The 144,179-nt window shown below is 42.0% G+C and overlaps 1 protein-coding gene and 2 pseudogenes across 4 annotated transcripts; 2 read left to right on the forward strand and 1 right to left on the reverse strand.

The window, feature by feature from the left end:
- Window positions 1–35,823: 35,823 nt before the first annotated feature.
- LOC147454238 (ABC transporter C family member 8-like) lies at window positions 35,824–55,066 on the reverse strand. 4 transcript variants are annotated; one of them, XM_086516245.1, is made up of 11 exons: window positions 53,008–55,065; window positions 52,549–52,869; window positions 52,374–52,460; window positions 51,439–52,062; window positions 51,186–51,350; window positions 50,810–51,098; window positions 50,510–50,724; window positions 50,105–50,410; window positions 37,517–37,580; window positions 36,837–37,167; window positions 35,824–36,655 (listed from the first exon to the last, which is right to left on the reverse strand). In XM_086516245.1, the coding sequence occupies exons 1-11, from the start codon at window positions 54,430–54,432 to the stop codon at window positions 36,637–36,639; spliced, it is 3,846 nt and encodes a 1,281-aa protein (XP_086372371.1). In that variant the 5' UTR covers window positions 54,433–55,065; the 3' UTR covers window positions 35,824–36,636. The 4 variants fall into 4 exon arrangements, 3 of the variants coding, with proteins under 3 accessions (XP_086372371.1, XP_086372372.1, XP_086372373.1); XM_086516246.1 differs by having other exon boundaries at window positions 36,928–37,167; window positions 53,008–55,064; XR_015188615.1 differs by lacking the exon at window positions 35,824–36,655 and adding an exon at window positions 46,750–46,959 and having other exon boundaries at window positions 37,095–37,167; window positions 53,008–55,066.
- Window positions 54,657–60,672, forward strand: LOC147454239 (uncharacterized; annotated as a pseudogene).
- Window positions 60,673–79,380: 18,708 nt separating this feature from the next.
- LOC147454240 (uncharacterized) lies at window positions 79,381–93,900 on the forward strand (annotated as a pseudogene).
- Window positions 93,901–144,179: the final 50,279 nt, after the last annotated feature.

Here is a 144,179-nt window from a genome sequence, read left to right on the forward strand (position 1 = left end):
AAGCAGCAGTTGTTTATTGTGTGTCGAAGATTCCACACATGGTTTGCTCTCAGATGTGAGAGTGATATTTGCTGCAAGTTTCCTCACAGGTGGGAGGATACGATGTATGCCTTATGTGGTTTGATGCTCAGGGAGACTAATGTGATTGCATTTTGAGCTCGGCAATGTATGCCTCGAGCATGTTTTTTGGCAGTCACAGGTAGAGCAGATATTTGTGTACTAGATTTGCAGGTGTTTGCAATGATGTATGCAAAGTGTGGAGATTGGTGCATGCATTTGGAGTGCGGTTTGATGTGCTTTGGTTGCTCATGGTTTTGAGCGTGCAGTCAGTTTGGTTACTGGTTTTGTGGCCGTTTTACTGACGAAAATCTGGTGAAATTTTCCCAAGAGTTTTATGCGTATCATTTATGCGATCTAGGTAGAGATTGCGGGTTGCACTCAGCATTTGCGTGCGGTGTTCTCTTCATGTGGGAGATTTGTGCGTGTGTATGCATTGATTACCGCACGGTGTGGGCTTGGTGATTAGCTCACGAGTTTGACAAGCATACAATTATCTTGGCACACTCATAGGAGTGAATATTGTGATGTATGCTTGTGTGGCTACGAGCTAGGTAGCCGGATTCGAGTCATATTGACTTGTGATTTTGTGCAAGGTTTTGCACGGTTATTGGTGCAATTTTGCATCAGGTTTTGAGCCATATTTGCAGACTTTTGTTGATGCGATACGAGCCAGTTTAGGGCTGATTTGGTTGACATTTGCTACTCATTGTTGGTTGCTCTTTTGCGAGCATTATGGCTGATTTTTCATTTGACTTCCAGCGTTATGGTCTGACACAGTTTGATGGTGCAGATTTTGTTGCTTGGAAGGAGCATATGCTTGTTGCATTGGCGGATTTGGGGCAGGATAAACCCTTGCGTGGTTTATCGGCGAAGCCCAATTCTATGCGTGATGATGATTGGCAGGATCTTGATGAGTTAGCCATGTCTACGATTTGTTTGCATCTGGTTGAGTCTATTTACTGGCAGGTCTCGAGGGAGACTACAACTCATGCTTTATGGCAGAGTTTACATGCTATGTACGCGATATCCATGTCTACAGGGGAGTCTAGTCCCACTTCTATATCCATGGGAGAGATTGGTTCCACACGCAAGTCTCCACGGCATAGAGACTTGACATGTTGGCATTGTGGACATAGAGGGCACATTAGGCGTCGATGTTTCAGGCGTTTGAGACAACGAAGGCGACAGATGCGTGTGCAGATTTGGGCATGACAGATGCTAGTGAGATCAGTACGGTGGTTACTGAGTATGCTTGTGACGGCGATGTCACATTTACATCTAGCTTGTCTTCAGACGATCTTATGTCTACGGATTGCATATCGGATTGCACATTGTCTTCACATTGGTTACTAGATTCAGATGCTACTTTCCATGTCACGTCGCATCGTGAGTGGTTTAGCACGTTTTCTAGTGGGAGACTTGGTTGTGTGCACATGGCTGATGGTTTTTTGTATGACATTGAGGGTGCAGGAGACGTATGTTTGTCCTTGCCCAGTGGTATGGGATTTACCCTGCATCATGTGCGTTATGTGCCAGATCTGAGACGGGATTTGATCTCAGTGAGACAGTTACAGGATAGTGGATGTCAGATTTCGCTACGAGAGCGAGATTTTGTGATGCATTTGGGTTCGCTAGTGATTGCGAGAGGTGCCAGGAGTGTTACAGGTTACCCATTGCATGTGGATCACGCGAGAGACGGTGTTGTCTCTGTGATCATGCAGCCAGGTAGACAGCGAGAGAGCAGGCGAGTCTCTTTTGCTTGTGGGTTGTAGGATGCTTTGCATGGAGTGCAGAGTAGTGAGCTCGTTGTGCACACAGTTGGGGCACGACTTGAGCAGTCACACAGAGAGGTGACAGAGTCAGATATGCATGCTTTGCTAGTGACTGAGCAAAGCAGAGAGTCAGTTGTGCGAGATACTTCTATGCAGGATAGACAGGTAGAGCGGTCTTGCTCTAGTGAGTCACGATAGGAGGATGTTGTGCAAGAGTCTATGCATACGGAGTTAGAGCATGAGAGCTCTAGTGAGTCACAGCATATTGAGTGGTCATGTTTGCAGTGGATGATTGCAGAGGAGACTGAGATGTCAGCGATTATGCAGTCATTCCTTTCTATGCTCGACAGTGAGCATGGGGATATAGTTGTGCAGGATATGTCTTCCAGCAGACACCTAGAGCAGCTGGTTTGCTCTGAGGTTGCACGACAGGTTGATGCGTCTTTTGAGGATAGTCAGGAGATGCATGTGGCTGACGCGCCTTGTCAGTCAGAGATGCCTATTGCCAGGGATATATATGTTGATGCATGCTCCGTAGAGCTAGCAGGGCCCGCTAGCATTGCATCGGCATTCGGTGGTCTCATGTATGAGATGCTGATCTTGAGACCAGATATCACAGCTGCAGTGGGAGCATTTGCATTTGGGATTGTCAGTCGTCTGTTGACTGATGATGGCATAGTGCACGAGGGAGATATGCAGGTATTGCGTACATACTTGCAGTACATGTGCGGTACGTCTAGTGGTGTATAGACTTACACGGGAGCAGGACAGCCGAATGCACACGATCACAGCCAGCCAGTGGGCATCGGTTGAGAGCGGTTTTCTCTCACCTTTTGTAGTCTTTAGACTAGGTTCCCTTGCTTAAAGGCACAGTCGCCTTTAAGTGGGAGGTTGTTGGGTTATAGGCGTCTGTGCCTTGCCCGGCCGCCCAGAGTCTGGGCACCCACTGACTTGTATACCTTATACATAGCATAAGTGTATAGGGGGCTGCTCACTCTTTGAGTCTCCCCACCCACATCGTATGTGTCTCTCCTTCTCTCTCTCTCACTCTCCATCTGTGGTGCTCCCCAATCCCCTTCATATGTGTGTGAACAACGTCTACGATTAGGAAGTGAATGGGATATAGGAGGGCCTCTTTATTTGGTAATTCAAAGAAATTCTTAAGGCTTAAGCCAAGTTTGACCGAGCCTAAAAGAGTGGCAAAAGACCTATGCCATAGGATTTTTAAATATTCCATTTCTATATTTTGTTTTTGAAAATGGACTATTTTTACCAAAAAGAGAGGTGGGTAGCTGAATTGTATAATATATATTTTTAAATTTTAAATGTCCCACCCATGTTCTCTCTCTCTTACATTGAAACCGTTCTCTCTCACTTTTATGACATTAAAGGAAGCACTTTTCAGCCCTCCCCCTGCCAAAAAAGTAGATTTTTCACATCTCCTCATTGCATTCTCCTCTACATTAGGAATGGAATGGGGTCTAAGGGGGCCTCTTTATTTTCCATGGGATTGAAAAGGAGATTATGGAAGGGAAAAATGGATGGATGCCATGTGGACTGAAATGGTGGGTATGGCAGGGCTTAAAAGTAAGTGGTCAAACTTGTACTCTTTTATAAAATATAAAGAAAAAATCTCTTTTAAATTCAAAAAAAAACTAAAATTTCCTCTAAATAGTTGAGTAAAAACCAATCCTTCCTCTCTCTACCAGTTTCTCCCCCCCGCCCCCCCCCCCCCCCCCCCTCCTCCTAAAAGGGGATCCCTCCAAAAACGTGCAGATCATTCCCTCCCTCTCTCTCTCTCTCTCTACTGTACGATCTCTCACTTCTCTTCACTTCACCTTGCAAGTTGCTTCTCTTTCCTTCCTTTCAATTTTCCCTCCCAAAAGCTCTGCAGCAGAAGTTTGAACCTCCTTTCCCTCCTCAAGCTTACTACATTCTTGAGGGATGCATTCTCCTCAAGTTGAAGTTCTCCACGTCTCCATGGGCCTCACTAAACACCTCTAGCTAAAGCTAAAGATCTGTATCATATCCTTTTGCTAGATCATCCATCGTTCTTTTCTCCATAAGTTTCCTGCTCCTTCTTTATTAATCTTTCTAGAGAGGATCTACTTCCCTCTCAAACTTTGCAACATTATCTTCCCCATTAAGCCAACAAGCACGTGAAGCAGTATAGCAGTAAGTGGCATCCTTCACCTTTGTGTATCATCAAGAATCTTGCTCTTTATACAACTGAGAACATGGATGTGCAATGTCTAATCATAAGTGTTTGTATGTAGGTTGTGCCACAGTACTCGACAACCTAGGAGTGTCATTGACTCCATTTCATATAGCGTGTACAAGACGACAATGGATATTGGGTGAAAATGGAGCTAAAATAAATGATGTGGGTGACAATGCATCCCATCTCAAGAGGTGCACACAAGGTCTCAAGGAGACACATGGCTTCTTGAGCACACCAGGAAGAATCATGGAGCTCAAGCAAACACAAGACGTCAAGAGGCTTGCGAAGCTGCAGCATGTGTATGCTGCTTCACAATTGAAGATAGCAGTATCTCCATCAAGGTTTCCTGTAAATTGTAATTTTACTCCTCTTTCAAGCGTTTCGATCGTCTATTTAGTATGTTTTCCTTGTGTGTTGCTTTTGATGAGTGTAAAATTTCCATTGCTTGTTCATGTTTGAGGATGTTTTTCCATCCAATTTTGTAGAGTAGGAGCCAATAGAGTCCTTCACAGGAACTTTTGAGGCCATCCACTCTGAGCTTGGAAAGTTTCTCTATGCTAGATGTCCATCCTCTGAGCTTGCCTATGTGACATTTTTTTTTCTATAATCATACTTATGTCACACCTAGGCGAAATGGATATGGTAATCTTTCTTCGGTTCACTTGCCAACCTTGGAGAGTTTGGAATGGCCTAAGCCAGACAGTGCCTTGATTGCAGCAACCAAAAGGAAAATCGAGGTGGATGTGCAAGCAGCAATGAAGTGCACCTATGGTTCCCACAAAGCCACGGTAACATGGTTTATGTCTCTTCATGTGTTTTGTTTATATTTCGACTTCAGAGTGTTCAAAGGACACCAACAATGTGGAATTGCAAAGGGGGAAGTGCGATCAACACATTTCTTGCAACAGTTGGATGGGAAACTAAGGTGGTCAACCACAAGGGAGATAGAATCAAGTGCTCTATAGTTGCTGACAAGGTGGTATTCAAATACCATATTGTGAAGCAAAGCTTGTCGATGGTCTTTCCCTATAGAAGATGGAAGCTGATGATGGGAGAATGGGAGGCACTAGACTCTGAGGTTTCTACTAGAGAATCAATTGACCTGCAAATATGCCTCCACGACAATGCAGTGCACCACATTATAGTGAACAATGACTGGCACCTCAGTCACCTTTGTTAGTATTTTAATCTCAAATATACCTTGTCCAAACAATATCTCTTTGTAATCAATGAAAAGGTTGTTCGCTCCAGAAAAGAGAAGATCTTTTTGTGTGAGAACGTTCGGTTTTCACGATGTATTTTTTGTAAAAGCTTGTAACTGACAGGGATTTTGCTCCCAGTAATACATACGATGTTTTGAACTCTCGTTTCGACGCATACTTGTTTATTCTCAACTTGTTCAAGTTTTCGCTTGAAATGTACAATTTCTTTGATGTGGAGCACAAATGTTTTCATTGTTGGTGTCTTTCAATGTTTTGTCGCGTAATTTTGTTTAAAATTAAGATCTTAAGTTATTTTTGACGTTAATTTTAAGTGATTTTTAAAAAGTGACTTTGGGTATAAAAGTGACTTTCTAGGTTTTAAACTTCATTTCTCACATTCACAAAACTCTAGCTCTAAGCTCTTTTCGCATCTTCTTCGTGAGCGAACCCATGGCAACATCTATTGATGCACTTCTCACACAATTAGAAAAGGTAGGACTTGCAGATCAAGCACATGAACTACTCAATGTGTTCGAGGGGACAATTGACATGCAGGCCACTGCCACCTATATGCAGAGGCATTTGAAATCTTTCTTGACTACATGGCGTAGCACATGGAAAAATATGCCATAATCTTTGAGGGATCTGACACAGAGTGGTTGCCAGTGGATTTCCTGAAGCATCTCTATGCGACAGACAAAAACTTTTGGTTTCGCTTGTTGAGGTTTATTAAAGGCCTCCTAGAGTGGGACTACAGGACAGAGGATGATGATGTCATAGATTTGGGCATGGGGTGCATAGGCACTCAATTTATTTCTTGGGACATGGTTCTGGTCTTACTTGTGCTTGAGGACATGGATAAGGGAAAATCAAAGAAAAAGGTCAATCAAAAAGACCACCTGTGACCATTGTGAAGGAATCAAATGAAGTTATCGAAGATATTCATGAGCAGACTGAAGCATCTATGGCACTCATCCTCTCCACTAAAGAAGAAGATCGAATGATAGAGGAAGATGAGGTGCTGGAAGAGGTCCAGACCTCCAAATTCTCACTTTGCATACGGTGGTGGTGGATGATCGTCACTTTTTGTTCCTTGATGACATTGCCAAAACATTAGGACTCACAAAAGATGAGTGACTCACATTGCTTGCTATCTATGCGGGCATGAAGGATCCCAGTGGAAAGGAAGAGAAAGTCAATTTTCAAATTGACTTTGAAGACCAATATCTCCCAGCAAGCCTCTCTTTCCTCCCCAATGAAAATGAACAGAAGTTGGTGCAAACAGTAGCAAGTACACTTGTGGATATCAAATCATGTGCCTCTTTTTACGAAAGCGTACCAGAAAGCGCATTTCATCCACACAAACCACTAATCGCAATTGGTAGAGATGATCGATCTAGCATCGATCTTACAAAGAAAAATCTTGAAGGGAAGGTTGAGGTAAACAAATCTTAACCTAGTCGATTGTCTATTATTCCTTACTATAAGTGTTAAAGTCAATTAAAATGCAAAGGGTATACCATGTTGATAAGTTCACGATGCGTACTGGAGGTTCGTGCAACGTGTCCATGGGTAGGGATAGCTCGCTTTGCCACTACCTGATCCACTTGGGGCCATTGATTCTTAGAGTTGCTCACACAGAGTTCTCCGAGAATGGTTCTGGGGAGCTGCTAAAGTGAAAATGATTAAGTGACATGCTCGCTGAAGATTCTCTCACCCTGAATGCTCACAAATGTATATTGGTGGACCAAGAGGCAGCATTGTATGCCTTTACAAGAAAGTACCCAAGCTTGGTCCTCTCCCACTACGCCTTGAGCCTAGGTCAAGGGTTGACAAACACAGAGGAAATTCTAAAATCCCTTGGCATCAAGTCAGTCATTCGCCCCATACCTCATAGATGTAATTTGCAAAAAAAATAATTGACCACATGATGTAATATCCAAATCAATACATAATAATTTTTTTTGTCAACGATTTTTGTGAACATTCAATTTTTTTTTTTTCTAATTCATATTGTCCAATAAATTTCATTTCCGCAATACATACACAGAACCTCGAACATGCAGCTGTCGGACGGCCGGGGGACACGTCTCGGTGATTCTTTTGCAAAATGGGACAATGAGGGAGACGTACGGGGTCAACCGGACCACAAATGACCACGGCAACGCCCGGCAGGGTCGGATGGGCCAAAAAAGGCCCATGTGCGCCACGATCACCCGGTGGCTGCATGTTCGAGGTTCTATGCATGTCGACACCACCGGACGAGTCGTGTGCCATGGTGGTCAGGTTAAATTTAACATACCAACAATTCAAATACTTATAAATAACACTGTACAAAATACAATTGGACAATTGCACCGAATGGTAGAAATTTGACATTTGACATTATAGGAAAAGATTACAAGTCTCATCAAGAAAGAGTACATGGGATAAAATATTTCTAATGAAGGCATCCTTCATTTTGTAAATTGATTGCTAAAGCTAAATCCATATTTTTCAATGTAACATGCTTAGCATGCACCATACAGGAGATGCCATCCTGAAAAAGCTGCACCAAAATGTCTTCGACGACATCATGTAGGGCCAATAAAGCTGCGTGTTGTATATGTGTAACAGAATTGCTATATTTGTCCATCATCTCTCTCACCACCTGAGAGAAGGCCACTTTGGGTATGATTGGCTTAGTGCTCTTTTGATATTTTTTGATCTCATGGAGAGCAAGTGTGTCTCACTTCCATGTCTGCTTTTTCTGTGTTGTTGGTGGTGGTGGAGGAGCCACCTACTTGGCCCATTGAGGAGGATCATCTTTATACTTTTTCCTCCTCTCCTCTTGGGCTTGTTGGTCTTCAGGTGTCACCTTGTCCTTTTTTCTCTTTGCACATTGCTTGGCTCTTTGAGGTATTTTTGAAGGCCTTGAGCTCCCAGCCTTTGCTTGTTGGGTGACTTGAGCTCTATCCTCTGCCGGATTTCTCTCTTCCTCTATTCGTGCTTGTAAGTTTGCTAAATGAGCTCTTTCGGCCTCGGCTCTCTATCATTCCTCTTACTCTCTCTCTCTTCTTGTACTCTCTGTGATTCCTTCTCAGTTGCCTCTCTTGCTTTAGAAATCGGGTCGCCTGGTATTACCTTGATTACTCTTTGTTTGACACGCGATGGAAACTTTCACGGTGTGGTTTTCGCAGTGGCATGAGCACCAGTTGTTGCAATAGCATACGAGGACGCCAGATTTTGAAGCGGACCTCGATATTCTTCTTCTGTTGCTCTTGTTTCTTGCATGGCTCTGTGTAGAGTTGAAATTGGTGGGGGATCTGGCAGAGGTGTGCAATTGGCATGGTTTAAATCTCCGAAATCTCCAAAAATATGTCGCATGGTAGTTGAATCATCTAGATTCGATAGTTAGGGATGCTCTTGTGTGTATGGAGTGGGTTGGGGTGCTGGGTTATCCACTTGTGGTTGGGGATGTGGATTTGAAACCGTAGATTTTGCATGGGATTCTGGCTATGTATTTTCTATGATGTGAGTGGCTATGATGGTATTGTTGTGCGTAGTGCCAGTCTGCTCGTGTGAATCATCCATGTGGTGCAAGATATGAGGGCATCCGCGTTTGTGCTTGAAGGATCTTCTAGAATGTACAAACAAGAAATGACTTCAAGTTGTGAGTTTTGACTTTTATAATACTTAATTATTATTTTTAAACTTAAAAACTCAATAATATTACTAAAAAAAATTTAAAAAATCCAAAATTTGATTCATGGAACCACTGATTGGGGCATCAAGAAATCATGTGGCATTACAATGTATGTTTACTATAGAAGTGGTTAGTGTCAGAAATTTATTGGTTTTCCACCGAACGCCTACCATTTCGTTGCATTGTCTCCAACCATCATCAGAATCAATCTTTTGCACTAGAAGCATGATATGATTGTGATCGCCTCACGCTAACCACTTTCTCTATTCTGCATTTCAAACTTCTTTGCACTCTAGTCTTCTTCCTTTCTCTCCCCGCTAAAACTCTATAGAACCAATTGAACATTTCATGTAGGGCATTGCTCTTTTTCCTCCCACCTCCATGCCTTATATTTTTAAAATACACCACTTTTGCTTGATAGTGTAAGTGCTCCATTCCTTGGCTACTCCAGATGTCCAATGAACCGAATGTGCCAAGAAAAAATGAGCTATGAGCAAAAAGAATGTGCTGCAAAAACAATAAAACTTTAGTTCAAACACTGATGTTTTTTAACTGCAAAGACAAAGTGTTCAACCCACCATGTAATGTGTTATGCGCATCTCTCCCCAGGCATCCACCATTTGCGCTCTGAATTTATTGATTACAAACTTTAAGATGGATATCTCAGCGGAGGTTATCTTTGCCTTTTCAAGCAAACAAAAAATATCATCTACAAACTGTCACACATAAGCACGCTTAATTCTAGGGTTGCTTCATTACCTCGGTAGGTGGTAATGTCACACACCTTTTTCCACAATTGAAATCATTGGGACTTCGGGAGTTAGAATAGTCTGAAAGCATATGCCTAGCTTTACTACCACCCATACATATTTTATTATGACGATCTTGTGTACTTCTAGATGCCTTCTTGTCCTTTGATAACTCTACTACACCCCATGTAGGCCAACACTTGATAGAATAGATTCGAGTTCTCTAATACACGCTTCCCTTCTTTCTGCAGACTCCATATTCCAAGCATAATTAATATGGAGCATAAGCAACTTGTCAAGAGTTTGTAGACGGGCATGCATAGTGCACACATGCACATTTATCAGAGAATTCGGTAGAATAGGATCCCAATTTGGATCGTCCATGTCTCGATTAGGGGGTACACTCTGGTTACAACTAAGGATACCTTGAAACCGTTGTTGTAGTGCTTTACCCACTGTTTGTGTAGTGGTCACACCTTTTGCAGAGTTGACTGCAACTTTGTCACCCTTACCCTTACCGCCCTTTGACTTGCTGGTCTTTGAACCCTTGCCCTAGTTCCTATTGAGACTTTATTGTGGCAGCAATAAATGCATGGAAAGTGGGTCATTGCACCTTGCCTGCACCCTAACATACACTTGAGAGTTTTCAAGTCTCTTGCCAAATTTCACTCCACTTGGAATGTACCTAGACGTGAACCTGCAATTGTTGTCCTTCTTGTTGTTGCCGAATGACATCAACGATTGGGGTGTGATTAAAATACCATTTGAGGGACGCGTGTGTCTCGTGTGGGAGATGAAAAGCTGCCAGCCACCAAATATTCTTCTCGGACTGAACACCTAAACAGGTGTTTCCATTCTCGTTGGCATTTAGCTCAACATCGACGTCCACCAAGGCTCTTTTCATAAGCGTAACACTTATTCTTTCGAGCCGTTGACCTTTGACAATCTGGCACTCATCAAGGTTTATCACAAATATAACTTTGCCATCACACACTTCCTATGTCAACCCATAAAATTTGATCAATGACTCCTAGAGCTTCAACAAGTCAACATAGACATTATTGGACTCGTTGTAATGGAAGGGTGTGTTCTCTTCTAATGGCAGGGCATCCTCCACATATTGAAATCCACCCAACAAGCTTGCAACATCATTATTGGTGCACCTTTCGCAACGTTGACACTATAAGGTGTTGGCAGCAACCTAAACAAACCTTTTGCTATGTGACCTAGAGTGACAAGTCTATACAAAGCTCCATAGGTCTTGAAACTTATTCCTGCACTGTCACACACCTCCATCATCTCCTGAGGTGACACGATGCTCTTTAGCTCACTGAAATACTTTTGGTGCAAAACATTAGCAATGCCAGCATTGGATGGATCACCCAATAACTCCACCAATTCCTTTGGTTTGATGATATGCTGCAGTAGAATATGTCCAATTGTTTGAGCATTAGAATCGATTCCCATCATCATCCAAGCCAAGTTCTTGCATATTGAAATAATATTACAGCAATTTGTAAAAATATAAGAAATTAAAATCTTGCATTTGTATTCCTACCAAGTTTGACGAATACGTTTCTTTTGAGCTCCACCGCTTGAAGATAGCATAGACATCGCATGTCTCTTGCGCTTGCGAATGCGGTAGCCCAATGGAATGTGTGTGAGATGATCGATTCACCGGCACATATTACACGCAGTGTGTTGTAGTTGAACATAATGTCTAGATGGGGCTCTTGCTCCATTTTTTGATGCTCTGCTTTTTTAATAAGCTTTGACATCTCATCGTTTAGCTGCTTCATCTTCTTGTTGGCTTCCTCTCTGACTTGATGAATGTCTTTCACGCACTTCTCTTGCAATGATGAATAGGCAGCACAAAGATATTTTCTTGCTTTCGTTTCATTGACAAAAGCTGCATGTAATCTCCAGCAATAGCCAAACAATCTCTCTCCCATCTCCAATAAAATGTAGTAGCTCAGTGAAATTACAAAAAGGCGGTGATGCATTGGTCATTGGACCACCATGGTAAATATGGCCATCAATCCATAAGTTGATTGCCTTGCACCCAAGGTTCCATAGTTGATCTCCAGCATTGGGATTAGATGTGCCAAGTCGCAGAGTAGCGTACTCCTGCTCTAAATCAACATCTAATCGATATCGTTTTGAATTCTTAGTAATGTCTTGCACTAGTAGGGGACTGAATGACATTTGTGTTAGCTAATCAAGCATATTAGAGAGAATGTGTAATGGTGACTGCTACAAGCGGGTAAAGGTGGCTATGGAGGAAAGAAGTGAAGAGTACTCAGAGATAGAAGAAAAGGATTATGTTATGGAGGAAAGAAAGAGGGGTAGTGCAGCTCAATCTCCTTTGAATTTGAATTGTTGATCATGAGGAGAGAGAGAAATGCTGCTGCACACAGAGGTAATGGAGTTTTCCATTGCTCTCAGCTAGAGCTGGAGAGGGAGAAACATGAGGGGGGGGGGGGGGGGGGGGGGGGGGGGGGGGGGAGAGAGAGAGAGAGAGGGAGAGAGGGAGTGGGAGATAGAAAGACAATAAAGGAAGAGAGATTAGGAGAGAGGGTAGACCTATAACCTTGGAGGATCTGCACTTTGTCAGAAAGAGGAAGCCAAGAATGTTCCTTAATGATTGGGAGGGAAAGTGACAAAAGAGAAAAGGGGGGGAAAGAAAGAGAGAGAGTTGGCTCACATTTTAGAGAATGAATGCAGTGAGAGAATGTGAAAAAACTGCTTTTTTGGCAGGGGGGGTCCTAAAAAGTGCCTCCTTTAATGAGTTCTAAGTGAGAGAGAGTGTGTTTTATATGTTAGAGAGAGAAGAGGGGTGGAAAAAGGACATTTTAAAATTCATTTACCCACCTCTCTTTTGGGTTACTCAATAGACTATTTTCAAATTCAAAATATGAAAATGGTTTTTTTTTTTAAATCTCAGCATAGGCCTTTTTGTCCTCGCTTTTAGGCTTGGTCAAACTTGGCTTAAGCTTTAAGCATTCTCTTAAACTGTCAAATAAAGAGGCCCTCCTACACCCCATTCACTTCCTAATGAAAATATGAGCCAACTCTCTCTCTATCTATCTATCTCTCTCCCCTCTCTCTCTCTCTCTCTCTCTCTCTCTCTCTCTCTCTCTCTCTCTCTCTCTCTCTCTCTCTCTCTCTCGCTCGCTTCTCCATCTTCAACTCCAGTTGAGAGCAATGGGATACTCCATTACCTCTATGTGCAGCAGCATTTCTCTCTCTAACACACTCATGAGAAATCATTTGAATTCAAAGGAGACTAACCACTATTCCCTTCCTTTCTTCCCTCCACAACATCATCCAAATCTCATATCGTTGAGTACTCTCTGTTTCTTCCCTCCATAGCCAATATCCTCTGCTTGTAGTTGTCACCATTACACCTTTTCTCTCTAATTTGCTTGATCAAGCTAACTGCAAAATGTCATATAATCCCCTTCTATTTCAAGATATTACTAATAGGCCAAAATGGTATCATCTAAATGCTAATTTCTGTTACCATATTACATGTGGTAGTGATGTGTGTGAACACACTAGGATCGCCGAGGCATTTTTTCCCTCTTTAGGAGGTTTTTTCCCCCGTGCATTGTATATACGCCCATCTCTCTAGGGCTATCTATCTTTCCATTGCACACTAAGTAACATACTCTTAGTTGTGTGCCTTGAGCTTCCTTCATCTTCTCCAAGCTCTGTGCGTTTCTTTGCAACCCTAATTCCAACATTGGTATCACAGCAGGCTGCATCCTCCCGGGCTCTATCGCCAGTAGCTCCAGCACATGCCTGCTCACTTTCTCCAATTTTTGTGAGCTTTGGCAAGCGTTTGCAGGTCAACAAAAATTTTGGGTGAGCTCGTGGAGCTCAGTCTGCTGATATTTTTGTTCGGGCTCATTTTGACCTCCATTTCCACTACAACCAGGTCTGCACATGCAATTTCGTCATTTTGTGCAGATTTTCTGTCAACGCCAATTATTGCATAACAGGTCCCATACAATCTGATGCGGGTTGTCGGGTTGTGCTATATAGCACCTGTTTTGTCTCACTCAGTTTCTCCTCATTTTGGGTAGTTTTCACATCAAGTGCAGGCATTTTCCATGGCTGACAACAACACAGAAATGTTCAAGGTGTTTGCTGTTGAGGACAGATTGGATGGGGACAATTACCCTATGTGGGCTTACATGATGCAACATGTTCTTGTGTCAAAGGGCGTTTGGAATATTAGGCAGGGCATTGATGTACGTCCTAGTTCTGAGGATGTAGGCAATGTTGAGGATGTTTCGGGTCTTGCTGCAAGTATTGCTACTATTAGAGTTATTTTGCCTACGACAGAACAAGCTCACTGGGATGTAAAGGATGCACAGGATCATGCGTTGATTTTGTTGTCTATGAAGCACACCATTACTCCTCACATTCGTTCAACAAAATGTGCAAAGCAGGCTTGGGATATTCTAGCAGGTCTTTATGCAAGCCGCAATGAGGCTAAAATTGCTTTGTTACGCGTAAAGACCTGGAATCAAATATTATGCATGAGAAAGATTATATAGACACTTTCCTTGCTGGTGTCAAGGATATCAATGAGCAACTTATTTTTGCAGGTGAAGTCCTTTCAAACAGTTCCCTTGCAAACTGTTCTTGATGTTTTACCAGATTCTAACCAGACTTTTGCTAGTACTTGGAGACTTATGACCCAAGGAAATCTTGAAGTTGTCAAGTTTGATGTATTATGCACATTGCTATTGCAAGAGTCACTTTCCCAAAAAAAAACAGGACTATGCAACGTGCAATTTAACAGGCTTTTATTGCTTCTCAAAGAAAGGGTGGTAATAGCAATGTAGCCACTTCTTATGGTTCTGTTGTGAGTGGCAAAACTTATGTTCCTAATGCTTCTATTGGCAGCAATTCATCTGGAAATTCTGGTGATAAGAGCAAAAAGAAAATGCATTGCCATTATTGTAAATCTAATGATCACTTGATCAAGCAGTGTCCTAAGTTGAAGGCCAAAGAGGCTAAGAAGAAAGAGGGTGGTTCCACTGCAAATGCTCGTTCCACTACAAATGCAGCCATTGTTGAGTCTTTTGTGAAAGAAGACTGTGATGATAATGTTGATGCCGAATGGGCTTTTAGTGCAGAGTGCACTTACAATCCTGTTGTCCATGATGCATGCATGTCAATTGCTGTAGATTCACATGTGTGGTATTTCGACAGTGGTTCTACAAAGCATATTACCTCACATCGTGAATTGTTCACTTCTCTCGAGTCTATCCCTCATGGGAATTCAGGCACTTGTGCCAACAATTCCTCTTATCAGGTTCAGGGAGTTGGAAAGATTGTGCTTACTGCTGCAAATGGTAGTTCTTTCACACTTGTTGATGCACTTTATGTACCTGGGATCAAGAAGAATCTTTTGTGTGTATCTGCACTTGCTAGACTTGGACTTGTAGTCAAATTTGTGGATGACAGATGTACAGTTCATGATCTCCATTTCGTGATGAAATTGTTGCATCTGGCCTTTTGATCCATGGGCTGTATAAGCTCACTTTTTATGACAATTGTGGACAAAATTTTGCAAATGCAGTTGTAGATTCAAGGGCTATTTCACATGCAAAACTATGGCATGCACGTTTTGGGCATCTGAATTTTGTCAATTTGCTGCATTTGCAAAAATCTGATAAGGTTGCTTCTTTGCTGCCTCTTGAAGCACCTGTCAAACATGTTTGTGAAGGCTGTATTTTGGGTAAGATGCAGCATTCAACGTTTCCAAAGGATGGTTCAGTTAGGGCCACATGCAAGTTGCAGCTTGTGCATAGTGATTTTTGTGGGCCCATGCAAGCTCCGTCCTTGGGCAATTACCTTTACTTTGTGACTTTCATTGATGATTACTCTAGGCATGCATAGGTATTTCCACTTAAAGCGAAGTCTGAAGTCTTTATGTGCTTCAAACAATTTTTGGCTATGGCTAAAAATGTATCGAAATGTAGTATGGGAACCCTCCGTTCCGATCAAGGGGGGGAGTATATGTATCATGAATTTAATGCATTTCTAGCTAGTTGTGGGATAAAACACCAATGTACAGTGCCTTATACACCTCAGCAAAATGGTGTTGCTTAGAGGAAAAACAGGTCACTTACGGAAATGGCATGATGTATGGTCAAAAGTCAAGCTTTGCCGCATTCTTTTTGGCTTGAGGCCATCATGTGTGCAACTTATGTACTTAACAGGTGTCCTACAAACGCTTTGCAGTCTATTACTCCATATGAAGCATGGCATGATAGAAAGCCTTCTATTGAGCACATGAATGTTTTTGGTTGTTTGGCATGCTTTGGTGCCACAAACACAGAGCAGAAAATTGGATGATAAGGCTGTCAAATGTTTTTTTTTTTGTTATAGTGTTGAAAGCAAAGGTTACAGGTTGTATCATCGGCAAACAAAGTGTTTTGGTTTCACGGGATGTAGTGTTTATGGAAGATTATGTTCAGCCCTTGTTGTCGTGTACTAGAGACGATAATGTAAGCTCATAGGACATTTATGACACTTTGTTGTCTCTTTTCAGTGGTGGAAATTTGAATGTAAATTCCAATGAGGCAAATGTATAGCCTATGGGGGTATCCAAAAATGTTACAGATCAACCTATTACTGATGCAGATGTACATGATGTACTTGATGAGGAAACGGTTGAAAATGAGCAGGCTAGAGGTATGCCAAAATGGTTGGTGCATACATTGCATGACAGTAAATTGGATGCACCTTTGTCTAGTTGTACTCGTTCAGGCTCTGGCCATGCATCTTATGCATCAGATTGTTATGCTTTGGCTGTGTCTAGCTTACATGACGTTGAGGAACCTCTGTCTTTTGATGAAGCATAGTATTTAGAAAATTGGATGGCTTCCATGCAATCAGAATATGATGCACTTATAGAAAATGACACATGGACTTTATGTGATTTGCCTCCTGGCAAAAAGGCCATTGGTACAAAGTGGGTTTACAAGGGGAAACGCAAGCCGGATGGGACAAAACACTCCCAACACTATCTACACTGACAATTAGAGCACATTGGCATTTGCGAGGAACCCAGTCTTTCATGCTCGCACAAAGCACATTGAGGTGCATAAGCACTATGTCAGGGAGAGGCTCTCAGCAGGAGATATCAGATTGACTTATGTGCCAACACAGGACAACCTTGCATGTCTTTTCACAAAGCCATTGTCTCGTGAGAAGCTCGAAGCTTTTCGCAAATCTTTGGTCTTACTCCCCTTTGTGGACTGATCATGTCCTCAGGGCATAGCACTTCCCTTTACTCATGTGCCAGATCTCGTTCACCGCGTCACTCCAGGAGGGATTTGTTACCATGTGCATGTGGTAGTGATGTGTGAACACACTAGGATCACCGGGGCATTTTTTCCCCTTTTAGAAGGTTTTTTCCCCCCGTGCATTGTATATACACCCATCACTCTAGGGCTATCTATCTTTCCATTGCACACTAAGTAACATACTCTCAGTTGTGTGCCTTGAGCTTCCTTCGTCTTCTCCAAGCTATGTGCATTTCTCTACAACCCTAATTCCAACAATTTGGAATAGGAGTATGCTATTGTGTGACTTAGCACATCCAATCCCAATGTTGTAGATCAGCTACTATGGGATTGGATGCCAAACAATCGATTTATGGAGGTCATATTTATCCAAGAGATCCTCTAACCGATGCATCCCCACCATTTTGGAATGTCACTAAGCTATTGCATTTTGTAGGTGATGAAAGAGATGGCCTATTTGGCTATTGCAAGAGATTGTAATTGGCTTTCTTCAATGAAATAGAAGGTTTGTTGCATATTCTTCATTGCAAGAGAAGTATTCTAAGGACATTCAGCAAGTCAGAGAGGAAGCCAATGAGAAGACCAAGCAGCTCAACGATGAAATGCGGAAACTCAAACAAAAATTGGAGCAAGGGATAATTCTGTTGAACTATAGCACATTGCACGTAATATGCGTCATCGAATCCATCTCATACACATTCCCCTTGGCTTCTACATTCGTAAAGGCAAGAGACAAGCAATTACCATGCTATCTTCAGATGGTGAAGCTCAAAAGGAACATATCGGTCAAACTAGATAAGGGCAAGAATGCATGCTTTTGATTTGCTACATTTTTCATAGGCTAATGTAACTTCAATTTGTTGGGGTATAAAGCCCAATGTGGTCGCCCAGGTAAGTGGGCGGGCCGCCAGGTATGTACACATATTCTTTTGTAAAAACCTAATAAGAACTCACTATGCTCTACACATTACAGTAGAGCGAGTTCACCATATCGTCGTGCTCTTCTTCTCGCACTCTCTCTCTCGCGTCGCACTTCCGCTCGTACTCCTTCAACTGGTATCAGAGCTCAGATCGAGGCTCGGGGCAACACTATAGGAGGCTAGAGTCACCAACTCAGATTGGAGTGAAATTCGACAGGCAAAGACACGGCCCCAAATCTCGTGGGCAAGCCCGAAGGGCTTGGTGTTGTCAGAAATTCATTCTGAGGTCATCTTGGCCACCGTTCGGCTTCGACAAAGGTCTACGTAGGCCATTTTCGATTACGTGGTCTCAACGGGTGCAGATCCGACTCTGCAAATTTGGGGTTTTCGGCCTAGGACTGCAGGTGCTGAGGATATCGACACTCCCAGAGTGTTGATTTGTGGTTGTCTACACATCGAAGGACGGCTCACAGTTCTTGGAGGCGTGTCACATACGACACGGACGCATCTACACACAGACTGTAGGCGACATCCACTAGTTCATCAGGTAGCTTGTGTTTGCTGCTTGATATTCCAGATTTCATCCTGACATTGCAGGTACTTCCACATGGGATGTATTGTCAGAGATGGATGTATGTCTGTTGAGGGTTTGATGGCTGTGAGTCACGCAGCAAACAACCGCCGCAGCGGTTACAGCATACAGTGGGAAATTTGTGGATGTATGACTTTGTGGGAAGTCTATGTACTGTCAGATTTACTGCAGCCTTTGTTGAGGGTCGAGTGAGGTTTTATTGAGCTGGGGGATTCTCGAATGTTGAGATCCTTTCGGTGATACAGGTCTTGGAGCGATCCCTCGAGCACCCTTAGATAGGCAGTTAGGATGTATTGACTGTGAGTTAGACAGTTGGGATTGCATCTTTGCTTTACTGCCGTTGAGGCATTGTCGCAATCTATGCTTACAGGACAGTGACACGACAGTCAGAGACAGGACAGGTGCAGGACAGGTTTACCCACAGCTTACCACTAGTGTTAGAGAGACAGTGGTTTTTTGGTCTGTTTTTTAGTACACCATAGCCATTTTACAAAGGAGACTCTGCCAAAATTTTTGCAGAATCTGAAGCTTTCTTGGTTCATTTGACAGGTTGATATTGGTTCAGAGGTCAGTTTACAGGGGAAACTCTGCCGAATTTTTCCCAGAAAAGTAAACTACTATGAAGCGTAGCTATGGCTGGATCACAGGACACTGCTCTTTACAATATCAAGAAGATGGATGGAACCAATTTCCCATTGTCAAAGAAGTAGATTTGGCACGTGTTGGTACAAAAGAAGCAGATAAAACCTATAAAGCTCAAGGGGATAAAACCAGAAGATATGGACGAAGATGAATGGAGCGAAATGGATGAATTGGCACTTTCTACCATTATGCTGACTTTGGTAGAAAGCGTTTACTTCAATGTAGCAGACGAGATGTCGGCTTATCAAGCATGGTTAAAGCTGAGTGATCTTTATGAGAAGCAGAGTGCAGCTTCACAGGTATACTGGCTTAAGAAGCTTGTTGACTTGAAGATGAAAGAAGGGACACCTATGTCCAATCATCTGAATGAATTCAACACAATCTATAGTCAGTTGTCAGCTCAAGGTGTCAAGTTTGATGAACCTGTTAGAGCTATGTTCCTATTGATCACATTGCCGGAAAGTTGGGACACTTTTCGCACAGCTTTGAGTAATTCTGCACCTCCAGATGGTTTGAACATAGCAGGTGTAGAAGGAAGTCTGCTTACTGAAGAAACCAATAGAAAGACAATGGACAATGGCAAAGGAACAGCCTTAGTTGTCAGGGGAAGGACCAAAGAAAAGTACAAAGGTGGAAAGAGGAATCAGTCTCGTAGCAAGTCCCGCAGTGCTAAAGGCAAGAGTGACATAGAATGCTACCATTGTGGCAAGAAGGGTCACATGAAAAGAGACTGCAGAGAATGGAAAGCAGAAAAAGGCAAAGAGAAAGCTGAAGACCATGGTGAGAAGAACAAGTCCTCAGTGAAGATTCAAGAAATAAATGTGACAAACATTGTTGCAGAGGATGACAGTCTAGTGTCAGGAGACATCTACTTCTTGAAGAATACAATGGACTCAGCTCTTCTTACAGCATCTGATGGAAATGCACTGAGTGACTGGATTATAGACTCAGGGGCATCACTTCATGTGTCTCCAAACAAGGAGTGGTTTACTTCTTATGTGACCACTAAAGATCATGTTCGGCTAGGCAATGGGCAGACATGTGAGATCTTAGGTGTTGGAGATGTTCAATTGAAGTTTCAGAATGGCTCTTCTTTCACGCTCAAGAATGTGAGACATGTTCCCGCAATTACAAAGAGCTTGATCAGCACAGGTTTACTTGATGATGCTGGCTACGTCACCACTTTTGGACAGAACATGTGGAAGATATCCAAGGGTTCTATGATAGTAGCACATGGAGTAAAGTCTGGAGGACTTTACATGATTTAGGTATCAAATGTCTCTAAAAATGTAATCAATGTAACCGAGCAGCCGAACGTTTCTTTGTGGCATAGCCGGTTAGGACATATGTCCAAGAAGGGAATGGAAATCTTGTCTCGTTCTGGTTATTTTCCTGGATTTTCATTTAATGATTTTGAATTCTGTGAACATTGTCTATATGGTAAGCAAACACAGCAGCCACATAAGCATAGAAGCAGTAGAAGAGATACACAGTTGGCACTTGTTCATAGTGATTTGTGTGGACCTATGCCTAACCTATCTCTAGGGGGAGCTTCTTACTTTATGACATTTATAGATGATTACTCGAGGAAGGTATGGGTTTACTTTCTCAAGCACAAGGATGAAGCGTTTAGTGTTTTCAAAACGTTTGTGACACTTGTGGAGAATCAGAGTGGCAAGAAGCTTACATGCTTACGCACTGACAATGGTGGAGAGTATGTTTCAAAGGCCTTTCAGGACTTTTGTGAGTCAAAAGGTATAAAACGTGAACTTACTGCTCCTTACAATCCTCCCCAAAATCGTGTTGCTGAGAGGATGAATAGGACCATACAAGAGAAGGTCAGAAGTATGTTGTCTAATGCACAGCTGCCAAATGGGTTTTGGGCTGAAGCTGTATCAACAGCTGTTCATCTTGTAAATAGATCTCCTAGCAAGGTTTTGCAGAAGGATTCAGTGCCAGAGATGGTATGGTCAGGCGAAATGCCCTCATACAAGCATCTCAGAGTCTTTGGCTGTGAGGCATATACTCACGTTCCAAAGAAATTTAGGAACAAACTTGAGCCAAAGAGTAGAAAGTGCATCTTTCTAGGCTATGGTAATTCTGGTGAGATGGGGTACAGACTTTGGGATCCCAAATCCAGAAAGGTTGTCCGCAGCAATGATGTTCACTTTAATGAATCCAAATATCATTCTAAACCAGAGAGGGTTGAGGAGATTAGAAGAGTTGTCTTCCAAGAAGATGGACCTGCACGTGCAAGACAAAATGTCAGAGCTCAAGAGGAGCAAGGACAGGATAGAGTGGAACCACAGGTTGTGGTTGAGCCTGAGCCACCTATTGTGCGTAGATCTGGACGTGTCACGTGACCTCCTGATAGGTTTGTTCCATCTATGAACTATGTCATGTTGACTGATTGCAATGAGCCTTCATGTTACAAGGAAGCAGTGCAAATGAAGGACTCCGGGAATTGGCAATTGGCCATGCAGTCAGAGATGACAGCTCTGCATAAAAACCAGACATGGAAGCTAGTTAAATTACAACGGGGCAAAAAGGCTCTACCTTGTAAATGGGTTTACATGTATAAGATCACCGCTCATGATAGTCAGCCAAAGTACAAAGCAAGGCTTGTTGCCAAGGGCTTTAAGCAAGAACCAGGCATTGACTTTGATGAAGTCTTCTCTCCGGTGGTCAAGATGACTACATTGAGATGCTTTCTTGCATTGGTTGCCATATTAGATTTGGTGTTGCACCAAATGGATGTCAAGACAGCATTCTTGCATGGTGATTTAGATGTGGAAATTTACATGCAGCAGCCAGAAGGGTTTGTTGAGAAAGGCAAGGAAGATTGGGTATGCCAGTTGTTAAAGAGTCTTTATGGCTTAAAACAATCACCGAGGGCATGGTACCATAAATTCCACAAGTTTATGCTTTCTCAAGGCTACAAACGTAGTGAGTTTGATCATTGTCTATATACAAAGAAGGCTAAGGATGGTAGTTGGCTGATCCTTATTTTGTATGTGGATGACATGTTGATTGCTGGCAAGCACTTGGAAGAAATTTCAGCTTTGAAGTCAAAGATGGCAAAATCGTTTGACATGAAAGACATGGGTGAGGCAAGTCATATACTTGGTATGCGCATTGAGAGAGATAGATCAAAGAAGTTGATTTGGTTATCTCAAACAGAGTATATTGACAAGGTTTTGCAACGTTTCAATATGGAGAAGGGAAAGGCATTGAGTGTTCCATTGCCACCATATGTGAAACTTAGCAAACAAGATTGTCCTGTGTCTGAGGAAGAACAGGCTGAAATGGATAAGATTCCATATGCGTCTGCAGTGGGTAGTTTGATGTATGCAATGATTGCTACTCGCCCAGACATTGCATTTGCAGTGGGAGTAGTAAGTCGATACATGTCAAACCCAGGCAAGAAACATTGGGAGGCAGTGAAAGGAATATTGAGATACCTGAAAGCTACAAAGAGTATGCGTATATGCTATGGGAGTCAGGAGCTAAGTGTAAAGGGTTTTACAGAATCAGATTATGTAGGTGACTTAGACGACCGAAGGTCTACGTCAGGGTATGTCTTTACATTGGCTGGTGGAGCAGTATCATGGCGTTCTAGATTACAAGATTGTGTTACTCAGTCTACTACAGAGGCTGAATATGTTGCAGCATCAGAGGCATGCAAAGAATCAATTTGGCTTAATCGACTAGTAACAGATTTGGGAATCAAAGAAGAGATGCCTGTGTTATATTGTGATAGTCAAAGTGCTATACAATTGGCTCGCAATTCAGTTTATCACTCAAAGACAAAGCATGTGGATGTGAAGTATCATTTCATCAGGGAAATGCTCGAGGATAAGCAACTTCAGCTTGTCAAAGTTCACACCACAGAAAATCCTGCTGATCTACTTACAAAAGGACTTCCCTCAGAGAGCTTTGCGCATTTTCGCAAGCAGTTAGGTGTAGGGTAGTACATCACTTCTCTACATCTCTTGTATATTAGCTTGTATAGTAGCTTCTCTCACACTTAAAGTACCACATTGGACTTTAAGTGGGAGGTTGTTGGGGTATAAAGCCCAATGTGGTCGCCCAGGTAAGTGGGCGGGCCGCCAGGTATGTACACATATTCTTTTGTAAAAACCTAATAAGAACTCACTATGCTCTACACATTACAGTAGAGCGAGTTCACCATATCGTCGTGCTCTTCTTCTCGCACTCTCTCTCGCGTCGCACTTTCGCTCATACTCCTTTACAATTCAATCTGTAGGAATTTGGCTCGAATGATGATGGAAATGGATTTTGATGCTCAAGCGACATAACGTACCCTACTGCAGTGTATCATCAAGCCAAAGGAGTTGGTGGAGCTATTGGATGATCCATGGGCAATGGTAGCATTACCAAAGTTTTGCACCAAAAGTTTTCAGTGAATTGAAGAACATTGTGTCACCTCAACAAGAGATGATGGAGGTATGTGACAGTGCATTTTGAAGGCTTAGAAAGCCTTGCATAGAATTGTCACCCTAGGACATAGAAAAAAGGGACTATTTAAATTGCTGCCAATACCTTACAGTGTCAGCCTTGTGAAGACATGAGTCAATAATGATGTAGCAAGCTTGTTAGGTGTATTTCAATATGTGGAGGATGTCATGCCCTTGGAAGACGGCAAATCCTTCTGCTACAACGAGTTCAACAATGTGCATGTTGCCTTGTTGAAGCTCTAGGAGTCAATGATTGGGTTCTATGGAGCGACACAAGAAGAGTGTGATAGTAAGGTTAACTTTGTTATGTAGATTGATGAGTGTCAGGTTGTCAAAGGTCAACTGTTCAAAAGGGTAAGCATTACATTGATGAACCAGGCCTTGGTGGGTGTCGATGTTGAACTAAATGCTAACAAGAAGGAAAACACATGTCTAAGTGTTCAGTCAGAAAAGAGTATTTGGTGGTTGGTAGATTTTTCTTCTCCTACATGAGACACATGAGTCCCTGAAATGGTATTCAATCACACGCCACCGTTGACATCATTCGGCAACAAGAAGGACAAAGATTGCAGGTTTCTGATTTTGGGATCCTATTCTACAAATTCCACTGATAAATTAAATTCTTAACAAGTTGCTAATAATCTATATTAATTATGCTTGGAATATGGAGCCTACGAAAAGAAGGGAAGAATGTAGAAGAGAACTTGAGGCTATTCTATCAAGTGTTGGTCTTCATGGTGGTGCAGTTGAGTTATCAAAGGACAAGAAGGCATCTAGAACTACACAAGATCGTCCTATTAAAAAAATATGTATGGGTGGTAGTAAAGCGAGGAATTTGCTTTCAAACTATTCTAACTCCTAGAGTCCCACTGAGTTTCAGTTGTTGTGAATAGAGGTGTGTGACATAACCACCTATCGAGGTAACAAGGTAGCCCTTGGAATTAAGCGCACTCGTGTGTGGCACTCTATTGACGATATTTTCTTCTGCTTGAAAAGACAAAGCTAACATCTAATAAGATCTCCACTTTGAAGTTTGCAATCAATAGTTTCACAGCCCAAATGGTTGATGCCTGAAGGGAAACACACATAACACATTACATGATGGGCTGAACACTTAAGTCTCTAATGTCAAATTGCTTATGTGTCTGAACTAAAGTCATTTTGTTTTGCAGCACATACTTTTTTCACAGAGTGTATTTTTTCTCGACACATACAGTTCATTGAGCATCTAGAGTAGCCAAGGAATGGAGTGCTCACACTATCAAGCAAAAGCAGTATACTTCAAAAGTACACGTCATGGAGGTGGAAGAAAGCCCTTTGACACCCCCAGACCCTTGTGGTTATTTTCCGGGGAAGTATTGAATGACTGAAAAGTGTTGTTTTTACTAATGGCCCAGACCCGTGTGGTTAATTACGGCGGGAGTATTGTTGTTGTGACTCCCGGACCGGACCTGGATGATTATGCATGAGGAGTATTAAGAAGTCCGAGTAGTGGTTACTTTTAGCACCTCCAAACGACACAGGCTGCGGTCTAGGGGGCATTTGGTGCTCCATATAATCAAGAACGAGTTGGAACACCTCTACATACAAGTTGGCAGAGGCCTCCATATTGATCGTCCCCTCAAACACACTAAATAGTTCATGTGCTGGATCTACAAGGCCAAACTTTTTTAGTTGTGTGAGGAGTGCATTATAGGACGTTGCCATGGGTTCATTCGCTAAGAAAATGGCAAGAGAGCTTACAGCTAGAGTTTCGTGAATGTGAAAAAAATGGTTTAAAAGCCAAGAAAGTGACGTATATATCCAAAGTCACCTTTCTACAAACACTCAAAATTATGCTTTTTTAATAAAACATGCAACAAAGCATCAAAAGACATTGAAATTGAAGGCATTGACATTCCAAAAATCAATGAAGATGAACATTTCAATCGAAATCTTTACCAAAAAATACTCCCGAACAATTTGAAAATTAACAAATATGTTCAGAGATGAGATTCAAAACACCATATTTATTAATGGGAGAGAAATTTACATCATGACAAGCTTTTACAAAAATACATTGTGGAAATGCAATGTCCTCACAAAGAAAGCTCCAGACATGTCAAATATAATTATTTACTTTCCACAAAGAGAGCATATTTTTCATGTATTAAAATGTTTCAATAAGGACAAAGGGAAGCCAATTTCTAGTCCATTGCTACCATATGTGAAACTTAGCTAAGAGGATTATATGATGAGAAAATGGTTAAGATGGCCAAGATTCCTCATGCATTTTCTTTTATTTATATGATGTTGTGGTGGTATTTATTTATGGTATAGTAATATAAATGCATTGCACGGTTGACAAGTGGAAGACAAAATTTACAGCATTTGATTGTTCTTGAGATCTATTGAATGATGTAAGTCCCACATGAAAAGGCTCTATTATATTAACAAAGACACCTCTAACTATAAACACTCTCTCTATATTTGTAGTTTTTCTTGTACTAATAAACAAACTTGCATGGTTTTATTGAGGGACCAGTGCAGGGGCAAACCCAAAGTTCGTATCTCTCTCTTCTCCTCTCTACCTTCACTGGTGTGCATACGTAGCACTCTAGTTTAATAGGCGCACATGTTGCTCTCTCTCTCTCTCTCTCTCTCTCTCTCTCTCTCTCTCTCTCTCTCTCTCTCTCTCTCTCTCTCCGGATAGATCTTTGAGGTCTCTTGGGATATCTTCCTACAACGTTAAAATTCTCTTCTTCTCGGGTGTGTGTGTGGGTATGTGTTAATAAGAAGAGGAAATTGGTATAACCTTTCAAGTGTGGTAGATTGGTTATGCCATTTCCCTCTTGAATGACAGGTCTTGAATTTGGATAGATCTTTGAGGTCTCTTGGGATGGCTTCCTACGACGTTCAAATTCTCTTCTTCTTCTTCTTCTTCTTCTTCTTCTTCTTCTTCTTCTTCTCTCTCTCTCTCTCTCTCTCTCTCTCTCTCTCATTGTTTGCTTCAATGGTCATTGTGTAAGCATGTTCCAAGGTACGCATGTTCGATTCCTCTTATGTATGGATTTTGCTTGTGTTTTGTAGGATTGCCTCACCTCCATCTGCTAAGGATGTAACCATGATTGGGACTTGGACAAATATTGCATTTATAATTGGATTTGTTGGTAGCATCAAATGACCAAAAGGAAGCTATATGTCTTCCTCAAGTAGTTGCAAACTTGCAAGTTCATGGTGGAAGTCCACTGAGCCACTACCCTCCATAGCTAGGTCGAGTCTAATTAAGAGCTCCTTGCACTTAATTATGGTCGATTTTTGCACTTTTTGCGTCTTCGATTAATTTCATTGAATTCTTTTTCTATTGGGAGAAGAGGGGGAGATCGACCGCTTCAACTATTCAATACATGCTCCAAAACATCACCATCAACCTGTCCACCTCTTTTCCCAATTTCCAAGCGCACACACACACACCTAGACTATGATACACACACACACACACACACACACACACAGAGAACAAAGAATTAACATAGACATGCTTGTAAGAGAGTGTAAGAGATGTGTAAGAGATGGAAACTAGATTAGAGATTACACAGCAAATAGAGCATAGCATAAGAGAGTAGAGAAGAGAATTTGCAAGAGAAAGGCCTAAATCTAGCCCCAAACTCCACGGCACCTCTCTTGTAGAGTTGGTATTTAAAATATTATTTTTGAGTTTAAGGTGTCAAAATTTGAGGCCCCTCTTTTTACAACCACTTCACTTTTGTAAATGAGTGAAGTTCATTAGTTCTTGCATGACCCATAAAGGGAGTTCCCACTACAACTATTTACAGAGTCATAGTGGCTTATTGAAATGATATTCTAAAATACTGTGCAAATATAAAATGGCCATGAGTAATTGTCGGCGTCATCAACTCCCCGCATTTCACTCTACAAAATCATCATCAACTCAATTAGAAAATAAATAGACAGCACATAATTAACCATTACGCCATCTATCCCAATTGCAGCTAACTACTACAATAGGAGGGTGCCCAGTCTCGCAACATCCCTCCCACTAGGGATAGCAATTGTCCTCAATTGCTCAATAGAGAAATCAACTGGACCGTGAGTGATGGAAGGTGTGGAGAAGATCGGGGAAGTTGCGAAAAAACTTTTTAGCATCCATTTGGCATCCTCTCTAGGGTGTCCCTTGAAAGTCAAAAGGTAACGGTTATAAACCATGCCAATGCGTGTAGTGGTGGTCTCGTGATCAACTATTTTGTCAAAGATGAGTTTCTCTTCTTGGCCTACAAGTGAAGGTGGGTCTTCATAAATGTGGTGTGTAGGTAGGGGTCCTCTGAATGGGCGTAAAAGACTAATGTGAAAGGCATTGTGAATGTGCTAATGTGCAGGTAAGTCTAAACGAAAAGAAACATCATTAATAATAGTTGAAATTTTAAAAGGTCCATAAAAACGAGGAGCAAGCTTAACAAAGACATTGGTATCAACAGTTTTCATCTGTCGTTTTTCAATGTGAAGTAAAACATGATCATCTTCTTTGAATTGGTGTGCCTTGTGCTGCTTGTTAGCATGCTTGCTGTAAATTTCTTGTGAGTGTTTAATGGCAGAATGCACACTTGCATAAATATCATGAAAGTCAGTAGTGAAATCATCAACGGCGCAGGCACAACATTAGGAAGACGTGAAGCAAGAGTAGGAAGAGAGTGACCATATACAACTTCAAATGGAGATTTACCCATGGCAGTGTGAGTGGTGTTGTTGTATGAAAATTGTAGAATATGCAGGTAATCATCCCATTTCTTAGATTGAGAAGAAACATAAGCCTTTAACAAGTCAAGAATAGTGCGGTTGGTGACTTCGGTTTGGCCATTAGATTCATGATGAAATGCAGAAGTGAAGTCAAGTGTAGTGCCAAGACTTTCAAACATAGTAGTCGAAAAAGCACTACAAAATTTTGAATCTCGATCAAAAATAATCACTTTAGGCAAACCATGATGTGGGAAAACAATCTTAAGAAACAAAAGTGCAGCTTGATGTGCTGTGAGTGTTTTCTTACAAGGAATGAAATGAGCTTGTTTAAAAAAACGGTCAATAATAGTCCAAATCATGTCATGTTTGTGCATTGTGAGTGGAAAACCAGTAACAAAATCCATTGAAATGTGTTCCCAAGGTCTTTCAAGAATGGGGAGAGGGTGTAAAAGTCCCAATTTCTTAGTTGTAGCTGCTTTGATCTTTTGACAAATCAAACAAGTTGAAACATACTGTTTAACATCCATTCTCATAGTAGGCCAATAGAAATCACGACATAAATTTTGAAAAGTTGCAACAAATCCTCTATGTCCAGCATAGGGTGGTTTGTGCAATTCTTTAATAATTAATTTACGAAAAGGTTTAGTTACACACAATTTTTGTTTGAAATAAAGGAAGTTTCTTGAATAGTATATTCGAGGAATGTGTGCACAGAATTATCAAGCATATGCAACCATGTCGTTTTGAAGTCATCATCATGTGCATAAGTGTCAAGCATAGTGTCAAATGAAGTTCCCATAATGGTTGATAGATGATTAAGTGAGGGTCTCCTACTCGAAGCATCACCTACAACGTTTTCTTTTCCAGGTTGGTATTGAATGTTGGGCTGAAAACTTTGAATAAAAGTGGCCCACTTAATATGTCTATCATCTATTAAGGGCTGAGAAAGTAAATATTTGATACTTTGTTGATCAGTTTTAATGATCAAATTAGTACTCATAACATAGTGTTTCCAAATTTTCAATGCATGTACCATAGCAGTCAACTCTTTATCATAAGTATTGAACTTTGTTTCAGACGGTTTGAATTTACGACTTTCAAAAGCAATTGGATGGTTATCTTGCATAAGGACTACACCAATACCTTTTCCACTAGCATCAGTGACTACCACAAAAAAATGGTCTTTCAAAATCAGGCAATTGCAATACAGGTGCATTAGTCAAAGCATGTTTAAGTGCATTAAATGAGCTTTCTTGCAAATCAGTCCATTCATAAGGCGTGTTTTTCTTCAACAGGAGAGTCAAATAATGTGATTCGTAAGCAAAATTACGAACAAATTTCTTATAATAGCTACAAAGACCAATAAAACAACGTAGCTCATGCAAGTTTTTGGGTCTAGGCCATGACTGAATGGCTTCAATTTTCTTTGGATCGACATGTATTTCCTTACCCGATACAATGTGTCCCAAATATTCAATTTCAGATTGGAAAAATTAACTCTTTTCAGGATTCAAATACAGGTGATTTTGTGCAAGCAGATCAAATACACGTGTTAAATTGGTTGTTTATGCTCTTCTTCAGATTTACTGAATACCAAAATGTCATCAAAAAATACAATCACAAAATCTTGATGGTCAATGAAAATTCTATTCATCATGCGTGTGAAGGTGGCTGGTGTATTTGTCAAACCAAATGACATAACAAGGAATTCATAGTGTCCAGTTTGTTTTCTAAAAGCAGTTTTGTAGACATCATGTTTAACTTGATGATATCCTGATTTAAGGTCAATTTTACTAAAGATGTTTGCCCCTTTCAGTTTGTGTAATAGATCATCCACTCTAGGAATAGAAAACATATTCTTAATGGCGATTTTGTTTAAAGCCATGTAGTCGATACACATATGAAAGGTTCCATTTTTCTTCTTGACAAGAAGTACTAGAGCTCCGTATGGTGAACTACTAGGTCGGATTAGGCCTCGATCAAGTAAATTAGTGATTTGAGTTTATATTTCCTGATGTGTGGTAGGATTTACACGATAAGGTGCTCTACAAGGAGGTTCACTACCCGGTATAATATCAATTTTGTGGTCTTCTAGGCGTGATGGTGGAATTCCAAGTGGTAGATCATGCATGAAACAATCTTTAAATTGTGAGAGAAATTCATCGTGTGTGGAGTTACATGAAGTTTCAGTTTCAGCAGAAATTTGATTTACCAATACTAGATATGTTTTCCCCTGTTTTCAAATTGCTCTTTTGGCTTGCATGTAAGAGAGGAGTGGAATTTTTTGATGTGACAGTGTTGCTTGGATGGAGAAATTTTTATTATTATGAGTGAGAGACATTGTACGTGTTTTATAATTAATCAATGGGTCAAATTCATGACGAAATGGCATTCCCAAAATCATATCAAGACCATGCAATGGTACTACCAGAAACTTACGTGCTTGTGTAAATTCACCAATGCAAACTTCAATAGTGACTTGGGTTTTACAATTAAAACGTTGATTATTAAAAACAGTTTTGACCTTGTGAGGTGATGAGATTTCAGAGAGAGATAGTTGTTGTGCCAAACGTGTGGAAATTAAATCATGGCTACTACTATCATCTAACAGAATGGTGACCCTTTCACTCTTAATAGTGCCTTGCACTTTGAACAAAGTGTGAGGAGATATAAGAGTACCTGAGGATGGGTTGTCATCGTTATCATAATCAGGATAATATCCCTCACCGTAGTTAGCTTCCACTTCATTGTCGTCGGGTGTAGCATCTTCGATGAGGTTAAGAGTAGCTCCGTTGGAGCAGTTGTTGTTGAAGGGTTTTTTACTTGAATTTCGGTTGACTCCATTGGAATGGCCATTGGATTGACCATTGTCCTTAGCATGACCATTTGGGCACTTATCTGCATAGTGACCATACTGAAATCATTTAAAACACTTCACCTCTTTGTTACCATTAGAATTTGGAGGAGAACGTTGGTTGAAAGAATTTTGGTTGCACCGTTGTTATGTGTTGTTGTTGTTGTTGTTGTTGTTGTTGTTGTTGCTTGTATGAGGTTAAGCAGTTGTAGGAGAATTGTCGAATCTACGTCTCTTGAAAAAAGTACGGCTTTGGTGTTTGTTTCTGTCAAAGTTAGTAGAGAAAGGAGGTCTCTTGTTGCAGTTAGTGTTAGCAGATTGATCAGTGTGAGAGGGTTGTCCACCTTTCTTCTTTTCTGCATTGAGAGAAAAATTAATAGCCTTTGACAGAGAATCAGGTTCGAACATATCTACCTCAGCACCAATTTGTAGTGCCAAGCCTGATATGTACTTACGCTTCAATTTCCTGCGACTAACATGTTCAATAGTTTGCAATTGAATTAAACAATTCCAAAAACAATCAGTGTAACCTTGTACATCTTCATTTCGACCCTGTCGAATTAAATCCCATTGACGTCGTGCTTTAGCTTGTACTGTGTGGGCAAAAATCGGGGTAAAAAAACTTTTTAATATGCATGTCAGGTGCGTGGTCTTCTCCCATGCTGTTTGGTGGCGTTCCACCACAATGTAGCGCTACTAGTGAGATGATTTGATGCACATTTTACCATTTCATGCTCGGGGCAGTCTTCATCATGAAAATAGTCATCTAGTTGACTAACCCATGCTAGAACCGTGCTAGCATCTTTAGTGCCATCAAAATCCTTGAAAGTGAAGAAGGCTTTTCTGCTAATTTTGTTTTTCTTGGGTACCGGTGAAAATTCAGTGCGTGCAGAATGCAATAATTTATCTTCAAGTTCTTGCCTTTGCATCGTTCATATGTGAGGGACTGTTGCAGATTTTGAAGTTGTTCTGCACTCGTGGGTGCCTGAGGAAGATGTGCCATGATTGCGTGCTTTTTATATTTTCTCCTTTTTTTTCTTTTTTTTTAATGATAATGCTTAAAAAGGGCTATGTACTGATATTTACAGGTACAATATGCGGAATAAAAGAGTAAAATAGATAACAGAAATGTAATGTACTTAGCTGAAAATTTTCGATGGCGTCGAGTACGGAATGGCGATGCGCTAGAAAATTGCGAGAAAAGGGAGTGGTCCAATGGTGCATCAGTGAGCCGGTCGAATTTTGTAGCATCCGATCTCCCTTATCCCAAATTGGTAATTTTATTGTATGGTCACCGTTCGATCTGCGCCCTGCGTCGTAGCGGATAGTTGCTAATGATGTGCGGCCTTTGATCGCCGCCCGCTTTGATCTTTGGATGCGATTCTTGAAAAATAATCGGTCATAAAATTAAGGGCAACTGGCAATTTCAAATGTTGTGGAAAGACAATTGAAGCGCAATTTTATCTTCGTCTTCAGTGGGTTGCTTTGACTGATGTAAGGAGGTATGATTGCCCCCTTGAATTGATGAGGAGATTTGAATTTAAAAAGGAAGTTGAAACTCTGTACTGGGCGGCCAAAGTAGCATGGGAAAACCCTTTGGAGCGTTATTTTAAAAATAACTTGAGGGCTTCAGTGGACGGTCGGCCAAAGAACTTTAAGCCACACTTTTTTTAAAAGTGTGTAAAGGCTTTATAAAGCCTTGCATGGTGGCGTGCGAGCTCCTGCAGACAGTGCGATGCAGAGTGAGGGAACCAAAGCTGTGCAGCGTCGTTTTCAGCCCTCGGGGCAGGAGAAGAAAGGTTTTATTTTGCCAGGGCGATTCCTGCCATGCTGACTCGGCCCATTTCTACAGAGGTCGATGGCGAGGCTTTCTTGCTTGCAAGAGATGCTTCCCGCAGTTTGCAAACTCGAGCTTTTAACTCAAGGAGGATCAGGCCGAGTGCAAAATTTGAAGTCCCCCCTTGAATTTTCGAAAGCTTGTAATTTTGTCGTGGCTTCACAATTTCTCAAAATCCTCCAAAGCTTCAATCTTTCTCGAGTCGAGCTGTAGCCGTATCGATCATATCGCTTCGTCGTCAATTAAATTAGGCAATTAACTCCTTTCTTTCCTCTCTTTCTCGCCTTCACAATCCGCACTAATTAGGCATTAAATTTAAAAATTGAGACTCTCCCTACCGTATCGGAACATCATGAAGCCGAAACTTGGAAGCCGCTTGCCGATTAGTTGTTGAATTGCCGCCAATTAACGATTAAGTAAGAATTATTCTGCAAGTTCGACCGATGAAACTTTGAATTTCCACCGATCCTTGAATCGTAGAATTGTAAATTCAATGAATTGCAATTCGGAGGTTGTCAATCTGAGTAATTCCTTCTTGAAATTGAAATCTAATGCCAATTAACTCGAACTTGTATGCTCTGATATCACTGTTGGGAGAAGAGGGAGAGATCGACCGCTTAAGCTATTCAACACATGCTCCAAAACATCACCATCAACCTGCCCACCTCTTTTTCCAATTTCCAAGCGCACACACACACACCTAAACTATCTCTCTCTCTCTCACACACACACACACACACACACACACACACACACACACACACAAAAACAAAGAATCGACAAAAATTGACACCCCTCTTTTTACAACCACTTCACTTTTGTAAATGAGTGAAGCTTATTAGTTCTTGCATGACCCATAAGAGGAGTTCCCACTACAACTATTTACAGAGCCATAGTGGCTTATTGAAATGATATTCTAAAATACTGTGCAAACATAAAATAACCAAGAGTAATTGCCGGCGCCTATTCATTAACTCCTCGCATTCAACTCTACAAAATCATCATCAACTCAATTAGAAAATAAATAGACAACACATAATTAACCATTACGCCAACTATCCCAATTGCAGCTAACCACTACAACAGGAGGGTGCCCAGTTTCGTAACATTTTCTTTTTTCATTGGCTGCATAATCTTAAAGCCACACTCACAAGCTACCCGAAGAGCTCTCAAGCACCTCAATCTGAGCTCGGGAGATCCCTCATCCCCATGCCCAACTTTATTGCTTAGAATAGGGATGTGTGTGTGTGTGTGTGTGTGTGTGTGGATGAAGCCATGCAAAGCGGGGGACAAATATCTTTGTTTTGGAGTTTCCCTCACGTAGAGCCATTGGGCCCCTTAGTCTAGCTCAACACATTATTAATAGTGTGTATGTGGTGGATTGTGGGTTCAAGATGCCCTTTTAACAAGGGGGAACGTGGGCGGACTTGTAATAAGCACTCAAAATCACTTTACTAGCCTGGCAGGTCCGTAAGCAATTGCTCCGTGTGCCTGTGGTGACACCGTTGGACGCCAAACCGTACCTATGTCCTACGCTTATTGCCTAGCCTCTTGACCACCCCTTTTCTAAGGGTGCTTCCCCATGTGGAAGAACACAAAAGAAAGTATCAAAACTCTTCTCTATTGAGGGATTCCTACATTAGGTAATCAGAATCTCAAGGGGGTCCAAGTGGAAGGATAAAGCAAGGCCAAAGGATCAAACCTTCAAGGCCTTTTTTCACAAGCAAGTCATTGAGTTTTTCGACAAACATTCAAAGCACTTTGTGAAGAGGAGCTTCACCCAAACTAAAGAGGAGCTTCACAAAAAGGATCTCTCCCTCTCTCGCATTAAAACCTAAATTTTGCAACCAAGCATAGCAATTTTTGCAATGCACATCATTATCTACATTTTCGGAGATTGCATTTTAGTTATGCTTGTGTAAAGAGGTAGACACTTGCTAGGAAAGTCTTTGAAGCTAAGACCCTTATATTGCGCTCGCTCACACCAAATTTATCGAAGTCACTCTGAATTTTTAATAATGTACCCTAAAATAAAATGGACCTTATTTCCATTGCTTATTTATGCTATTTAGCATTCTTTTGTAGCACTTTCCCATAGGCGTTTGGCGTGTGTGGGTGTGTGTGTGTGTGTGTGTGTGTGTGTGTGAGAGAGAGAGAGAGAGAGAGAGAGAGGATTAGGTGACAGCGATGTTCATGCCTCCAAGTAGCTAGATTATGGGCATGCATTGACAAGCGTCAATCATCCCTCTTGCTTGTCAATCATCCATCTACCTTGGCACTCCGATCTAGTAATCAAAGAGTGTGATGAGCTTTCAAAATTTTCTGTACACTTATCTTCACGGGGCAATTTACCTTCAGCAAGCAAGACAGACAAGTTGCATTCGGCACTATGAAGGCTTCTCAATGTTACACAAGAGATGGCCATTGTAAACCGCTATAATCACAATTGAGGCAGGATATGTGTTACCATGTCTATGTTAAAAGCTTCAACCAACCCCTTACTAAAGTGCATTGTAAGGGCCATGGTACAAGGACCGTGAGTCCGCGGGCTTGGCCATGGAAGTGGACCGGGCCCGTGGCCTAATAGTGCAAGGCACCCTCTTCCTTGCTTATTAGTCACCTACCCAACCTATAGCCATGAAAGGTTTGATCAAAGTTTTCTTACTACTTTATCCTAATCAGGTTTTTGCGAGGATAAGCAACAAATTTAATCTCTGTACCACAAATTCTATGAATCCAAGAATAGAGAGAAATGAAATGAAATGAGTGTTATATTAACGTCTTCAAAAAGCCAAAGTGACCTATGAGACCAGAAAGTTACAATGTGGTGGATCTGATACAAAGTCAGTCAAAGATGACAAAATGACAGAATGACAAAATGAGAAGCTTTGTACTCTCAAATGCTGCTCTAAATATGTGCAGACTCTTGTCTCTATATCTTCAATAATAGTGAAACATAAGAATAGAAGCCGCATTATCTAGCATCATACCCTTCATCATCGTTTTTGTAAGTAACAATTGATCATTGAGGAGCAAAGCATTCTTCCAACAGGCCTCAAGTTGAAGAAATATTTGTTGAAGAGGGATGTAGTCAGAGCAGACTTGGCAAACCAGCTTGAAAGGAAAGGAAGATATGTTACTGCAGCAATATTCAAGTCTTGACCTAAAGAGTAGGCTTGCAAGTCCCCAAGTCACTAAGGGAAGGGTTCTGTTTTACATTCTATGCCAACTACTGTATCTAAAAAATGTTCTTTGGCCCATCAAAATTGATGTATGACTTGGATATCTTAAGGTTATGTAGCTATTTTCCCCCTCATGATTTTTCTATCTTGTATGAAATTCTTTCTGTTTTCCACATTTATAGAGCTACAGCGAAAAATATTCCAACCTGGTAGGACACTGCTGGGTAGTTAAAAGAACATAACTATCTCCTTCTCTCTGCTCTTGTTTTGAGCTGATAAAGTGCAATGCCCTTCAATTAATTCGGGCAGCTTGCGCCCAGTATTCCGCAACCAGAAGTGCAAACAAGGAAGTCTTTTGCTCTATCAGCTTCTTTGGAGAGTCATACTCCACTGCCACACCTGCATACAAAATGTTTATATATATGTCACACAATAGATATCAAAGTGCACACACACACACACCCCGTTGACGTGTGCCACGCGCGAGCAAGCATGCATCTGCACACACAGGTGCACACTATTGCTTAAACATTAGTCAAAGACATATGAAGGACTGTTGAGCAAGGTAGTACACGATTACATGAGGAATAATGGTGGCTTTGAGAACATGCGAGGGTCATATGTGCCTTTTTTATCCACGAATGCACTTTCATTGGTAGATTGGTAGTTACCATCCCGGAGGGCGAGAACCCTGTCACTGTCAATGACGGTAGGAATGCGGTGGGCAACAGTAATGACAGTGCACGCCGAAAATTCGTCACGAATGACCCTTTGCAAGAAAGCATCGGTTGCAGAGTCGATGGAAGCAGTGGCCTCATCCAACACCAGCACCTGGCTCCTCTTCAACAGCACCCGCCCAAGACAAAACAACTGCCTCTGCCCCGCGCTCCAATTCTCCCCTTGGTCACCCACTGCAAACACCCAACCACCATATTTTCATGCAAACAATGCAGATTTCATGCCTTACATAAGCTGAGAGTCAAATCCAATGACAAATTATGTGACTCCAAAATGGTACAACCAGGCTTTGGAGCCATAACCTACATGACTAGATTTACATTTTCATGGCTCCAATTGACAGCACTATGAGTGCATCCCATAATGCCAATCTGGCTCAAAAGGTTTTCTCACATAAATAAAAGAATTGCACCGATCCAGGAGTAGATGTTTACATGATGCAAAGCCATTCAGCCAGGGATGCCATTTCCGTTCTTGTTCTCAAAGGCTTAAACAGTAAAACACTACGTCTACAAAACCAACCTGGAGTTTCCAGTTGGAGGGGCAGCTTCTCAATCACATCTATAAGCTTCGACTTTCTCAATGCCTAGAACAATTAGCATGATGAGCTCTCTCTCTCTCTCTCTCTCTCTCTCTCTCTCTCTCTCTCTCTCTCTCGCGAGGCGTGGCGGCTCTTTCATGAGCTGTCTCCCCCCCCCCCCCCCCCCCCCCGCCATTACCTCTGCAGAGACTTGGGATCAGTACGCATCATCTTTGTACACAGTTTCTGGACAGCTGCCCCTTCCCGACCCCCCCCCCCCCCCCGATCCATGGGCACACACATGTGCTTTTTTCACCGCTGAGATGGTGAAGAAGGCCATTGACAGGATGAGGATTGGGAGAGCATATGATCATGATGGCCTGGTGGCTGAGAATTTTATGCATGCCAGAGATCTACTAGCAGAGCTTCTAGCGTCATGTTTAACCGTGCCATGTGTGAGGGCTTGCCTGATACTTGGAGCCTATCTACGATTGTACCTACCTTCAACTCAGGAGACCCTATGGAGCCTAGGAATTATCGCACTATCATGATTGGACACACATTGGCACAGTTGTACGCATCCATTCTTGAGCATCAGCTGAGTAGATGGGCAGAGAGAGAGGAGGGTTCAGGAGAGGTTTTTCTACTCTTGACCATATCTTGACACTCAGTGCCATCATCAAGGAGGGCAGATCCCGTGGAAGACAGATCTATTGTAGCTTTGTGGACTTCCGCAAAGAATTTGACACAGTACCCAGAGCTAGATTGATGCGCAGATTACAGGAGATGGGAGTACCCACAAAGCTCATTTGGGGGTTCATGGCATTGTACAAATCAGTAGTAGGGAAGGTACACACCTCAGAGGGTCTATCTACACCGGTTCACTCCACTATTGGGGTGAAGCAGGGCTGTCCGCTCTCTCCTACTCTATTTGGTATGTATGTGGATGAGGTTTCTGACTACATTGAGAGAGATGGGGATAAGAGGTGCACCGCTGGCAAGGACATGGATTCCGCTGTTGTTATATGCTGATGATATTGTGTTGATTTCCGACTCTCCGGAGGGGATGCAACGTCACTTGGATGCTTTGCATAGGTTTGCCCATGAAAGTGGTCAACCTTGGTAAAACCAAGGTCATGGTATTTAATACCACCCAAGTGGATCAGGAGGTCAGCGCCCACATTCACATACGGCCAGGAGACGGTGGAGTATACAGATGCTTACACTTACCTTGGAGTGGTTTTTAGTGGACCAGCATTTTCACTGAGGAGAGCAGCAGAGGCTAGATTGACCATAGCCCATTCGGCATTGGGTAGATTGGAGAGGATGTATTCACAGTCAGTTTCAGGAGCCTTGGACGAAGCTCTGGCTCTTTTAACACTTTGGTGGCTTCTGCATTGCTCTATGGAGCTGAGATCTGGGGGACTTCATTGGATCATCACGGGAGGACAGGTCGCACTGATGGGTGGGGAGACATGGAGAAGCCCCTGGTCTCTATGATCTCGCGGCTCATTAGAGCCAAGGCTTCAGTACCACGTGCCATTATCCGAGCAGAGCTAGCTGCCCCCCCATTAGCGGTTGAGGCGCTCATCAGATCTGTCTCCTTCATACACCGCACGTGGGAACTTCCCAGAGACAGATACGCCCGCCTTGCACTTGAGTCCTCTCGACAGTTAGCCATGCAGGGAGATACAACATGTTGGCATGGGGAGATGACATCATGGTTCCAAGCGCATGGGTTCAGTATAGACAGATGCCCCCCTTCCAATACTCACTGGATGCACCCTCCCTGACTCTTACACAATCCGAGATCACCAGGCTCATCCGCCAGGACCTGACTCAGCTAGACACCAGGAGGACATGGATACAGCCAACACAGGCGTTAGGCATGGGGAGATGACATCATGGTTCCAAGCGCATGGGTTGAGTATAGACAGATGCCCCCCTTCCAATACTCACTGGATGCACCCTCCCTGACTCTTACACAATCCGAGATCACCAGGCTCATCCGCCAGGACCTGACTCAGCTAGACACCAGGAGGACATGGATACAGCCAACACAGGCGCTAGGCACGAAGATGGCTTTCTACAGAGAGCATCTTCTCCAGCTTACGGCGGACGGTTTTGTGACGAGGCCTAGATACATGGACACCCACTTGTGTCATGGGATACGGTGTGCTATTGGCCAGATACACACATCTTCACACCAGCTGCGGATCGAGACTGAGAGATACAGCGGAGTACCAGCAGAGGCCAGGACATGCCCCCTATGTGACAAAGAGCCTGAGACAGTATTACACTACACATGCCACTGCCCCGTCTACTACGAGATACGAGGCCGCTTCCATTGCTTGTTCAGAGAGGGCTTTGGACCACTCTCCACAGTCATGAGGTACAAGGATCAAAGATACCTGGGTTTGTTTCTGCTCGAGCTGCACAGACACAGAGAGAGCCTGATGAGAGGAGAGGCCAGACAGTCTCGGAGACACATCACAGACTTCTTTAGAGCAGACACTAGACACCCAGAGGAGCTCTACCTCAGCAGATCTTGTCGCCTCACACCAAAGGCACACTGATCGACCGAGCGACTGAGTTGGAAAGATCCAGACGCCCACGACTGCGAAGGACTACACAACATCGACGCAGGCTACATCAGAGGATTTGGATCACTTTGGCCCGACATGCACGACGCACTAGCTGCTTAGTTCACATCTGCCAGCTTAGGATTTCCTTTCATAGTATTTCATTTCATTTTGTTACTTTGACTTTGTATCAGACCCACAACATTGTAACGCTCTGGTCTCATAGGTCATTTTGGCCTTTTGAAGACGTTAATATAACATATCATATCATAGCTAGCTCTCTCTCTCTCTCTTATGATAGGGCACTACCGTACTATTATGATAGGGCACACATTGGCACGGTTGTATGCATCCATTCTTGAACAGCAACTAAGTAAATGGGCAGAAAATGAGGGCATACGAGCAGCAGGACAGGCTGGATTCAGGAGGGGTTTCTCCACTTTGGACCATATTCTTACACTCAGAGCCATTATTGAGGAGGGTCGGGCACATGGGAGACGGATGTATTGTTGCTTTGTGGACTTCCGCAAGGCATTTGACACAGTGCCGAGGGCCAGATTGATGCACAGGCTACTGAAGTTGGGAGTACCCACAGAGATCATATGGGGGATCATGGCTTGAAACAGGGGTGTCCTTTGTCCCCTACACTTTTTGGTATGTATGTAGATGAGGTCTCTGACTACATTGACAGAGAGGGTGACATAGGCGCTCAGCTGGCAGGGACATGGATCCCTTTATTATTATACGCTGATGATATTGTGTTAATGTCAGAGTCGCCAGAGGGCATGCAAAGACATTTGGATGCATTGCACAACTTTGCAGAGGATAGTGGGCTGTCTGTGAACCTTGGTAAAACCAAGGTTATGGTGTTTAACACCACACCATAGTGGGTCAAGAGATCGGCACCTACACTCGTATATGGCCAGGACACTGTGGAGTACACAGATGAATATACATATCTGGGGGTGGTATTCACGGGACCGAGGTTTACCCTGAGGAGAGCAGCAGAGACTAGACTATCCAGAGCCTATGCGGCATTAGGAGGGCTAGAGAGGATGTGTTCGCACGTTCAGTTTCAAAAACCACGAACAAAACTATGGCTCTTTGATACTTTGGTTGCTTCAGCTATGCTTTATGGGGTCCAAGTTTGGGGACCATCGGTGAATCATGACAGTTGGAGGAACATGGAGAGACCCTTGGTATTTATGATATCCCGGATGATTAGAGCCAAGGCCTCTATACCACATGCGATTATTCGAGCAGAGGTAGCCGCCCCTCCTATAGAGATTGAGGCTCTTACCGGATCAGTGTCCTTTATGCACAGTCTATGGGATACACATAGAGGCACAGTTGGACACCAAGAGGACATGGGTAGAGCCGATACAGGAGTTGGGCACGAAGATGGCTTTCTACAAAGAGCACCTTCTCCAACTTTCAGAAGATGGGTTTGTGACTCGTCCGAACTACATGGACACTCATTTATCTCATGGTCTGCGATGTGCTATTGGTCAGATTCGCACATCCTCACACCAGCTGGAGATTGAGACGGGTAGATTCAAAGGGATACCACCAGAGTCTAGGATATGTCAACTATGCGGTAGAGAGCCAAAGACAGAGCTACACTACATATGCCACTGCACTGTGTATTATGAGATACGAGGGCGCTTCCATTGCTTATTCAGGGAGGGTTTTGGACCCCTAGATAGAGTCATGAGGTATCAGGACCAGAGATGCCTTGGCTTATATCTACTTGAGCTTACACCGACATAGAGACAGTTTGTTGGGGAGACATGGAGCACGACAGTCGCAGAGACAGATCACAGATTTCTTTGGATCGAGGGAGCCAAGAGACCAACCACCAGCACAGGGTTGTACCCGCATTCATACCAGAGGCACCCTCATTGACAGGGCGATTGAGCTCGAGAGATCGGGACGACCACGACCGAGACACAGGAGCACACTACATCGACGGAGACTCCAGCAGAGGATCATAGGCATTCTAGCACGACACCCAGATTGTCATTGAGGGCCTATTCTACATTTTCACATTTCACATTTCACACTTCATTTCAGTTTTCATTTTTACTTTCAGTACTTTTTGTACTTGTACTTCAGACATAGTATTAGATTCACCACTTTGTATCTGATGGTCTCATAGGTCATTTTGGCCTTTTGAAGACGTTAATATATCATTTCTCTCTCTCTCTCTCTCTCTCTCTCTCTCTCTCTCTCTCTCTCTCTCTCTCTCTCTCTCTCTCTCTCTCTCTCTCTCTCTCTCTCCTTCTCTCCTCAAATTTTTGCATTGGAAAACCCCTCTTGTTGAATACATTAACATGATTACATAGTGCACCCCCCGAGGTTTTAGATGATGACATAAGTGAATTCTCCAGGGAAGGGGATATCATCCTTCTAGGGGACTTCAATGCCAGAACGGGTCACTCCCAGATAGCATTCTATGACATTGCACACGAAATGTTGAGAGAGCTAGATGTCGATGACATGGGACTGGCTAGACATTCCCAAGATGGGGAACACATAGAATATGGGAGATACTTGACAGATATGGGCACTGCACATGGATTTGCTTTACTTAATGGCCTGCAGAGATTTCCAACAACAAATGGTTTCACCTGTTTTCCACATAGGCATGGCCAGCACAATTGACTATGTCATGACTCAGCCCAGCTTTATACCTTCTATTCAGGACTTTACAGTCGGCCTTGAGCCTATTGGTATAGCAGTGGACCATGCGCTCCTCACACTCTCTCTTTTCAATTCAATACAGCTCGGGTGGCACGAGCATCTGCACCAACTCGCTACACCTCCACTCCGGAGACCGATGGTGTTTACACAAATGGGATTTACGGACAATTGTACGCAGAGGAGCAGGGACGGCCACTAGAGGAGCTCACACAAATATTGACAGACATTGCACGATGCAGCAAGAGAGACGTACCCACACACTCAACCAGAGCGCAGTTCACAGTCTAGGAGCATGCCCCAAAACAGTTGGTATGATGAGGAGTGCAGAGAGTCAAGTGAGACTCCAAAAGGAGGTACTCTTGGGGGTCACTATCTATAGACACGGACTATGCAGAGAGTCAAGTGAGACTCCAAAAGGAGGTACTCTTGGGGGTCACTATCTATAGACACGGACTACCTTCTAGGCTTAGTGTGACGCAAGAAGAGGCCCTTCCTTGCTCTCCTTAAGGAATTTCTGAGTCGAGACTCGAGTGAGGCATGGAGACTTTTTCATGAGCACTCCCCACCCCTGGCCATTACCTCCATTGAGACTTGGAACTTGGGGTGAGTATGCAACATCTCTCAACACAGTCCAGGACAGCCATCTTCACCAGATTCACCAGAGCCATGCCCACAGACATGCACTTTCTTTGATGCCGAGATGGTGAAGAACGCTATTGACAAAAAGAGGACGGGGAGGGCATATAATCATGAGGGCCTGGTGGTAGAGCAGTTTATACATGCCAAAGCTATGCTTGCAGATCTTTTAGCAATGATGTTTGATTGAGCTGTGTGAGGGTCTCCTAGATACTTGGAGTATGTCCACTATTGTGCCTATCTTCAAGGCAGGAGATCCTATGGAGCCAACTATCACACTATCATGATTGGATACACATTGGCTAGGTTGTATGCATCCATTCTTGAACAGCAATTGAGTAGATGGGCAGAGAGAGGGCATACGAGCATCAGACAAGCGGATCAGACAGAGGTTTTCTACCCTCGACCATATATTGACACTCATAGCAGTTATTGAGGAGGGCAGGTCACATGGGAGGAGGATTTATTGTAGCTTTGTGGATTTTCGCAAAGCTTTTCATGCAGTTCCTAGAGCCAAATTGATGTGCAGACTACAAGAGATGGGGATGCCCACAGAGCTGATTTGGGGGGTCATGGCTTTATACAGGATAGTAGTTGAGTAGGTTCGCACTCCCGAGGGGACATACGAGTTGGTTCACTACACTATTGGGGGTAAAACAACATTGCCCACTCTCTCCTGCTCCTTTTGAAATGTATGTCAATGAGCTTTCAGATTACATAGAGTAGGGAAGTGACAGAGGAACACACCTGGCAGGGACATGAATACCATTGTTGCTATATGCTCATGATATCCTAAATTCCGACTCCCCAAAGGGACACTTGGATGCCCTGCACATTCTTGCTTAGGACAGCAGCTTGTCTGTAAACCTTGGCAAGACTAAGTTCATGGTGTTTAACACCACGCCACAGTGGGTTGGGAGGTCAACACTCACCTTTACCTATGGTCAGGAGACGGTGGAGTATACGAATGCATACACTTATCTTGGGGAGGTATACAATGGCCCATTGTTTTCCTAGGAGAGCAACAGAGACTAGACAGACTAGAGCATATGCAACTTTGGGGGGACTAGAGAGGATGTGTTGGCAGGTTCAATTCCACGGACTTCGAACGCAGCTTTGGCTTTTTGATACTCTGGTGACTTCATCTATGCTTTATGAAGTGCAAATTATGGGGGCCTTCTGTATCCCGCACTCAGGGATAGAGATGCATGGAAAGGCCATTGGTCTCTATGATATCTCAGATGATCAAAGCCAAATCTTTAGTACCACACGAGATTATTCGCACAGAGCTAGCTGCCCCCCCCCCCCCCCCGGTTGGTGGTAGAAGCACTTACTAGATCAGTCTCATTCATGCATAGTATCTGGGATCTCCCTACAGACAAATATGTCCAACCAGCCTTGGAGTCCTCCCGTCAGCTAGCGTCACAAGGAGTCACATGTGACATCCTAGTTTCAATTACATGGCTTCAGTATGGACAGACTTCCCCCTTCCAGTACTCATTGGATGCACCCTCCCTGTCTCTCGCACAAACATAGATCACCAAACTCAAAAGAAAGGAATTGATTCAATCTAACATGGATACAACCGACACATGAGTTGGGCTTGAAGATGGCCTTTTACAAGAAGCATCTTCTCCAGCTTACGCAGGATGGGTTTGTGACTAGACCTGGCTACATGGACACTCATTTATATCATGGGATACGATGTGCTATTGGTCAAATGTGCGCATCTTCACATCACCTCTAGATGGAGACTGGTAGATTCAGAGGAGTACCAATGGAGGCTAGGACATGTCAGTCATGTCATATGGAGCCAAAGACGAAGCTACATTACATATGCCATTCTCCAGTGTACTAGAGATACGGGGCCGTTTTCACCGTCTTTTCAAAGAGAGTTTTGGATCATTGTCTAGAGTTATGAGATACCAGGATCAGAAATGCCCTGGTTTGTAGCTTTTAGAGCTACACAGGCACAGAGGGTTTGCTAAGGGGGTCAAGCGATTTGGCTCATAGCCATGGACAGGGGCTGAATATCTGCCAGTGTTGAATGCACGGATATGCTTGTTGACTTCGCAAAAACCACTTAAGAAGCTGCAGGAGATTTTGTTGCTTCTGAAGCTGCAGGTGCTTGACCGGCGCAAGGCGCCCAAGAGAAGGGAAGTTGGCAAAACATCAAGGTTGCATTCCAAACTCGTATTTATCATTCTTACCATACCGTACGATAAATACGTGTACGAGTATTAGTATTTAATTTATTGGTTGTTACTTATACACACTCATCAATACACATCCATGCGTGTATGCATGCATTTGTGTTAGGTTGTAGATATATGTATGCATGGATGTATATTAGGATGTAGACGTGTCCATGTATGTCAATGTGTGTGCATGCATAAGTAGACATGTATGTCTATTTGTAATCAATACTAACAGCTGGATCACCTTGCACAATCACAAGTGCTTAAAAGTTCTTGGTGGAACCAGGTTTTGTGTTTTTTGTATTTGTAGTGATTACCCATACTGTACAACATTTTTGATCATTTTTTCGTACCGTAATTATCGTACCTATCCACCTTGCAAAGCAATAGAGGGCGACCCATAGCCTAGCAAAGGATGCACAAAAAGGAGAAAGGTTGCTGGCACCTAACATCTAGCAAAGCATGCAGGGCAAGTGGACACTCGAATGGCTCATGCAAGTTAACTAGAGTCCATGCATGGCGGGTAACCGTCCATGCAGATCAATTGGAGTCCATGCAAGTTAACCGTACCAATCCATGCTGGCAAGGGGCACTCCATGCAAGGCAACTGGAGTGCATGCATGGGAGGCTGCAGTTCAAGGATAGCAAGTACCAAGCCCCATTAGAGGTTCAAACAAAAGAACAAAGTGCACACATTTCGCACTTGCACTCTGTGTAGACACACACACACACACGGCTCTATTTAAAGGGCTGATTTAGCCAATTAAAGTGATTACTGTTGGCACAATCTCTCTCTGCCGGCTCTCATAGAAGTAGGGCGCCATCTCTCATGAGCATTGTACTGTAACTCTCTACATAAATTAAAGAAATATTGAAAGGGGCGCCTATTCTGGTTTTAAAGCTGAAAATTACTGTTTTGTTGTTCCGCACCACCTGGGCAGTGGTCTAGCCAGTTACACTACAACTACATACCAAAGACCAAGACCACCAATATCCACCAACAGTCATGTGTAAAGGACAGCTGCTAAATCACCAGCTCAATGTCAGGCAAAGCCCGTCAACCTGTATCATCTAAAAGCAAGGGCTATGGAAAAGTGAAAGGGAGGGATCACTCACTAATGAAGATGATAGCTGACATCATCAAAAAATCTATTGAAGAAGACCAAAAAGGATGACCCATAGAGCACCATAACCGGAAATCAAGGAGATGTCAACCAGGAGAGAAGACAGTCCGCATGCTAAAGGTGCCTCTTGTAACCGAGAAAACTCCAAGAAGATAGTAAAGGAAACTGAAGGCTTCACCATAATACCTTCAACGGCAATAACCTGGTAGAGGGATAAAGCAAGAACCCCATCACACCACAAAACAAAACAAAGGACAAAAACACAGAAAAAACACCAAAAACCAAACTAATCAAACATGCTTCACACACACCCATACATACGACAACACAAACACCCACTCACAGACCCAAGCACAAGTTACCCATTGATTTACAGTCTCTAACCCTGCTGGTTGTGATAATATATTGGGTATTAAGTGGTTCCCAAGTTCAAACTCATTATTGATTGAGTTAAGCTAGCGCTTTTCATCAAAGATAATGTTACACGGTCTGTCCTCATTCAAGGCGAGTGGGATTCCTTCTCTCCCTCTCCTCTCTCACATCCAATCAAACCCCAAACTACATCGAGACATCTACAAGACGGCCTTCGGGTCTAAGCGTGGTCATAACAAGTTCATTGACATGCACTTTCATCGTACAAGCACACCTGGTACGTTCAACCGTACAATATGATGAAGATGCAAATCTTTGTCCACTTATTCAGTGAGTGCGTCTTTATTTTCTCAATGCCATTATGATATTCTCTGCTTCTTGGGTGCAGCATGCCAATGGTGTTGAGAAAGTTTTAGCCCATTTAGATATTAACTACCTTTATATTGCAGCCAAGAAGTCGGAATTTTGTTTAACAACTTTGAGCATACCATTTCGTGGGATCGTTTTGGACTTGACCCAATGAAGGCAAGCGAGTGGCCAAAGCTTGAAACCACATATGAGATACATCATTTCTTGGTTTGTGTTAAGCATGCAATTCACACGTACATAATTTTGTGCGCATTGCCGCACCATTGTCTGCTGACATGGAGAAAGGAGCTAAAAGACTCACCATCAGCGCGTGGTCTTGACTATTGCACTAAGAGTGCTTTTGAAGGGCTCACAAAGGCGCCTTGTCATGCTCTAGCCCCTTGGAATGATCCCTCTAAAGTCGAGCAGATGCAAGCAATATTGCCATTGGGGCAGTGTTGCAACAAAGTGATCCTTCTATCACGCAAACTGAAGCATTGGAAGCATTTTTTGTATGGTGATGAGTTGGTTGTGAGCATTGATCATAAGCATTGAAATGGCTTCATTCCACACCTTGTGCACATTGAACATGATAGACAAGAATGAAGGTCTTAATTATTGAACAATTTGGTAGTATGATTAAATGTGTCTCGTCATGCTAACCCTATCGCTGATGCATTGAATGGGAAGGGTCAAAGTCTCTCTCTTGAGCGAAGCTCTCCACTCTCCATTGAAGGTGTTAGTTTTGACAGTATGAAAGTTAAGCATGGTTCCAAGCAATGTTTGCACAAGGTCCGTGCAATTATGCCATACGTGACAATTTGCTATTCTTAGAGCAAAGGCAAAGCAGCAGAACAAACACCCGCCTATTGAAGAACACTGTGGTTCTTCATACAGTAAAGAGCATATAAGAAAATAGTTGAGTAAGAGGAACCACGACCACTAAACAACGCCTCTCTATGTTCACAAACCCAAAAGAAGTAGAAGAGAAACCTTATCGAGGAGCAATCTCCTCGTCAAAGCCTAAGAAATCTACATATCCAATAGACCGAAATCAAAGCATAAGTGCTTTAATTGTCTTTGTGGGTGATAAGTAGGCACTCCCTTTTATTCACCATGTGAGGCATTATTAATGACCACTCCGCATAAATTTTGGCTTTGCACATGCTCAAAGGCTTTGATTCATCCCGTGTCATGTCCACTTTGTCCCCATTTTTCCTCTGCTACTTGATGCCATTCCTCATCCTAAAGCATTGAGGGCATTTTTTGGATATTACTGCGACTCAGGAATGCCATCACATTTGAGCATCATAGCGTTGATGCTTAGACTTTGGATGTTCTTTAGCGATAAATAGGCACTCCCTTTTATTCACCATGTGAGGCATTATTAATGACCACTCCGCATAAATTTTTGGCTTTGTAGATACTCAAAGGCTTTGATTCATCCCGTGTCAAGTCCCCATTTTTCCTCTGCTACTTGATGCCATTCTCATCCTGAAGCCTTATTATTTATGACACTTTCTTCATTTGAGTTCAATTGAGGGCATTCTTTGAACTTTGGATGTTCTTTGTACCAGTCCCTGTTAGGCAACCTTTTTACTGAAAGATTGGATAGAACCCAATTTGACCTTTTTTTTCCCCTTGCAAGATGAACCTCTCTTAACGTTCAGCCTCGTTGTCTTTTGATCTATACTACATTTCCTTTCTACAATGCGTGTGTGTGTGTGTGTGTGTTAAGGAGCGTTTGTTTCTTTGGCGTTGTTTGTTGGGAGTTCTTCCAGTTGGAACACTCCTTGTGGCACGTTGTATTAGCTCCTCTCGTTGCATCGGTTGCTCCGCTACTGATGAGACTGTCAGACATCTGCTTTGGGAGTGTCGTTGCACCAGCCTCCAGGGCTTTCCTTCGCCGCGTATCTGCTTGTATGCACCTTCGATTTTCCTCAACATTCTGGCTTTTTGGCATTCTTCCAAATTCCCTCCATCAATTTGCCATTTTCTTCGCATGGGTCAGATTTTGGTCGCTATGGTCCTTGTGGCACCGTCGCAATCTCCGCATGTTTCACCAGCATGATGTAGAGCCTTTTCCATCGTTCAAGTTTTCATTGAGGCAATCGTTATATTTTGCCTTTGACATGGGGGACATATCCCTGGAAATCTTGCAGCTCTTCTATGTTTGTTTTTAGCGCTTTTGTATCGCAGAGCACTTCAGTGTTCTTCCCTTTGTATCTGATCTTTTTGGTGGGTTTTCCTCGCCTTGAGGTTTCCCACAGGTAAATTAATCAAAACAGATTTACAAAAAAAGTGTGTGTATGTGTGAGTGATTTACCAAAAAAAAGCACGCATGCGCGTGCGTGTGTGTGTGTGTGTGTGTGTGTGTGTGTGTGTGTGTGTGTGTGAGAAATGAAATGAAATGAAATATTATATTAACGTCTTCAAAAGGCCATAATGACCTATGAGACCCGAAAGTTACAAAGTGGTGGATCTGATACAAAGTCAGAGTAACAAAAGAACCTAACAACAGTACAAAACAAAGATATATATGAGAGAGAGAGAGAGAGGAGAGAGAGAGAGAGAGAGAGAGAGAGAGAGAGAGAGAGAGAGAGAGAGAAGGGGCCACTAAGAAATACCTCCCAAACCTCAAAATCCATGTACTGATTCAGTGGGTCAAGGTTGGTTCGCACTGTCCCCTGGAATAAGACAGGATCTTGGGGTATAATTCCAAGTCTAAAGCGAAGATCATGAAGACCAATCGAGCAAATGTCGATATCATCAATGCAAATTCTGCCACCGGCTGGTTCGACAAGGCGAAAAAGAGCACTTATAAGAGTTGTTTTGCCACTTCCAGTTCGCCCAACAACACCTATTTTGTGACCACCTTGAAAACTGCAAGAGATCCCTTTCAAAACTAGGGGAGCGTTCTCTTGATAACATATCTGCAACAACACCCATTCAACAAGATGTTGTAAAATAAACTGAACAAGAGAAAGTAGGCATTCTCAAAGCTTCAACAAAACATCAAGTTGAGTAAGCACTTGAAGGTTATCAAATAAAACTTCTCCTCTTTGGGGCCAGTTGGTAGGAGGCCTATTTGATTCAATCACAGCAGGAGCCTCTTTTGGCAGACCCAGATATTGTCTTACTCTCTCAACAGAAACAAAAAAGATTGCCAGAAAGCTCTGTTGAACGCAGAAGGCAACTAGAGAGTTTCCGAATGCCAAAGCATATGTAACAGCTAGTCCCGTAAACCCTAGAAGGCAGCAAGTAATTCATTATTTGTCGCAGACAGGTAACATAGAGTAGCAATCATTTATCTGGCTTGGAATTTACTGTACCTCCTGAGATATTCCCTGCAAATGTAACAAAGAAGGCTGCCATAACTAGCATAAGAGTGCTGCAAAGTTCGATGTGAAGTACTTTCCATTCAACAAGTGCAAACTTATAAATATAAGCACATGCGTCTTTATCGATGAGCTCTAAATTTTGTCTCTTGAACCTCTCAGACTGCCTGAAAGCCCTGATAGTTGCACTTCCGGTCAAGGTTTCTGCAGACTTGTTCACTATTGGAGCTTTCGTTGTTGCATTTATTTTGTTCAGTTGTTGCAAGGCACCTTCATTGTACCGCTGCAAAATCGCACGAAATCCAGTGTTCACACGCATGATGATATATCAAAGGGAAGTATTTGAATTAGTCATTGCATGATATTCTACCTGAACAAATTGGATCAGCGCAAGCATTGGCACTACTACCAGTACCATCTGCCAGGTAACTATACATACAACAATGATGATGCATAAAAAATCAAATCCCGTACCCAAAACAAAAGAAGCAGTAAAAGGGATATCCAGGTCGATCACGCTCATGTCCATTGACGCCTTCATGAAAAGCAGTCCAAAAGATAGTTTCTGAGAAACCTTCATGTGTTCTTAGCAACAAACATAAGCTCTAAAACCATAGACCTACCCGATTGAGTATCCTCCCAGATGGCGTAGTGTCAAAAAATCCCATAGGAGCTTTCATGACACTATTCATTAGCTTGGTAAAGAAGGTCCTGGAAGCTTCTAGACCAAACAAAACTATCATCTGGCTGCGCAAGGCAAAAGCAATCATACAGGCAAGGGAGAGCACACAATAGATCCCAATGAGAGCTTGAGAAGATAGACCCTCGTTGGAGAGGCCCTGAGCTAACCAAATATTGCCATAGAGCTGAAATCCTGAGAATAATATCTGGGAAAGGATCAGTACAATAGGAACCAGTCGTGCTCCTGAGACTTGGATATAACTAAAGTAGGGTCTCAAGCCTACTTTTCCTGGTGTAACCTCCTCGTCTTTTACAATCTGATCTGCAGATGCCCCCTCTTTCCCCATGTCAGAAAAAGATTCCTCGTGACTCAACCATCTCTGTAACCTTTGAAACTGAGCTCCTGGCCCTTCTGTCTTTTGCTCTTCCGATTCCTCTGTTCCATTATCACCTAGCACTCTGTGTAATGCTGTTTCATGTGCGGAGATTAGTTTTTCAAATGCATCTCCTGCGTCCAATAAATCATTATAACTGCCGGCCTGCTTAATTTCTCCATTTTGCATCACCTGTTCAAGACAACAACCAAGAGAGCTTGCATGATGGCAGGCCTTGTCACAAAGGACAAAACATAATCAGCAGATACACATCTCATGCTCTTGCATTCAACCCTTTTTCTGGCTTACAGCATCTAACAAATATATCTGCCACAAACACATCCAGCACGGTTACCCACAAGCGATAACTGACACGCAATGCCAGGGACACTTTATACAAATCCATTCCAGGGGTGGTTTACAGTGCCACTGCAATGCTCATTGTTTTGAGAAATGAAGTAATGGCATTAGCCGTTATCATTTCTTGACATTATGATACTTACCAAGATTGTGTCTACAAAGGGCAAATACTCCATCTGATGTGTAACCAGCACTACTGTCTTGTCTTTCAATGCTCCCATCACACATTCCTGCAAAGCATAACAAATATTGAGGTTCTACACAAGAAACGTTTGCTAGCTCTTCATACATGAAGCATTTAAACATGAAGATAATCACATGAAACAAGTGAGAAGATGTGTGTGCATCAACAGCACTGAATGGATCATCCAAGAGGTAAATGTCTGCATCATTGTAAACTGCCCTTGCCAATTGTATTCGTTGCTTCTGCCCACCACTTAAATTAGTTCCTCTCTCTCCAATCTCTGTAAGATCACCGTGGCTAAGACTCTTCATATCATCATCTAATGCACATGCATGCAGCACTCTCTTATAACGCATTTTGTCCCTTGATTCCCCAAATAAGATGTTGTCACGAACAGTCATCGATTGGATCCAAGCAGATTGGGAGACGTATGCCACTCTCCCACACAAACGCACCTGTAATAAACACATCCCTGCTTACTGATATGGCCATACAGAATCAGCCATAAAACACCAAGCACCAAGATTAACGTCAATCCAACCTTAGTGATCGATTGGACTGCACCAGAGACAAGTGAAAGAAGTGATGCTTACAGAGCCAGATAACCTCGGCATTTCTCCGAGAAGTGCAAGGAGGAGGGATGTTTTTCCAGCCCCTACAGAGCCACAAACTGCTACCTTCTCTCCCCGCTTAATCACAATATTGAGATCACGAAGTGTAGGTTGAGGGTCCTCCAAATGCCAGCTCAGAGATACACTGTCCACCCTGATTATGTAATCTGAGGTTGTAGACACATTATTTTCAACAGTAGCAAATGCTTCTCTGTCAAATAGCTCCTCTTCTTTCAGAAAGTTCTCCAAACGAATAAACGATATATGAGCTTGAATGAAAGAAGACAAGACGTCGGGAGTCATCCTAACAGGGTCTTGGATGATTCTGAAAATTGCTAATATTGTGAACACCATTGTGGATTTGAGAGGGATACCAATGAAAAGACAACTGATGAAGACCAAACATGTCAAAAAAGTTGGCATAAGCCAGTAAACAATGATAGCATACATCTTTTTCTGCTGGGTTTCATGAAGATAATTCAATTCCTCCTTACGCATTTCTTCTAGAAATAAATTAAATTTCTCTTCCCATGCTTGCAGTTTGATCACTTTCATCCCTTGTAGGATTTCAGTGGTAGCTCGGAGCCTTTCGTCCTGCTTTGCCATAAACTTGCGTTGTGCAAGCTGCATTGATTTTATTAAAGGAGAGAAACCAACAAGCACCACAATGATAATGACCAAAGCCGGAAGAGCAGCCAGCCCAATCAGGAAAGAAGCAATGGCGAATGACCCTACTAGTACCATTGGCACGACCCAGGCCCAATGCAGCCTAAATCCAAGTTCAGATATTCGATAGGCATCAACTGCAACCAGGTTCACTATCTCACCGCTTGTGTAGCTTTGTCTGCCGATGCTGGAAAGAGAGAGCTCTTTTTGATAGACGGCAGCCATCATAACAGATTGAAGTTTTGCCGCCAAAATCCTCACTCTGAAATACCAATGTCTTTGGGCAAAATTCTCAACAATCTTGGTGATGGAGAGGGAGACAACAAGCACCACACCCTCGTACTTGAACCGCACATTACCAGATGCATAATCAACAAAATAATAGAGAAAAATTGGTCCAGAGAGGATTCCTACTCCTTTAAGGAAGGCTGCAAGCCCACTTATGAGAATGTCCCTCCAGAATAATTTCCACATAGCACGGAAGATGGATTGCTTACCAGACATCTTGAGTGACTCCCATGTGGTGAAAAAGCGTGTTACGAGCATCTCTGATCGGCAAGAGGCGGGGCAGTGCGGTAAGTCCTGAAGCTGGAGAGCTCTGGAGTTGCCAAGCTTCACAAGGGGAAATGCAAACCAGAAGAGCAAGTAGCTGAACCAGCTAGCATTGCTCAGGTAATCAGGCGGTTCCTTATGGGAGGGATGGGGGAGCAACGGCTTCTTGACCTCCTCACTCTGCATCATCTTCACGTGCAGTGAAACAGTAAGAACAAAATAGATCTGCTCTAAGAAGGTTTGGAGATGTCAAGCTCCTCCAAATTTGTCATCCAGAGCTTCCTTCATGCAGAGCAAAGTACCATGAAAAGCAGTAATGCAAGAGGGGAAAGATAGCACCAGCGAAGCTCACTCCCTCCTTACAAAGCTTCCCTTGCCCTAATAATGGTAAGAGCTAGCTCGTCAGGAAATCGATGAAAGCAAAGCAAATGGGTTTTCAAGATAACACGCTCATCTCCAGCGAGTTGGCTCGAGCTTCTTGTGCTTCCGTGAATAGCAGCAGCGCTTCAAAAGGAGAGGACTTGGGAGGCAGGAGCCTGATCAAGATAACACGCTCATCTCCAGCAAGCTGCCTCGAGCTTCTTGTGCTGCCATGAATAGCAGCAGCACTTCAGGAATCAGAAGGAGAGGACTTGGGGAGTCAGGCCCTCTTTTCACGTACGCTATGAAGACAAAGCTCTTGCTTTTGTCTTGGCAAGCTGCACAATGAACAGTACTACGGCCTTGACGCAGAGAAATCCAGAATTCAGACTACGCTAGGCTCTAGCTCATGTTTTGAAAGCTGCAGCCTTCAGCGCTTTACGCTGGAAACTATCCTGCCTCCTGGTAAAAGTTTTGAAATCTCTCTAGGTAGGCTAGAGAAGCCCGATCGAAGGCCATCAAATTTAATACCACAGCCTACAGGCATGGAGCACGTGCGACTAAGTTGGTGATGTGGCAAAGCCAAATGGGGCCCAAATCAAGGTTCTTTGGTAAGGGCTAGGTCACGTGAGGATTGTTGTCCAGCCCATTGTCAAGTTACTTTTATCGTAGGTTAGCCATCATTTCAAATTTATGGTGGAAAAGTAGCTTTACAATCTGTGAAATGATTGTCGATTTTTGCTTCGGAACAGTAGCAATCAAGCGTTTGAAGCCGTCGTCATTTGAACATTGCTCTATGGAGCATTTGATTGGTGTTTTGATTGCATTAACTCAACCTTTGGCAACCGCAAGTTGAAGCTAGACAACAGGAGCACGGTGTCCATGCGACCTAGCCCTAATCCTTTGCTGGCATTGCCTCACCAGGAGGAGGCAGTGCTAATGGTTGGTTTCAATTGTATTTGAACACCCACTTTCTTTAGAAAGTGACGGTGAGACTACTCTTTCATATCAAAGGTATTAGACATAGAGATTAAAGATGTAGTTTCCTTGAGGAAACTTTGAATTCCGACATGGCCAATTACTTGGGCATGTGTGATTGCGAGTGCCCACCATCATTGTCTCCACGAGTCCTTCTGCTTCTCCTTAGAGTCGCTCTTCCCCTTTTGGCGTAAGCATTCTCACCATCATCAATGTTTTAGTCTCCTTGCCTTCAGGTCCCATTCGATTCCATACCTATACGCACAGACTCCATTCAACAGAAATGCAAATTTTGATGCTTCCATTAGGCATGTGTTACGAGATTAGGCACCCTCCTGTTGTAGTGGTTAGCTGCAATTGGGATAGCTGGGCGTAATGGTTAATTATGTGCTGTCTATTTATTTTACTAATTGAGTTGATGATGATTTTGTAAAGTGGAATGCGGGGAGTTGATGGAGAGGCGACGGCAATTACTCTTGGCCATTTTATATTTGCACAGTATCTTAGAACATCATTTCAATAAGCCACTATGGCTCTGTAAATAGTTGTAGTGGGAACTCCCCTTATAGGTCATACAAGAACTAATGAGCTTCACTCATTTGCAAAAGTAAAGTGGTTGTAAAAGAGGGGCCTCAATTTTTGGCACCTTAAACTCAAAGTAATATATTAAATACCAACTCCACAAGAGAGGTGCCGGGGAGTTTGGGGTTAGATTTAGGCCTTTCTCTTGCAGATTCTCTTCTCTACTCTCTTAAGCTATGGTTATTTGCTGTGTACTCTCTAATCTAGTCTCCACCTCTTCTTCCAATTTCCAAGCACACACACACACCTAAACTATGACACACACACACACACAGCAAACATAGAATTGACATAGACAAACTTGTAAGAGAGCGTGAGAAAATTGAAGCCATTCAATCCTGGCCTAGACCCAAAAACTTGCATGAGCTACGATCTTTTATTGGTCTTTGTAGCTATTACAGGAAATTTGTTCGTAATTTTGCTTACAAAGCACATTATTTGACTCTCTTATTGAAGAAAAACACGCCTTATGAATGGACTGATTTGCAAGAAATCTCATTCAATGCACTTAAACATGCTTTGACTAATGCACATGTATTGCAATTGCCTGATTTTGAAAGACCATTCTTTGTGGTAGTCACTGATGCTAGTGGGAAAGGTATCGATGCAGTCCTTATGCAAGATAACCATCCAATTGCTTTCGAAAGTCGTAAATTCAAACCGTTTGAAACAAAGTTCAGTACTTATGATAAAGTGTTGACTGTTGTGGTACATGCTTTGAAAATCTGGAAACACTATGTAATGGGTACTAACTTGATCATTAAAACTGATCAACAAAGTATCAAATATTTACTTTCTCAACCCTTAATAGATGATAGACATATTAAGTGGGCCGCTTTTATTCAAAGTTTTCAACCCAACATTCAATACCAACTTGGTAAAGAAAACGTTGTAGCTGATGCTTTGAGTAGACGACCCTCACTTAATCATCTACTATTACGGGAACTTCATTTGACTCTATGCCTGACACTTATGCACATGATGATGACTTCAAAACGACATGGTTGCACATGCTTGATAATTCTGTACACACATTTCTCGAATACACTATTCAAGAAAACTTCCTTTATTTCAAACAAAAATTGTGTGTGACTAAACCTTTTCGTACATTAATTATTGAAGAATTGCACAAACCACCTTATGCTTGACATAGAGGATTTGCTGCAACTTTTCAAAATTTATGTCGTGATTTCTATTGGCCTAATATGAGAATGGATGTTAAACAGTATGTGTCAACTTGTTTGATTTGTCAAAAAATCAAAGCAACTACAGGTAAGAAATTGGGACTTTTACACCCTCTCCCTATTCGTGAAAGACCTTGGGAACATATTTCCATGGATTTTGTTACTGGTTTCCCACTCACAACACACAAACATGACATGATATGGACTATTATTGATCGTTTCTCTAAACAAGCGTACTTTGTTCCATGTAAGAAAACACTCACAGCACATCAAGCTGCACTTTTGTTTCTTAAGACTATTTTTCCACATCATGGTTTGCCTAAAGTGATTATTTCGGATCGAGACTCAAAATTTTGTAGTGCTTTTTGGACTACCATATTTGAAAATCTTGGCACTACACTTGACTTCACTTCTGCATTTCATCCTGAATCTAATGGTCAAACCGAAGTCACCAACCGTACTATTATTGACTTGTTAAAGGCTTATGTTTCTTCTCAACCTAAGAAATGGGATGATTACCTACATATTTTGCAATTTGCATACAACAACACCACTCACACTGCCACGGGTAAATCTCCATTTGAAATTGTATATGGTCACTCACTTCCTACTCCTGCTTCACGTCTTTCTAATGTTGTGCCTGCCGCTGATGATTTCACTACTGACTTTCATGATATTTATGCAAGTGTGCATTCTGCCATTAAACACTCATAAGAACTTTACACCAAGCATGCTAACAAGCACCGCAAGGCACACCAATTCAAAGAAGGTGATCATGTTTTACTTCGCATCGAAAAACGAAGGATCAAAAGTGTTGATACTAATGTCTTTGTTAAGCTTGCTCCTCGTTTTTATGGACCTTTCAAAATTTAAGTTGTCATTAATGATGTTTCTTTTCGTTTAGACCTACCTGCACATTGGCACATTCACAATGCCTTTCACATTAGTCTTTTACGCCCATTCCAAGGACCCCTACCTACACACCACATTTATGAAGACCCACCTTCACTTGTAGACCAAGAAGAGCAACTCATCCCTGACAAAATAGTTGACCATGAAACCACCACTACACGCACTGGAATGGTTTATAACCGTTACCTTTTGACTTTCAAGGGCCACCCTAGAGAGGATGCCAAATGGATGCCTGAAAAGTTTTTTCGCAACTTTCCCGACCTTCTCCACACTTTCCATCACTCACGGTCCAGTTGATTTCTCTATTGAGCAACTGAGGACAGTTGCTATCCCTGGTGGGAGGGATGTTACGAGACTGGGCACCCTCCTGTTGTAGTGGTTAGCTGCAATTGGGATAGCTAGGCGTAATGGTTAATTATGTGCTGTCTATTTATTTTACTAATTGAGTTGATGATGATTTTGTAGAGTGGAATGCAGGGAGTTGATGGAGAGGCGACGGCAATTACTCTTGGCCATTTTATATTTGCACAGTATCTTAGAACATCATTTCAATAAGCCACTATGGCTCTGTAAATAGTTATAGTGGGAACTCCCCTTATGGGTCATGCAAGAACTAATGAGCTTCACTCATTTGCAAAAGTAAAGTGGTTGTAAAAGAGGGGCCTTAATTTTTGGCACCTTAAACTCAAAGTAATATATTAAATACCAACTCCACAAGAGAGGTGCCCGGGGAGTTTGGGGCTAGATTTAGGCCTTTCTCTTGCAGATTCTCTTCTCTACTCTCTTAAGCTATGGTTATTTGTTGTGTACTCTCTAATCTAGTCTCCATCTCTTACACATCTCTTACGCTCTCTTACAAGTTTGTCTATGTCAATTCTATGTTTGTTGTGTGTGTGTGTGTGTGTGTGTGTGTGTGCTGGGAAATTGGAAGAAGAGGTGGACAGTTTGATGGTGATTGCTTGAAAGCTTATGTTGAATATTTTAAGCGGTCGATCTCCCCCTCTTCTCCCAACAGCATGGCCGTAGGAAATGAGGTTTGTCATGCTCAGGTTCAGAGAAGGCACAAACAGACCACGTTGCTTCAAATGGTCTTGTTCAGCTACCCCTCTTTCCTCTGCCCCTCATTCTCTTTCCAGGTACCATAGCTCCTCTTTAGGTATTTGAATATCGGTATCGCATGATAACGCACTCTGTTGTTGCAGATAGATTTACGGTTTGGGCTCATCTATGCGAATTTGAAAACCTCAAGCTTGGTAGAAGTTGGATGTGTTGCAGAGGTCATAAAGCATGAGAGGTTGGTGGATGATCGCTTCTTCATCATCTGCAAAGGGCAAGAGAGGTTTAGCGTTTTGGCAATTGTGAGGAGAAAGCTGTATCTGGTTGCCCAAGTAGAGTGGCTTGAAGACAAGCCTTCGTCATATCAAGAGGATGTTGAGACGCTCGCGACGCAAGTGGAAAATAACATAAAAGATGTCATCCGCTTGTCAAGCAAATGAAATGGAAGGAAACCCCAGATGACCTTAGAAAAAACTTTTCCCAACCCCTTTCTCCTTCTAGGTATCCACAATGCCCTACAGTTGGCTGTGATGATTTGTTCCTAGGGCTTGTCTTCGACATTTGTTCTATGCCTTCACTGGCTCCTTCTCTCCTACTACGCCTTTGGATGGGATGCCAATTTTCACTTCCTTGTTCCCGTACTCATAGGCTACATCAATGCTTATTTTTCGTCGCTACTGTGGATCCGTCACTTTCATTGGTGCTTTTGATTTTCTCATCTATTGGTATGCAATTTGTACAGTTCATTGCACATATGAACACAATCACATTTGTGGGCACGGACACAAAATTGAAGAAGCTCATGTTGTAAATGCTAATGAAGCACTTTTGCGGAGTCTAAGTTACGGTTTGAAGGGAATTTTGTCAACCCTTTTTTCCATTGTATCGTCTGTCATTTTCTATAGTCAATTTTCTATCGTTACATGACCATGTGCATAGTCACACTTTCAGGGCGCAAAGATAAGATATAAACTTAGTAGCAGTAAAGGATTTTTGAGGTATTGCATCTTCATTTTAGATAGGTATCTATTTCTTACACCTACCCATAAAACTATGTCGACATTAAATTATCAGCAATTGAAGGAAATGTTGAGATGCAAGATCAGAGTGGTTGCTTTGACTTTTCTTTAAAGTTAGAAGTTTTATTTGTATAGAAATTGGAGGGTTTAATGAGTTTGGTCCAGTAAGATTTTGTACCTCAGTGTTATGACAATAGTTGTTGTTTTGATCAAACTGTATTTGTTGATGCCCATGGTCCTGCTTCTTGAATTGCAATAACTGATGAAATGGAAAGGCTGAGAAGGAAACCCCGGATGACCTTAGAAAAAAAAAAATCTCAATCCTATTCTCCTTCTAGGTAGCCACAATTCCCTGCAGTTGGCTATGACGATTTGTTCATGGGGATTGTCTCCAATATTTGTACTAGGCCTTCAATGGCTCCTTTCTCTCCTACTACGCCTTTGGATGGGATGCCAATTTTCACTTCCTTGTTCCCATACTCATAGGCTCCATCTATATGCTTCTTTTCCGCACTACTGTGGATCCGTCACTTTCATTGGTGCTTTTGGTTTTCTCATCTATTGGTATGTCATAAAATATAACATCTAACTTACCAAATGATTTTCTCATATTAAACTGATTATTTAATAAGGGAAGATAAAAGGGGAACAAGAGTTAGGATATAGATATGTGCTTCTAGACCTATCTCAATAGGGGACCAAAAGGAGAAATGTTTGCATCTCAATAGGGTCCAAAAGGAGACGATCTACCAAAGAGCAATGTGCAATAAGTGCTTCTAGATTTACCTCAGCAAGGGGCCAAGAGGAGAGATAGTTACATCTCAATAGGGGTCCAAAAGGAGGTAGTCTATCAAAGAGCGACGTGCATTTAATGGAGCTTAAAAGACCTTAGAGTTAGCCTCATTAAAGACCACCAAAGGTTAGTGTCAAAAAGTCCTTTGACCTTAGGTAAGTTAGGGTTGACCTTGAAGTGGGAATCCTACCCAAGCATGAGGTGTTTGTCGTGCTTGCTAACTAACGTGCTTAAAGTGGGAACCTTTCCCAAGCTTGAGGTGTTTCTCATTCTTAAATGACTAAGGTTCTTGAAGTGTTCAATTCAAACATAAACTCTCAAGAGGCATAAACGGTTTCCATGCTTAAATGACTAGGTGCTTGAACTGTTCAATTCAAACATGATATCTTTAAGAAGCATAAAAGACACACAAGATCCTCCCCATGTGGCCCTCATGATGTGCTTGAATCCTATTGGATAGGCTTTAAAGGGGTCCAATGAGAATTTAGATGCATAAAAATAAATAAGTAAACTCTTTCTCTCAAAGAGGAAAAAGAGGACACGTGTCCAAATGATATAATCAAATAATACGAGAGAGAGAGAGAGAGAGAGAGAGAGAGAGGGAGAGGTGGGACCAAGCATGAAGGGGTATACTCTCCCACATACACACACACACACAATCTCTTATTGTGTGAAGTGCAAAGTGCAAGAGCTCCATTTCCTTCTCCAAGCTTGTTGAGAAATTGAGAGCCCACACCAACACTCTTGGCTATGGAACACAAATCCAACCAAGAGCCATGCTTCAATGCTTAAGCTTGCCATCTTTTTCATCTTCATTACTATGCTATTATGCTATACTAAGCAAGAAGAGTGATGATAAGTGAAAAACTATTTCTTTCTCCCATGAATGATTTTTCTTCCTCTTCCCTACCCTCATTCCCCGCTAGCTCTCTCCACCTTCGAAGGTGTTTAAGGCCTTGTGATAGTTAATGCTTTTTGAAAATTTTATGTTATGCTTGTGATGCATGAAGCTTTCCATCTTCATTGTATCACCTAGGTCACAAGGAACACAAAGATTGTATTGTATCAAGTCTCTCTTGATGGGAGAATCTATAATACAAACGCCTTTTGGAGGGGGGACCGGCTCCAAGTAAATCCGGTCCTCAACTATTGTCATGTTCTCTAATACTCTCTCGCTTGAAAAAATATTATTCATGCCAAGTTAATTAAGTACTATATTTATGTTGCTACCATCAATTAAGTTCACCCTCTATGTTCTCAAAGTAACCTCACAAAAATGCTCGCTCTAATTCTCTAAATTCCGCTATTCTCAAAGTTCATAGGCCATTTCCATTACATTGGTATCAGAACATTTGGTTCCTCTTTTCTTGCTTAAGAAGAGAGGTCCTTAAGTATCCTATTAAGTGTTTATTTTGTTAATTATATTAAGGTAAGTGGGATTGGGATCTATTACCGGTTTTGTTGAGTCCACTACATGGGATATGGTGCACACCTCGGGAGCTTTGGTCTTAATAATGGGGTCTGTTTAAACTTGCCTACGACTTTACCATTATTGAGCCATAAGAAGTTCAAAAGGAGGTATCCCTCTACAATCGTGCTACGTTAAACCCACTCCACTACTCTCTATAATTAACCAATTCGAGTTGTGGGTGTAGATGTTTAAGTACTGATTTTCAAAGGCTAAGAGGAGTAGCAACTAACGTTTTGAATTGCCAAAGAATACACTAAGTAAACACTTAAGTATAATTATCATGGCTGACAATAACCAAGAGAGTAGAATGAACATTGATAATTTTGATTTTGCACATGAAGGTGCTAATGATGATGTCCCCATGTTTGTTAATTATCTTGTTACTAGGTTGCATCAAGCTATGGGCAACCCTAATTTGCAAGCCAAAGTTACTCAACAACTTTGTGCTTATGGGATTTCCCTTCCTCTCCAAGAGGAGAGAGAGCTTAGGAGGTCTCTTGATGAGACTCCTGAAAGAAGACTCTCTCCCATAAGAGAGGAGGAATCCAAAGAACGAGAAAGAAGCAAATCCCTAAGTTCCTCTGAAGATGTGGCTCCACAAAGACGGCGGTCTAGAATGTCACCAACTCCTCCCAAGAGGAAACGGTCAACTCATAGTCCTTCTCCTCATCATTCCAAAAGGGAAGAGAGGAAATAAAGGAAGAAAAAGGCAAGAAAGAGATCACCCTCTTGTCCTTCTTCTTCACCTTCCTCCTCTTCCGACAAAAGCAATAGTTATTCTCCTAGAGAATACAAGAGGAGAGGACATCGCAAAACTTACCCTGCATGGTGAAGGTCCCAAAAGCTCAAGAAAGAGGGAGGAAAGAGTATCTCTTTTCTCACCTATGATGGCACCTTTGGTGCCACCAAAAAAGTATTGGCCTTCATCCAACAATTTGATGTGGCCTTTGGAGACGAGGGCTTCACGGAGTTCTCCAAGCTACGCATGCACTTCTAGAAGTCTGCTCGTCAATGGTGGGCTAGCCTTTGTGGTAACAATGAGGCCCCAAAGACATGTAAAACTCTATGAGTTTCAACCATGAAGCAATTCCTTGCAACCGATGCAAAGGATAAAGTGCTTACCGAATGGCGGAGCTTGAAGCTGCTCTTCAATGAGTCTATCCACAAATATGTAGACATGTTTTGGGATTTACATCGCAAAGCTATAGTCTTTCAAAGGATAGACTTTGCCAAACAAAAGCAACAATTTTGTGCGAGATTACCTGAAGAAATGGCCGAGTACGTCAACTCACAACAGCCTAGCACTATCACCGAAGTCATCCAACAAGGGGCAAGAAGAAATTTCAAGCCCGTGGAAAACAAGGATCAAAATGAAGCTAAAGGGAAGAGCAATGCTCAAAACTCTTCCCAAGGAAACACCAACAACAACAAGGCCAAGGAGAAAGAAGCTTACAAAGGTGAAAATAAGCTCTCTCCCAAAGAACTAGAGGCCTTTCGTAAAGATCATAAATGCTTTAAGTGTGGGGAGCAAGGACATGGTTATCATTCTTGCCCCAAAAGAAATGTACGCAATGATAATCCTAGAGCTTCCATGGTTGAAGCTCCAAAAGAGAATACTCATTGCAAAGGCTCGTCCCTCTCCTATGCTTGGGGAAAAGTAAGGGAGCATGATGTCCTTATTCTCTTTGACCCTGGCTCTACTCACAACTTCATATCAACGGAGTTGGCCACTAAGTTGGGCATTCAAGCTTTTGAGATGGGAGATACTGTAACTGCCTATGCAGCTTTCAAGGGACAACAAGCCTCCGTTACTCCCTTGATTGGGAAATTGAGGCTTCATGTTCAAAGCTACGTCGACAAAGAAGAATTTTTCATCTCTCCTCTCCAACATGAGGATGTTAACCTCGGGGCACCATGGTTCAATCGCATGGCTGCCAACAGGAAGTTCCCTAAAAGGAGAATCTACTTCACCTACAAGGAAAAGAGCATGTACATAGATGCTAGGTTAACATCCTCTCTAACATTAGGATGTTAACCTAGGGGCACCATGGTTCAATCGCATGGCTGCCAACAGGAAGTTCCCTAAAAGGAGAATCTACTTCACCTACAAGAAAAAGAGCATGTACATAGATGCTAATGAGTCGGGGAACGCCATATCCCTAGTAAATACGGTTGCTTTTGATAAGAAAAACTCTATTTTTGCATATATGATTTTTGTTAGAGAATGTGTAAATGATTCTAATGTTTTCACAAGTAGAAATAAAGGGAATCAAGAGGAATTAGAGTCGTCTAATTTCCTAAATGGATTCCAAGATGTTTTCATTGATGACATCCCTAGTGAGCTACCTCCAAAACGAGGAGATGATGACCATGCGATAGAGCTTCTACTAGGAAGGTCACCGCCTAATAAACCTCCTTATTGAGTTTCACAAACTCAACAAGAGGAGATCATGAGGCAAGTGCATGAATTGGTGGAAAAAGGGATGGTGAGGCCTTGCTCCTCTCCATTATGTTCACCAGTATTTTTAATTCAAAAGAAAGATGGCACATATCACATGTGTGTCGACTATAGAGCACTAAATAGGATCATGAATATTAAAAAAAAAGATTTTTCGTGTCATGAGTAGAAGGTCTATTTGATAAGCTACAAGTTTTGGCTTGACAAATGCTCCAGCCGCATTCAGACTCACAATGGACAAAAATCTTCAGGCCACTCAAATTCTCTTGAGGACTACAAGTGACACCTCCAGGTAATCTTTCAAGTTGTGAGAGAGAAGAAGCTTTTCATTAATCAAAAGAAAAGTGATTTTTTCCTACAAGAGATTCAATATTTAGGTCACATTATCTCTCAAGATGGTATCCTTATGGATCCATCAAAGTTGGAGGTAATAAAAGCATGGCCTAATCCAAGGAATCTACATGAGCTAAGAAGCTTTATTGGTACGTGTGCATACTATAGACGCTTCATAGCAAAATTTTCTCAAATAGCAGGACCATTGCATGACTTAACATAGAAGAACGTTAAGTACTCATGGACTGCTAAAGAAAAAAGTGTTGTTGACAAGCTCAAAGAGAAGCTTACCTCCCAACCAGTCCTTATGCTTCTGGGTCTCTTAAAGCCATTTGAGGTCCAATGTGACGCTTGTGGTGATTGCCTTGGAGCAGTTTTGCTTCAAGAAGGGCATGCCATAGCATATGAGAGTCGAAGGCTCAATGCCGATGAATGGGTCTTGGGCAGATACGAAAAAGAGCTTTTAGCTGTTCTACATGCCCTAGGCAAATGGAAGCACTATTTCTTGGGGGCATCCATTCATCCTATGAATGGATCACAAAGCCTCAAGAACTTCATGATGCAAACCAAGCTCTTCGACAAACAAATGAGGTGGGCAAATTTTCTTTCGTAATTTAAATTTGATATCGCTCATGTTGCTGGCAAGCACAATCAAGTGGTCGATGCACTTTCATGACGGCCAAGGGTAAATGTGGTGTCTATAGCAACTCACAATGATCTATCTTTTATGATAAATGAGTGTGCTATGTCCGAGACTTTAAGTACGTAACTACAACCTTTGCATTAGGGAAGAAAGAAAAAAAGAATCATTCACCTTGGAGGATGGTTATCTTCCAAACCGCAATAGGCTATGTGTTACTCACCCATACAATAAGAATTTCAAGTATAAATCCCATGCTTCTCATTATGTGGGGCAAAGGAGGATTCCATAATCTACTCTTCAAGGAGTAAAAATGTATTTCTGTTGGCCTACCATGAAAATTAAACATACCATGAAGAGTATGTTTCAAAATGCATGGTATGTCAAAAGTCAAAATTTGACCAAGGGAAGAAACTTGGATTGTTTTAGTTGATAGGCTTAGCAAGAAAACACACTCTATGCCCATAAAAAAGACTATTAAGGCACATCAAACGACAAGCCCTCTTCAGATCTCAAATTTTTAAGTATCATGGCTTGCCAACATCCATAGTGTCATACAAAGATCCTAGAATGACCAGTAATTTCTTGTCATTAAATATTTAATATCTAACCAACCCAAACGATTTTCTCATATTAAACTAATCATTTAATGTGGGATAATAAACGGGAACAAGGGTTAGAATATAGACATGTGCCTACGGATCTATCTCAACACGGGGCCAATGGTAAAGGGGCCCAAATGAGAGATGGTCTATCAAAGAGCAAGGTTAACTAATGGAGCTTAGAAGACCTTAGGGTTAGCTTCATTAAAGACCTCCAATGGTTAGTGTTAAAAGTCCTTTGAACTTAAGCAAGCTAGGGCTGAGCTTGAGGTGGGAACCCAACCGAAACTTGTCTTTGACCTTAAGCAAGCTAGGGCTATGCTTGAGGTGGGAACTTGCCTTTGACCTTAGGCAAGACCTTAGGCAAGCTAGGGCTGAGCTTGAGGTGGAAACTCCACCTAAGGTGCTTGTCATGCTTGATGACTAAGGTACTTGAGGTACTTGTCATACTTAACGAGGAAGTTTCTTGAGAAGCTTCCTATGCATGGGGGGTAAGATGCTTGAGTCAAAAAGAGACCCTACACACTTAATGAGGAAGTTTCTTGAGAAGCTTCCTATGCATGGGGGGTAAGATGTTCCTTCTTCCTCTTCCCTACCCTCATTCCCTGCTAGCTCTCTCCACCTTCGAAGGTGTTTGAGGCCTTGGGACTGAGGCTCGGGGTAGTTAATGCTTTCTATAAATTTTATGTTATGTTTGTGATGAATGAAGCTTTCCATCTTCATTGCATCAGCTAGGTCACAAGGAACACAAAGATTGTATTGTACCAAGTCTCTCTTGATGGGAGAAACTATAATACAAAATGCCTATTGGAGGGGGGACCGGCTCCGTATGAATCCGGTCCTCAACTATTGTCATGTTCTCTAAACTCTCTCTCTCTTGCAAAAGTATTGTTCATGCCAAGTTAATCAAGTACCATGTTTTATGTTGCTACCATCAATTAAGTTCACCCGCTATGCTCACAAAGTAATCTCACAAAAGTGCTCATCTAATTTCCTAATTCCGCTACTCTCAAAAATTCATAGGCCATTTCCATTACATTGGTATCAGAGCATTTGGTTTCTCTTTTCTTGCTTAAGAAAAGGGGTCCTTAAGTAGCCTATTAATGGTTAATTTTGTTCATTATATTAGGGTAAGTGGGACTGGGATCTATTATCGGTTTTGTTGAGCCCACTATGTGGGCTATGGTGCACACCTTGGGAGCTTTGGTTTTAATAATGGAGTCTTTTTAAACTTGCCTATGGATTTACCATTATTGAGCCATAAGAAGTCTGAAAGGAGCTATCCCTCGGCAACTCTGCTATGTTAGACCCACTCCACTACTCTCTATACTTAACCAAATCGAACCGTGGGTGTATATACTTAAGTTCCTATTTTTCAAAGGCTAGGAGGAGTAGCAACTAAGGTTTTGAATTGCCAAAGCATACACTAAGTAAACACCTAAGTTTAATTAACATGTCTGACAATAACCAAGAGAATAGAATGAACATTCATAACTTTGATTTTGCACATGAAGGTGTTCATGATGATGCCCCCATGCTTCTTAATTATCTTGTTAATAGGTTGCAACAAGCTATGGGCAACCCCTCTTTGCAAGCCGAAGTTACTCAACAACTTCGTGCTTATGGGATTTCCTTTCCTCTCAAAGAGGAGAGAGAGCTTAGGAGGCCTCTTGGTGAGACCCCCAAAAGAAGACTCTCTCACATACGAGAGGAGGAATCCAAAGAACGAGAAAGTAATGACTCCCTAAGTTCCTCAAAAGATGTGGCTCCATGAAGATGGCGTTCTAGACGATCGCCAACTCCTCCCGAGAGGAAATGGTTAACCCATAGTCCTTCTCCTCGTCACTCCAAAAGGGAAGAGAGGAAACAAAGGAAGAAAAGGGCAAGAAAGAGTTCATGCTCTTCTCCTTCTTCTTCACCTTCCTCCTCTACCGATGAAAGCTATGGCTATTCTCCTAGAGAATACAAGAGGGGAGGACATCACAAATCTTACCCTGCATGGCGGAGGTCACAAAATCTAAAGAAGTTCAAAGAGGGAGGAAAGAGTGTCTCTTTTCGCACCTATGATGGCACCTTTGGTGCTATCGACAAAGTATTGGCCTTCATCCAACAATTTCATGTGGCCTTTGGAGATGAGGGATTCACGGAGTCCTCCAAGATACACCATGTAGCTATGCACTCCCAAAAATCGACTCGTCAATGGTGGGCTAGCCTTCGTGGCAACGACAAAGTCCCAAAGACATGGAAAACTCTACAAGTTTCCATCATGAAGCAATTCCTTGCAAGTGATGCAAAGGACAAAGTGCTTACCAAATGGTGAAGTTTAAAGCTTCTCTCTCATGAGTATATCCACAAATATGTGGACAAGTTCTGGGATTTACATCTCAAGACTACTATCTTTCAAAAGATAGACTTTGCCATGCAAAAGAAACAATTTTGTGCGAGATTACCCAAAGAGATGGCCGAGTATGTCAACTCTCAAGGGCCTGGTTCTATCACCAAGGTAATCCACCACACCATGGTTGCTTCGTGCATCAATTTCCAACAAGGGGCTAGATGGAATGTCAAGCCCATGGAAAATAAAGACAAGAGTGATGCCAAGGGGAAATCCAATGCCCAAAATTCTTCCCAAGGCCATTCCAACAACAACAACAACCATCGGTCCAAGGAGAAGGGAGTTTACAAAGGTAAATATAAACTCTCTCCTAAAGAGCTAGAAGCTTTTTGTAAGGACCACAAATGTTTTAAGTGTGGGGAGCGAGGCCATGGTTATCGTCCTTGCCCCAAGAGAATTGCCCGCAATGAAACTCCTAGAGCCTCTACGTTTGAAGCTCCAAAAGAGGATGCTCATTGCCAAGGATTTCTCCTTTCCTATGCTTGGGGAAAGATGCAAGAGCATGATGCCTTTATTTTGTTTGACCCTAGTTCAACTCACAACTTCATATCCACGGAGTTGACCACAAAGCTAGGCATACAAGCCCACGAGATGGGAGATGCATTGAAAGCCAATGGAGCTATCAAGGGACAAGACGTCTCAATTACTTCCTTATTCAAAAGTTAAGGCTTCATGTCTAAAGCTATGTGGACAAAAAGGATTTATTCATCTTCCCTCTCAAACATGAGAATGTTATCGTTGGAGCACCATGGTTTAACCGCATGGCTTCCAACATGAAGTTCCTTGAAAGGAGAATCTACTTCACCTACAGGGAAAAGAGCATGTACATAGATGCTAAGGAGTTGGGGAACACAATATCCCTACAATAAAGGGAATCAAGAGGGATTAGAGTTGTCTAATTTCCTAAATGGATTCCAAGATTTTTTCATTGATGACATCCCTAGTGAGCTATCTCTAAGAAGAGGGATGATGACCATGCAATTGAGCTCCTACCAAGAAGCTCACTGCCTAACAAGCCTGCTTATTGAGTTTCACAAGCTCCACAAGAGGAGATCATGAGGCAAGTACATGAATTGGTGAAAAAAAGTGATGGTGAGGTCTAGCTCCTCTCCATTTTTTTCACCATTGCTTTTAGTGCAAAAGAAAGACGACACATATCACATGTGTGTCGATTATAAAGCACTAAATAAGATCACTATCAAAAATAGATTTCTCGTGCCGCGGGTAGAAGATCTATGTGATCATTTACAAGTTTTGGCATGACAAATGCTCCAGACGCATTCAAACTCATGATGGACAAAAATTTTCAGGCCATTCAAATTCTCTTGAAGAGTACAAGTGACACCTCCAGGTAACCTTTCAAGTTGTGAGAGAGAATAAGCTTTTCATTAAGAAAAAGAAAAGTGATTTTTTCCTACAAGAGATTCTATATTTAGGTCACATTATCTCTAATGATGGCACCTGGATGGATCCAACAAAGTTAGAGATCCAAGGAATCTACATGAGGTACGAAGCTTCATAGGTATGTGTGCATACTATAGATGCTTCATACAAAAAATTCTCGCTAATAGCAGGTCCATTACATGACTTAACAAAAAGAAAAGTTAAGTATTCATGGACTGCAAAAGTGCAAGAAGCTTTTGAGAAGCTTAAGGAGAATCTTACCTCTCAACATGTGCTCACACTATTAGATCTCTCAAAACCATTTGAGGTCCAATGTGATGCTTGTGGTAATTGCCTTGGAGCTATTTTGCTTCAAGAAGGGCATGCCATAGCATATGAGAGTCAAAGACTCAACTTTGATAAGTGAGTATTGGGCAAATACGAAAAAGAGCTACTAGCTATTCTATATGCCCTAAACACGTGGAAACACTGTCTCTTGGGGACTCCATTCATCCTACGAATGGATCACAAAGCCTCAAGAACTTCATGACGCAAACCAAGCTCTCCGAAAAACAAATAAGGTGGGGAAATTTTCTTTTGCAATTTAAATTTCATATTGCTCACATTGTTGGCAAGCACAATCAAGTGGTCGATCCACTTTCATAACGACCAAGGGTAAATGTGCTGTTTATAGCAACTCACAATGATCTATCTTTTATGATAGATAAGTATGCTACTGACCAAGACTTTAAGTATGTAATTACAGCCTTTGCAATAGGAAAAAAAGAAGAACCATTCACCTTGAAGGATGGTTATCTTCCAAACGACAATAGGCTATGTGTTTATCACCCATACAATATGAAAGTCATGTATGAATCCCATACTTCTCCTTATGCAGGGCAAAGAAAGATTCCATAGTCTACTCTTCAAGGAGTAGAAATGTATTTTTGTTGGTCTACTATGAAAAGTAAACATACAAGAGTATGTTTCAAAATGCGTGGTATACCAAAAGTTTAAAATTGATCGAGGGAAGCAACTTGGATTGTTTCAGTCGACAAGCTTAACAAGAAAACACACTCTATGCCTGTCAAAAAGACTATTAAGGCACATCAAATGGCAACCCTCTTCAGATCTCAAATTTTCAAGCATCATGGATTTCCAACATCCATAGTGTCAGACAAAGATCCTAGAATGATTGGTAATTTCTAGAAGGGTCTCTTTTGGAATCTAAGAAGTAGATTAAATTTCTTTTTCGGCCTTATCATCCACAAACAGATGACCAGTGTGAAATATCTAAACTAATGATTCTTGAATCTACTAAAATCCTATGTCATGGAAGTAGATAAACGTTCTCAATGATAGAAGTACCTACCTCTTATAGAGTATGTGTACAATGATATTGTACATACTTCTATGGGGAAAGTACCTTTTGAGGTTAAAGAAGGAAGATCCAAAAGTCCCTTACTACTTAAAGTACATGGGAAGATCTTTGTTGCTGATGAATATAGCTGAGACCTACAGGAATCTTTTCCAAAGATTAAAGGGGTTATATCCATCTCACAGGAAAGGCAAAAAAGGTTACTGCTCATAAGCACAAAAGAGCCTTAGCCTTTAAGGAAAATGATTGGGTCTTGCTAAAGTTTCTCAAGGCTCATCTAAGGCATACTACGGGCAAGAGTCCTATGGACCGCCAAGAATATGATGCTAAACAAGCAAAAAAATATTATGGTCCTTTTTAAATTCTTAAGCTAATCAATGAGATGGCTTATCAATTAAAGTTCCCAACCATTGGCTCATGCACTATGTTTTCCATGAGAGCCTACGTAAGCCTTACAAAGGAGCGCCATCAAAAGAAGCAATAGTTGTTGCAGACCCTCCAAAAATCGAAGATCGAGAAGAAGTACTTCAACCTGAGTCCATCCTATGACATGAAGATAAAGTATTAAGAAATGGTAAGATTATCGATATCTTATTAAGTTTAAGAATTATTCTTTTAAAGATGCTAGATGGATGCAAAGAACCTAACTTAAGGATAATATGAACCTTGTCAATGCTTACAATGTTGCACTAGAGTAAGCATATGAAAATGCATTTTGAATGAGAAATGTTTCTGTCTTATAAGACTAGTTCTCTTTTTATTGTGCACAAATTTAAGAAGTATGCATGCTTAAAAATCATGTTTGTGGTGACGACGTCTCCCAAACACCAAGTAGAACTTGTCACTCTACTTTGGAAGTATGATATGGACTAAAGAGCAGACATGCTTGCGGCAGCTACGTCTCCCAAACACCAAATGGATTAGTCATCCATCTTGGAATGATGTCGAAGGGTAAAAAGGGATCCTCTACCCGCTAAGACAAATTGACTAATGACTATGACTTTATCTCTTTTACCTCATAGTCGAGGACGCTTATGATTTCAAGAGAGAGGTAATGTCATTAAATATCTAATATCTAACCAACCCAAATGATTTTCTCATATTAAACTGATCATTTAATGTGGAATAATAAACGGGAACAAGGGTTAGAATATAGACATGTGCCTATGGATCTATCTCAACATGGGGCCAATGATAAAGGGGCCCAAGAGATGGTCTGTCAAAGAGCAAGGTTAACTAATGGAGCTTAAAAGACCTTAGGGTTAGCTTCATTAAAGACCTCCAATGGTTAGTGTTAAAAGTCCTTTGACCTTAAGCAAGCTAAGGATGAGCTTGAGATGGGAACCCGACCTAAACTTGTCTTTGACCTTAAGCAAGCTAGGCTTGTGATTGAGGTGGGAACCCGACCTAAACTTGCCTTTGACCTTAGGCAAGAGCTTGAGGTGGGAACTCCATCTAAGGTGCGTGTCATGCTTGATGACTAAGATACTTGAAAGGTACTTGTCATACTTAATGAGGAAGTTGCTTGAGAAGCTTCCTATGCATGGGGGGTAAGATGCTTGAGTCAAAAAGAGACCCTACACACTTAATGAGGAAGTTGCTTGAGAAGCTTCCTATGCATGGGGGGTAAGATGTTTGAGTAAAAAAGAGACCCTATACACTTAATGAGGAAGTTGCTTGAGAAGCTTCCTATGCATGGGGGTAAGATGCTTGAATCAAAAAGAGACCCTACACACTTAATGAGGAAGTTGCTTGAAAAGCTTCCTATGCACAAAAGTCCCAAAGTTAGGGGAATATTTGACCTAACCTTCCACTCACCCAAGGGGCGCCCCTTTTTCTAAAAAGGGCACATGGGATACATGTCAGACTCTCACTAAGTTTAACCACATGGTGTGCTTAAATGCTATTGGTTGGGCTAAGAGGGGTCCAATGAGATTCTACTTCCATCCAACAAATATCTAGATATTTTGAAGCTCTCTCTCTCTCTCTTTAAGGGGTAAGGAGGACACTTGTCAAAAGACTACCCATGTACTTGACTGCATGCTGCATGTGATTGGCTAGGGGGAGAGGGGTCCAATGAGCTTGCAACATGTAGAAATTTTGCCCAAATCAAGGAAGGAGGGTGCTAGGGAGATACACACACACACACACACACACACACACACACACACACACACACACACACACACTCATTTGGAAGGGAATTCTCACTTGGTGAAAGTTGAGGAACACCACCTCCTTCTCCAAGCTTGTGAGAAGTGAGAGCTTACATCAACTTGGCTATGGAATGCAAATCCAACCAAGAGCCATTCTTCAATGCTTAAGCTTGCCATTTTCTCCATCTTCATTACTATGATATTATGTATGCTAGCAAGAAGAGTAATGATAAGTGAGGAACTATTTCTTTCTCCTATGGAATGTTTCTTCTTCCTCTTCCCTACCCTCATTCCTTGCTAGCTCTCTCCACCTTCGAAGGTGTTTGAGGCCTTGGGACTGAGGCTTGGGATAGTTAATGCTTTCTACAAAGTTTATGTTATGTTTGTGATGCATGAAGCTTTCCATCTTCATTGCATCAGCTAGGTCACAAGGAACACAAAGATTGTATTGTACCAAGTCTCTCTTGATGGGAGAAACTATAATACAAATGCCTATTGGAGGGGGGACCGGCTCCGTATGAATCCGGTCCTCAACTATTGTCATGTTCTCTAAACTCTCTCTCTCTTGCAAAAGTATTGTTCATGCCAAGTTAATCAAGTACCATGTTTTATGTTGCTACCATCAATTAAGTTCACCCGCTATGCTCACAAAGTAATCTCACAAAAGTGCTTCATCTAATTTCCTAATTCCGCTACTCTCAAAATTCATAGGCCATTTCCATTACATTTCTGGAAGGGTCTCTTTGATAAATCTAGGAATTAGATTAAATTTCTCTTTTGGCCTATCCACAAACGGATGACCAAAGTGAAATAACTAACTGAGTGATTCTTGATCTACTAAAAGCCCATGTCATAAAATTAGATCAACATTCTCAACATGAGAGAAGTACCTACCTCTTATAGAGTATACGTACAATGACATTGTACATACTTCTATGGAGAAAGGACCTTTCGAGGATAAAGAGGAAAGATCTAAAAGTACCTTACTACTTAAAGTATATGAGAAGATCTTCGCTGCTGATGAATATAGCCAAGACTTACAAGAATCTTTTTCAAAGATTAAAAAGGTTGTATCAATCTCACAACAAAGGCAAAAAGGGATGTTGCTAATAAGCACAATAGAGCCTTAGCCTTTAAGAAAAATGATTGGGTCTTGCTAAAGTCTCTCAAAGCTCATCTAAGGCCTACTATGGGCAAGAATCCTACGAGCCACCAAGAGTATTATGCTAAACTAGCAAAGATACTATGGTCCTTTCTTTTAAAATTCTTAAGTCAATCACTGAGATGGCTTATTAGTTAAAGTTGACCAATCATTGGCTCATTCACGATGCTAACCATGTGAGCCTACTCAAGCCTTACAAAGGAGAGCCACCAAAAGAACCAATAATAGAGGACCCGATGGAGATCGAAGATCAAGAAGAGTCTTGCAGCCCGAATCGATTCTTTGACACGAAGACGAGGTACTAAGAAATGATAACGTTATCCAATGATATCTTGTTAGGTTTAAGGATTATCCTTTTAAAGATGCTAGATGGATGCAAGGAACCTAGCTTAAGGATAATATGAACCTTGTCAATGCTTACAATGCTACACTAGAGTAAGCAAATAAAATGCATTTAAAATGAACAATGTTTTTGTATTATAAGAATCATTCTCTTTTTTTTATTGTGCACAAAATTTAAGAAGTATGCATGCTTAGGATCATGTTTGTGCTGATGACGTCTCCCAAACACCAAGTAGATCTTGTCACTCTACTTTGGAAGTATGATACGGACTAAAGAGCAGACATGCTTGAGGTAGCTAAGTCTCCCGAGCATCAAATTGATTAGTCATCCATTCTAGGATGATGTCATGAGGTAAAAAGGGATCCTCTACCCGCTAAAAAATATGGACTAATGACTAGGCTTTATCTTCTCTACCTCATAGTCGAGGACGAGTATGATTTGAAGAGAGAGGTAATGTCATAAAATATAATATCTAACTTTACCAAATGTTTTTCTCATATTAAACTGATCATTTAATAGGGGAAGATAATAGGGGAACAAGAGTTAGGATATAGATATGTGCTTCTAGACCTATCTCAATAGGGGACCAAAAGGAGAAATGGTTGCATCTCAATAGGGGTCCAAATGGAGATGGTCTACCAAAGAGCAATCTGCAATAAGTGCTTCTAAATTTACCTCAGCAAGGGACTAAGAGGAGAGATGGTTACATCTCAATAAGGGTCCAAAAAGAGGTAGTCTATCAAAGAGCAATGTGCATTTAATAGAGCTTAAAGGACATTAGGGTTAGCTGCATTAAAGACCTCCAAAGGTTAGTGTCAAAAAGTCCTCTGACCTTAGGTAATCTAGGGTTGACCTTGAGGTGGGAATCCTACCCAAGCATGAGGTGCTTGTAGTGCTTGCTAACTAAAGTGCTTTAAGTGTTTGTGGGAATCTTTCCCAAGCTTGAGGTGCTTTTCATTCTTAAATGACTAAGGTTCTTGAAGTGTTCAATTCAAACATAAACTCTCAAGAGGCATAAACGGTTTCCATGCTTACTTGACTAGGCGCTTGAACTGTTCAATTCAAACATGATATCTTAAGAAGGATAAAAGACACATGTCAAGATCCTCTCCATGTGGCCCTCATGATGTGCTTGAATCCTATTGGATAGGCTTTAAAGGGGTCCAATGAGAATTTAGATGCATAAAATAAATAATTAAGCTCTTTTTCTTAAAGAGGAAAAAGAGGACACATGTCCAAATGATATAATTAAATAATACGAGAGAGAGAGAGGGAGGGGGAGAGAGAGAGAGAGAGGTGGACCAAGCATGAGGAAGTATACTCTCCCACACACACACACACAATCTCTTATTGTGTGAAGTGCAAGTGTAAGAGCTCCATTTCCTTCTCCAAGCTTGTTGAGAAATTGAGAGCCTACACCAACACTCTTGGGTATGGAATGTAAATCCAACCAAGAGCCATGCTTCGATGCTTAAGCTTGCCATCTTATTCATCTTCATTACTATGCTATTATGCTATACTAGGAAAGAAGAGTGATGATAAGTGAGAAACTATTTCTTTCTCTCATGAATGATTCTTCTTCCTCTTCCCTACCCTCATTCCCTGCTAGCTCTCTCCACTTCGAAGGTGTTTGAGGCCTTGGGATAGTTAATGCTTTTTGCAAAGTTTATGTTATGCTTGTGATGCATGAAGCTTTCCATCTTCATTGCATCACCTAGGTCAGAAGGAACACAAAGATTGTATTGTATCAAGTCTTTCTTGATGGGAGAATCTATAATACAAACGCCTTTTGGAGGGGGGACAGGCTCCAAGTAAATCCGGTCCTCAACTATTGTCATGTTCTCTAATACTCTCTCTCTTGCAAAAGTATTGTTCATGCTAAGTTAATTAAGTACTAGATTTATGTTGCTACCATCAATTAAGTTCACCCTCTATGTTCTCAAAGTAACCTCACAAAAATGCTCACTCTAATTCTCTAAATTCCGCTATTCTCAAAGTTCATAGGCCATTTCCATTACATGGTGTGCAATTTGTACAATTCATTGCACATATGAACATAGTCACATTTGTGGGCACGACCACAAAATTGAAGAAGGTCATGTTGTAAATGCTAATGAAGCACTTTTGTGGAGTTGTGTGCTCTTCTAATTTGAACAAATTGTACTATTTGACTGAGTCTTGCAGCCATGTTTATGACATGAGTGGAGATGCATGGAAAGAGGGAGGCATGGATTGCACAGGTACCACCACTTACAAATATGCAACTCTTTGTAAAGTCAATGCATTTATATTCTTGTTCCAATGCACTATAGTGTCATCATCACAAAGATAAAATGTCACAAAAGAGAAGCAAAACTAAATTTTAGTACTCAAGGAATATAGAATTGGACTCTTAGAAACCAGATTGGAAGAGAAGAATAGAATAGAGAAGAGAGAATCGACACCACACTACAACCTGAAGATGGATTGGTCCCCCCCCCCCCCCTCGCCAAAACATAATAGCATACAAAGGAGAAGGTGGGGCTTGATACACACACTCTGTAATGAATCCTGATCATGGTGGTACTTGGGAGAATCCTCTCCTTGACTGAACCTTGAGAGCAAAAGCTCTCTACTCCAAAGAGTCTTAGCTTGATTTGAGGGTGTGGACTCTTTTTGGATTCCATACCATGCAAAAAGGATTTTTAATATCTAGTGAAGGATTTTTATTTCCTATGCAGAAGTCATGTTGTGATATGGTGAGTAAGTTTTCTCTCAAGGCATCTAACATCATTAAGTCTTCACAAATTAGCGACAACCCTTGATATTCAGTCTACCAAATCTTGCTCAAGGGCTGGATTCTTTTTATTGTACTTATGAAGTTTATTATCAAAGTGGTTGACAAACAGTTTGTGGTCTTGTTGGACATTGAAGGCTTATCAAGTCACACATGTTATTAGTGATAATTGCAATCTTTGTCATAGGATCGACAAGTTAACATAGAGACTTTCAATGAGGTTGCTACTTGTATAATGATGACCTAGTTGTCCACCTTAGGTATCATTTTATTCAAGCTTTGATGAAAGGACAAAGGTCATAGCGAATTACTCCTTTTGTATGGTTCTTCTAGATGCTATGGATGTAGAAGCAGAGGTCCATTCTTGAAGATTATATGCATCTACATGAGAAGTTAATAGGAGGAATGATGAAGAGTGAGAAAATTTCCATCCGGCATAGAGATGTTGGTGCTTCGATATGCTAATGAAAATCATACATCCTCAATGATTACTAATGTAAGCCGTCCGTCGTCTTCACTTTGGGCCTTTTCACAAGTGAAGCATAGCCCCAAAAGCTTGTGGGTACATATTTTCCTTCTCCATATGGAAATCTAATTCTATACACATAATTTCATTCAACTATTGGATAACTAAAAGTTACCACAGGCAGTGCCTTCGTCTGCATTGTGATGGCCTCGTAAAAAAAATGGGGTGAGTTAAAGGATGGACCCTACCTCCCTCGACTCGCCTTGTGTGGACGAGGCCAATTACAAAGCGATAGGGACTCCGAGCACAAATGCCACCTCACCCAAGGAGGACTCCCAAGTACTCATAGTGAATTATAAAGGTGTGTGTATGTCCAACAGGTTTCCATCTCACCTCGCTCTTGTATTCATCTATTGTCCCACATGTTCCTCAATGGTGTCTTCCATCACCTTCAAGCTCTAGCTAGGGTATTCTCCATGAATCACCATGCTCTCACAGTCCCAAGGTTATGCATTTCAACCCCCCTTACTGCTTAAAACCCTCTCGCTACAAGCTTGCTCATCACTCTCACTCTCCCCTCATTCTGATTTCATAAGCCACAATGCCAATGCAAGCCCAACATCCAGGCACTTCCTTCTTCTTCCTCTTTTTCTCTTATGTGTCAATATCTACCCTATCCCCAAGCTCACCATGACTGCTTTGGCCTCTCCACCCAACTCTTCATCAACAAACCTCACCCTTACCGCTCTTCTCTCCTTCAAAATGTTTCCATATCCTCTTTGCCAAATCTGGCCTTTTATCCTCTTGGACCACTTGCATGGCAGGGCATCCTCTGTTCCAATAGCTCTCAACTAGTGGAGGGCCTTCTCTTGGATTCAAAGCAACTGGTGGGCAAACTATCCCCTTAAGTAGTAGACTTGGAAGGGCTCTCTTATCTCAATGTGTCCCAACAACAACTTGGATGGGCTAATTTTGATGTGAGTCAAGGAGCTAGTGGCGACACTATCATAGATCGACCTAAGCATGAACAACTTCTTAGAGAGCATACCCCATCATTAGCAAGGTGCACTCTGCTCAAGTACATAGATATTAATAGGAATTCCCTTACTGGAAATTTTCCTGCTTACATTACCAATTTCACCCAATTGGGGTACCTTAATCTGTCTTCCAATGACATAACAAGGGATTCCCAGTGACATTGGGATTCTTTCTAACCTCCAATTTTTCTAAGTGTATGGAACTCTTGTAATAGGCTCAATACCCACTTCCCTTATGAATTGCTTCAATCTGGCGTGGATTGATTTTGTTAGCCCATTCCTTTCTGGCCCTTGCCCATGAATTGGACAAAGCTTGCATCTACCTTGCAATAGCTTAAGCTCGTGGATTCCAACCTCTCTAGTATCATAACCCCCCAGCTTGGAAAATTGCACATTTCTCACATCTCTTACCCTGCAAAACAACTCCTTCATTGGAGATATCCTTGACTCTCTCATGCAGCTAAGCGTCCTGCAAGATGTCAAACTCTTCTATAATTATCTGTTTGGCCCCATAGCCTCCTCCATAACCAATTGCACTCTATCGATCTATCTAAAGCTCTCTTACAACAATCTCTGTGAAGCCATCCCATCGGACATCAGCCGACTTATGCGTGCGCAATGGATTACCCTCATAGTGGAAACCCTTTCCTTGAAAATTTCATATCCACCTCCATTGGAAGATGTACTCAAGTTTGGGTCCCAAGTCTCGTTGAGAGCTCACTGGGGATCTCCCTACCCTCTTCTTTTTTCAACCTCACTAATCTATAGAAATTGATGCTACAAAAGTGCGAGTTTTGAGTCACTTGTCAGGGTTGGTGGGGCAGCTCACCTCCTTGATCAATTCTTTGGACTTGAGCTATATGGAATTTTAGGGTCCTATATGTCATAAAATCTAAAATCTACCTATCCCAAAGGATTTTCTCATACTAAACCAATCATTCAATATGGGAAGATAGAAGGGAACAAGGGTTAGAATATTAATATGTGCTACTATAACTATCTCAATAGCGGGGGCCAAGAGGAGGGATAACTATCTCTCAATAGGGCCCCAGAAGGAGATGGTCTACCAAAGAGCAAGGTGCACCTAATGGAGCTTTAAAATACCATAAGTTAAGCTTCATTAAATCCTCAAAAGATTAGTGTCAGTCCTTAGGCCTAGGACCAGTAGGTGGGAATTACGGCCAATTTTAGGTGCTTGAAGTGCTTGAGCCACCACAGTCAACAAATTCCTAAAAAGGAGGGGGCGAGCCCTTTTGCTAGGGGAATGAGAGAGAACACACACACACCCTCTCTAGGCTTACCCAAGACAAAGAGGACCTAAAGGGCACATGTCAAGCCCCTAGCCATGTTGCCCGCAATTAAGCCTGAATCCTATTGGATGGCCTATAAGAAGGACCAATGAGAATTAAGCTTGAGTAAATTAAGATTAAATTTTTTAAAGAATCTTATTAAAAGGACCAATAAGAATTAAGACCTACTGAATTCTTATTGGGTGGACAGTCTACCAAGAGGTCCAGTGAGAATTAAGCAGACCATGTACAAGCTTAATTCCTATTGGCTAGTTGACTAAGAGAGCCAATAAGATTTTAGCTTCAATTAATTAATGAATATAGGGGAAAGAAGGACACTTGTCACAATGCTACACCCCTTGCCTATTATGTTACAGACCATTGATTGGCTAGGCTATAGCATAGACCAATGGGGTGCAAGCAAGTTAGGATAGAGAGGGGTCGACCAAGGAAGGGGAAAAAGGCTCACAAATTTAGCAAGCAACACACACACACACACACACACACACACACACACACACACACACACACACACACACACACACACACACACTTTCTCATGTGTTGAGCAAGAACTCCATCTCCTTCTCCAATCTTGAGAAGTAGAGAGCCTACACCACCTCTTGGCAATAGAATGCAAATCCAAGCAAGAGTCAAGCTTCAATGGCATGCTCATCTTCTCTACCACCTTCATTACTATGTTAAGATAAGCTCTAAGAGCAGTCTATGGTAAGGAGAATACTTCTTTCTTGTATGTTACATCTTCTTCGTGTTCACTTTCCTCACTCCCTGCCAACTCGCTTCACCTATAAAGGTGTTTAAGGTCTTGGGATTGAGACTTGGGACAAGTTTATGCTATTGCAAGTAAGTTTAATTGTTGTTTCGGGCATAATCTTGGTGCATGAAGCTTTCCATATTCATGGCATCAACAAGGTCTCAAGGAACACAAAGAATGTATTGTACCACGTCTCTCTTTATAGGAGAACATATAATACAAAAGCTTTTTGGAGGGGGGACCGGCTCCAAGTAAATCCGGTCCTCGATTGTTGTCAATTTCTCTAATTCTCTCTCTTTTACAAGTATTTTCCATGCCAAGCTAACTAGGTGTAATGTTTATATTGCTATCTTTAATCGAGCACTTCCTCTCTACCTTCATTCAAAATTCTCTTAAAGAAATGCTCACTCTCGTCATTTTAATTCCAATACAATCAATGTTATTAGCCAAATTCAGTTACATTGGTATCAGAACTATTGATTTCTCTTTTCTTGTTGAAGAGGAGAGGTCCCTAAGCTTATTACGAGAGGTTTTTAAGTTACCAAAGAATAAGTTAGAATACACCTAAATTTCGTTAGCATGGCTGACAATAATAAAGAGAGTAGAAGGAATATTGATGAATTTGATTTTGCACATGAAGATGCTACTAATGATGCCCCTATGCTTGTGAATTATCTTGTCATCGGGCTACAGCAAGCCATGGGCAACCTCGCTCTACAAGGTGAAATTGTCCAACAACTTTGCACACATGGGATTCTCCAAACTCCCCAAGAAGAGAGAGTACTTAGGAGGCCTCTTGGTGAGACTCCCAAAAGAAGGCTCTCTCGGGTGAGAGAAGAAGAGGAACCCTATGAAAGAGAAAGAAGTGAGTCTCCAAACCCTTCGAAAGATGTGGCCCGCAATGACGGTGGTCCCAAAGATCTCCAACTCCTTCTAACAGGAAAAGATCACCACATAGTCCCTCTCCTTGTAGTCCCAAGTGGGAAGAGAGGAATAAAAGGAATAAAAAGTAGAGAAAGAGCTCACCCTCTCCCTCATCCTCATCACCTTCCTCTTCTTCCAATGAAAGCAGCGGCTTATCCCCTAAAGAGCCAAAAAGGAGAGGGCATTGAAAGTCTTATGCCGCTTGGAAAGGTCCAACAAACTCAAGAAGTTCAAAGAGGGAGGAAAGAATATCTTTTTTCTCACCTATGATGGCACCTTTGGTGCTACGGACAAAGTCTGCTCAAAATTCTTCTAAAGGCAACTCTAGCAACAACAACAAAAAAGCTAAGGAGAAAGGAGTCTACAAAGGTAAGAGTAGATTCTCCCCTGAAGAGTTGGAGAGTTTTCGCAAAGACAACAAGTGCTTCAAGTGCGGGGAGTAAGGACATGGCTATCACATTTGCCCCCAAAGAAATGCACGCAATGAACCACCTAGAGCTTCTATGGTTGAAAATCCAAAAGGGGATGCTCATTGGAAAAGAACTCCCCTTATGGTTGGGGAAAGGTGAGAGAGCATGATGTCGTTATTCTTTTTGATCATGGCTCAACTCACAACTTTATATCAACTAAGTTTGCTACCAAGTTGGGCATACAAGCTTTTGAGATGGGAGACACTATCAATGTCGATGGGGTTTTCAAGGGACAAAACGCCTCCGTTACTCCTTTGATTGAGAAATTGAGGCTTCATGTCCAAAGCTACGTGGACAAAGAGGACTTTTTCCTAGGGGCACCATGTTCAATCACATGGCTGGCAATATGAAGTTCCTTGAAAGGAGAATATATTTCAAGTATAGGGAAAATAATATGTACATAGATGCTAATGAGTCGGGTAACACCCCTAGGGAGTCCACTTTGTAAAAATTGCATATAGCAAGTGCGAACAAGAGGTATTTAAATAATCCCTTACCTGTATATTTTCAAGTATTATATGTACCCCTTATGTATGCATTTTAGAAAAAAAAACTAGCCCTTATGTATGAGAATTTTCACTTTCTCAATTAGAAAATATTTTATGTAAATGTACCTAATTATAAATCCCTTATTTTGTTCGCACGTGCTATCTTACATATTTCCTAGTGGAAGCCCCGGGGTAACACCATACCCCTTGTAAATAGTCCTGCTTTTGATAAGCTAATGAAAAGCTCAAATTCCGCGTACATGATTTTTGTTAAGGAATCTATGAGTGACCTAGTGTTTTACTAGATAAAAATGGTGGAAATCAAATTAGAGTTGTCTAATTTCCTAAGTAAATTCCAAGATGTTTTATTGATGATATCCCTTGAGAGTTACCTCCAAAATGAGGGGATGACAATCATGCAATAGAGCTTCTACCAAGAAGTTCACTGCCTAATAAGCCTCCTTATCGAGTTTCACAAGCTCAACAAGACGAGATCATGAGGCAAGTCCATGAATTGGTAGAAAAAGGGACGGTGAGACCTAGCTCTTCACCATTTTGTTTACCAGTCCTCTTAGTCCAAAAGAAGACGACAAATATCGTATGTGTATCGACTATAGAGCACTAAATAGAATCACTATCAAAGATAGATTTTTCATGCCACGGGTAGAAAATCTATTTGATAAATTAAGGGTAGTCAATGAAGATATTGTAAAGACCACTTTTTGCACGACATTTGGTCTTTATGAATATCTTGTCATTCCTTTTGGCTTGACAAATACTCTACCCACATTCAATCGCTTACTGGAGAAAATCTTTAGGCCCTACCGCAAGTTTACTGGAGTATTCTTTGCTGATATCATCATCTACTCCAATTCTCTCAAGGAGCATAAGCAACATCCCCAGGTAATCTTTCCAGTTCTGAGAGAGAATAAAATTTTCATTAATCAAAAGAAAAGTGATTTTTTCCTACAAGAAGATTCAATAGTTAGGTCACATTATCTCTCAAGATGGCATCCGAATGGATCCATCAAATCTAGAGGTAATAAAAGGATGGCCTAATCCAAGGAATCTACGCGAGCTACAAAGCTTTATTGGTATCTGTGCATATTATAGATGCTTTATAGAGAAATTCATGATAATAGCAAGACCATTACATGACTTAACAAAAAAGAATGCTAGGTATACATGGATTGCAAAAGAGAAAAATGCTTTTGATAGCTCAGAGAAGCTTATGTCTCACATGTGCGTACACTGCCGGATCTCTCAAAGCCATTTGAGGTCCAATGTGATGCTTGTCGCGATTGCCTTGGAGAAGTTTTGCTTCAAGAAGGACATACCATAGCATACGAGAGTCGAATACTCAATTCTGATGAGCGAGTATTGGGTATATATGAAAAGGGGTTTGGGGCTATGATTTTAGGCCATTCACTTGCAAGATTTTTTGCTCTTCTCTCTTAGACTATGCTAAATCATGTTGTGTGCTCTTTAATTATCTCTACACATCTTACAATCTCTTACACTCTATCCTTGTCAAATCTATTTTTGTGTGTGTATGTGTTGTCTAGTGTAGGTGTGTGTGTACTTGAAAATTGGAAGAGATGGTGAGAGGTTGACAAGGAAGTGTGCAAGCAAGTTTGGAAGTTGGAAGCGACCGTTCTCCCCATCTCCTCTCCAACAGTGGTATTAGAGCTTCTGGTTTGAGGAAAAATCGGCAATCGAATTCGAATCTTAAGGAGCAAATTGCAAATCTACAACATCGAGTTTGCCAATCAAGGCTAATCAGCGATTAATTGACAAATTAATTTTGCTCATCGACATCGAGATTAGGTATGTCCAATTTAAATTTCAATTGATGGCTAAATCTTGTCAATTGTGAAGGCGAGAGAGAGAAAAAGTCGAAGAAATAGAAGGGCTTAAAGATTTTGAAGAAAGGTCATCCAGAATCTATCATTGAAGAGCTTAAATAAGTCGAAAAGGGGTTAACTTTGGAATTAAGCAAGGGAGCTAAGAAGTTACGGTCTTTGAGAGCACTTAAAACTATTTGAAAGGAGAAATTTTGGTTCGGGATGGAGTCAAAAAGAAATTGAACGAGTAAGGTTGCAGCACCACAAATCTCCAATTTGAAGGAAGAACGACGACCATCTTGCATCCAAAGTATAAAATAAATTGCACAAGGAAGCCATGACTAAGAAATTTGGCATCGAAGAGTTTTAAAGGATTTTAAGAAGGGCGGTACTCGACGCCTTTAAAGGAAAGAAGAAAGGCTGCTTCAATATTTCCCCAATCGAGGGTGATGTTGCAACCCTTTTGCTTCTAAAGGAAGGATTCGTACCCCATTGATACGTCGACAAGAAGCTGTCATGGGAATCATCCCCTGCTTAGAGCAAGCCATCATGGTCGACCTACATGAACATCAACAAAATTGGCATCAAAACAGGCACCCCGAGCTGCTGACACGTTTTTCCTTCCTCCTCGCGGCGCAGGCGTCCTCATCTTCCCTCTACATCACACAAGGTGTGGCTTTAATTAGCCTTGCCTGGCCGACCGCCCATTGAACCATTAAGCCCACTTCTTTTAAGAGACTATTCACACCCCCTTCAACTCTTGGCTGCCTGGCTTGAGAAACAAACCACTTACTTGGCTACTGCATTTACGAAGGAATTCCTTGGTCATTGGACACCAGAAAATCTCGGCTGCCCACTCCACATTCTCTCCAACCGCCACTATAATCGCAAAGGTAATGCATTAGTCGGAGATAACTACATATATAACAGTCCAACTGGAGCTCTTTCAAACTCGTCTTATCCAATACTCCTCATGCCACACAAAGTTCTCGACATTGTTCAACCGGAGAAAAAAAACTAGACGAGGGAAATCGAATGCTGGAAAATCCAATCAACTTGCATCTGAATTGTCGCGATTGATCGCCGCTTTCGACCTTGCCCTCATACTCCACATTTTGGACTGGACGTCGTCATCAACTGTCGAACTAAGTACCATTTATTTTTTTATTTTCTTTATTTTCTCATTGATTTTGCATATCGAGCATATAGATATATTACTTTATAACCGTTTTCTTTTATTAAAAAAACAAAAAATAGAGAAAAAGAAAAGAAAAAAAGAAAAAAAAGGGAGAAAGAAAAGCACGCAATCATGGCACACCTTTCACAGGCACCCACACTTGCTGAACAACTTTCTAGTCTCCAACAATCTTGTACGTATGAATGGATGCAAAGGCAAGAACTTGAAGATAAATTACTACATTTTGCATGCATCGAATCTGCACCTGCTCCAAAGTAAAAACAAAATCAGTAGAAAAGCCTTCACTTCCAAGAATTTTGATGGCACTAAGGACGCTAGCATGGTTCTAGCATGGGTTAGTCAGTTAGATAACTATTTTCGTGATGAAGATTTTCTCGAGCGTGATATGGTAAAGCGTGCATCAAATCATCTCACCAGTAGTGCTGCATTATGGTGGAACGCCACCAAACAGCATGGTAGAAAGACACATGCCTGGCATGCATTCAAAAAGTTGCTTTTACCTCTACCCACACAATATAAAGCTAAAGCACGACGCCAATGGGATTTAATTCGACAGGGTCGAAATGAAGATGTACAGGGCTACACTGATCATTTTTGGAAATTTTTAATTCAATTGCAAGCTATTGAACATGTCAGTCACAAAAAATTGAAGCGTAAGTATATATCTGGCTTAGCACTACAAATTGGTGCTGAGATAGATATGATTGAGCCAGATTCACTGTCAAAGGCTATTACTAATTTGGCTCTTGATGCAGAGAAGAAGAAAGGTGGACAAACTTCTCACACTGAACAAAATGTTAACACTAGCCGTAACAAGAGAGATTATTTCTCTCCTAACTTTGAGAGGAACAAACATAAAAGTTGTACCTTTTTCAATACACACAGATTTGACAACTCTGCTACAACTTCTCAACCTTAGGGCAACAACAACATTAACACACATCAGCAAGGCAACTAAAATTCTTCCAACCAACATCCATCTCAAAACTTTAATGGTAACAAAGATGAAGTGTTTTAAATTTTTTCATTATGGCCACTATGCAGTTAAGTGCCCAAATGGTCCTGCTAAGAGCAATGGCCAACCCAATGGCCAATCCAATGGAGTCACCCAGAATCCAAACCAAAGACCTTTCAACAAAAACCGACCAACGATGCTACAGTTAACCTCATCGAAGATGCTAATCCCAACGACAATGAAGTGGAAGCCAATTATGGTGAGGAATATGATCCTGAGTATGATCACAATGAAAACCCATCGTTAGGTACTTCTATTATTCCTCACACTTTGTTTAAATTGCAAGGTACAATCAAGGGTGAAAATGTCACCATTCTTTTAGATGATGGCAATAGACACGATTTTATTTCTGCACAATCGGCACAACAACAACTCTCTCTCTCTCTCTCTCAGATTTCTTCACCTCACAAAATCAAAATTGTTCTTAATGATCAATGTTTACTTCGTTTGCATAGAAGGCAAAATCACAAATCTGGAAGCACGTTCATCCACATGGCTGGCATTTTGTAACATCTGCATCCATATTATTAACATTTGCAAGGTTTTTTAACGCAGACAAAAAAAAGCGAGGAGTCACCTACACAAGCATCTTGAAGGCATGCCGCTCTAGGTAGAATCCAGGTGCAAATCGAGGTTCCTCTTGCTCTATTTGCCTACGGCTACCTCCACCCTATCTAGTCTTTTATCTAGTCTCAGCCTGAGTTCACGACTCACGTGTGATGGTCCTTGTACTCATAATGCTGCTAAGCAGCTCCTTGAATCTAAGCAGCTCTCTGTTGAATTGAGTCACGTCTCGACCCAGCAGTAGGGCAACAACAACTCAAAGAGAATTCATGATGAGATCGTGTGCTCGGCGGTGCTTTGATCGTATATGTATGTCAAATGTGAGACTCTCACGAAAGCACAAAAAGTTCTTGATGGGTATCCTTTCCGTGATTATCTTTGCGAGGTGGATAAAATATCTTGTAAGCATCATCGGTATATTGTAAGTCAGAGGCTGTTTAAAAAAGATGTCATACTTGGCACTGTCTTGGTTGATATGTATGCCACATGTGGTGTGCTTGAGAAAGCATAAAGAGTGCTTGAGGAGCTTCCTGTCTGGAATGTTGTCTCTTGGATTGCAATGATTGCGGGATGTGCGCAACAAGAGCAGGACCAAAAATCTCTAGGTTGTTTTCAGTGGATGCAAAGCAAGCTCTCTCTATATCCCCATGTAAGGGTCACTTGGAATGATGTATCTTAGAATGCACTGGTCATGGGATACGCACAACAGGAGCAGGGCCAGAAAGCGCTAGGTTGTTTTCAACTTCCTATCAAGAGTGTGGACTCTTGAAATGCAGTGCTAGCAGCTCCTTGAATCTAAGCAGCTCTCTGTTGTAGAGTGCAACTCCTTGAATTGAGGCACGTCTCGACCCAACAGCAGTAGGGCAGCAACAACTCAAAGAGAATTCATGATGAGATTGTGTGCTCGGCGGTGCTTTGATCGAATATGTATGTCAAATGTGAGACTCTCACGAAAGCACAAAAATTTCTTGATGGGCATCCTTTCCATGATTATCTTTGCGGGGTGGATAAAATCTTATAAGCATCACGGGTATATGGTAAGTCAGAGGCTATTAAAAAAAGATGTCATACTTGGCACTGTCTTGGTCGATATGTATGCCACATGTGGTGCGCTTGAGAAAGCACAAAAAGTGCTTGAGGAGCTTCCTGTTCGGAATGTCGTCTCTTGGATTGCAATGATTGCGGGATGTGCGCAACAAGAGCAGCACTAAAAAGCTCTAGGTTGTTTTCAGTGGATGCAAAGAAAGCTCTCTCTATATCCCCATGTAAGGATCACTTGGAATGATGACTCTTGGAATGCACTGTCACAGGATACGCACAACAGGAGCAGGGCCAGAAAGCTCTAGGTTGTTTTCAGCTTCCTATCAAGAGTGTGGACTCTTGGAATGTAGTGCTTGTAGGATTTTCTGCACAAGAGAAAGCTCTAGTCTGTTTTCAGCAAATGTGAAGCACGGGCCTCTCTCCAGATGCAATCACCTATGCATGTATCTTGAAGGCATGTGGCCCTATGCAAGATGTTGATATGGGCACAAAAATTCACAATTATATTGTGAGTTAGAGGGGCTGTTGAATAAAGATGCCGTGCTTGGCACTGTCTTGGTCGATGTATATACCAAATGTGGTGCGCTTGAGAAAGCACAAAAAGTGCTTGAGGAGCTTCCTGTCCAGAATATTGTCTCTAGGATATCTATGCTCAATATGTATGCCGAATGTGGTGCCCTCACCAAAGCATGTAAGGCATCCTTTTTGGGATGTCCCTTATAGCACTTTGATTGCAGGATGAAAGAGACTTTGATGCAAGCATAGGTGATTGCATGTGGAGGGAGACCCTCCGTTTCCTCCACTATCAGGTTTGTTTCGAGCAGCTGTTTTCAACGGATGCAGAGCGAGGGCCTCTCTCTAGATGCAATCACATACGCGTGCATCTTGAAAGCACACAAGACGCTGGTTTGGGCTTAAAAATTCACTTTGATATTGTTAGTAAGGGGCTGTTGCAAAAAACTGCCATGCTCGGCAATGCCTTGGTCGATACGTATGCCAAATGCGGTGCTCCTGTGCAGGATGTTGTCTTTTGGAACGCATTGATTGCAGGATATGCCCAAGAACGGCCGGGCCAGCAAGCTCTGGGAATCTTTTCAGCAGGTGCAAAGTGAAGGCCTTTCTACAAATGTTGTCACCTATGTGTGCATCTTGCAGGCATGTCGCTCTATGCAAATTGCTCTAAAAAAGAGATGTTGTGCTTGGCACTGCCTTGGTCAGTATGTATGACAAATGTGGGACACTTCAGCAAGGGTTGTTTATAAAACTTGTTGTGCTTGGGAATGCCTTGGTCGATACATATGCTGAATGTGGCGCACTTCAGAAAGCACAAAATGAGCTTGAGGAGCTTCTTGCCCCAATGCATTGATTGCGGGATAAGCGCATCAGGAGCCCGGGCTCTCTCTCAGCCGTTTTCAGAGGATCCGAAGTGAGGGCCTCTCTCTAGAAACAATCACATATGCGTGCATCTTGAAGCCACATGTGTGTACGCAAGATGCCAGTATGGGCTTAAAATTTTTCTCTGATTTTGTTAGTCAGGGGTTGCGGTACAAACCTGCCGGTGGACCTGGCAATGCCTTGGTTGATCTGTATGCCAAATGTGGTGCTCCTGTGCGGGATGTGGTCTTTTGGAATGCATTGATTGCAGGATATGTCCAACAACGGCCGGGCCATGAAGCTATGGGTTGTTTTGAACTGGTGTGATTAACGAAGCGAGGGATTTTCTCCATATGCTATCACCTACGTATGCATCTTGCAGGCATGTAGCTTGATGCAACATGCTCTGTAAAAGAGATGGCGTGCTTGGCATTGCCTTCATTTTTACGTATGCCAATTGTGGGACACTTCAGCTAGGGCTTATTCAAAAAGTTGTCTTGCTTGGAAATGCCTTGGTCGATACGTATGCTGAATGTAGTGCACTTCAGAAAGCACAAAACGTGCTTGGGGAGCTTCTACTCCCGAATTCCGTCTCCTGTAGTGCATTGATTGTGGGAATGTACACTAACTGTGGGGCACTTCAGATACGGCTGTCTCAAAAAATTGTCGTGCTTGGGATATGTTCTTACACAAGACTGCCATATGGGTAAGAGAATTCACAATCAACTGGCGCTACTTGGAAACATGTTGGTCCATATGTATATCAAATGTGGTGCCATCATGGAAACATGAAATGTCTTTATAGGCATGCTCTTCACTTGAAATGCGTTGTCTGCAGAATACGCCCAAAATGTGCTCGAGGAGCTTCCTGACCCACTGCCGTCTCTTGGAGTGTATTGATTGCGGGATACATGCAATAAGAGCAGGGCCAGAAAGCTCTTGGCTGTTTTCAATGGATGCAAAGGGAGGGCCTCTCTCAGATGCAATCACATAAGCGTGCATCTTGTAGGCATGTTGCTGTATGAAAGATGCACTTTGATATTGTTAGTCAGGGGCTGTTGCAAAACTTTGCCATGCTTGGAAATGCCTTGGTTGAGACATATGCTAAATGTGGTGCACTTCAGAAAGCACAAAACGTGGATGTGGATCTTCCTGTCTCGAATGCCATCTCTTGGAGTGCATTGATTTCTAGATACGCGCAACAAGAGCAGGGCTGGAAAGCTCTTAGCTGTTTTCAGCGGATGCAGAGCGAGGGCCTCTCTCTATATGCAATCATATAAGCGTGCATCTTGAAGGCACACAAGACGCTATTGTGGGCTTAAAAATTCACTCCGATATTGGTAGTGAGGGGATGTTGAAAGAAACTGCCATGCTTGGCAATGCCTTGGTCGATATCTATGCCAGATGTGGTGCTCTTGCGCAGGATGCCGTCTTTTGGAACGTACGAATTGCAGGATATGCCCAACAACAGCCGTCCGACAAGCTCTGGGCTGTTTTCAGCAGGTGCAAAGTGAGGTCCTTTCACGTTTCTCTAGACGCTATCACCTACGTGTGCATCTTGTAGGCATGTGGCTCTATGCAAGTTGCTCTCAAAAAGAGATGGCGTGCTTGGCAATGCCTTCGATCTATATGTATGCCAAATGTGGGACACTTCAACAAGGGTTGTTCATAAAAATTGTCGGCTTGGCAATACCTTGGTTGATATGTATGCTAAATGCGGTGCACTTCAGAAAGCACAAAACGAGCTTGAGGAGCTTCCTATTCCCAATACCGTCTCTTGGAGTGCATTGATTGCAGGATACGTGCAACAGGAGCAGGGACAGAAAGCTCTTGGGTGTTTTCATCGGATTCAAAGGGAGGGCCTCTCTCCAAATGCAATCACATACACGTTCATCTACAAGGCATGTGTCTGTACGCAAGATGCCAATATGGGCTTAAAAATTCACTCTGATGTTGTTAGTCATGGGTTGCTACAGAAAACTGTTGTGCCTGGCAATGCCTTGGTTTATATGTACACCAAATGTGGTGCTCCTGTGTGGGATGTCGTCTTTTGAAATGCATTGATTGCAAGATATACCCGACACCGACCGGGCCAGGAAGCTATGGGCTGTTTAGAACAGGTGCGAAGCGAGGCCTTCTCCAGATGCTATCACCTACATGTGCATCTTGCAGGCATGTGGCTCTATGTAAGAGGCTCCTAAAAGAGATGGCGTGCTTGGCACTGCCTTTGTTGATACGTACGCCAAATGTGGGACACTTTCACTAGGGCGTTTTCATAAAATTGTCGTGCTTGGAAATCGCTTGGTCGATACGTATGCTGAATGTGGTGCACTTCAGAAAGCACAAAACGTGCTTGAGGAGCTTCATGTCCCGAATTCCATCTCTTCAAGTGCATTGACTGCGGTAATGTACGCCAATTGTGGGACACTTTAGCAAAAAGTTGTCATGCTTGGCAAACTTCGATATTGTTAGTAAGGGGCTGTTGCAAACAATTGCCATGCTTGGCAATGCCTTGGTCGGGGCCAGCAAGGCCTGGGCCTTTTTTAGCACATGCAAATCAAGGGCCTTTCTCCAGATGCTATCACCTACGTGTGCATCTTGCAGGCATGTGGCTCTATGCAAATTGCTCTCAAAAAGAGATGGCAAGAGGCTGATATGGGCACAAAAAATAACCTTTTTATTGTTGTTCAGAGGCTGTTGAAAGAAGGTGTCGTGCTTGGCACAATTTTGGCAAGTTGTGACACGTGTTGCGCTTTAGAAAAGTGACGGTTTCTCACCAGCCAAAGTCTCTTGGAGTGCTTTTATATCTAGTTATGCCAAGCAAGGGCAGGTGAAGAAGCTCTGAAATTCATGTTCTTCATGACCATTTTTCCTGAAATGTTGCTTGTCGAATGCATTAAATGATGTTAATGGCACCTCTTTCAGTGCATAGGTAGTGGGATACACACCACAAGAGCAAGCCCAGAAAGCTCTAGGCTATTTTCATCTTTCTATCTACAGTGTGGACAAGGAGAATGCACTCACTGTGGGAGGTGCGCAACAAGAGCAAGGCCAATGAGCGGACCATGAAAGAAGTTGTGCTTGGCTTTGCTTGGGACTATGTGTACATCACATATGGTGCTCTTCAGAACGCACGAAAAGCGCTCGAGGAGCTTCCACTCCACCTCAACTATCATGTTTGTTCAGAGTAGTGCGGTGATATGAAAGGTTAAATGTAATCTGCATGCATCGATGATAATTTCACGGTGAGTAAGCATTACCATTTTTTGATTTTTGACACTGAGAAAATAGTTAATGAACGCCCTGAAAATTGCACGCTGCCGTGGGAATGGCACGCTCCCTTGTATTATAAAAATTGGGAAGGACTGTGCAAACTCCCCCATGCAAAGAGACTTGCATGTTTTTTTTTTGAAACATAAAAATGGAACAACAAACAATTAATAACATTGACATCTTCTATGATTACAAACATTGATCTTGACAAAACTTTAACCCTCTTTGTGGTTTTTGCAAGGTAAGCTCTGAAACACTATGATCGGTATCCCAAACACGCTCTCAGGTAAAATAAATCTAGCACTCTCTCTCTCTCTCTCTCTCTCTCTCTCTCTCTCTCTCTCTCTCTCCTTCATTTCAATGTCTCACCTCCCAATTAATAAATATCTTAAGACATAATTAATAGCATCAAATAATAGAATTTGTCGTTTTTTTTTCATTTGAGAAATGTTGAAGTGGCATATACAAATGACAAGAATTCAGACAATAGAGCGAGATTGACTCAAAGAATTGATACAATCTAAAATCTAAAAACATATTTAGACATATCAACTTTGGGACATGAAGATCATCGCATTGTCAAAATAGGATTATGTTAACTCAAGGTAATAGGATTTGTGGAAAACAAAGCAGAAGCTCTCTCTCTCTCTCTCTCTCTCTCTCTCTCTCTCAGCATTTCTCTTCTAGGTTCTTATTTTCTCTTACCCTCGGACCCACTTCAATTCAATACAAATGCGGCTAACGAAGCACTCTAGTTTAATTGTAAAACCTAAGTCACTGTTGAAGTTTGCATTGGTGAATTTACACAAGCACGTACATTTCTGGTAGCACCATTGCATGGTTTTAACATGATTTTGGGAATGCCATTCCGTCACGAACTTGATCCATTGATTAATTATAAAACACGTACCATGTCCCTCACTCATAATAATCAAAATTTCTCCATCCAAGCAACACTAGCAGATAAAAAATTTTCACTTCTCTGTCACACTCAAGCCAAAAGAGCACTTCAAAAAACAAGGGAAAACATATTTGGTGCTGGTAAATCAAATTTTTGCTGAAACTAAAACTTCACATAACTCCTCTCGTGATGATTTTCTTTTACAACTTAAAAGTTGTTTCACGCATGACCTGCTACCTAGAATTCCACCTTCACGCCAGAAGACCACAAAATAGATATTATACCGGGTAGTGAACCTCCTTGTAGAGCACCTTACCATGTAAGTCCAACTGCAAATAGGGAGATACAAACTCAAGCCATTGACTTGCTTGATTGAGGACTTATAAGACATAGTAGTTCACCATACGGAGCTCTAGTATTTCTTGTTAAGAAGAAAAATGGAACCTTTCATATGTGTATAGACTACAGGGCTTTAAACAGGATCACCGTCAAGAATAGGTTCTCTATTCAACCAAGATGTCTACAAAATTGCTTTCAAACCACAAACAAGACACTATGAATTTCTTGTCATGCCATTTGGACTAACAAATGCACCAGCCACATTCACATGCACGATGAATAGAATTTTTATTGACCATTAAGATTTTGTGATTGTATTCTTTGATGATGTTCTTGTATTAACTACATCAGAACAAGATCATAAAGAGCACTTAGCACGTGTATTTGATGTGCTTACACACAACCACTTGTATCTGAGTCCTAAAAAGAGTTCATTTTTCCAATGTGAGATTGTTAAAGAAAAATTCTCTTTATAGATGGTGTGACTTGCAAGAAAGTTCTTTTAATGCACTCAAGAATTCTTTGATAAATGCACTAGTATTGCAATTGCCTAATTTTGATAGACCATTCTTTGTCGTAGTCAAAAGATGCTAGTGTAAAAGGTATCGATGCAGTTCTTATGCAAGATAACCATCCACTCACTTTTGAAAGTCTTAATTCAAACCTTTTGAATCAAAGTTCAGTACCTATGATAATGAATTGACTGATGAGGTACAAGCTTTAACAAATTGGAAACATTACTTAATGGGTGGTGATTTAATCATTAAAACTGATCAACAAAGGATCAAGTACTTACTGTCTCAACCCTTAATAGGCCATAAACATATTAAGTGGGCTGCCTTCATTCAAAGTTTTCAACCAAACGTTCAATACCAACCTGGTAAGGAAAATTTTGTAGCTGATTCTTTGAGTTGAAGACCCTCTCTTAATAATCTATCAACCATTACGGGTACTTCATTTAATTCTATGCTTGACACTTATGCACAAGATGATGATTTCAAAACCACATGGTTACATATGTTTGACAATTTTATGCACACATTTTTGAAATACACTATTCAAGAAAACTTTCTCTATTTCAAACAAAAATTGTGTGTAACTAAATCTTTTTGTACATTGATCATTGAAGAATTGCACAAACCACCCTATGCGGACATAGAGAATTTGTTGCTACTTTTTGAAACTTGTTAGCAGCAAGCTAACTTGGATAACTTGGATAACATTTTTCGGAGCTTTCATTGTAAAAACACTTATTATTTTGATGAATCGGGAATATTGTAACTCCTTCTTTCCAAATAAATAGTGTAATTGATGAGCCGGGGCTACAAGCTTCCAGATTGTATCAACTTGTCTTTAGTTAGAGCTCTCAGATTATTAGTTTTGACCACCAAAACCTTGGCTAAGGTATAAATTCCATTTTTTGTAATTTTTTGGATAATAGAAACACAGTGTGAGCTAACGACGCTCACTTCTCTCCTTCTCGCGCTTCCTACTCCTTTCCCAATTGTCACATTACAATGTTGTCTATTGCATTGCAACCGCAGGTAAGAGCTCTACACATTGATGTAAGCATTTCATGGTAAACTGTAGATTTTGACGTCGCCGACCCATGGCCTAATTTCATCATAAGTATAAATTTAAGCTTCAAAATCATAAACCTTAGGCAGGGTATTGGGGCATCATTGCTAAGCATTTAGACGCATTCTGGGTCGAAAACAACTAGGTAAAAAACTCACTGTTGTTAATAATCATGATTTTTGCACTTGACCTAAAGTGAGATTTGAGACCATAAGTATGTGTGCTTAGGTCTTATAAACATGTCCTAGAAGTTTCATAACGTTTGGATGTCGTTTGATCCTGTAACGGATGTGATTTGTTTGTCGATGAGCGATTAGCTTTTGGTGATTTCTGTCACTTGAGTGTAGCTTGAGTTAGATGCGAGTTGTTTGTTATTTTCCAAGAGATTGACAACCTCTTGTAGCCTCTATGCACTAGTCGAGTCAGCTTCGTCCCATGGATTGACAATTACATTCGTGGTTCTTGCTATGTCTACAATAAGATAGGAGTGAGGTTAGACACCCGTCCCACATTTGGCGCCACTGTCGGGGATCGAAGAGACCTAAACTAGGAAAAAACACGAGCCTCTTGTGAAGTTATCCTTTAACTTCCTCTAGGATCATCTAGAGTCAAAAATATTTTTAAAAACCGCATAGCTTAAGATTGTCGTCTTTTGCTGTGTAGAGGTAGCTTGGAAGTAAGTGTACTTGCTAAGTACCTTTATGATTGTAGGATTAGATATTGGTGGACGAGACAAGTTTTAAGATCAAGGCTCATAAAACCATAAAAAACAAGAAAACGAGTGTTTGTGGACACTTTTCACAACCCCATTGCAGTAGAACCTAGGAGTAGGGTAAGTAGAATCCGATGTGGAATCTCAGAACATTGCTCACTCCAAAAGAATCTATTGTGAGTTGTTTATGTGAAGTTATATAAGGGGTATGAGCCTCCCGAGACCGGCCACGGGAGGGGACCCCCCACCTAGACACTGTAGCCTCACTCCACGCACTCGCGCACCGTGGGGACTCCACGCAAGGTTCCCCGGGGCACGCTATGACCCTCCGTCAGTGCGGCGGAGCTTGAGGCTACGTGGGGCTAGGGACCCGGAACGCAAGACCCGCGAAACGCAAACGGCCGTCGACCCATGGAACGCAACCACGCCCGAGCCGGTCCCGTCCGAGCCGACGAGCCCCCGTGAAGGCAACTTGACCCGAGCCGGTCCCGTCCGAGCCGGGCCCTCTTGAGCTGGTGCCGTCCGCGCCAGGACCCCTTGAAGCAACACCTCGACCCGAGTTGGTCCCGTCCGAGCCGGGCCCTCCTGAGCCGGTGCCGTCCGCGCTAGGACCCCTTGAAGAAACACCCCGACCCAAGCCGGTCCCGTCCGAGCCGGGCCCAAAACGTCCCCTCCCCGACGCGCCCAGATTCTGGGACGTCACACTTGGTATCACATAATTTTAGCTCTACGGCTAGAAATAGCACCAGAAGATCGTCCACCATTGAATTCGACTGGAGAGTATGCTTTTTGAAGTTGTGTGAACCAGTGGGTAAGCTTAAGGACACATTGAGGTAAAAATTTTAAGAGTTTGCAAAAACTCAGATTATTTACTTTTTCTTGACATTTTAGGCCAAATTAAATTTTGACTTAACTCAGAGGCTTAAAATAGCTCATAAAAAGATTGTCTAGGGGAAAAGTTGAAAAAAGTGCTCATTTTAGGCCAAAAGTAAATAATCATGATTATTTACTTTCAGCTCAAAAGTGACCAAGGTTGATACCAGAGACTCTATACAGGTGTACAAACATCTTTTGCAGAGGCCCATAGAATTTGGATCACCAAACTGACCAAAAACTGAAAACTGTACTGACTGTTGAGAACTTGATTGTAAATTGGAAAAATTTTGTTCAAACTCAGTGAAACTCGACTCATAGGCTTATATTGATGTGTTAAACAAGTGTACATGCTTAGTTGACCAAAAAGATGCAAAAATTTATCAGAAATAAATAATCGTGATTATTACTTTTGTTCCATTTTTTAACTTTTTTGACCAACCCAGCATATCACTAGTTTTAGCATGTTATATTAAGCCCACAAATCAAATTTGGTAAGATTTGGATCATTGGAGTGAAAATTGTGGCCAAAATTTGCAAAGTCAGTATGCGGACACAAAACTGTTGACCTTTTGAACAAGAATTATCCAAACTTGATGAAACTTGGCTAGGGAGCTTAAGTTGAGCTGCTTAACCATTCTATGTTAAGATTGTGGCAAAAACTTATATAAAAATAGTAGGAGTAAATAATCGCGATTATTTACATCTGCTACAAAACTAGATATTTTTGCACATTTGAGTATACCACAAGGTCAAGCATATCAAGTAGACCACACAAATAAAATTTGGTGAAATTTGGATCACAAAAGTGAGACTTAAGACAGATTCTTGAAAACTGAGTCTGCGGACATGAAACAGTTGATAACTTGAACAAATTTTATTCAAACTTAGTGAAACTTGTCCAGAGACCTTAACAAGTTGCATACTTAGCAACTCAAACCAAAAAGTATAAAAATATGAGAAAAGTAAATAATCATGATTATTACTACTGATACACAGAGACATACTTTTTGACTTTTGAACCTGTACAGTGTTAGACCAACATACTACAAGGCCACCGAGCAATTTTGGGTTCAATCGGATCCAAATTAGTACATGTTCACTCAGTTTCCAGTTTGCAGATTAGTCCTTTGGCTTTTTGCAAAAGTAGAATCTGAAAGTCTCAATTGCTGACTCACTTAACTCGATTTGAAGAGATACACATAGACCAGTCACAATAGTTAGCAGAAATTGTACAGTTTTTTATGAAAGAATAGCTAACTTGATTAAAACTGATACACAAATCAAATTGCAGACAAGGAATTGAAAGTTTGACAGAAGTTGCAATCAAGTCAAGTGGAAGAAGTTGATAACAAGTCAATCTGACCGTAAGTACTCTACCCAGGGCTTCACAAGTCTATATGAACCTTAGATCTGGTCGTATACTAGCAAATCAAGGCATATTTGGAGAGACCACTAGTAGAGTATCCACCGAAGAGTGTGTGAATCAAGGCGATCACTTGGACACTATCTTTGAAGAAGTCTCAGATACTTTTTCAGAATCAACATCTGAAATGTCTTCCTATTCAATTCATTCAGAAACTGGAACGACAGTGTGATTATAAGCACATACTTTCTTTTCATAAGACTAATCACCATGGGGCTCAGGTTTACCTGGATCCTAATGAAGAGTATGCTATTCGCATTGATGACCATGACATGGAGTTTGAAGAGGAAATTAGGGAAAACAAACAATGTACATGGATAAAAACGGAACTCAATATCTACAAGTTGAAAGCCCTGGCGTGAAAGACGAATGGGGGTTAGAAGTAAATACCATAATTCCAAATATGGCAACAAAAGAGGGACCACCGACTTTAGAATTTGAGGGATACGATCAAGTTGATTTGAAGCCTTTGAAATGGCTTAGCACGGATAATCCTAGGATCGGAGTCTATTGTTGGGAGGATAGAAACGTCAAAGATCTTCTATGGACTTCTCATGCCAAATCAGGACACTTAACACCCATGAAGATCATCTATATCTTCAAAATCAAAGACAAGGGTTCAACATATCTACCAACCTACCTATTTAGGGATTGTTATAACAATAAGTTTGTTATGATGACTCCTGAAGAGGTGGAACAAACCAAATACCAAGGGTACTCCATAAGGGATTGAATATTGGGCCAAGGACGAGAAACTATTCCAAGAGATGAACTCCGGGAGAGATCTTTTGAGAGCAATGTTAAACAACCAAAAACTACCTCATCACAAAGAAAACCGAGTGACACTAAAGTGGGCTACATGAGTCACTATTTCCAACAAACTGGTTTGAAGGACTCAGAACAGGACCAATTGCTAGCAGACAGGGAGTTGAACCAAACAGACGTGTCGGACCAGTTGATTTTTAGAAATGGGTCAGAAAATACAGTGGATCTGCGGATCCATATGACCACTTAGAAAGCTTTAAACAAGTGCTCAGAGTAGAACGCATATTTGATTTCCATACTCAATTCGAGAGATTTGGAATGACATTAGAAGGAAAAGCACTAACACGCTTCCAAAACATTCCACTAAGGTCAATCATGGACTTAAATACATTAGCTCAAGTATTTGTAGCTGGATATTCCAAAACGGAGATCAAACATAATACGATAGCTCACATTTATAGCTTCAAATAGAAACAAGGTGAGTTTGTTAGGGACTGTGCAACTAGAATGAAACAATACATTGCAAGATGCCCATAACTAGAAATACATGCAGAAGAAAGATTAGTATCATTGTTTCTAGAGGGAGTGCTAAACAAAGAACTTCATGCTATATTGTATAGCAAGAAACATATTACCCTAGAGGAGTGTGTGTCAGATGCTATTGACTTAGGAGAAAATTGTGATATTTTCAATGAAGAAGATGTCCCTAAGGATAACCAAAGTGAAAAAACAACATCCACCAAACTAGCACAAGTGGGAACGGCTGCTGCAGCACCGCTTTTACAGCCATAGAAGACACGCTCAGAAGGATGAATGAAATGATGAATAACATGCAAAAAGAACCTATGAGGGGACCAGGGCAAGGGATACCTCAACAGGGAAAATCTATTAGGCCGCAAAAATGGTGTGCAATCGAGGATAAATGGACCAACCATGAGACCAATGAGTGCTATTGCCGACCAAAGTATGATGGAAATGTTGAACATGTGCTTATGAGGCCACAAGGACAACCCATGTACATATATCAGCCTATTATGGCCCCAAATCAAAGACCAGCAATGGGTATGGAAAGACCTCAACTCGTGTTAGGTCAACAATCTCTATATCCTGGACATAATGCAGTGCCTATAAAGTACATGCATTCAAAGGGAGTCATAGATGAACAAGCAATAGTGCCTGTTACACCCTATGCCGAGCCTATTCCATCTACAGTAATGGTAGAAGGAGATTGGTATAATTCACATCCAATGGAAGAACCTGTGACTTATACTACACCAGAACTTGCACCGATGTACTATGTAGCTAATCAAGGTGTTAGACCTCGTAAGACCCATGATTAAGCCAAGAACTGGAAACTGTCACAACTGTGGTGCAGATGCTCACTCGAAAAATAAATGCCCAGAGCCTGACAAGAACATTAAGCCAGCTGAAGCTTTTTGTATGCAATGCTGCAAAAAGGAGGACACTTCCCTGAAGATTGTCCAAAAAAATCCTTTAAACAAGGGTAAAACAGTAGTGAACGTAGTCCAAGTGATACCTAGTAGCTCATCTAGGAGTGAACCAATTGTTCCATTCAAGGTAATCACCAGAGCCCAGACTAAGAAAAAGAAACATAACTCCTCTGATGATTCGGAGAATACTAAAATTTCCTCTCAAAAGAGCAAGAGAAGCAGAAGCAAAAGGTATGAGATGAGAAAATAGAACCAAAGGGCTGAAATCGAGGAGAAAGCCAAGAAACTATTCTAGACAAAGTAAAAGAAATTGGAAGTGAAATCAAGGAAACCACCATGAAATCTAGAGGATCAATTTTGGTAGACAGCCAATTAATGCAGCCTTGGAAGCTTACCAAGCGATACTTAAAGCATGCCAAAACATGAAAAACAAATGGAAAAGCTATTCTTATCCAGATATGGAAGTAGCTAAGCTTGACGCTTATCAAAATTTGGTAAGAATTACTCAAGAGATGCTTGAAAAACAAAAACCCAAGCTAGAGAGTATGGAAAAACCTGAGGATCTTGTGGTAGGAACCAATAAATAGAAATCCGAAGTGGTGGTAGAACCCCACCTTGAAACAAAAGAGCCAGAACTTATAGTGCATGACAATGAAGATGCTTTAGATGGAATTCCTTTCGTAGAAGAAGAGTGGCCAGGACACTTATGGAAAAAACTGAGAGATTAATGATGGGAGCCTAACTCTGAAGTCAACTCCTATAGAGGAAGTTTGGTTAGACAATCTGCCTCTTGATATGGACATGGATGTACAATTCTTGTATGGGGATTGTGGTTCTGAAGCTTTAGGAATGTCTTAACCCATGACACTGGAAACACTACCCTCTTACTTGGGAGATAACGAAGATGAATCCATATGTTAACCCTCACGGCTCACGGACACCCCATCACCTACGACGGACGTGTATTATGTATTTGGTAGAGTCAGGTACCGGGCTTGTCAGACCAATAGGAAAAGGGTAAGAGTGATCCCTGATGAGAGGCGCACTCTAACTGGGACATTCAAGGGATTAGTTGGCTAAGCATGGGCGCCCAAGTGTGAATGGGGTGAGCTCATATAAAAGCCAACTAAACCTAAAATTCACTCATTCTCTCATTTGTGCAATAGAAGAGTGCTCTTGCTCCATCTCCATCTACATCTTCTTCTTCCTCACCTCCTCGTGTGTGTGTGTGTGTGTGTGTGTGTGTGTGTGTGTGTGTATGTGTGTGTGAGAGAGGGAGAGTGTGTGTGCGATCGAGCATTACGAAGGCACGACGGCGGCGAAGCGATTGAGCACAGCACGACTGCAGCTTCTTCTTCATCGCGGCGAGGAATCCTCCACGGCAGGAGCATAGAGCGGTGAGTGACACACCATTGCCCTCTTTTGAGCTTGCTAGATTAGTCTTGTTGTGTGCTTGGAGCCATTTGTGGCTCGCACACGGTGTATCGGCAAGTCCCTTGCTTCGACAGTGCGGCAAGGAGCGCACATTTTTGGCGCCGCTGCCGGGGAATCGCCCTGCACTAAGCCCAAGAGGCACTTTGTGCTTCTCCTATGAGTTGTTTGTAGTAGGAAAGAAGAGGAAGAGGAAGAGGAATGAGTTGTTTTTCTGTATGTTGTTAATTTCTGTGTTGTCTGCAAGTTCTGTGATTTCTGCATAATGTTGTGTTTTCTGTTTGCACACAGTCTTTGCACAATTAGTAGTCGTTAGCTTGGTTGCAGTGAATGAACAAGTAGGAAGGCAGTTAGCAATTTCTGTTTGCACACAGTTCTGCACACAGTTTTCTGTCAAGGTTTGGCTGCACACAGTGTTTGCACAGCAGGTAGTGAGAGAGGAAGTAGGTGGACAATTAGCTCACTGTCAGCAAGCAGTTAACAGATTAGTTAGTGGTTAGCAGCACTGTTAGTAAGTAGATAAGGTAGTGAGCTGTCTGTGAGCTGTTGACTGGGAGGTTAGGTAGGTGACAGTGTGTGTGGCCAAGAAAGGGTCACCAAAACCGCGCACGGTCGTCGCTCGGGATCGGGATCATTTTCCCAGGCCCAGGCCCAGGCCCAGGCCCAGGCCTCAGTCCTCAGTCTTATGATATATACTAGACTCACTCTTATATATATACCCTACCCCCTCAAGAGGCAATGAGAGCATGTGGGGCAAGTCCTCCACTCTCCTCCCTTCTCTTCCCACTTGCACCCTTAGACTTTCTAATTCGGGCCTAGTTCCCTACTAGAAATTGACGGTTTTAGGGATTCCGAGGGCATAAAGTGACCAAACGGAGGGCTATAAAGCACGGCACGTCCCTCTGACCGAGACGCTCGTTTTGAGCTATCATACGTTCTATTCTATAGCTGGGTCAGAAAAAAAGGACCAAAAAATCAAAAAATAAGAAAAGACTTGGGTTGCAAAACACCCAAAATTACTAGGTGAGCAGCCTTCACGGGCCCTCACTGACACTTCTAGGGGATCCAAGTCATATGAACCTACGCTCTGGACGAGTGTTAGAGCACGAGCATATTGGTAGTGCCTCCATTTACGCGGGCACCCATTATTCCTCCACCCTAGGTTCTGGACCTTCGGCCGGGACTCTCGGCCGGGACTCAAGGTAGCGCGACCCAAGATCCTCATATCACATCTAGTGATTCTTCCTCTGACTACGAAGTCATGGAGGGGTATCCTACACCAAACCCTGATAGTTCAAGTCAAGACATGCATGCCATGGGGCCACGGCCCGGGTCCAGCGTGTTTAGCCGCTTAAAAGAGACCCTTAGTAGAGCTACTCGCTCCGAACATGCGGTTAATGAAATAAATGAAGGGAATGGGGAAGTAAATTCGCCATTCATGCCTAAAATAGACCCTATGCTTCTTGAGAGTGTGCATGTGAATGTTCGATCCACTGCACCTCCTGATCCTTTAGGACTATCTCCCTCTGAGGTTTTACTACCCGATGGTAGGAGTCTTGCCGAAGTACAAGAGATCGAACAGTATATGCAAGCAACAAGGGAGAGGGTAATTGAGAACCTACGAAGGCTAGAACAAAGTCGAGCCCTGAAAGCAAAGGCTCCTATGACAACAATCATGCCAGCCGAGCAACCGAGTGCTCCCAAGGTAGCAGTCACGGAGGGGCAAGCGATGGGGAGCAATAATGCTTCCACTTCGAGGGAAACCTCTAGCATGCCAGGCCTAGATGGGATATTCCTAAACGAAAATTGGGAGTATGACCTGCAAGCAGAAGCTTTAACTGATCGGTACACATGACACACCTATCATGTGGGTTGGATAGATGTTCTACAATCCACATCGGGTGCTACTAGCATAGATGAGCAACAACAGAAAGTCTGTGATGTCCTCCATAGGATTGTCGAGTTAGAAAGACAGAACACAGGGATCAACATGCCTTCAACAGGCCTAATGAGATTCTTGGATACGGGAAAGGCCAACCAACCAACCCTATCACAAATGGAGACTCCCTCAGTGAGCCCCATTGATCCTCCATATGTTGTTTCGCCAGGAGCCTCAATACAATCTGAGCCCACAAGTGGCAGCTTTACCTTCCCAGATCTAGCTCATCTTTCTCTTAATGACACTACGGCTACCATGCATATCCCAGTGGTGAGCATGACAAGAAGTACACCATGGAGTTCATTTGTTAACACTACGCCGATGCCTAGTAGCACAGTGCCCCCAACTATACCTACATGTATGTATCAATCATGTGCACCTGTCGTACCTCAGCCTCATGTAGCTCCTACACCTCCGATTATTCCAAGAGCTTACAATCCACAATGGAATTATCCAAGCTCTTATACAAGTGGATCCATGCCATTGAATAATAACATGCCATATCAGGCACCCCCTATGCCTAGGGCCACACCTGTAAACTTTGGACCACCATCTGGTACACCACCATACGAAATTTGGGACCCAAGAGCCGCGCGTATGCCAAGGCCAAGGAAAACTGCCATCTCACATGTGGTTCCATGAGCACATACACCCATTATACCTGCTCAAATAGGAGATCTGGCAGCATTTGCTCAAACTATCGGTCACTCTATTACGGAAAACATGCGTAGTGCACCTGATAGAGAGCCTTGCAGCAAGGCAGTTCAGGTAGCTAAGCTCACATAGAAATTCAATGGAGACAGAGATGCTAGAAAGCATATGGAAGTCTTTGAACATGTGTGCGATTCCTTGGAAGAGCACAATGAGCTACATAAGTGTAAGGCTTTGAGTTTGACCCTAAGCGGAAAGGCTGGAGATTGGTATAGAACCTTAAGAGTAGAAGAAAAAACGATCTACTCTACTCTTAGGAGACTGTTCTTAAAAGAATACATACGAGAGGGAGTACTTTGGGGTGTAGCCTCTCAGCTCCAGAAAGCCCAACGAGAAGAAGGTGAATCCGTGAGAGACTTCATTAGTCGCCTAAAGAATTTGAATTCTCGATGCAATCCAAACGAGCGATTCAACAACAACCAATTGCTCGATAGATTCATTAGGGGACTACGACATGAAAGTATCTATAATGGCCTAGTCATTAGAGGTATCACTACTTGGGAAGCAGTCACCATGAATGCAATCCAATTGGAGGATGATTTAATGATTGCAGGAGAAAGAGTGTCTGCCGAGCCGAAGTCTAGTAGCTCGCAAGCATCAGGGCATGAGCCAATGAAGATAAAGCCAATCGTGAAAGAGAAACAATATCTGAGATGACTTTGGCAGATCTCACCAAGGCCATCCAAGAAAGCCTTAGGGGTAATCGTGCAAAACACTCATATGTATCCAAGAAGGGAGCAACAATGGTGCTCAATTTGCTTGGGCTCACATACTACGAGTGAATGCCCTACTTTCAGAGTAAAATTTAACGGGACTTGTAACGCGTGTGGTAGGTATGGCCATCAAGCAAAGGATTGCCTAATGCTTAAACGCATCATGGAAAATAGACCGCCTATAGCTTGGGCAGACTCACCTCGAGTTCCTGCATTGATGCCTACCCCACCCATGGAGCAACAATTGCCATTACAACACATGGTCCCTAGAACCCAAAATGTGGTCCAAACCACACCGTTGCCACCTCCAGTGCTAGGACCGCAACCCCCGCATCCAAGAGTTAAACCTATGAACCAAATAGGTTGCGAGTCATCTAGTACTTATGTAGATTGCGAAGAGGACATAGACTCTAGTATCACCTATGGAGTCGACATGCTTGAGGAGTGTCCCATGTACTATATGGAAGACCATTGGGGACAAATCAAACCGGTATATCAAGCTACTGCGCTAGCAGCAAGAGGCCAAAACATTAATAGTTTTGCCAGGAGACCACCTCTTCAGTGCTACGAATGTGGTGGAACACATCGAGTAGCTGAGTACCCCATTAGAATGCAAAAGAATGCTGCACTAATGCAAACAAGTCAAGGGAGTGCATTGGCAATGCCAATACTCCCTTGTAATCGTTCTGGCATAGATCATTTGATCGCACTGTGTCCTAACAATTCAAACGCACCGAAAATCACACCATTGAACATAATAGAGATTGTTGATGGGACACCACCAACTATAAACATAGCACCAACGAATGCACTCACACGGTCGATGCTTCAAAAGCAAAATTACATCCTCGAAGAGAGAGATGCTGCATCCATTGGCCGAGCGAGAAAGAAGAAAACACGAAGAAAGAAATCCCTTAATGCTTCTAGCTCAAAACCTAGTTCAAAGACTAACATAGGGACAGGAGAGGATCCCGTGTATATGAACTACCCTGAGGATGACTCAGATTCGATAGAGACCACGGAGACCAAAACTGTTACTACAAAGGAAAAAGCCAGTGAGGAGGATCACGAGAGGGAATTACGACGAGCACCAAAAGAGTATTCAAAGTTAAACCACCCAGTTGCGAACCCCCAAGATAAGCCACGAGAGACGAAAATTGAGGATTGCAAGAGAAAGATTTGAACCTAACCAAACCCAACAGTGGAAATTGAACGAGTCCAACAATTGAGGGGTTTGGTGGAAGAAACTCAACGAGCATTAGAACGTGAACCCAAACACATCCAGATGTCGGACACAGTGTTTCCCACACAAGTTCAACCTCACAAGAACTACAGGCCGTTAGCTATACCCAGTATCATCCAGGAAGAGAGTGAGGGTAGGACATCTGAAAGTGGACACACAGCTTTCCTACTACAGAGAATGTTTGGTGAGAGAATGCCCGACCCCCTTGAGGAAGTGGAGATTCCATCTTCACCATTCTCTTGTCAGGGTCCTACGTCCCACAAGATGCCATTAAATGTTGCCAAATTGATGGATTTCATGTCTTCAGAAGTTAGAACCACCATCATGTCCAAACTGTATAAAGCCCCCGAGCTAGTCTCAGCTCTTCGAGCCTTCATCAATGGATAATTACAGGCCGGATTACCACAGTTTGCACATATGAACAAACCTGACTTGGTAATGAATGATGAGGAACATTTAGCACCACCATCTGACCTAGCGGGACATGAATCTGTAATTGAAGTACCCGTTAACAAGTTGGGGCAATACTTTGAAGGTGATGAATCTAATGCTACTCTACCAATCACCACTAAAGGATTAACTGTAAAGGGGCTCCTTGACGGTGGTGCGGGAGTTAGCATGGTGCAAAGAGTTGTTGGGAGTCTATGGGGCGACCTCACCTTGAAGCCACAAGCGTAGTGGTAAAAATGGCTAATGGATCTATTGTTACGCCTATTGGAATGCTTAAGGATCTCAGGATCAAGGTTTTGGGACACAAGGTAAGGCAGACTTTCATTGTTATGGATTTTTCCAAGCATCCTATGTCATTTGAGATGATCTTAGGGCGTCCATTCATGAGGGAAGCAAAAATGGTGCATGATTGGTCCAAAAACCACGTCTACTTACAGTTCCAAGACTCTGTCATTCGAGTTGATCTTTTAAGTGGTCGAACGCATCCTCTAGGAAATAAATTCATCATTGATAATCGATCAGACACAACAATTCACTCAGCTCCATTACAGTATTGTTACACGTGTAACGAAGACACGTATATTGGGGAGAAATCTCCTTATATGGATATCCTACCCGGAATGGCTGAGTCAGACAATGTCGATTGGGGTACACCTAGCGGCAACTATAGATACATGGGGAGCTAGAGGAACAACCTGGGTAACACCAAATGGGGAAGAGATACCACACATTGCACCAGTAAACATGTTAGGTGTAGCGCATGTAACATCCGATGATAAGAGAGAGGCACACCTACCTGAGAGTGATACCGATGATTCCTCAAAGCCTTCAGGCCAATACACATCAGAAACGGAATCTCAGGGAGAAATGGATTAGGAACCTGAGGAAACATCGAGTGAGCCAAGTATAGAAACGGGACACTCAAGGTGTAGTACGACCATCTATGGTAATTTATATGAAAGTGAAGAAGATACAAGCGAAGACCTATCAAGCGAGTCGAGTTCAAACATTTACCAAAATCAAAACCTTAACAAGAAACAAAGGTCATATAGGAGATGACGATATCGAGCAAATGTGAGAGCTAGGATAAACAAGGAAAGATCTACTGCAGAATGGCTTAGCTATCTAGGGGCATGTGATGCTCATCGAAAGCTAGTAGACAATTGGGGTGAACATCTCCAGAGTGTCAGGTGGTGCAGCCCGCGACCCATTGACCTCGCTCAATTGGAGGTTACAGAGCCAAAATTGAGTCGAACTATAAGAAGACTTCAAAACCGACAGTTAGCACAACAACAAAAGGAGGCAGAACTAAAAGAAAGGTCTCCGTCAGGACAAGAGCCTACTGACTTACATACGGCTCCTGAACATTTTAAATCTTATACCACGGGGGATCGAAAGGTTGTGTATGCTAAAGCCCAACGAATACCTACCAATGGAAGCAGTGGAGTCTATGATGGTCCAGCGGTAGTTAAAGAGATAGAATTAGCAGAACCAGTTGAGGAGTCTAAACCAGTCTTTATTGCTCAAGACCTTACCGAAACTGAAGAGGCTGTACTTAAGGAGCTCCTCAAGGAATACAAGGATATCTTTTCTTGGACATATCATGACATGAAGGGCGTTCCACCTTCTATAATGCAACATACCATTCCCATGATCAACACTGCTAAACTCGTTCAGCAACGACCCTATCCAATGAATCCTAAGTACGCGAAAATTGTACAAGAGGAGATTGAAAAACTTATCCAATGTGGATTCATATACCCTATTGAGCACTCATAATGGGTTCCTCCAATAGTCATTGTGCCAAAAAAGAATGGGAAACTAAGAGTGTGCGTGGACCTCAAGAAAGTTAATGCAGCCACTAGGAGAGATCATTATCCCTTGCCATATTCAGAACATGTGCTTGAAAGAGTTGCGGGCAAGGAAGCTTATAGCTTTTTAGATGGGTACTGTGGTTACAATCAAATCACAATTGCATTAGAGGACCAAGCTAAAACTGCTTTTATCACAGAGTTTGGAGTGTTTGCATTTCGTGTTATGGCCTTTGGCTTAACAAATGCCCTTGCTACATTCCAACGATTAATAAACACTGCGATTAAAGAATTTCTAAGTGAATTTTGTGAAGCTTTCCTAGATGACCTTTGTGTTTATTCTTCTTGGGAGAAGCATTTGTTATATCTACGAAAAATATTTGAAAGGTGCAGATTTTATCGCATCTCATTGAACCCTTTCAAATGCCAATTTTGGGTTAAGCATGGAGTCATTCTAGGGCATATAGTGTCCAAGAACGGAATATCCACAGATGAGAGTAAGATTAAAGCCATTGCCGATTTGCCACCACGTATGAACTATAAAGGAGTTCAAAGATTTATGGGCCATGTTGGTTATTATCGAAGATTTATTTTAAACTTTGCCGAGATAGCGCGTCCATTGTACAAGCTTCTTATGGAGTTTCACTGGACGGAAGAATGTCATCAATCTTATGAGTTATTAAAGAAGGCCCCAACCAGTGCTCCAATCCTACGAACACCCGATTGGAATGTACCTTTTCATGTGCATATTGATGCATCAAATTTTGCTATTGGGTGTGTTGTAACTCAACCAGGAGAACATAAATTGGACTACCCTATTAGCTTTGCAAGTCTCCAATTAAATGATGCCGAGATGAACTACAATACTACAGAGCACAAAGGTGTAGCTATGATTTACGCAGTAAAGAAATTTCGCTATTACCTTCTTGCTACCAAGTTTGTGTTTTATGTTGATCATCAAGCATTGCTGTATTTGGTAAACAAGCCGTGTTCCACAGGTCGAATTACACGATGGTTGTTAATTCTTCTTGAGTTTGACTTCACCGTTGTTGTGAGGCCTGGGAGGAAACATGTCATGGCGGATCATTTATCTCGTATCCCTAATGGCGAAGCTCCTACGGGGGTTGATGATGAATTGCCTGATACTCCTTTGTTCATTGTTGAGACAAACCTTGAATGGAGTGAAAAGATTGTTAACTTCTTAGTTAATGGTTTTCCACCCAAAGAACTGTGAAAAGATATAGCTCGAAAATTAATCAAGGAATGCGAACCCTATTGCTTACTGGCTGGAACTCTCTATAAGAGAGGAAAAGATGATGTTCTTAGACGCTGTGCCCGCGAGGATGAGTATTTATATATTCTACAAGAGGCACACATGGGCGTAGCTGGTGGTCACTTTTCAGGAAAGTTGACTGCCCGAAAGATCTTAAGTTCAGGCTATTGGTGGCCCACTCTGTTTAAGGATGCATCACTTTTTGCAAAGGGATGTGATGAATGCCAACGCTTCAACAAGCCACAAAGAAGGGATAGGATGCCTCTACATCCCATCAAGGTAACCCAACCATTTGAAAAGCGGGGCTTAGACTTTGTAGGACCGATTAGTCCGGTTGCACGTAACACGCAATCACGATATATCATTGTGGCTACCGACTATGTAACCAAATGGGCTGAAACAAAAGCAACACGAAAGGAGGATGGAAAAACAACAGCTAAGTTCCACTTTGAGAACATTATCACACGTTTTGGATGCCCCTTTGAACTTGTGAGTGACAATGGAACTCATTTTATAAATGAAGTAATAAAAGAACTCACATCAAACTTCATGATATCTCACCACAAGTCTACACCCTATTATCCCCAAGCAAATAGCCAAGCTGAGAGTACCAACAAAACTCTCATCTCCATTTTGACAAAGACAGTTGAGGCTCATCGCACTGATTGGGACCTAAAGCTTACGTCAGCTTTATGGGCTTATCATACTGCGTATAAAGTTGCTATTAATTGCACACCGTTTAAGATGGTGTATGGCCAAGAAGCAGTTATGCCATGGGAGTTTGTCATTCCTAGTCTTCGAGTAGCTTCTCAAGAAGGTTGGGATGGTAACCCCTTAGTAGAGCGCTTATATATCCTAGAAAGGCTAGATGAAGAAAGGCAATTAGCTATGCGAAATGCTCTAGTGGAGAAGGATAGGAGAAAGAAGTGGTTTGATAGCCATTTAAAGGATAAAGACATCAAGGTTGGTGATAAAGTTCTTATGTACGGGGTACGTAATGAAAAGAAGAAATTGAATACGCTGGTAAGGGACCATATCGAGTGTGTGAAATTACCCCGTAAGGTACCATTCGTGTGGAGACTCTAGATGGAGTTGAAACCATTGGATTCCTTAATGGGAGTAAATTCAAAAGATATTATGATCCTCTAAGCCAGGAAGAGTTGCAAGCCATCCATCAAAAGAAGGCTGCGAAGGAACAAGCAAAGCTTAAAAAAATCCAAGCAAGAGTTGAGGCTCGAGAACGAAGACAACGTCTTAGACGCCAACGAGAGGCTAATCTGGAAATCACGTAAGCATTTTTTGAGGACACAGATGAAGACTCATTAGAATCTGAGCCACCCCTACGATACCCAATTGAGCTAAATAGCCCCTATGGGAAAGTACTATACAATGCCTTATTAGATACGGGAGCTAAACACAATTTGTTATCCTATGGAGTTTGGTGTCAATTAGGGAAACCGACCCTATCCCCGAGTACGATGCAAGTCAAGGGCATTAATAAAAAGAAAACTGCTATTCTTGGAGTCCTTCAGACCCCTGTTTTCTATGACAATGGAAGCATAGTGTAGAGGTTTCTAGTCATGCCCGTGGGAGCTATGTAAGGCAACGTAAACCTGGGATGCACGTGGATGTTGGCAACCAAATGCACTATTGACTGGGATACTGTTAGTGTCACGACGCGACCACCGACTCTTACCCCTATCATTCAAGCAAAGTCACCTACGTTGCAAACTCTAGCAAAGTTGAAGCATAGCCAACATTCACAAGCCAAGGTGGTTAACTCGTCCTTGCCGGCTACCCATGAATCTAGCACTTCAACACTTGTAGTTGCAGCAAGCAGTAATATTGCAAGTACTCAACCTGCACGACCTAAGAGTACATATCAATGGGTCCCCAAGGCCTTACTTCCAACTACCTCAACCCTCCCATCCATTCCAAGAAAAAATTTCCCGGGAAAACAAAGCACGCGCCCTAGGAGAGTCAAGACCAAATCACGATGGATTCCAAAACATCTATTAGAAGCCCAAGGCTACTATGATGGAAATGAGCAAATTTGGGTACCTAAACGTAAAATGTGTCCTTCCCTATCGACAACAAACCCATATGAGTCAAACAGTGTAACGCTAAAGCCAATGGCAGACCGTGGGAAGGGAAAGATCACAGAATGCTACACACCTAGTCCAGAGCTAGTTTGGGCTCCAAGGCAAAACCAATTTATTCCACCTAGCTCAAGAAGGGGGGAGTTCCATGAAGCTTCTAGCTCCTCATGTAATACATCCATAGAGGTAAAAGCTTCTACACAGCCTCCATCTATAGTAATGGACCTCCATGAAGCTACAAAAGAATCCACACCTCCCAGTGTTCAAGAATCACCTGATGAACCACTTCAAGTTCGATCTTGGGAGAGTACCTTACCACCCTTGCAACTTGACGAGGCACCTAGGGTAATAGAAAACTACTAGCAAAAATCCTCACCTATTACCAACTGGAACGATTGGTTTCAAAGGGTGACGAGCTCATTTCAAACGGGACGATCTCCCCAAGGAAGGGGGGAGTGTTTGCTGACAGTCATCATTCACTTGCTTCCCTCTCAACCTTTCTCCCTGACCTCTTAATCTCCAATCTTAGGGAATGTATATATAAAGCCTTATACTCACAAAAACAAGATAAAAAAGTAAAAGAGCAAGAGCCATAACACAAAATCATAAAAACAAATTATGCACTAGAACACGACCCTTGTAATATTTGCACTCTAACCATCATCTATTTGCGTGTACAGATATGGCTAGTACGCTAGAGTCATCCACTCCTGCCTTGGGTGAGAGGTACCCTCGTTACTTTTCACAAATATTTCACATGGTCTTTCCGGTGCTTGCATGTGAATGGGATTTGATAGGTACGCTAGCATGTGAGAGGAATTTTGAAGAGTTAGAATGGCTGATACGTCTCTTGACCACGTCTGATCCATACTTAGTAGAGAGCGTTTCTCCCATTGCACAAGCCTACCCTTTTGACCAAGATGACTATAGGCGTCTAGTGACCTTCTTAGTAAACATGGGCACCTATGATGAAGAAGAAAATTTACACGACTACAGGGATGGCACATATGGTCTCATGGATGATGACTTTGTTTATCTTGACGACGAAGTTAGGGGTTTAGCCTTAGGGTTTCCCCCCAACCTCTACAATATCCTATTCCCTTGACTCTCTAGGGGGAGTGCAAATAATTAGGTTAGGGTTCCTTATGTTTTTTGTTGTGTTCAATAAGTGTTGGTACCTTTTTCCACTAATGTGCCTCCTGGAGGTATTCCTTTTGTTTCCTAGTGTGTACAGGAGCGTGTTGCTATTGGTAGGATTTGGACCTTCATGGAATCCTTATCTCGACTCACTCTTCAAATAAAGCGCGACCATCGACACAAACAGGTGTTTCTTGTCCATTAGCATTGCCCCTTATCTTTTTTGCATCTATGATTGTCAGCTTTAATTGTGATTGGTAGCCTAATATTCACCGCATTTGCTTAGTATCAAACATTTAATTCAATGTAATTTTTTGTCATAATCACTTGTCTAGGTTTAAAAATCAAGCAGTCCGACAAACTAGTTTAACCAAGTTAGGTGTTAGAAATCTTCTCTTAATACCATGGGGAATGCCTTCCTAATAATCAATGTTTACTTAGGTTCTTAATCCGATTTAGGCAGCATTGTGTGAAATGTACAAGGGCTTTCTAGTGGGCTTGACCCTATTGACCTTTCGCTTAAGTATTATAAAGGGAGTTTACTAGTGTGATGAGCCTGGGGAGGTGTATCAGTGTTATATGACCCCCCAAAGTTACAAAATTAAAATGCTGAAAATGAACAAACAAAAAATCAAAGTGCCACACTGTAAAATCTTAAGCTGGAAGAGAAATCTCAGCTTGATTTGGTACTTCACTCACATGTATTGCCTATGGTACTAGAGCCCTAGAGGTTCCCAGTGTGGGCGCTTTTCCTTGAAAAGCAAAAAACCCAAGGCATAAAAAATAAGCACACACATCAAAATTGAATCACTGTGAAAAGACTTTGGGGGGTCAAAGAAAAAGTAATCAGTCAGGCGATGATTTCATGAGAAATTTCTTTTATGGTAGCTTAACTACGAGGTCTTCTAGATATAGCCTCTAGTCAGCCCTCGAACATGAATACTTGGCTCTCGCGATTAAACAACTTAATTGACCACAGAAAATTAAGAAGCTTACCCATGGTATTGATATTCGATCTCTAGTGCCTTTCGATCGTCAAATTAGCGACTCCAGACTTGTTTAATTTTTTACCTTTACATCTGTTTATGCATTTGATTACATTGCAATTTAATGTTCATTGCTGACAAATTGTTTGAAATTATTTTACCAATCAAATTGTCTACCTAAAACTGCATATGCTTTTTAATCACTTATGAGAATGCAATTACAGTGCCAATGTTGTTTGATTTTACAGTGACTGAAGAAGGCTAAGGACATTCATCTCAAATGCTCTTCCACCTCGACGAACGAGCTTCAACTCAATAGCTTCCGAAGACGGAATCTACATCAGGAAGGGGGGCATGTTAACCCTCACGGCTCACGGACACCCCATCACCTACGACGGACGTGTATTATGTATTTGGTAGAGTCAGGTACTGGGCTTGTCGGACCAATAGGATAAGGGTAAGAGTGATCGTTGATGAGAGGCGCACTCTAACTGGGACATTCAAGGGATTAGTTGGCTAAGGATGGGCGCCCAAGTGTGAATGGGGTGAGCTCATATAAAAGCCAACTAAACCTAAAATTCACTCATTCTCTCATTTGTGCAATAGAAGAGTGCTCTTGCTCCATCTCCATCTCCATCTTCTTCTTCCTCACCTCCTCGTGTGTGTGTGTGTGTATGTGTGTGTGTGTGTGTGTGTGTGTGTGTGTGTGTGTGTGTGTGAGAGAGAGAGAGAGAGAGAGAGAGAGAGAGAGAGAGAGAGAGAGGGGGAGAGTGTTTGTGCGATCGAGCATTACGAAGGCATGACGGCGGCGAAGCGGTTGAGCGCGGCATGACTGCAGCTTCTTCTTCATCGCGGCGAGGAATCCTCCACGGCAGGAGCATAGAGTGGTGAGTGACACACCATTGCCCTCTTTTGAGCTTGCTAGATTAGTCTTGTTGTGTGCTTGGAGCCATTTGTGGCTCGCACACGGTGTATTGGCAAGTCCCTTGCTTCGACAGTGCGGCAAGGAGCGCACACCATAGTATGTAAAACCACTCAGATAAAAAGAGCGGAATAGATCCTAGAGGTAGACAATATCCATTCAATCATGTTTACACCCATTCAATGCACTCTTACTTTAGGAGAACTATTGAAAATTAGACCATATTTATGGAATGATCTATAGAAAACTCTAGAGAAGGTGGGAATAGAATGGTTGATTGTAAAAAATTTGGAAAAATTGAAAGACGAATTGGATAACAAAGAGATTAGATCCATTTCAATGAACAAAGTCGGAGAATACTACGAAGGGGAAGAAGGAAACACAACCCTTCCAGTGAGATATAATGATATAGAAACCATGGCAATACTGGATAGTGGTGCAGGCATAGCCATAGCCACGAAAGTAGTATGGGAATCATGGGGGCAACCAGTTATTAGACAAACTCAAATGAAATTTCAATTGGCTGATGGACACATCGAAAGACCCTTAGGACTGCTTGAAAAAGTGATAGTTAATTCCTGTGGGATTGAATATCAACACACTTTTGCAATAGTGGACTTTGGAAAGAAACTCAATTATGAAATCATCTTGGGAAGACATTTCATGCGACAAGTACAACTTATCCAGGATTGGGGAAACAATTATCTCTACTTGAAGCAAGTGGGATCAATAAATGGTTAATCTAAAAGATCACACTTATCGAGATGTCATGAAAACGCCCACACAAGAATTTGAATCGGTCTCTTCGACTGATACTAAGTTTCCATCTTGGTTAAACAAAGACACACCTATTTGGATGTGCGGAGCCTCAGAAAATGGGAGCTTAAAACAAGAAGAATGTATCTTAGAAAGGGATTGCACAGACGAAGCCTGTGTACCTGAACCCTTTCTAGAGCATTTGTTTGAGCCATTTGAGTGGACTCAAATTTTAGCAACAATGGATGTATGTGTAAATACGTCTATGCCTACTCAATTTTGCAATGAGGACGGCTATGACATAATTCCCATACAAATGATCTCAACCCTTCACGTTAAAGAAGAATTTCAAGAATCCAAGGACTTGATGAAATCTCAACAAGTCTTTTCAGACCTCTACTATGATGCAACAAATGAGTTGGAAGAACATTCAGCTATTTCAGATGATTCGGGGTCAGAAAAAGAACATATGAGGGCTAAACTACTCATAAAAGGAGGGGAGGAAAAGTTTTCTGACTTTCCAAACCAAAAACCGAGAGACAGAAATGGTATAGAAGAAAAAAAGACACTAGAAACTTGAAAGCTAGACCTATGCCATCAGTCTCCAATAGAACACAATTTCTAATGCAGATAGATGCACATGATTGTGTCAAAGACAAAATCACTGGTAGATATCCTTTAAACGAAAAGCAAAAAATATCAAAAACATTGAGAAAACGAGAAAGGAAACTCAAGAAAAACCTAAATACCAGGACAAGGATTCAAACATGACACAAGTTGAACAAAGAAAAAAGTATCAAGAGTTGAAGAAAGCTCTAAAGAAGATATGTACAACCGAAATCGAAACCACTGAGGAGGAAGGTAAAGATGTAATAAGTGTTCCATCCCATTACAAGAAATATACTCTCCAAAACCAAAAAATCATAGTCGAACAACCTGTCAGGGAACTAGAAAAACAGGGCAAGTCCTATGAAGGACCTGAAAACGCAAAAAAGATAGATCTGGCCGAACCAGGAGAAGAGCCTAGACCGAAGAGCCTAGACCGGCCTGCATTGCAAACAACTTGACGGAAGAAGAAGAAGAGCTTTTGTTAAGCTTACTGAAATAATACCGAGATATCTTTGCTTGGTCTTATAAGGATCTCAAGGGTGTTGATCCAAAAATCTGTCAACATACCATACTTATGAGAGATGATGCGAAACCGAGCAGACAAAGGCCATACACTTATAGCTAGACATTTGCCAGGAAGATCAAAGAGGAGATAGAAAAGCTAAAGGAAGCCGAATTCATTTATGAAATTGAACATACAGATTGGGTGTCTCCAATTGTGGTAGTACCCAAGAAAAATGGAAAATTAAGAGTGCGTGTCAATCTCAAGAAAGTGAATGTAGCTACCATTAGAGACAACTTTCCTCTTCCAATCACTGAGCATTTTTTAGAACGAGTTGCAGGAAAAGAAGCTTACAAATTTTTAGATGGCTTTTTGGGATACAATCAACTTTTGGTTGACCCCAAAGATCAGCATAAAACTGCCTTTGCAACTGAATGGGGTATTTTTGCCTATCGGGTTATGCCTTTTGGGTTAACTAATGCTCCTACCACCTTTTAAAGATTGATGAGCCATGCTTTTAAAGAATATATTTGAAATTTCTTGGAAGTATATATGGATGATCTATGTGTACATTCATCAATCCGGGCTGATCATTTTGAACACCTCAAGAAGGTATTCAAAAAATATAGACTTTATAGGATTTGCTTAAATCCTGAAAAGTGCACATTTATGGGTAGACAAGGAAAAATTATTGGACATATAATGTATAAAAACGGCATAGCTACTGATATGGATAAAATTCATGCTATTGCTGATTTGCCTGGATAGACAACAATCAAAGGGGTTCAAGTCTTCATGGGACATTGTGGATATTACAGATGATTCATTTACATGTACACTATAATTGCAAAACCCATGTGCAGCCTGATTACACTCTTTGAATGGACTGATGAGTGTGAAGAATCCTTCATGAAGCTTTAGCAGGCTCTCACTTCATCCCCAATATTAAAAGCACTAGATTGAAATAAGATATTCCACATACATGTGGATGCTTCCAATTTTGCCATCGCGTGTATACTAGCTCAATCAGGAGACGGGAAAATTGATTTTCCTATTTCTTATGCTAGTAGACAATTGAATATGGCAGAGAAAAACTACACAACCACCGAAAGGGAAGGATTAGGAATGATCTACGTCGTCATAAAAAAGTATAGACATTACCTATTAACTAACAAATTTTTGTTCTTTGTGGACCACCAAGCCTTATTGTACTTTTTCAACTAGCCATGCAACACAGGAAGAATAGTGAGATGGTTCATCATTATTTTGAAATTTGATTTTACTGTAGTTGTGAAAAAGGGCACCACTCATTAAAGAGCAGATTATTTGTCAAGGATTATATTAGGAGAACCACCAAAGGGGATAGAAGATGATCTACTAGATGCATATCTGTTCTCCGTGGAAATGATACCTTGATGGTCGAAAATATGGTATCATTGATGACCATAGCTCAAGTGTATTGGCAAATACCACTTCATATTACAATCGGATTAATTGAGCAATCGGCTATGTATCAATTACTAGCTGGAAGGCTGTACAAAAGAAATTGAGATGGAATATTTCTTTTGTGATTAATCCAGAAGAGAAAACCCAATACCTAAGTCAAGCACATATTACCATAGTAGGACTTCACTTTGCGGAAGACCAACTATACAACGGATCTTGAGACTTGGAGTATTTTGGCCAACTATGAGGAGGGATGTTCATTCATTTGTAAAACAATGTCCTCAATGTCAAAAACAAGCACCCATACCTCATGTGACATTGTTCCAAATATCACTTGTTCCTAAGTGGAGTAACTATCTAGTTACTTACTTATCAAGCTGAACATTTCTTGAGGATATGAGTAAACGATGCCAAATAGCAATTGAAACTGAAGCAAGAGACTATGATCTTATTGGAAACCAATTGTATCGGAGAGGTAAGGATCAACATTTGCGTCTTTGTGCAAATGAAGACAAATATATTCCCATTATAGAACAAGCATATGCAGGATTAGCTGGAAGTCACTTTTTTAGTGAGACCATAGCAAGAGCAATCTTAATGGCAGGCATATGGTGGACACCACTTTTTGCAGATGCCAAACAATATGTTTGAAGTTGTGATGCATGTCAACGAGCAAAATTGCCAACCCATGTAGATAGCATGCCTTTGAGACCAATGATGGGAGCAAGAGCTTTTGCAAAATTGTTGGGCCAATACAACCACCTACTTATAAAACCCAAGCTCAATATATCATTGTAGCTACGGACTATTTGATCAAGTGGGAAGAGGCTAAAGCCACTCAAAAGAATGATGCAAGAACCACAATTGCATTCTTGTATGAGAATGTGTTCATAAGATATGGACTGCCAATAGAAATTTTCAGTGATAGGGGAACTCATTTCCTCAATGAGGTAATTGAATATCTGCTTAATGAATTTATGGTCATCCATAACAAATCGGCTCCCTATCATCCACAAGCAAACGGACAAGCTGAGAATACGAATAAAATTCTTAGCTCGATATTGACTAAAGTGGTTAGTTCAGGACAGACAGATTGGGAAATGAATCTCCATGCCGGTCTATGGGCTTATAGAGTTTCATTCAAGACAACTTTAAATGCTACACCCTTTAACCTTGTTTATAGTCTTGATGCCATACTGCCAATAGAATTTCTATTGCCGACACTAAGGGTAGCTAAGAATCTTGAGTGGACTGGACATGAATTGTCAGAGAGGCTTGAAGATTTAGAAAAGCTTGATGAGCAAAGGCTAACTGCTGTAGCTCACATCTATGCACCAAAGCGGAAACAAAAACAGTTTTTTGATTCCCATCTAGTTACAAAAATCTTCAAAAAAGGGGACTTAGTTTTAGTGTATTCCTTTAAGCAACACATTTGTAAGTTTAAGAAAAAGAAAAACGGACCGTTTATCATTGAAGATGTATCTCCGAGTGGAGCAGTTAAGTTGTCTACCCCAAATGGTGAACCAATGGCTCATTGGATTAGTGGATTCCGTTTAAAGAAGTAAAATTTGCCACTAACCAATGCATTGCTAGAAAAGATGCATGCAGCAAAGCAAAGAAAGATAAAACGATAGCAGGTTATTGATGAAGCTCAAGAGAAGGCTCGGCTTTGAGTACTCAAAAGGAAAGCTACACTCAAAATTCAACAAATGCCTATTCCCATCAACACTCTGGAACTAGATGACCGACTATGGGAATTATAGAAAGACGCAGTGTCAACAAATGATGAATGGTTATGAACAATCATAGCACAAATGCATTGGTCGATACAAGAGCTCGGGTAAATGCAGTCAGTTATTCCACATATAGGAAAGCAACAAGTCAGTCTTTGACAACAGGAATATCGACTATTAAAGGATGTAACAAGAACCCAACACCGACATTGGGAGTAGTCAACATAAATGTGATAGTACATGGATGTTCATGTCCTCATCAGTTTGTATGCTTACCGAATGAACACATGAATGAAACAATTATTCTTGGAATCTCATGGATGCGGACCTACAAGGCAGTACCTGATTGGGATACCAATCAGCTCAAGCTATCACCTAAAGGCAGACAACTCATTGTTCCAATTGCACCAAGCAAGGAGGAATAAAAAGGAGGTTACCAGTAGAGCAAAACATGAAGCAATCAATCTTTTCCATCCTATAGACAAGCAAATGCTACAAATAGTGTTAACCCTCACGGCTCACGGACACCCCATCACCTACGACGGACGTGTATTATGTATTTGGTAAAGTCAGGTACCGGGCTTGTCGGACGAATAGGAAAAGGGTAAGAGTGATCGCCGATGAGAGGCGCACTCTAACTAGGACATTCAAGGGATTAGTTGGCTAAGCATGGGCGCCCAAGTGTGAATGGGGTGAGCTCATATAAAAGCCAACTAAACCTAAAATTCACTTATTCTCTCATTCGTGCAATAGAAGAGTGCTCTTGCTCCATCTCCATCTCCATCTTCTTCTTCTTCACCTCCTTGTGTGTGTGTGTATGTGTGTGTGTGTGTGTGTGTGTGTGTGTGTGTGTGTGTGTGTGTGTGTGTGTGTGTGTGAGAGAGAGAGAGAGAGAGAGAGAGAGAGAGAGAGAGAGAGATAGAGAGAGATCGAGCATTGCGGCGGCACGACGGCGGTGAAGCGGTTGAGCACGACGTAGCGGCGTCTCCTTCTTCTTCGCGGCGAGACATCCTCCACGATAGGAGCATAGAGCGGTGAGTGACACACCATTGCCCTCTTTTGAGCTTACTAGTTAAGCTAGTTGTGTGCTTGGAGCCGTCTGTGGCTCGCACACAGTGTTAGGCAAGTCCCTTGCTTCGAGAGTGCGGCAAAGAGTGCACATTTTTGGCGCCGTTGCCGGGGAATCGCCCTGCACTAAGCCCAAGAGGCACTTTGTGCTTCTCCTATGAGTTGTTTGTAGTAGGAAAGAAGAGGAAGAGGAAGAGGAATGAGTTATTTTTTTGCAAGTTGTTAATTTCTGTATTGTTTGTGAGTTCTCTGATTTCTGCATAATGTTGTGTTTTCTGTTTGCACACAGTCTTTGCACAATTAGTAGTCGTTAGCTTGTTCGCAGTGAATGAATAAGTAGGTAGACAGTTAGCAATTTCTGTTTGCACACAGGCTGCACACAGTTTTCTGTCAAGGTTTGCCTGCACACAGTCTTTGCACAGTAAGGTAGTGAGAGAGGAAGTAGGTGGACAGTTAGCCCATTGTCAGTAAGTAGTTAGCACAGTGGTTAACAGATTAGTTAGTGGTTAGCAGCACTATTAGTAAGTAGATAAGGTAGTGAGCTGTGGACAGAGAGGTTAGGTAGGTGTTGACAGTGTGTGTGGCCAAGAAAGGGTCACCTAAACCGCGCGCGGTCGTCGCCTGAAAATAAAAAAAAGCTGAAAATATTTAAGCGTGAGTGACTGGGGGCTACACTAAACTTTTGATCGGGATCGGAATCATTTGCCCAAGCCCAAGCCCAAGCCCAAGCCCAAGCCCAAGCCCAAGCCCAGGCCCCGGCCTCAGTCCTCAGTCTTATGATATATACTAAACTCACTCTTATATATATACCCTACCCCCTCAAGAGGGAATGAGAGCATGTGGGGCAAGTCCTCCACTCTCCTCCCTTCTCTTCCCACTTGCACCCTTAGACTTTCTAATTTGGGCCTGGTTCCCTACTAGAAATTGACGGTTTTAGGGATTCCGAGGGCATAATGTGACCAAATGGAGGGTTGTAAAGCACGGCACGTCTCTCTCACCGAGACGCTCGTTTTGAGCTATCATACGTTCTATTCTATAGCTGGGTCAAAAAAAAAGGACCAAAAAATCAATAAATAAATAAATAAGAAAAGACGGGTTGCAAAACACCCAAAATTACTAGGTGAGCAGCCTTCACGGGCACTCACTGACACTTCTAGGGGATCCAAGTCATATGAACCTATGCTTTGGACGAGTGTGAGAGCACGAGCATATTGGTATTGCCTCCATTTACGCGGGCACCCATTATTCCTCCACCCTAGGTTCTGGACCTTCGGCCGGGACTCAAGGTAGCGCGACCCAAGATCCTCATATCGCGTCTAGTGATTCTTCCTCTGACTACGAAGTCATGGAGGGGTATCCTACACCAAACCCTGATAGTTCAAGTCAAGACATGCATGCCATGGGGCCACGGCCCGGGTCCAGCGTGTTTAGCCGCTTAAAAGAGACCCTTAGTAGAGCTATTCGCTCCGAACATGCGGTTAATGAAATAAATGAAGGGAATGGGGAAGTAAATTCGCCATTCATGCCTAAAATAGACCCTATGCTTCTTGAGAGTGTGCATGTGAATGTTCGATCCACTGCACCTCCTGATCCTTTAGGACTATCTCCCTCTGAGGTTTTACTACCCGATGGTAGGAGTCTTGCCGAAGTACAAGAGATCGAACAGTATATGCAAGCAACAAGGGAGAGGGTAATTGAGAACCTACGAAGGCTAGAACAAAGTCGAGCCCTGAAAGCAAAGGCTCCTATGACAACAATCATGCCAGCCGAGCAACCGAGTGCTCCCAAGGTAGCAGTCACGGAGGGGCAAGCGATGGGGAGCAATAATGCTTCCACTTCGAGGGAAACCTCTAGCATGCCAGGCCTAGATGGGATATTCCTAAACGAAAATTGGGAGTATGACCTGCAAGCAGAAGCTTTAACTGATCGGTACACATGACACACCTATCATGTGGGTTGGATAGATGTTCTACAATCCACATCGGGTGCTACTAGCATAGATGAGCAACAACAGAAAGTCTGTGATGTCCTCCATAGGATTGTCGAGTTAGAAAGACAGAACACAGGGATCAACATGCCTTCAACAGGCCTAATGAGATTCTTGGATACGGGAAAGGCCAACCAACCAACCCTATCACAAATGGAGACTCCCTCAGTGAGCCCCATTGATCCTCCATATGTTGTTTCGCCAGGAGCCTCAATACAATCTGAGCCCACAAGTGGCAGCTTTACCTTCCCAGATCTAGCTCATCTTTCTCTTAATGACACTACGGCTACCATGCATATCCCAGTGGTGAGCATGACAAGAAGTACACCATGGAGTTCATTTGTTAACACTACGCCGATGCCTAGTAGCACAGTGCCCCCAACTATACCTACATGTATGTAACAATCATGTGCACCTGTCGTACCTCAGCCTCATGTAGCTCCTACACCTCCGATTATTCCAAGAGCTTACAATCCACAATGGCATTATCCAAGCTCTTATACAAGTGGATCCATGCCATTTAATAATAACATGCCATATCAGGCACCCCCTATGCCTAGGGCCACGCCTGTAAACTTTGGACCACCGTCTGGTACACCACCATATGAAATATGGGACCCAAGAGCCACGCGTATGCCAAGGCCAAGGCCAACTCCCATATCACATGTGGTTCCACGAGCACATACACCCATTATACCTGCTCAAATAGGAGATTTGGCATCATTTGCTCAAACTATAGGTCGCTCTATTGCGGAAAACATGTGTAGTGCACCTGATAGAGAGCCTAGGAGCAAGGCAGTTCAAGTAGCTAAGCTCACACACAAATTCAGTGGAGACGAAGATGCTAGAAAGAGTATGGAAGTCTTTGACCATGTGTGCGATTCCTTGGAAGAGCACAATGAGCTACATAAGTGTAAGGCTTTGAGTTTGACCCTAAGCGGAAAGGCTGGAGATTGGTATAGAACCTTAAGAGTAGAAGAAAAAACGATCTACTCTACTCTTAGGAGACTGTTCTTAAAAGAATACATACGAGAGGGAGTACTTTGGGGTGTAGCCTCTCAGCTCCAGAAAGCCCAACGAGAAGAAGGTGAATCCGTGAGAGACTTCATTAGTCGCCTAAAGAATTTGAATTCTTGATGCAATCCAAACGAGCGATTCAACAACAACCAATTGCTCGATAGATTCATTAGGGGACTACGACATGAAAGTATCTATAATGGCCTAGTCATTAGAGGTATCACTACTTGGGAAGCAGTCACCATGAATGCAATCCAATTGGAGGATAATTTAATGATTGCAGGAGAAAGAGTGTTTGCCGAGCCGAAGTCTAGTAGCTCGCAAGCATCGGGGCATGAGCCAATGAAGATAAAGCCAATCGTGAAAGAGCAAACGATATCTGAGATGACTTTGGCAGATCTCACCAAGGACATCCAAGAAAGCCTTAGGGGTAATCGTGCAAAACACTCATATATATCCAAGAAGGGAGCAACAATGGTGCTCAATTTGCTTGGGCCCACATACGACGAGTGAATGCCCTACTTTCAGAGTAAAGTTTAACGGGACTTGTAACGCGTGTGGTAGGTATGGCCATCAAGCGAAGGATTGCCTAATGCTTAAACGCATCATGGAAAATAGACCGCCTATAGCTTGGGCAGACTCACCTCCAGTTCCTGGATTGATGCCTACCCCACACATGGAGCAACAGTTGCCATTACAGCACATGGTCCCTAGAACCCAAAATGTGGTCCAAACCACACCGTTGCCACCTCCAGTGCTAGGACCGCAACCCCGTCATCCAAGAGTTGCACCTATGAACCAAAAAGGTTGCGAGTCATCTAGTACTTATGTAGATTGCGAAGAGGACATAGACTCTAGTATCACCTATGGAGTCGACATGCTTGAGGAGTGTCCCATGTACTATATGGAAGACCATTGGGGACAAATCAAACCGGTATATCAAGGTACTGCACTAGCAGCAAGAGGCCAAAACATTAATAGTTTTGCAAAGAGACCACCTCTTCAGTGCTACGAATGTGGTGGACCACATCGAGTAGCTGAGTGCCCCATTAGAATGCAAAAGAATGCTGCACTAATGCAAACAAGTCAAGGGAGTGCATTGGCAATGCCAATACTCGCTTGTAATCGTTGTGGCATAGATCATTTGATCGCACAGTGTCCTAACAATCCAAACACACCGAAAATCACACCATTGAACATAATAGAGATTGTTGATGGGACACCACCAACTATAAACATAGCACCAGTGAATGCACTCACACGGTCGATGCTCCAAAAGCAAAATTACATCCTCGAAGAGAGAGATGCTGCATCCATTGGCCGAGCGAGAAAGAAGAAAACACGAAGAAAGAAATCCCTTAATGCTTCTAGCTCAAAACATAGTTCAAAGACTAACATAGGGACAGGAGAGGATCCCGTGTATATGAATGACCCTGAGGATGACTCAGATTTGATAGAGACCACGGAGACCAAAACTGTTACTACAAAGGAAAAAGCCAGTGAGGAGGATCACGAGAGGGAATTACGACGAACACCAAAAGAGTATTCAAAGCTAAACCACCCAGTTGTGAACCCCCAAGATAAGCCACGAGAGACAGAAAATGAGGATTGCAAGAGAAAGATTGGAACCTATCCAAACCCAACAGTGGAAATTGAACGAGTCCAACAACTGAGGGGTTTGGTGGAAGAAAGTCAACGAACATTAGAACCTGAACCCAAACACATCCAGATGTCGGACACAGTGTTTCCCACACAAGTTCAACCTCACAAGAACTACAGGCCGTTAGCTATACCCAGTATCATTCGGAAAGAGAGTGAGGGTAGCACATCTGAAAGTGGACACACACCTTTCCTACTAGAGAGAATGTTTGGTGAGAGAATGCCCGACCCCCTTGAGGAAGCGGATATTCCATCTTCACCATTCTCTTGTCAGGGTCCTACGTCCCACAAGATGCCATTAAATGTTGCCAAATTGATGGATTTCATGTCTTCAGAAGTTAGAACCACCATCATGTCCAAACTGTATAAAGCCCCCGAGCTAGTCTCAGCTCTTCGAACCTTCCTCAATGGAGAATTACAGGCCGGATTACCACAGTTTGCACATATGAACAAACCTGACTCGGTAATGAATGATGAGGAACATTTAGCACCACCATCTGACCTAGCAGGACATGAATCTGTAATTGAAGTACCCGTTAACAAGTTGGGGCAATACCTTGAAGGTGATGAATCTAATGCTACTCTACCAATCACTAGAAAAGGATTAACTGTAAAGGGGCTCCTTGACGATGGTGCGGGAGTCAACATGGTGACAAAGAGTTGTTGGGAGTCTATGGGGCGACCTCACCTTGAAGCCACAAGCGTAGTGGTAAAAATGGCTAATGGATCTATTGTTATGCCTATTGGAATGCTAAAGGATATCAGAATCAAGGTCTTGGGACACAAGGTAAGGCAGACTTTCATTGTTATGGATTTTTCCAAGCATCCTATGTCATTTGAGATGATCTTAGGGCGTCCATTCATGAGGGAAGCAAAAATGGTGCATGACTGGTCCAAAAACCACGTCTACTTACAGTTCCAAGACTCTGTCATTCGAGTTGATCTTTTAAGTGGTCGAACGCATCCTCTAGGAAATAAATTCATCATTGATAATCGATCAGACACAACAATTCACTCAGCTCCATTACAGTATTGTTACACGTGTAACGAAGACACCGATATTGGGGAGAACTCTCCTTATATGGATATCCTACCCGGAATGGTTGAGTTAGACAATGTCGATTGGGTACACCTAGCGGCAACTATAGATACATGGGGAGCTAGAGGAACAACCTGGGTAACACCAAATGGGGAAGAGATACCACACATTGCACCAGTAAACATGTTAGGTGTAGCGCATGTAACATCCGATGATAAGAAAGAGGCACACCTATCTGAGAGTGAAACCGATGATTCCTCAAAGGCTTCAAGACAATACACATCAGAAACGGAATCTCAGGGAGAAATGGATTAGGAACCTGAGGAAACATCGAGTGAGCCAAGTATAGAAACTGAACACTCAAGGCTTAGTACGACCATCTATGGTAATTTATATGAGAGTGAAGAAGATACAAGCGAAGACCTATCAGGCGAGTCGATTTCAAACATTTACCAAAATCAAAACCTTAACAAGAAACAAAGGTCATATAAGAGACGACGATATCGAGATAATGTGAGAGCTAGCATAAACAAGGAAAGATCTTCTGCAGAATGGCTTAGCTATCTAGGGGCATGTGATGCTCATCGAAAGCTAGTAGACAATTAGGGTGAACATCTCCAGAGTGTCATGTGGTGCAGCCCACGACCCATTGACTTCGTTCAATTATAGGTTACAGAGCCGAAATTGAGTTGAACTATAAGAAGACGTCAAAACCGAGAGTTAGCTCAACAACAAAAGGAGGCAGAACTAAAAGAAAGGTCTCTGTCAGGACAAGAGCCTACTGACTTACATACGGCTCTTGAACATTTTAAATCTTATACCACGGGGGAGCGAAAGGTTGTGTATGCGAAAGCCCAACGAATACCTACCAATGGAAGCAGTTGAGTCTATGATGGTCCAACGGTAGTTAAAGAGATAGAATTAGCAGAACCAGGTGAGGAGTCTAAACCAGTCTTTATTGCTCAAGACCTTACCGAAACTGAAGAGGTTGTACTTAAGGAGCTCCTCAAGGAATACAAGGATATCTTTGCTTGGACATATCATGACATGAAGGGCGTTCCACCTTCTGTGGTGCAACATACAATTCCTATGATCAACACTGCTAAACCCGTCCAGCAACGACCCTATCCAATGAATCCTAAGTACACCAAAATTGTACAAGAGGAGATTGAAAAACTTATCCAATGTGGATTCATATACCCTATTGAGCACTCATAATGGGTTCCTCCAATAGTCATTGTGCCAAAAAAGAATGGGAAACTAAGAGTGTGCGTGGACCTCAAGAAAGTTAATGCAGCCACTAGGAGAGATCATTATCCCTTGCCATATTCAGAACATGTGCTTGAAAGAGTTGCGGGCAAGGAAGCTTATAGCTTTTTAGATGGGTACTGTGGTTACAATCAAATCACAATTGCATTAGAGGACCAAGCTAAAACTGCTTTTATCACAGAATTTGGAGTGTTTGCATTTCGTGTTATGGCTTTTGGCTTAACAAATGCCCCTGCTACATTCCAACGATTAATAAACACTGCGTTTAAAGAATTTCTAAGGGAGTTTTGTGAAGCTTTCCTAGACGACCTTTGTGTTTATTCTTCTTGGGAGAAGCATTTGTTATATCTACGAAAAATATTTGAAAGGTGCAGATTTTATCGCATCTCATTGAACCCTTTCAAATGCCAATTTTGGGTTAAGTATGGAGTCATTCTAGGGCATATAGTGTCCAAGAACGGGATATCCACAGATGAGAGTAAGATTAAAGCCATTCCGATTTGCCACCACCTACGAACTATAAAGGAGTTCAAAGATTTATGGGCCATGTTGGTTATTATCGAAGGTTTATTTTACACTTTGCCGAGATAGCGCGTCCATTGTACAAGCTTCTTATGGAGTTTCACTGGACGGAAGAATGTCATCAATCTTATGAGTTATTAAAGAAGGCCCTAACAAGTGCTCCAATCCTGCGAACACCTGATTGGAATGTACCTTTTCATGTGCATATTGATGCATCAAATTTTTCTATTGGGTGTGTTCTAACTCAACCAGGAGAACATAAATTGGACTACCCTATTAGCTTTGCAAGTCGCCAATTAAATGATGCCGAGATGAACTACACTACTACAGAGCGCGAAGGTCTAGCTATGATTTATGCAGTAAAGAAATTTTGCTATTACCTTCTTGCTACCAAGTTTGTGTTTTATGTTGATCATCAAGCATTGCTATATTTGGTAAACAAGCCATGTTCCACAGGTCGAATTACACGATGGTTGTTAATTCTTCTTGAGTTTGACTTCACCGTTGTTGTGAGGCCTGGGAGGAAACATGTCATGGCGGATCATTTATCTCGTATCCCTAATGGCGAAGCTCCTACGGGGGTTGATGATGAATTGCCTGATACACCTTTTTGCATTGTTGAGACAATGCCTGAATGGAGTGAAAAGATTGTTAACTTCTTAGTTAATGGTTTTCCACCCAAAGAGCTGCGAAAAGATATAGCTCAAAAATTAATCAAGGAATGCGAACCCTATTGCTTACTGGCTGGAACTCTCTATAAGAGAGGAAAAGATGATGTTCTTAGACGCTGTGCCCGCGAGGATGAGTATTTATATATTCTACAAGAGGGACACATGGGCGTAGCTGGTGGTCACTTTTCAGGAAAGTTGACTGCCCGAAAGATCTTACAGTCAGGCTATTGGTGGCCCACTCTGTTTAAGGATGCATCACTTTTTGCAAAGGGATGTGATGAATGCCAACGCTTCAACAAGCCACAAAGAAGGGATAGGATGCCTCTACATCCCATCAAGGTAACCCAACCATTTGAAAAGTGGGGCTTAGACTTTGTAGGACCGATTAGTCCGGTTGCACGTAACACGCAATCACGATATATCATTGTGGCTACCGACTATGTAACCAAATGGGCTGAAGCAAAAGTAACACGAAAGGCGGATGCAAAAACAACAGCTAAGTTCCTCTTTGAGAACATTATCACACGTTTTGGATGCCCCTTTGAACTTGTGAGTGACAATGGAACTCATTTTATAAATGAAGTAATAAAAGAACTCACATCAAACTTCATGATATCTCACCACAAGTCTACACCCTATTATCCCCAAGCAAATGGCCAAGCTGAGAGTACCAACAAAACTCTCATCTCCATTTTGACAAAGACAGTTGAGGCTAATCGCACTGATTGGGACCTAAAGCTTACATCAGCTTTATGGGCTTATCGTACTGCGTATAAAGTTGCTATTAATGGCACACCGTTTAAGATGGTGTATGGCCAAGAAGCAGTTATGCCATGGGAGTTTGTCATTCCTAGTCTTCGAGTAGCTTCTCAAGAAGGTTGGGATGGTAACCCCTTAGTGGAGCGATTATATATCTTGGAAAGGCTAGATGAAGAAAGGCAATTAGTTGTGCGAAATGCTCTAGTGGAGAAGGATAGGAGAAAGAAGTGGTTTGATAGCCATTTAAAGGATAAAGACATCAAGGTTGGTGATAAAGTTCTTATGTACGGGGTACGTAATGAAAAGAAGAAATTGAATACGCTGGTAAGGGACCATATCGAGTGTGTGAAATTACCCCGCAAGGTACCATTCGTGTGGAGACTCTAGATGGAGTTGAAACCATTGGATTCCTTAATGGGAGTAAATTCAAAAGATATTATGATCCTCTAAGCCAGGAAGAGTTGCAAGCCATCCATCAAAAGAAGGATGCCAAGGAACAAGCAGAGCTTAAAAAAATCCAAGCAAGAGTTGAGGCTCGAGAACGAAGACAACGTCTTAGACGCCAACGAGAGGCTAATCTGGAAATCACGTAAGCATTTTTCGAGGACACAGATGAAGACTCATTAGAATCTGAGCCACCCCTACAATACCCAATTGAGCTAAATAGCCCCTATGGGAAAGTACTATACAATGCCTTATTAGATACGGGAGCTAAACACAATTTGTTATCCTATGGAGTTTGGTGTCAATTAGGGAAACCGACCCTATCCCCGAGTACGATGCAAGTCAAGGGCATTAATAAAAAGAAAACTGCTATTCTTGGAGTCCTTCAGACCCCTGTTGTCTATGACAATGGAAGCATAGTGTAGAGGTTTCTAGTCATGCCCGTGGGAGCTATGTAAGGCAACGTAAACCTGGGACGCACGTGGATGTTGGCAACCAAATGCACTATTGCCTGGGATACTGTTAGTGTCACGATGCGACCACCGACTCTTACCCCTATCATTCAAGCAAAGTCACCTACGTTGCAAACTCTAGCAAAGTTGAAGCATAGCCAACATTCACAAGCCAAGGTGGTTAACTCGTCTTTGCCGGCTACCCATGAATCTAGCACTTCAACACTTGTAGTTGCAGCAAGCAGTAATATTGCAAGTACTCAACCTGCACGACCTAAGAGTACATATCAATGGGTCCCCAAGGCCTTACTTCCAACTACCTCAACCCTCCCATCCATTCCAAGAAAAAATTTCCCGGGAAAACAAAGCGCGCGCCCTAGGAGAGTCAAGACCAAATCACGATGGATTCCAAAACATCTATTAGAAGCCCAAGGCTACTATGATGGAAATGAGCAAATTTGGGTACCTAAACGTAAAATGTGTCCTTCCCTATCGACAACAAACCCATATGAGTCAAACAGTGTAACGCTAAAGCCAATGGCAGACCGTGGGAAGGGAAAGATCACAGAATGCTACACACCTAGTCCAGAGCTAGTTTGGGCTCCAAGGCAAAACCAATTTATTCCACCTAGCTCAGGAAGGGGGGAGTTCCATGAAGCTTCTAGCTCCTCATGTAATACATCCATAGAGGTAAAAGCTTCTACACAGCCTCCATCTATAGTAATGGACCTCCATGAAGCTACAAAAGAATCCACACCTCCCAGTGTTCAAGAATCACCTGATGAACCACTTCAAGTTCGATCTTGGGAGAGTACCTTACCACCCTTGCAACTTGACGAGGCACCTAGGGTAATAGAAAACTACTGGCAAAAATCCTCACCTATTACCAACTGGAACGATTGGTTTCAAAGGGTGACGAGCTCATTTCAAACGGTATGATCTCCCCAAGGAAGGGGGGAGTGTTTGCTGACAGTCATCATTCACTTGCTTCCCTCTCAACCTTTCTCCCTGACCTCTTAATCTCCAATCTTAGGGAATGTATATATAAAGCCTTATACTCACAAAAACAAGATAAAAAAGTAAAAGAGCAAGAGCCATAACACAAAATCATAAAAACAAATTATGCACTAGAACACGACCCTTGTAATATTTGCACTCTAACCATCATCTATTTGCATGTACAGATATGGCTAGTACGCTAGAGTCATCCACTCCTGCCTTGGGTGAGAGGTACCCTCGTTACGTTTCACATATATTTCACATGGTCTTTCCAATGCTTGCATGTGAATGGGATTTGATAGGTACGCTAGCATGTGAGAGGAATTTTGAGGAGTTAGAATGGCTGGTACGTGTCTTGACCACATCTGATCCATACTTAGTAGAGAGCGTTTCTCCCATTGCACAAGCCTACCCTTTTGACCAAGATGACTATAGGCCTCTAGTGACCTTCTTAGTAAACATGGGCACCTATGATGAAGAAGAAAATTTACACGACTACACAGATGGCACATATGGTCTCATGGATGATGAATTTGTTTATCTCGACGACGAGGATAGGGGTTTAGCCTTAGGGTTTTCCCCCAACCTCTACAATATCCTATTCCCTTGACTCTCTAGGGGAAGTGCAACTAATTAGGTTAGGGTTCCTTATGTTTTTTGTTGTGTTCAATAAGTGTTGGTACCTTTTCCCACTAATGTGCCTCCTGGAGGTATTCCTTTTGTTTCCTAGTGTGTACAGGAGCGTGTCGCTATTGATAGGACTTTCTCTCGTTCACACTTCAGATCAAGCGCCACCATCAACACAAACAGGTGTTTCTTGTCCATTAGCATTGTCCCTTATCTTTTTTGCATCTATGATTGTCTGCTTTGATTGTGATTGGTAGCATAATATCCAGCACATTTGCTTAGTATCAAACATTTAATTCAATGTCTTTTTGGTCATAATCCCTTGTCTAGGTTTAAACATCAGGCAAGTCCGACTAAGCTAGTTTGACCAAGTTAGGTGTTAGAGATCTTCTCTTAATACCATGGGGAATGCCTTCCTAATAATTAATGGTTACTTAGGTTCTTAATCCGATTTAGGCATCATTGTGTGAAATGTACTAGGGATTTCTAGTGGGCTTGACCCTATTGACCTTTAGCTTAAGTATTATAAAGGGAGTTTACTAGTGTGATGAGCCTGGGGAGGTGTATCAGTGTTATATGACCCCCCAAAGTTACAAAATTAAAATGATGAAAATGAACAAACAAAAAATTAAAGTGCCACATTGTAAAATCTTAAGCTGGAAGAGAAATCTCAGCTTGATTGGGTACTTCACTCACATGTATCGCCTATGGTACTAGAGCCCTAGAGTTTCCTAGTATGGGGGCTTTTTCTTGAAAAGCAAAAAACCCAAGGCATACAAAATAAGCACACACATCAAAATTGAATCACTGTGAAAAGAATTTGGGGGGTCAAAGAAAAAGTAATCAGTCAGGCGATTATTTCATGAGAAATTCCTTTTATGGTAGCTTAACTATAAGGTCTTCTAGATATAGCCTCTAGTCAACCCTCGAACATGAATACTTGGCTCTCGCGATTAAACAACTTAATTGACCACAGAAAATTAAGAAGCTTACCCATGGTATTAATTTTCAATCTCTAGTGCCTTTCGACCGTCAAATTAGCGACCCCAGACTTGTTTAATTTTTTACCTTTACATCTGTTTATGCATTTGATTACATTGCAATTTAATGTTCATTGCTGACAAATTGTTTGAAATTCTTTTACCAATCAATTTGTCTACCTAAAACTGCATATGCTTTTTAATCACTTATGAGAATGCAATTACTGTGCCAATGTTGTTTGATTTTGCAGTGACTGAAGAAGGCTAAGGACATTCATCTCAAATGCTCTTCCACCTCGACGAACGAGCTTCAACTCAATAGCTTTCGAGGACGGAATCTAGATCAGGAAGGGGGGCATGTTAACCCTCACGTCTCACGTACACCCCATCACCTATGACGGACGTGTATTATGTATTTGGTAGAGTCAGGTACCGGGCTTGTCGGACCAATAGGAAAAGGATAAGAGTGATCCGATGAGAGGCGCACTCTAACTGGGACATTCAAGGGATTAGTTGGCTAAGCATGGGCGCCCAAGTGTGAATGGGGTGAGCTCATATAAAAGCCAACTAAACCTAAAATTCACTTATTCTCTCATTCGTGCAATAGAAGAGTGCTCTTGCTCCATCTCCATCTCCATCTTCTTCTTCTTCACCTCGTTGTGTGTGTGTGTGTGTGTGTGTATGAGAGAGAGAGAGAGAGAGAGAGAGAGAGAGAGAGAGAGAGAGAGAGAGAGAGAGAGAGCATTGCGGCGGCACGACGGCGGTGAAGCGGTTGAGCGCGACGTAGCGGCGTCTCCTTCTTCTTCGCGGCGAGGAATCCTCCACGGCAGGAGCATACAGCAGTGAGTGACACATCATTGCCCTCTTTTGAGCTTACTAGTTAAGCTAGTTGTGTGCTTGGAGCCGTCTGTGGCTCGCACATAGTGTTAGGCAAGTCCCTTGCTTTGACAGTGCGGCAAGGAGTGCACAAATAGCATGCAAGGAGTTAGGAAAATTTGGGTACCAAAAGCACAGCTTAATGACAAGCCGATTCAAATTTGGGTGCCCAAAACATCATCTACTGTACCAAGGATCGTTCCAAGGTTCAAAACACAAAGAGGAGCATCTTCGAGCAGGAGACCTAAAGCAAAATGGATTTGGAAGGAAAAGGAGCACTTATCTTCTCTGCAAACTGTAAAATCGATCAAACAATGGAGAGTGAAGTCTCCAAGCAATCAACCACAACATTCTGCCCAAGACAAATCAAGATACCAGTGGTGAGTTAAAGCTCAACAACCACCAATATTGATACCGACAGCTCAGAAAATCAGCATGCCAAAGCATCCTGATGGTACAATCAAGCAAAGAGCACACGAGGTACAAGATTTTCTCTTTAAGAGACAGCAACAAAAAACCTCGACATCAGAAACCTTTGAGTTAATTGCTCAAGACCCAACTTTTGCACAACATAATGGTTTGCAGTGAATTAATCTTCAAAGCACGGTAGAGCCAACCAAGGCTATACATAGCCACGAGTGTTCAACCCATGAACACAGTCGTCTCGGAGTACGCCATCTAGGAGGGGTGGAAGGGAACTAAGTAATTAAGGGCAATGTTTGAAGAGGGGGGAAAAAGTTTGATGTTAACGTATGATTTTTTGCAAAATTACCTAATAATGTCCTTAAGAAATCATCAACAGGGAAACTTAATTGATAACATCTCCCTAATGAGTGTAAATAGTGTATATACTATCATAAAATCATCAAAAATTGATATTTTTGGTTATTTTTTTTATTTTCTTAATATGGGGACTTAAAAATGGAGAAATCCACCAAAAAACAATAAAGTTGTTTTTTTCATTGGATTTTTCTAATTATTGATTTTTCATTTTGCTTTTTTAGCGCATTTTGTTATTTTCTTTGATTTTTTTAATAAACAGGTCAAAATTTTATAATAAATAGCAAATGAGCTCAGATGGAGAAACTGAAGATACGCTGATGATAAAAAGGACAAGGTGAACATGCACAAAAAATTTCAATCAAATTGACAGATGGAAGCGGGAAGCCTAAATTAGGCTGCCAAGGCCTACTTTCGCAAATTCTTGCAAAATGAGCTACTGGAATCTGATTGAAGAAATTTTTGAGTCTAGCATAGATTTCACGGCCTAGTAGGACTAACAATGAAATTTGGAAAAAAATAGTTTAGGAAGTTCGAGTATAGATATCCAAGGTGAGAAGAGAGCTCTTAACCTTCTTCGCGCGCGATTTCCTGAGTCCACAGTTGCCCTTTTACAGCGCCGTCTCACACGAGACATGAGGGATAAGTTCCAAGCTTATGAATGATCAATTCTATATGGACGGTAGCAAGTCTAAGCTCAAGGAAAAAACCCTAGAAACCCAACAGTGCACGAAGTCCTACGACCAAAATTGACCATAGCGGCCTATCAGCTGAACCAAATTGGACGAGAATTGAATTGTAACATGCCCCTATATAATAAAACACATCTATATCACAAGATGACCATTTGAAAAGGATCGAGGGGGGTCCCAAGTAGAAAATCTAGGTTTTTTCCAGATGCCAGAATTGGATTCTGACTCCACAAGCAGCTTATAGATTGAGTCTATACACAATGTACATGGATGGTTTCATGAAAACAGTCAAGGCAAGCTCTCAAAAAATAGAAAACAGCTCGAAGGCTACAAAGTGTCAAATTTGACATATGAAGTCAAACTGACTCCAAATGGGCCAAAACTGGATGGGTAGCTTCAGGACTATGTAGCGGACAAGTCCCTAGCTTCGAAGTGACTAACCAACTCCACAAGCCATCTAGTCACAAAAATTGGTTGTTTTAGAGTCAACAAAGCACGAAGTGATGCCGACACGACAAAACCTTACCAAATTCAATTTAGGACTTGTTTTAGATGTATTGAATATGTCTAGGTCATCAAATTGTCAAGTTTAACAAAAAAATTGACTGCTACAAATAATCGTGAGATTATTTACTTTGTGATTTTTTGGCTTGATAATGATACCTTCACTTCACCTATCACTTGTACACATCTATTACATGCCACATTTCAAGTATGAGCCAAAATGATCAAGGAAAACTTGGAAATTGTCAAAACACACACCAAGGTCTTTCCAATCCAAATTTTCTGTCACATTTTTCGATCCAAATTACCCCATATCTCATACACAGAGTCTACATCATGCCTAGAACCAAGTTGCACCAAAAAAGGTATATTTTGATGAAAAAGTTAATAATCGCAACTATTTACTTTCTTGCCAAAATGGGGGAAATTGCAACTTTGACCTCATGGGACCAGAGCACATGATGTTCCAAGTCCACTGACCAAGTGTGAGCAAATTTGGATCTCAAAAGCTCAAAATCTCTTTATATCTACTGTTTCTGAGTCTGAAAGCCTAAATATGGCACCATTTCCACCCAATGCACTCAAATGAGCCCACACTTTACTCAGAGTACCTAATGCTATATAGTTCAAGCCTATCATATAAAAAATGCAAAAAGTTGGAAAAAATCCCTAGCTGTAAATAATTGCAATTATTTACTTTTGCTGCAAATTTTTGCCTGAACTGTATGATTTTGATCTTTACATGTTTTTATGCATTGATTTGAAGCAAATTGGACTCAATTTGTCAGCAATTCAAACTCAAGGCATTTCGGAGACGGATTGTAGAATTTTCTAACTATTGGCACTTTATTCACTTAACAGGAGCAATGCAAGCTGTCGAGAAGGCCAAGAAAAGGGTGCCCAAAAAGAAAAGTTGCAAGAGTTGCCACCCTACCAACTCGACCCTAGTTCAGTAAAGACGGCCAAAACAACATACTTGTCAAGAGAACAACTTGAAGAAACCAACACCAGGGTTTTCATAGGCAGGTTCAAGAGCGAAGAAGGACTCCAAGTGGAACTACAATTGCTCCCAAAAGAGATTTATGATGTAGCAACCAAGCCAGACACCAAAGAAGCTAACAGAAGGCTGGGCCTCAGGGACTTCTACGACCAGGAACCGTGTGGTGTAGATTTCTAGAAAGCCTATGAATTATTGTCTACTATCAAAGAGGATTAGTCAGAGGTTTCAACAATAGAGATCAAGATACCAAGACAGTCTGAACAAGAAAAGTGGTTTTCCATTATGTATAGTATCGAGTTACAAAATTCCACTATTTACATGATTATGGCAATCTCCTACCTTGGGGGATCAAATTTATAGGAGTACCCCTCCATCTGTAGGAAGTAATCAGTAATGTACCCAGAAATATCGTCTTCAGTGTCAAAGACTGGGTTTTTGCGAGTGTTCGGTGTTGGGTACCGATCCCTTATCCACCCGAGCAACCAAGGCAAAACAAAATCCAGCAAGTAAAACGGGTAATCGGTTCCTACTACCATGGGATCGTATGATCGGCTTTCCATACAGTTTTCATAGTCATTTTTAAGAGACTTGTATCTACAATCATCTACAAGAATAGTGTTGCTGGCATCGTACTTCGGGTGCCTTGCCCACAACATCCGTAGCTTCTTCAGGAAAACGGGCTTATTCCCCTTGTTTTGGGCACAACCGGCACCTCCGATATACGGGGCCGCCATATTTCACAGTCCTCTTGGGAGAGAATATCTGCTATTGCCAAAAAAACGAGGTTAGAGGTATGCGTAACTTATGTCCTGCAACATTCAAAGCGGGCATGCTTTACCTTCAAAATATTTTTGCCTTCTATGGTTGGGGAAGCACGCGTTCACCATGTGTAACAGTTTTTCCCTTCTACAGCAGGACCACAACACTAGGCTGGCTTTCTGTTTAAGCCGTAGGATGAACTGCTCCGCATCCGGCCTTACAAGACAAATTACATCCTTTTGGAGATAGACTACCCGTGGCATGTGCTTCTCTTCCAGGCACTGAAGGGCTTCAGGGATTTCGTTGCAAGCTGGTTATTAGCACGCCATTAAGATCAAGCACAATCATCCGCCCGGGTCTAGCAGCCACATCAAGCTACGGCAATGTGCTTGCCAGTGTCTCGTCTAGCCACCAACTTACTACAACACCAACAGACATAATGAGTGGGGACAAATACACAGTGCAAACATCATATTTAAAACAGAAAACTGGACCAAAAACTACCAAATTTGGTACTGTATTGCACAAGTGATAAGGACTATCCAAAACAGCAAGTTCAAGAAGTACCAAATTGGTACTGTAATAGTGGACAGACATGCAACCAAGTTCAACAGTACCAAAAAGTACCAAATTTGGTACTTTAATGCACATATAGTGAGGACAACTGAAACAGTAATGTAACGAAAGGTAACATACCAACACAGAACCAGATAGAGAGAACAGATAAAGCTCAGGGCCAAAAAATCAAGTTGACTCAGTCACTAAAAAGCACATAGTGCGCAATACAACATATTCTCACTGGCTACAGTTTGTATGCACGGGATAATTGATCACGGGCGCGATTGTGCTTCTTTCTCTGCAAACCGAAAAGTTCCTGCAAGGTCGCAGAATCAGGGGAATCACCTCTCCGCTTTGAAACAGCATCGGCAGCAGTAGAGTCAACGCCCCTGTCGGTGCTGTCCACAACAATATGGTTTGCAAGTACTTCTTCCTGCTCATCCTCGGCCTCCCTCCGATCTTTGTTGCCTTCCGACCTCTCTTTGGCCTCCCCTTCACTCCCCTTTGTGGTTTCCACCGCCTCCCCAACACCCCCCTTCGTGGGTTCTTCCTTCGTCCCTTTGGGTTCTTCCTCTCCCTTCTTGGCCGTTGCATCATCGAGCTTTGTGTTGGCAGCATCCTGGCTTTCCTCCGCATCTAGCTCCACAACAACAAGGACTTTAACTTCGTCCTTGTCCTTAGTCTTTTTACCATCTCTGGCCTCCTCCTCACTTTTACTTTCGTTGTCACCTGTCTTTTTATCATCTCTGGCCTCTTCCTCACTTTTACTTTCGCTGTCACCTGTTGCCTCACATCTTTGCCCCGTCACATTGTCTTTCCCTACAGAATTACCTTGCTTCAGATCATGGAGAACATCTGATATCTCCCTTGTCACCTCATCCACGTCCCATATTCGACTTGCAGCCGACTTTGTGGCGTGCTGGTCAGCAACTGCAGCATCCTGCTCCTCTGCAAACACAAAGAAAGACAACACATACTAACTTGTATGAAAACCTCATTGAGTTGCAAGTGCGCATATGTATTAAAAAATGCACACATACTTACTCTTGACAACTTGAAGCCCACTGGCCCAAGACTTTGCCAAATCAGAGATTACCATATTACAACCCGGCTTGACACACTGATCCCTGCTTTGTAACATAGCACTTAAGCACAAGGGATGATACTGGTGTCGGTACTCTAGCATGAAGGTTCCGACTACATGTGCGCACTCCAAGGGCTCACCGCATGCAACACACATACCAAACACCGGGATCACATTTACCGAATCATTAACCTAGGGCCTAGGATATAGCAAGAACCTCTTCCCAAGCCTGATATCAGACAACATCTCCTTCACAAATAGGGTATGCTCTTGACCTTCCTTCCATTTTTCTCCAGAGTGTCATACTCAGCCTGTTGACAACCAGCGGTCCCAATTAGTTTCAAAAACTACCAAGAAGTCATACCGAGACTGGTACTTCTAAGTACTGTAGTACCAAACAGAACCCAAACTACCAAAAACTACCAAACTCGGGAATCATATAGTACCAAAAACATATAAATACCCTCAATGCAGAACTAAACTACCCAAACCTTATCAAAACTACCAAAAGCCACTTTTTGTAGCACTTTCAAATAGTACCTAGAAGTACCAAAACTACCAAAATGAAACTACCAAACAAGCTTTTTTGCAGCACTTTCAAATAGTACCTAAAAGTACCAAAACTACCAAAATCAAACTACCAAAGCCACTTTTTGCAGCACTTTCAAATAGTACCTAAAAGTACTAAAAGTACCAAATCAAACTACCAAAGCCACTTTTTGCAGCACTTTCAAATAGTACCTAAAAGTACCAAAAGTACCAAAATCACTTTTTGCAGCACTTTCAAATAGTACCTAAAAGTACCAAAACTCTCAAAACGACCAAAATCAAACTTTCAAATAGTACCAAAACAACCAAAACTACTAAGACTACCAAAGAAACACTTTTTGCAGCACTTTCAAAAACTACCTTCAAGTACAAAAACTACCAAAATTACCAAAATCAAACTACCAATTACACTTTTGCAGCACTTTCAAATAGTACCTAAAAGTACCAAAGCTATCAGAATAAAACTACCATAACACCTTTTGCAGCACTTTCAAAAAGTACCTTAAAGTACCAAAACTACCAAAAAGTACCAGAAATACCAAACCATAAGACAGAAGGAAACCATAAACTACCTAGAATAAAAACAGTTCTACCATAAGTAGCTAACACAATCCCACCAAACCAAGCATAAACAGTTCTATCAAAGGTAACTAACACTACCAATCCCACCAAACCAAGCATAAACAGTTCTACCAAAGGTACCTAATACTACCAATCCCACCAAACCAAGCACAAACAGTTCTACCAAAAACTCCCAAAACTACCAGCACCTGTTGCTCTAGAATCTCCTTGTCGAGCAATGACGTATCTTCACTGATTTCGTATCGGCGTAGCATTCTTCGACTGGCAGCCAAATCAGCTTCTATCACATTGATTTCTGCGTCATCGCTAGTGTTGGCCTCTCTCAGTGTTTCCAACTGGGTCTCATATTCCTTGATGTCGTCCATAATCTGCTTGACAAGTTTATTGGAACCCTCCGCCCTCAAGAGTGTTTCCTTCTTATGCTTCAGAGACATTGTCAGCTCTTTTAGCCTATTGGCTACCCCCACACATGTCCAAGGGACTCTCCCAACCATAACTTCAAGGTACACAATATAATCAGGTGTCTTCTCCTCATGACGCTGTGGGGGGACTTTCTTTGTAGGGGGCATACTACCGACTGGCGTAAGTCGGGGCTTCTTGGTATTTGACGGGTGGCCTCCTTGGGATGCACCGTTTGCCTTTCGCCAATTCTCAACCTTCTTTTCCAAGCATCCTGGTCGGGAGGAACACATGTTGAGTACACTCTCACCAAACCTGGCCCATGCAACCCTGTGGCCCGCAAGGGCCTTTGTGGCTGCATGACACTTCTCATATGCAAAACAACGGGCAAATTTTGTAGTGATCTCCCCACATGATGGTGGGGCTTGGTACACCTTATGGAATAGGAACTTGCATTCATCCTGAAGCCGTGGCTGCACACGATTTAAGTAAATCTTTGTCTTCTTCTGGTTGGAATGCTTGAATACAATGAGCCACTGGTCATCAGGGATGTCATCTTCCATAAGATCCTTTGGCAGCAGCCCCTCCATGCTCAATCCATACTCATCATGAAGCTCTTGTGCTGTATAGCAGAACTTTGTCAAGATAGGGTACTCCTCCATCTTGTTTTTTCCTTCGATGTGGAAACAACACGCAAGTAAAGAAATGCCCTCATTCCAGCAGTCCAAATACCTGATTATTCACCCTATATGCCTCATTTCAGTTGTGCAAAACAAAACACATGGAATGAAATGAATGTATCTCATTCAGGTGAAAATTACAAAATTCAGTTGTGTACAGAGCCAAATTTGGTAGTGGTTAGTATCAAATTTGGTACTAACCAAATTTGGTTATGCTGACAGCCCTACTGAGCTTCAACTTTGTGCTATGCTCATGCACAACATATACTGATTTTTGCACTTGCATGCATGCAAGTTAGCAATCTAAAGAGTAGCTTATCCATGTAACTTTGTAACTTTCCTAAACCCTAAATTCCTAAGAAAATCCCAAACATGCACATGTACTTGTTGCATGCAAAAAAAGCAAATGCAGACCTCATCAGATAAAAGACATGC

This window comes from Adiantum capillus-veneris, chromosome 7 (assembly GCF_014529385.1).
Source record: "Adiantum capillus-veneris isolate H3 chromosome 7, ASM1452938v2, whole genome shotgun sequence".
In the NCBI taxonomy this organism is placed as follows: Eukaryota; Viridiplantae; Streptophyta; class Polypodiopsida; order Polypodiales; family Pteridaceae; genus Adiantum; species Adiantum capillus-veneris.

Coding starts and splice junctions, on each gene's coding strand:
- LOC147454238 (XM_086516245.1), bottom strand. CDS start 54,432: ATGATGCAGAGTGAGGAGGTCAAGAAGCCGTTGCTCCCCCATCCCTCC. Junction 52,870..53,007: donor TGCCGAGGTTATCTGGCTCT/GTAAGCATCACT, acceptor TGTTTATTACAG/GTGCGTTTGTGTGGGAGAGT. Junction 50,725..50,809: donor TGCAGGGAATATCTCAGGAG/GTACAGTAAATT, acceptor GCTGCCTTCTAG/GGTTTACGGGACTAGCTGTT.